At 37.9% G+C, this 134,633-nt stretch overlaps 6 protein-coding genes across 8 annotated transcripts; all 6 read right to left on the bottom strand.

Annotated features, from left to right (window-relative positions):
* Window positions 1-9: 9 nt before the first annotated feature.
* LOC130562013 (zinc finger protein 391-like) lies at window positions 10-2,272 on the bottom strand. Its single transcript, XM_057346796.1, has 3 exons — window positions 1,996-2,272; window positions 1,369-1,849; window positions 10-977 (listed from the first exon to the last, which is right to left on the bottom strand). The coding sequence occupies exons 1-3, from the start codon at window positions 2,155-2,157 to the stop codon at window positions 22-24; spliced, it is 1,599 nt and encodes a 532-aa protein (XP_057202779.1). The 5' UTR covers window positions 2,158-2,272; the 3' UTR covers window positions 10-21.
* Window positions 2,273-5,385: 3,113 nt separating this feature from the next.
* Window positions 5,386-9,229, bottom strand: LOC130562027 (zinc finger protein 391-like). Its single transcript, XM_057346815.1, has 4 exons — window positions 9,101-9,229; window positions 8,732-8,899; window positions 7,857-8,337; window positions 5,386-7,465 (listed from the first exon to the last, which is right to left on the bottom strand). The coding sequence occupies exons 2-4, from the start codon at window positions 8,897-8,899 to the stop codon at window positions 6,510-6,512; spliced, it is 1,605 nt and encodes a 534-aa protein (XP_057202798.1). The 5' UTR covers window positions 9,101-9,229; the 3' UTR covers window positions 5,386-6,509.
* A 7,661-nt stretch (window positions 9,230-16,890) lies between these two features.
* tcap (titin-cap (telethonin)) lies at window positions 16,891-18,093 on the bottom strand. Its single transcript, XM_057346190.1, has 2 exons — window positions 17,816-18,093; window positions 16,891-17,733 (listed from the first exon to the last, which is right to left on the bottom strand). The coding sequence occupies exons 1-2, from the start codon at window positions 17,965-17,967 to the stop codon at window positions 17,343-17,345; spliced, it is 543 nt and encodes a 180-aa protein (XP_057202173.1). The 5' UTR covers window positions 17,968-18,093; the 3' UTR covers window positions 16,891-17,342.
* A 2,212-nt stretch (window positions 18,094-20,305) lies between these two features.
* Window positions 20,306-30,940, bottom strand: syngr1a (synaptogyrin 1a). 2 transcript variants are annotated; one of them, XM_057345702.1, is made up of 4 exons: window positions 30,567-30,938; window positions 24,594-24,831; window positions 23,792-23,937; window positions 20,306-22,011 (listed from the first exon to the last, which is right to left on the bottom strand). In XM_057345702.1, the coding sequence occupies exons 1-4, from the start codon at window positions 30,660-30,662 to the stop codon at window positions 21,817-21,819; spliced, it is 675 nt and encodes a 224-aa protein (XP_057201685.1). In that variant the 5' UTR covers window positions 30,663-30,938; the 3' UTR covers window positions 20,306-21,816. The 2 variants fall into 2 exon arrangements, with proteins under 2 accessions (XP_057201685.1, XP_057201686.1); XM_057345703.1 differs by lacking the exon at window positions 20,306-22,011 and adding an exon at window positions 22,030-23,529 and having other exon boundaries at window positions 30,567-30,940.
* A 1,197-nt stretch (window positions 30,941-32,137) lies between these two features.
* On the bottom strand, window positions 32,138-60,702 carry fam171a2a (family with sequence similarity 171 member A2a). Of its 2 annotated transcripts, XM_057345700.1 has the most exons (8): window positions 60,473-60,701; window positions 49,767-49,994; window positions 46,412-46,504; window positions 38,128-38,286; window positions 37,810-37,989; window positions 35,859-35,972; window positions 35,620-35,746; window positions 32,138-34,815 (listed from the first exon to the last, which is right to left on the bottom strand). In XM_057345700.1, the coding sequence occupies exons 1-8, from the start codon at window positions 60,570-60,572 to the stop codon at window positions 33,333-33,335; spliced, it is 2,484 nt and encodes an 827-aa protein (XP_057201683.1). In that variant the 5' UTR covers window positions 60,573-60,701; the 3' UTR covers window positions 32,138-33,332. The 2 variants fall into 2 exon arrangements, with proteins under 2 accessions (XP_057201683.1, XP_057201684.1); XM_057345701.1 differs by lacking the exon at window positions 49,767-49,994 and having other exon boundaries at window positions 60,473-60,702.
* Window positions 60,703-61,038: 336 nt separating this feature from the next.
* On the bottom strand, window positions 61,039-80,300 carry itga2b (integrin, alpha 2b). Its single transcript, XM_057344925.1, has 30 exons — window positions 80,121-80,300; window positions 79,300-79,430; window positions 79,111-79,208; window positions 78,453-78,612; window positions 78,215-78,264; window positions 77,998-78,043; window positions 77,702-77,824; window positions 77,578-77,622; window positions 77,426-77,469; window positions 76,519-76,581; window positions 76,287-76,339; window positions 75,984-76,195; window positions 74,768-74,953; window positions 73,915-73,960; window positions 73,140-73,247; window positions 72,328-72,383; window positions 71,479-71,627; window positions 71,038-71,142; window positions 70,891-70,958; window positions 70,663-70,810; window positions 70,216-70,308; window positions 70,031-70,110; window positions 69,804-69,884; window positions 66,057-66,162; window positions 65,744-65,896; window positions 65,317-65,430; window positions 62,504-62,620; window positions 62,122-62,223; window positions 61,919-62,041; window positions 61,039-61,795 (listed from the first exon to the last, which is right to left on the bottom strand). The coding sequence occupies exons 1-30, from the start codon at window positions 80,294-80,296 to the stop codon at window positions 61,706-61,708; spliced, it is 3,126 nt and encodes a 1,041-aa protein (XP_057200908.1). The 5' UTR covers window positions 80,297-80,300; the 3' UTR covers window positions 61,039-61,705.
* Between the last annotated feature and the right edge of the window lie 54,333 nt (window positions 80,301-134,633).

Genomic DNA, 134,633 nt, shown 5'->3' with positions numbered 1-134,633 from the left:
GTTTATAAAAAAAGTAAAAGACTATGATGATTCTAGTACAGTTTGTTCTTCAGCATGTTCCTTCTGATTCTCTCCAGTATGAACTCTCTGATGGGTTTTCAGGCCATCTGATCGAGCAAACGTCTTGTCACACTGACAACATTTATAAGGTTTCTCTCCTGTATGAATTCTCTTATGTTTTTCTAGAGTGTCATATCGACCGAAACTCTTTCCACAAGCGGTGCAGTAATAAGGTTTCTCTCCAGTGTGAATTCTCTGGTGATCTCTGAAATTAGATGGATTAGAAAAGCTCTTTCCACAGTGAGAGCAGATATAAGGTTTCTCTCCAGTGTGAATTCTCTCATGGATCATCTGATTTGATTTTTTAAGGAATCGTTTATCACAGCGTGAACATTGATAGAGTTTCTCACCAGTGTGTGTTCTTTGGTGTGACTTTAGATCATATGACTGCTTAAAGGTTTTTCCACATTCACTGCACTGATACGGTCTCTCATCTGTGTGTAATTGCACATGTTTCGTCAGAAGGAACGTGTACCTGAATCTCCACTCACAGTGAGGACACTTGTGTGGTTTTTCCATTTTCTTGTGAATTCTCTTATGAGTAGCAAGATTTCGTTTGGTTCTGAAATATTTGTCACATTCACTGCAGTTGAAACGCTTTTCTTCACTGTGTGTCCTCATGTGGATCTTCAGACTTGAAGAGGAGACAAAATTCTTCCCGCACTGCTCACAGTGAAACTGTGTCTTCTCTCTGTGCTCTTGTGAATGAAGTTTCTTCTCTTGTATGGTAGGAAAGCTGATGTTACATCTGGTGCAGGTGAAGAGTTTCTGTTCTGTGTGTTTTCTCTCATGTGTCTCTAAATGTCTCTGTGAACTGAATGTCTTTCCACGGGTGATGCAGGAAAGAGTTTGTGCTGTCAGTCGCTGATTTGATGTAGAGGCTGTTTCTCCATCACAACACAAACCACTGCTCTCATCTGAAATGAACACAAGCGTAATAAACAGTGGAAATAAAAGGGTGAATTTATGTATCGTTTTCTATATATACAGCTGTCAGTCTTTTTTTAATGTGTTAAATATGATCACCTTCATACAATAACCACAATAAATACTTAAAATAATCAACCAAATGTTGAGAGCAAGTTTGTTCAGCTTGAGATTAGAAGAGTGACCGCACACAGGACATATGAACAAATTCAAAGTCTGAATGAAAATTAATTAATGAATTCACTGACTCAGAAGCACCAGAAACTAGTCAGGACAGAATATAAGAAACTTTTCAGTATGACATATGCGACAAAAAACCCCTTCATGACCAAAACTCACATGACAGTGAAATATTGTGAAAAGACAACAGAAGAAACATACCTGAAAGAATAAAATCATCATCATCATCGTTATACTCATCTTCATCCGTGTAAAGTTCCTCTGCTGTTGATTCTGTTTTTATCTCCATCATGTTCATGCTGTTTAACAGTTTCACTGAAGAAAACAAATCATTATCTTCGTCAGTTTGTTCTTGGTTTACTATGGGTTCTGTTTTTATCTCCATCATGTTCATGCTGTTTAACAGTTTCACTGAAGAAAACAAATCTTTATCTTCGTCAGTTTGTTCTTGCTTTACTATGGGTTCTGTTTTAATCTCCATCAGTTTCCTGCAGTCCATCAGTTTGACAGAACACATCTTCAGTGGTTTGGTGTACAGGATCTGCTGTTCTCCAGAGACACAGACAGAATCCAGAGACTCTGTGGAGGTTTGATCAGTAGATTCATCCTGATTCAAGCTGTGATTGCTGTCAGAAGCAGTCTCCTGAGCGTCTGTCTGGTAGGTCTCAACCTTTACCACAATCTAACAACAAAACATAAACAACACACATCACAAGCACTGGAGCTTTATATAGAATATATGTCTGATATGTGATGTATAACTTCGATTTTGTTTGACTTGAAAACAGTCATAGTGATTGAGGTAACTGATGTGTAATGTGTCCAAACCTCTGTGTTGTGTTCATCTCCTCTTGCCCTCAGCTTTGCCTCCAGTAACGCCACCTCTTTCTTCAGCTGACAGATTTCTGTGATGAAATCATCAATATCCAGCATGGACAGATCTGTTCCTACTGATTTACAACACATCACACCCGTCTGTGACGTCAACATCTAAACACAGCAATGCACACAGACAACACTCTGTTTACACTCAAAACACCAAAGAGAGAAAAGTTATGAAAGCAACGCAGCGCTTGATGGTTGTCTTTATTTCTTTAGTGTTTTTATCGGCGGACTAAAAAGCTGCAGAACGCCTCCTGCTGGACTGGAGACACAACACACCCAACATTAGATTCATCAGGATTATTTCATTAATTCAATCCTGCAATTCGTTAAACTGACAAGGGTTCTAACCTTTTTAACAACACGTGCTTTTTTTATTATGACGCCACTATCTTATCAATGACTTCTCTGAATTTAATATTTACGTCATTTTGTTGACAGACACGCAACTCGAGAAATCACTCCTCTTTCAATTTTTTTGTGGTTGATATTATGTGTTGTAAGCTTATTCTTATGTATGTTTCTGTTCTCTGCAATTAATAATAATAAAAAAAGAGAAATCACTCCTATGACGTCGCCAAACGGTGACTTGAAATATTCACGGGTGGAAAAGCCTTTCCGCTGCAGTGAATGTGGAAAATATTTTAGCCGCAAAACTTATCTTGTTATTCATCAGAGAATTCACACGGGAGAACAACCTCATCACTGCAGTGTTTGTTCGAAGAGTTTTAGTCGAAGTTACAGTTTAAAGACACACGAGAGAACTTTGTGTGTACAGATCGTACAAATACATACGAATTAGCCACATGGTAAAATAGTGAAAGTGTGAGTATTTCTGAATGTATGGTAACCCATTTTTGAATATTTACCATATTTATTGATGACACCAGAACTGGTCTGAAAACAACAATGAGGTTCCCAATACTACTAATAATGTTGATATCATATCCCCATTGACCCCCATAATATTATTGTCCCTAAATATGAATAAATTAAAATATTAAATTAAATATTTATTTTATTATTAAATTAAAATCTCATTAGTCAACACATTTCTGGTTGTTTACAAAAGAAACACAAAATATATACATGCATAGCAACAACATTAAAGAATGATACCTAAAGGGATAAAATCATCATCATCAAGATTCTCGTCTTCATCAATCTGTTCTTCCTTTACTGTTCTGTTTTTATCTCCATGTTCCTGCTGTTTATCACTTTCACTGAAGAAAGCAAATCATTTTCTTTATCTCTCTGTTCTTCATCTGATGTGGGTTCTGTTTTCATGCAGTCCATCAGTTTGACAGAACACATGTTCAGTGGTATGGTGTGCAGGATCTGCTGCTCTCCAGCGTTACAGACAGAATCCAGAGACTCTGTGGAGGTTTGATTAGTAGATTCATCCCGATTCAAGGCGTGATTACTGTCACACGCAGTGTCTTTTGTGTATTTCTAAGGAACTTATGATGGATTTTCACTACCGTATAAAGTAAAAGCACACTATAATCAATTCTTCACTCACCACAATTATGTTATGCACTGTTATTATGTTTAACTAAGAAGTATTCATATGAAATGTAGCTAACAGATAAATCACACTTTTATTAAAGAGTTGTTGAACTTTTATGATATAACAGTTTTATTACTAAAGGTATTGAAATCAGTATATCTAACAAATGATTACTTACACAAATGCACTTTGTATGGTTTTCGAGCATATCTGAGCACCCTGAACAACCAGTAATGTCTGAGGCCTAAGGTTTTGAGGCCTAGAGTTTAAGGCTTTGAGGTCTAAAAGCGAACCAACCTTTCCGTTCAAAAGCTTCCATAAATTCTGGGGACTTGTTTATGAGTATCCATAGTAATGGTCTTGGTCCAGTAATATTGGTACAAATGTTTTTTCTGTAACATTCGGAGACTGGTATCATTGAGAAAAATTAGCACACTTATTGTGTGTAAATCTATTTAAAAAACTAAATTACAATTGGTCTGCCACAGTTAGAACCATTCCTTGTTGCTTAGGAAATAAGGGTGGACGAAAGGGATTGGCTAAAGAAAATAAGAGATAACAGGACCTTACCTGATTTGTAAAGGGCGGAGAACGCCCTCTGAAGTTTGTGTATAACTGTTGATGCAAAATAATGTATCTGCAGATGCTTTGAGGACATCTCACTTTGTTGGCTCGAGCAAATAAAGTTCAATTCTCTTGACACCTGGACCTTCTTCGTTTTCCTAGACTGATTTTCCTCAACATGTCCAGAGCGTCTACAGAGCACTGAGCACCAAAACAACCAGACACAAAAACAGCTTCTTCCCTCATGCCGTCTACCTCTTGAACGGTTAAATTTTTTTTACCCACCGTGCAATTAATAACTCTGTGCAATAATAATTAAGTGCAATATTAATTATATCCTCCAGATAATATCTATTTTTATACAACTTTTTCTGTCAATTATATTTCATTCTGCTGTATATAGCACATACCTTGTACATACAATAGATACATAAATACATATTTACATACACACATAGCTTACTCTCTATATCTTTATCTTATGTTTATTGTATTGTATTTCTTAATTTTTTATACCTATAGGCCCTTATTTAAATCATCTGTGTACTGTATTCTATTGTGTTATGGTGTCTGTGTACTGTTGTTGCTGTTTCTGTGTTCTGGATGCTCCTGTCACCAAAACAAATTCCTTGTATGTGCAAACATACTTGGCAATAAAGCTCTTTCTGATTCTGATAAAAACAGTGAGAGTGATTGATATAAATGGTGTTTAATGTGTCCAAACCTCTGTGTTTTGTTCATGACCTCAGCTTTGCCTCTAGTAACGCCACCTATTTCTTCAGCTGACAAATTTCTGTGATGAAATCATCAATATCCAGCATGGACAGATCAGTTCCTACTGATTTACAGCACATCACATCCTCTTGTGACATCCATTGTCACATCTGATGCACATCACATCCATTGTCAACATCTGAACACAACAATTCACACAGACAACACTGTTTACACTCATGAAAACACCAAAGAGAGAAAATCAAACTGATGTTTCAACATGCATTGCTTGTTGTCTGTCTTAGTTTCTTTGGCTGCAGTAGTTAACAAAGGTTTACACCATACTGCCAGGTGAGATGTGAATATTTGGTGTTTAAATGTCTCAAAGTTTTTGAAGCAGTTTTCTTTGTTTTTAAAGCATAGGTCACATCATGAATTCATGTCTGGGCTCGCTCATGCATCAAGGGTTAATATAAACAGATGATTTAATATATTAGTAATAAACACATTCTCTGAGAATTTATTTTTTCTAGATTGAATATATTACCTCACACAAGTCAAAACTGTATACCTTTGTATTTAACTAAGTATTAAGTTGTTTGTCAACAATCTGTCAATAGTTTGGATTATTTAGACCATTTTTATTGAAATTTCAAAATTGATTCACTCATCTCCAAATAATTCACTCATGGTTTCACTGATCTGCGATTGATTCACTGAGCTTCAATTGACTCGCTGATCTCTAATAACCCCTTCAGTGTGATGTAAGAGTATCCGCTTCGCGTTGGGTCCTGATCACTGTCAGGATTTATTCTTGCGATAACAACCGGCTGACTGTACATTAGTAACAAAAAATGAACCGTTTATTATAATGGTTACAAAGTTAGTTTTAAATGTGAATCCAGAACTCTAAATTGGGTCCAGGTGAAGGTCCAGGTGTCAAAGAGTTAACTTTATTTACTGGAGTCAAACAAAGTGAGATGTTCCAAGTCATCTAAAAACCAAGTGTTTTCAGTCTACAGTTATAGTGAAACTTCTAAAGTGGTCCTTTCTAAAACCAATCGGGTAGATTCCCGTTATCTCTTATTTTTATTAACCAATTGTTGATTTTCTGCCACCAATATATCCCAAGCAACAAGATACGTATTTATTCGTGGTAGGCTGGCTATTACCTAATTTTTTAAAATATATTTTTACACAATGGTCCAGATGGTCTGTGGAAAGTACCTAGGTTTCCAATGTCTCAACTCTTGAAGGCCGCAGGCCTCTGAGGCCTTACTTGATTTTTCAATGGTTCAGTGCTCAAATGTGCTCTTAAACAAGCTTAAAGTCTCATCAAGTGCATTTATATGAATAATCATTGGTTACAGGTACAGATTGTATCATTAAAACATCAGTTTGTCTTCAATAATCAAATCATCATCATAAACCTACTTATATGTAATCATTCTTGATTAAATGTGATTTCAGATCAACCCATCTATGTCTTCTAATGTTTCTATGAATACTTCTTAATACTTTTTAGGTATTTCTCATTTGTATCATGTGTTTGTATGTCTCATCTTGTTTGTGTTCATATGTGCTCAGAAATTACACAATACATAGATTGCAGAAAATCTCACACACAAAAAACAATTATCAGGCAGACACTGTTTATAAAAAAAGTAAAAGACTATGATGATTCTAGTACAGTTTGTTCTTCAGCATGTTCCTTCTGATTCTCTCCAGTATGAACTCTCTGATGGGTTTTCAGGCCATCTGATCGAGCAAACGTCTTGTCACACTGACAACATTTATAAGGTTTCTCTCCTGTATGAATTCTCTTATGTTTTTCTAGAGTGTCATATCGACCGAAACTCTTTCCACAAGCGGTGCAGTAATAAGGTTTCTCTCCAGTGTGAATTCTCTGGTGATCTCTGAAATTAGATGGATTAGAAAAGCTCTTTCCACAGTGAGAGCAGATATAAGGTTTCTCTCCAGTGTGAATTCTCTCATGGATCATCTGATTTGATTTTTTAAGGAATCGTTTATCACAGCGTGAACATTGATAGAGTTTCTCACCAGTGTGTGTTCTTTGGTGTGACTTTAGATCATATGACTGCTTAAAGGTTTTTCCACATTCACTGCACTGATACGGTCTCTCATCTGTGTGTAATTGCACATGTTTCGTCAGAAGGAACGTGTACCTGAATCTCCACTCACAGTGAGGACACTTGTGTGGTTTTTCCATTTTCTTGTGAATTCTCTTATGAGTAGCAAGATTTCGTTTGGTTCTGAAATATTTGTCACATTCACTGCAGTTGAAACGCTTTTCTTCACTGTGTGTCCTCATGTGGATCTTCAGACTTGAAGAGGAGACAAAATTCTTCCCGCACTGCTCACAGTGAAACTGTGTCTTCTCTCTGTGCTCTTGTGAATGAAGTTTCTTCTCTTGTATGGTAGGAAAGCTGATGTTACATCTGGTGCAGGTGAAGAGTTTCTGTTCTGTGTGTTTTCTCTCATGTGTCTCTAAATGTCTCTGTGAACTGAATGTCTTTCCACGGGTGATGCAGGAAAGAGTTTGTGCTGTCAGTCGCTGATTTGATGTAGAGGCTGTTTCTCCATCACAACACAAACCACTGCTCTCATCTGAAATGAACACAAGCGTAATAAACAGTGGAAATAAAAGGGTGAATTTATGTATCGTTTTCTATATATACAGCTGTCAGTCTTTTTTTAATGTGTTAAATATGATCACCTTCATACAATAACCACAATAAATACTTAAAATAATCAACCAAATGTTGAGAGCAAGTTTGTTCAGCTTGAGATTAGAAGAGTGACCGCACACAGGACATATGAACAAATTCAAAGTCTGAATGAAAATTAATTAATGAATTCACTGACTCAGAAGCACCAGAAACTAGTCAGGACAGAATATAAGAAACTTTTCAGTATGACATATGCGACAAAAAACCCCTTCATGACCAAAACTCACATGACAGTGAAATATTGTGAAAAGACAACAGAAGAAACATACCTGAAAGAATAAAATCATCATCATCATCGTTATACTCATCTTCATCCGTGTAAAGTTCCTCTGCTGTTGATTCTGTTTTTATCTCCATCATGTTCATGCTGTTTAACAGTTTCACTGAAGAAAACAAATCATTATCTTCGTCAGTTTGTTCTTGGTTTACTATGGGTTCTGTTTTTATCTCCATCATGTTCATGCTGTTTAACAGTTTCACTGAAGAAAACAAATCTTTATCTTCGTCAGTTTGTTCTTGCTTTACTATGGGTTCTGTTTTAATCTCCATCAGTTTCCTGCAGTCCATCAGTTTGACAGAACACATCTTCAGTGGTTTGGTGTACAGGATCTGCTGTTCTCCAGAGACACAGACAGAATCCAGAGACTCTGTGGAGGTTTGATCAGTAGATTCATCCTGATTCAAGCTGTGATTGCTGTCAGAAGCAGTCTCCTGAGCGTCTGTCTGGTAGGTCTCAACCTTTACCACAATCTAACAACAAAACATAAACAACACACATCACAAGCACTGGAGCTTTATATAGAATATACAGTATGTCTGATTAGGGATGCACCGAAATGAAAATTCTTTGCCGAAGCCGAACATGATGTGAAACACTTGGCCGATTAATACCGAACATGTTTTTTTGCAGTAATAAAGCGCACGCGTGTCTCTGTCTCTCTCTCTGCGCTGGTTGCTGCTTGATCGTATCACAGTCATGTTCGGTAAAATTTATTCGGCCACTTCACATATTTTCGGCCGAACATTTTAGGTGGCCGAACATTCGGTGCATCCCTATGTCTGATATGTGATGTATAACTTCGATTTTGTTTGACTTGAAAACAGTCATAGTGATTGAGGTAACCGATGTGTAATGTGTCCAAACCTCTGTGTTGTGTTCATCTCCTCTTGCCCTCAGCTTTGCCTCCAGTAACGCCACCTCTTTCTTCAGCTGACAGATTTCTGTGATGAAATCATCAATATCCAGCATGGACAGATCTGTTCCTACTGATTTACAACACATCACACCCGTCTGTGACGTCATCGTCAACATCTAAACACAGCAATGCACACAGACAACACTCTGTTTACACTCAAAACACCAAAGAGAGAAAAGTTATGAAAGTAACGCAGCTTGATGGTTGTCTTTATTTCTTTAGTGTTTTTATCGGCGGACTAAAAAGCTGCAGAACGCCTCCTGCTGGTCTGGAGACAGCAGTCGTTCATTGAATCTGGATGAATCTACTGATCAAACCTCCACAGAGTCTCTGGATTCTGTCTGTATCGCAGGAGAGCAGCAGATCGCAAGTACACCTGGCTGCAGGCTGAAGTATGGGGCGGTGCTACATATGGGGGAGGAGCTCCACGCCAACACATCCCATTGGTTAGCAGGCGGGGTTATTGTTAAATACGGCCTTCATGTGTCGCTCTGCCCATAACTCTTCCCATTGGTCACAAGGAAATGACGTTGAAACCAGGAACTGAGGTTAAAAACATTGTTGTTCGACTTAATGCGGAGCCGTTCAAACCTATTGTAATATAAACTCTGTATTTATTTATTAATATAAAAAGTATGATTAAAAACTTAATACAATGAAAGTTACTTAACGGGAAGCGTTTCATTCATTTGTAAGTTTGTAAGCAAGAGTCTTTCTACTACTTGTAGGTTGATTTTGATTCAGATTTTGGCTTGTCCTTTGCGAAAACTAACATAACTTTTAATAAGTGTAGTGACTGTTTAGGGTGTATTGATAATTGTTTTTATAACGATGGTTTTGCTACACATATTATGGTTAGAATATGGTTACCGTAGCAGTTTGTGGTGTTTTACAAAGTCTTTGTTTACAGTTTGTTTCTCATTTTTCATTTAACAAAGTATGTCATTGTCTATGTGTTTATTTACCGTTCTTTACTTGTTTTTATTTAATATTTTTATCATTATTAAAATTAATTTATAATTTATTATCCTACTTTTTTCTATTACTGTTATTTAATCCAGGGATTTTCAAACAGTGATCCGGGGCCCTCCAGAATGTTCTAAGAGAAAATTTTAGAGAAATCTAAAGATAAAAGAAAAATGACCAAAGTCCACTGAACATTATTACCGTTTCATATAAATATGTTAATTTTTATTTCTAAGTGAAGAAAGAAAATGTCTAAGAAAACAGTCCAAAAACATTGTTTCTCTTTAGGTTTATACATCCATAATTTTAATAGCCAATTAGTGTGTTGCCTTTACAATCATGCTTATTATTTATCTAACAAAGCTTCAATGTTCCTTGTCTATAAAAAAAACAAGCAAACACAATTACTGAATTACATCATTCACTATATTTCAATTACAACAAATGATTAAAATGTATACGAATATAGCAGGATTAAAAAAAATACAATAACGTTACAATTATTATATTATACAATTATACAATTATAAATACAAAAACGTTTAAATAATATTTTTTTTAAGTAAACAGTGCATCAAATGGGACGGCATATCTTTGAATAATTTATTTAAAGTTAAAGTCTTGAATTTAACCATTGTGTTGACTTTAGTCAAAAGAGGGCGCTACAGAGCACTCCCTTTTTCATCATTATCTTTGTCTCGTGGCTGAAAGCTCATGTGCCTAATTTCACGAGTTTTTATTGATTAAGTTATATTGTTTACTTTACATATTTTAAATGCATGTAACTCAGAAAACAAATAAGCTAAGGTATGTGAACCCAAGGTGCTACAGTAAATAGTTATTTACAATTACAAACAATTCCACAGTGATATTTAGCACTTATAGGCTACGTTTAGCAGATTTTTTTAGTTCACCCAAAAATGAAATAAAAAAAATCATTAGGATATTAAGTAGGGGTCATGTTCCATAAAGATATTTTGTAAATGTCCTACCCTAAATATATCAAAACTTTATTTTTGAGTGGATGCAGCAAAATCACAAACAAAAATGGGCGGAAAAACGTTTATAAACTTCACTCGCTGCTGTCCGCTCTTTGGGAATTACCCGCTCAAGTTCTTTCTTAGAATTTCAGCTTTCGGGTTCATCTATTACCCACAACGTCATTACAGCGGTGTGCCAATAGAGAGCATTAAAACAAGCCTGTTTCATCTTAGCAATGGCCTGCAACAGCACCTTTGATGGACAACTTTAAAGGCAACTTTTTCTCAATATTTAGATTTCTTTGCACCCTCCGATTCCAGATTTTCAAATAGTTATATCTTGCCACATTTTGTCATATCTTAACAAACCATATGGAAACCTTATTTATTCAGCTTTCAGATGATGTATAAATCTCAATTAAAAAATGTTGATCCTTAAGACTGGTTTTGTGGTCCAGGGTCACAAATGAGTTGAGAAACTGTCTCACCTGTTTGCTTGTTTTCCTTAAGCTCTATGATTTATTTCTCCATTTTTTCAATTCTCTTCTCAAAATGATCTCTGATCTTTCACTGTGCTTACATACATGTCATATGAGTAGCCCGTATAACTTTTGCTTTCAATCATAGCATCAATTTTCTGCAGCAGATTTGAGACCTGCTCACTATCATTCCTCTTTTTGATGATGTGGTGTTTGATCTGACAATTCCCAATCAATTCCTGAATGGTTCTGATTATTGGAATTATATGGACCTTTGTATTCCATTCAGATAAGAACAAGATCATTAGATGAGCCAAAAACTTCCCATCAGCACTGCCAAGTATCTAATTTAATGTTGTGAGCTCTGTTTTATCCTCATCAGTTAAAGGACAGACAGGAAGGACCAGGAGAAATGCATGTATGTCAAATGAACATAAAGACAGAGCACTGTGTGTCTTACACATCAAATCCCTTTGAGAGGTGAGAGATGTATTATATAGTTTGGGCATTTCAACCACAGTGATCCGACGTCCACACACCACTCCCTCTCTCTTCACGCATTCGTGCAGGGTTTCAGGCGCCTCTGTTGATTCAGTCTGATCCAGTATTGTGCTTGCTGCATGAATCTTCTCAGCACCCCTGCTTCCAAACAGATTGAGCAGGTACTGTAAGAAACATGTAAGTCAATCAGTGTTGGGTAAGTTACTCTGAAAAAGTAATTAATTACTAGTTACTAATTACACATTCGATAATGTAATTAGATTACTTTACAAGTTACTCTCTTCAAAAAGTATTTAATTACTTATTACTAATTACTTTCTATATCCTACATCAACCTTGATTAGCTAAGTGATTCAAGGATAGATATGAAACGGCTCTTTTAATTCATTCAAATAAATAATATAAAACTACATAAAGTACTCTTATTAACTGACCAAAGTATTACAAATGTGAGAATTATACATTAAAGCACGGATTTTAAAGTTAGACTTTGAATTTTGATGTAAATTTCTCTTCTGCACACACACATATTACACAAAGTATTTAGTTTAATTACATCAGAAGTAACTGTAATTAAATTACAGAAAAAATAAGAGTAATCCCTTACTTTACTTTTTCAAGGGAAAAGTAATTAAATTACAGTAACTAATTACTTAGTAACTAGTTACACCCAACACTGAAGTCAATATAATTTTGTGTTAATTAAATTCAAAATGACATGAACATTATATAAAGTAGGCATTGTTTAAACCACCAAGTTAATATTCTATTTATTTTGACTACCATAGCAGGAAAAAATACTTCATACATTTCTTTGTTCGGTTTAACACAAAAGAAGATCTTTTTTCAAATGTAAGAGAGCAAACATTTCTGGGGCACTTTAAATGATACCATTGTAATTTTTTCTGCTATGGTACTGCTTGGTTACAAGCATTCTTCCAAATATCTTTCTCTGTGTTCATCAGAACAAAGACATTTATGCAGATTTGGAACAATCTAAGGGTGAGTAAATGATGACTGAATTTAAATTTTTGGGTGAACTGTCCCTTTAATTTTGAAAACATGAGCTGAAAAATATTTTATATCAATCACCTAAAGAATCCGGTGTTCTACTGTAAATCAATAAAATGTTTGGAAAACCATTATTTATTTTTTATTTTATTTGAATGATTTTCCTCATCTTTGGTAGAGGCTGCTCAAATTATGTTGAAGGCGTTTCTGGTGGTAAATCACACAACTCAGGTAAAATCATAAGATGACTCCCATCATTGTCTTTCTCCATATTTTTGATTTTCTCAAATATCTCAGTCACTGAACTCTGATCACTTCTCCACAGTACCTCCAGCTTTCTTGGAGTAAACTATGAACATATTTGTTCTCTTCATCACTCTCATCAACAATGTTACTTTTCAGCGGGTCCTCCATTATCAGTCCCAGGGTGTGTTTCAGTGCCTGATCCGACCATGAGTTCAGGATCTCAGCAATCACATCTTTGCTTTCCTCAGTGAAAGTATCTGGTTGCAGAACTAGAAGAAGGACATGTGTACCTGGAGCAGTCAAGTCCACACAATGTTTCAATGCCCGAAATATTTGGCTTTTAGGAACCTACCTGTCAAACATCGGTGTGATGATCACAGATATGAGTCAGAATGTGTCCTCTGGCTGGCTCAACACACTGCTGAAAGGAGCCTTCTGGTTCAAAGGCATTTCTTCCCATGCAAGAGTAAGTTTCCTACTAAGCTTTGTATCTGCCCAGTTCTCTCCCAAGAGCCAGATCCTTACTTCAGGATCGACTAAAATGCAAGATACTGTACATAAATACAAAACAGCCCTGTTATAATACAATGTCAGTATAACAGTTAATGTAATAATTAAACCATCATCATGCTAAGGCAAACCTGGTGTCTTTCCCCACATTTTTAAAAAGATATTCACCTTTAGTTGAACCACAATAAAAACTTGTGATTTTTACTAACAAAACAAGTAACCAAGAAACAGATTTTCTGGTTTACTTCTAAGTTTTTTTATTTGTTTGGTAACACTGAAATATTATTTTTTTTCTGAAAAAGTTGCATTGAAATGATATGCATTGTAGAAAAAGTGCTATTCAAATGAATGTATTTTGAATTGAATTTGGCAAAACTTACAAATGGGTGGTAAAGTCATACTTTATATTTCTTCTCCGACTTGATCTTCCATCTTCTTTGCTAGGTGGTTCTGTTGCTATTTTATCAAAAGTGATTAGATTAATGCTTTCTCGGTCACCTTTAATGTATTGATTCATTGAATAAATTAGGCAAAATGATTTACGTTTGAAATTAAAAAGCATTTGTGATTTTAAATGATAGTTAATGCACTATGGGTGACCTTTGTGTTTTAGTCAGAAAAGTTTTTTACACCTGCTATAATTACTTACAAGAACTAGTAAAGTTAAAAAAACGAATTTAAAAGGAAACAAGAGGTCTTTGAAATGAATTAATTTTCAATAATAAATGTTTGTACTCACTTTCTTGAGACGCCATTTCAGCTTTGTAGATTTGAACTAAGGTCAAAGTACAATCAACACTCCCTTTTTATATGAGCTACAGTTTGTTATAAACCCTTAAACTAGCTATTTAATTAATATTTAACAATTGACCTTTAAAATACCCTAAATGCATAATGACCTTTACTGCATATAATGACACTTCAAATGACTACTATTTTCTTTAATTTTACATAAAAGAATTACAGGAAAAATCTGTAAATTATTTATTTTTCGAACTGTAAAATACAATTTATTCCTTTAAAAACATAACATGGTTGTAATATCAAATTATGGTTGGTAATAGTGATATTTTAATTACAGCAAAAATCTGTTAAACAACAGGCATTAATTGTCTAATGGAAAAAAGAAACATTCTACAAAACAATACAGACCTTTACCTGTAAAATATATTTTTTTCTAACAGTGTACTTTTAAACAGCTGTTACAGACTTACTGTTGCAATGCATTTTCATACATACACCTTATACAAAATAGATCAGCAAAGCTGCAAGAAAATACAGATACACATGCAAATACACTGTGATGCTGGGTAATATAAATATTATATTACATTATGTAATGTTATTAAGGATTGCATGGTGTTGTGAAATAGAGAACCAGCTGGTGTGGAGAAACTTCTAAACTTGCATCAGGAGTGTGTGTTACTTTGAAGTTAATATCCGAACTGGGGGGTTATAGCCAGTCACATGTATAAGTCTTGTGTGGGTGTTGGAACATTCAGCAGTTGTTTACTTTTCACATACAGAGACACACTTTTACTCTTTAATAGCAGTGGTGTGAATTACAGAGTGAGTGTTTGTGTGTTTGTACAGACTGTTGCTGTATGATGCATCAGACATGCAATATAGTTCTCCACATCAACACGCAGCCCCCCACTTGAAGCTGACTATCTAAATAAGTGTATATGTGTGTGTGTGTGTGTGTGTTGCTATGCAATGATTCCTTCCAAAATAACAACAATCTGGCATGCTGGTTATCTTAGAGCTCAAGCACATTGATGGTACAGGCACACATTGGCAAAGATGCCAAACCAGTAAGATAATTCTAGGAGACAGTCAGTGGTCCAAATAGAATCAGCTGACACTCATAATGCCGACCCCCACAACCATCGACCCCACACATACTTCAAACTGATGATTAAACTGAAATGTTCCAAACTGCAGGATCATGAGATACCGTTTGTGCAAATGAATTTTTTTGAATTATGTTATTTTAGTTTATTTAACTTTTTGAACCCTGATCTGTTTATGTACTTACTCAAGAACTGATTTTGGGTTGATTTTTTTTGGATAATTGAATCTTTTCGAATTGCATCTTTAAGCCCGTTTAATGAAGGCTACCCTGGAAGAATTTAGAAAATGGGAAGACATAACATACAACAGCTGAAAACCAGCAAGAACAAGGATTAAAGGATCAGCCCCCACCTCCCTTCAGATCTATCGTGGCTCTGTTTGTTTAGCTAAAAATATCCAACAGCACTGAGTGACACACCAGCTTAATCTGTTGCAAATTACTCTGATTATGACTGGAATAAAAGGGTCTTTGTGAAATCAGAAAGAGAGACAGAAAAGTGAGAGCCAGGGAGAGAAATATGAAAAAGACAGCATGTTAAGCCCATGGCATTCTTGGCACAAAATCACCAAAGGCATTCTGGAACACCAGACGGCATACCACAGTCACTTCTACACTCAGTTTGATTAAAAACAACCTCAAAATGCTAGCTTTGCTTTGCATCCATAAAACTCCGTTGCACTTCTTTTCTTTCCAAAAGAACAAATCCACTTTCTCAGTTTTGATGATACATATCAGTAATTGACAGACTAAAGAGTGTTAGATGCCAGTACTGTCTGTTCTGACCCCTGCTTGACTGCCGTTTCTATTTCAGGTTCATGTGAGAACATTTAAGAATAATTCAACAAATTTTTGCCCGATGAAATCAAAATGACCATGCCTATCAACTTTGAGGCCATCTACTGCATATGCTAGCGCTAGTGTACTTCCAACGTTAGAATGAGACCATTGTGAAAAAAAGTAATGTTTTGGATTAATGGTAAGTACATAACTTGTGTGTATGCAAAATATGTGAGTGTGAGGGCTGGGCACAGGAAGATTACAATGTTGTTAGCATTCAGTTCAAAGCGTAATTTAATTTCAAATGTGTAATTTTTTGGAGGATCTGTTGACAGAAATGCAATATAATAAACATAACTATGTCTTCAGAGGTGTATAAAGACCATACATAAATTATGTTTTTATGACCTTAGAATAAGCTATTTCTATCTACATACTGTACACCGCGGGTCCCCTTGCATGGAATTCCCCATGTTGTTTCTACAGTAGCCTTAAATGGACAAACTTCTGTTATGTCCTTCGGCAAAGAAGCGAAAACGTGACGACATCTTAATCCTGTGTCAGTCTAGTGCTTTGAAAGAGAGGGGGGAGTGAGCTGTTGGTTTCAATTCGTGACCTCACCGCTAGATGCCACTAAATTTCAACTGGATGATTATTAACTGTTTATATGAGAACAGTTAATAAACACAGTGCTATAAACTGGAGGTACCATGTTGTTGTGTTACATTGTGAAAAAAAATTGTTTTCCCCCTCTCTCCTTGCTTTCTAATGAGACGCAAAAACACAAAACTGAATTTGCATTAAACACCTTTTATTTAAATATTAATCAAATAACAAATATTAATAAATTACAAAACACCATCAGTCAATATAGTGCAATTCCTATTTGTTAAATAATTCCAATGTGCAGAAGATTATCCTGCAAAGGCATCCCAACAAAAAAATCCAAAAATACATTGAACAATTAAAACAAAATACTATTTACAACCTAAATTCACTATACAAAACCATAATCCTTCTTAACAGTATATAATTACCAAAACCATCGTGCTTTTATCGCCTTATCTTTACCTTCATTTGAGTCTTCACTTTGCTGAACCTGCTGACTATTGCTAAATTCTTAGTACCTGCTCAATCTCTTAGTTTAACACGTCTGTTCCTCTCATTCTTTAATAAAGTCCATACAGTCTTTGGTTCATCATCCACTTTCTGCCTTCCTCCTTTTTCGGCCCTTTCACCCTCTCTGGGCTTCCTGGGACATGGATCGGCCCAGGGCTCTTGGTGCTTTGGCAAACTCCATTCGCATGGGTTTGACTGGGGGCAGGTCTTTGGTGATCTGTTCCACTGGTCTTTTGTCCAGGCAGGCACCATTTGGAACACGGGCAGGGGGAAGATCTTCCAGGGTGTGGGGTGCTCCACGACCCAGACGAATGCCCAGTTCCGTAGGCTTGAAAATGGGCAACGGCAGGGAGATCCTGTAGGGTAAGACCTGGTGCTCCCGGACACCTGTCTCAACGTTGCCCACTCGGAGCACACCCGAGGGGCACGTCTGATTGAGAGGACGGCCCTGCCAGTATCGAGAGAGGGTTTCTCTGCGAGAGTCGTCCAACATCAGCATGGACTGACTACAGAAATAAAACAGAAAGTACGGATCTACAGTCTATAGTTTCGTCCAATATGACAAATCTACTTGAGAGAAGCACTCACCGATCTTCAGGTTGCGTCTTCATGTTGATGCTATGCCAGTCAGCTGTGTAACTTTCTTTCTTGGCTTTATTTTCCTCTTTCACGCTGCAGCTCAGCTCAGCTCCAACCACACGTCCTCCCTTCTTCTCCAAAACTGTGCACATCTGCATCATCAGAGTCTGTTCGTGTCTCACTTTAAAGATCAATTACTCACTGTTTTAAAATAGTTTTATTCGTCTTTTCTTGTTTGTTTTGTTAGTTATTGACAGGACCCGTCTCTGGTGTCTTCTGTCTGCTTGAGCGTATGTTGTGCTTTTATAAAGCTCTGCTGCTATTTCTGTCCAATGGAATTACACTGACGCCTGCTGCCCACTCACCCACGTATCACACAAGCAAAGCACTGGAACATGGACATGAGCTCAGAAATCCCCACGGATCAAATAACTCAAATTTCCTGGACACGTTTCAGAGTCATCACTGAACATTCATCTATCGTTTAAATATCAATAAAAATGAATATAAATACAGTTAATATCAAAATAACTAGTTTGCCTCTTTAAAGTTTCCACTTCTATTTTTTTGTCCTGAATTAAACCTTTGATTATCTTTTATCAACATGACAGCTGTTCCTGCATGGGCCATTTGATATCAAAGGTGTCGCTGGAAACACAATGGAAACTAAACAATGGAACCAGACAGGAGATGATGAACAAATGGCAGCAACTGTTATCTTCTGTATAAATCTTCTTTTGCACAGATAATCTCTTTGAAAGACATTGAATAAATAGCAGTCATCAAAGAGAATTTGTTATACTATAAATGCAGGTCAAGTGGGACGATTATAAGTGTGTCATTGGTATTGTTATGATCCAAGGTCATGTCGTTAACATGTAAACAGTGATTTTTTTAGTAAAAAAGCATTTTTTACAAAAATAAGAATGTAGTTTTTCAAAATCTGTGTAAGTTCTTTGTGAACACAGAGAAAGACATTTGGAAGAATGCTCCTGTAACCAAAACAGTTCTTGGCCACCAAAATTTTCAACGGTAGTCAAAAGTGCACCAGAACTGTTTTCCTATACATTCTTCAAAATATCTTCTTTTGTGTTCAACAGAACAAAGACATTTATAATGCAATTTCTCCTACTATGGTAGTCAATGCTGGCCAAGAACTGTTTGGTTTCAAGCATTCTTCCAAATATCTTTCTCTGTGTTCATCAGAACAAAGAAATAAATAAAAAAACTTGAGGGTGATTAAAAAAATACAGAAGTTTCATTTTTGGGTGAACTGTTCCTTTAAAGTAAAAAAGCACTTCATGTTATATAGAAAATGATGCCTTATAACCAGTGTTGGGTAAGTTACTCTGAAAAAGTAATTAATTACTAGTTACTAATTACACATTCGATAATGTAATTAGATTAGCCTACTGTACAAGTTACTCTCTTCAAAAAGTATTTAGTTACTTATTACTAATTACTTTCTATATCCTACATCAACCTTGATGAGTTATGTGATTCAAGGATAGACTTGAAACGGCACTTTTAATTCATTCAAATAAATAATATAAAACTACATAAAGTAGTATTATTAATTACAAATGTGAGAATTATACATTAAAGCACGGATTTTAAAGTTAGACTTTGAATTTTGATGTAAATTCCTCTTCTGCACACACACATATTACACAAAGTATTTAGTTTAATTACATCAGAAGTAACTGTAATTAAATTACAGTAAAAATAAGAGTAATCCCTTACTTTACTTTTTCAAGGGAAAAGTAATTAAATTACAGTAACTAATTACTTAGTAACTAGTTACACCCAACACTGCTTATAACTTCAAGAATATGAAGATCGTACTAGTCAACACAACAGTAGCACATCTTAATAGGAAAACAAAAACACTGTTTTAATTCAATTAAAATCTATGTTTTAAGCATTCAACTACTATAAGAAAATCATAGTGACAACACATGTTCAGTCATAGCATATGTTCAGCGACAGGACTTTAGCATTGGCGCTGTATTCACTCATCAGTTTAATATAGTAGTTTGCAGACAGAGGTTATGGACAGTCATATTCTCATGTTACACACACATTCTGTCCCCGCTTCACTCTCAATGACGCAGCGGGCATTTACAGGAACTGATCTCACTCTTGTGCTTCTCTCTCCTGCTATGTGGCCACTCAGCACACTAAGGAATTGAAATATAATGCCAGTCATGAGTTACACAAGCATGACAACTAAACATCAGAGCAGGAGTCCAGTAATGAATGTCTGCTTGTAGATTATGACATTAAGACTCTTTTTTTAAATTTGTTTCCTGTAAGCATATGTATTTATGAATGTGTGGCTAGAATTCACAGGACCCAGGACAAAATGGTAAGTGTGGGGCTCAGACCTGAAATGTTTTGATTAGAAGGGTGTGCTTAAAATGGTAAACGTAATACTATGTAATTGATTAAAATATTCTTTTATAAACCCAGTTATGAAAATAGGACAAGACTTGCTAGTAAGACCATCAATGTTTTTATTATAAGTTATATCAGACATCTTACCAGACAAGCAACATGTAAGACAGAACAAAACACACACACAGCTATTTTAACCTGATTCAGTTAATTCACATCAACTTTGCACTGTTTTGTAACTCCAGCTCCACAAATGCACATGTACAGTATATAACACATCATCTATGGGCTAATATGCCGATTGTATTATAGCTTTTCTTTCAACAAGAGATAAAAAGGTTTCCTGATTCAGAAAACAATATAACTTTCTAAAGAGAAAAATGAACTTCTACACTTTATAATAATATATAATTCAATATAAAGAATTATTTTTTTGTTAACGTAGATCATCTCTGACAATTACTTTGGTAATAAATGTTTATGTACTTGATTATATTACATCTTTGTAAATAAAAATATGCTGGTTTCATATATTCAGATACATTTACTGTAACTTAAAAACACCCTGTGGACTTATTTGTAAAGTAAAACCCTGCTGATTTAAGAGTTGTTATGTTAAAAACAGCATTAAATGTATTCTCTCAAGACAATTATGAAAAACTTACCACAAGGGAACCTTTTAACATCCATAATGACAAAGTTTTGTAAATTATAGATTATTATAATAATTTGACAATTCATAGATGTAAATGATAAGTATGTCTGTTCTTCCAAGCAAAAACATCTATTTGAGGCTTCACTGTGGAGTAAGAATAGTAGCTGGATTCATGTTGTTATTAGCACTAAATTAAATGTTATAAACTCACTCCACATTCACCTTCGCTAGGCTAAGAGTCACTTTTTTACTTTCACTTTATGTATTACATAATATTTTGGATTACAGACCATATATCATGGTATATTGTACACAGATTTTTTCAATCTGATCAGTTTTTAAAATATCTTCTAGGATTCTTGGTGTATGACAATATGGCAGCAAAGAGCTATTCATGAGTAGAGCGATCTGTTCCATTAGAGGTCAATAGTTAAATAAAGAAACTTCACCAACAAAAAGACACTGTGGTCTTACAAAGCATTTAGTTTTGTTACAGGTATTATTAGTACCAAGTTAGTGTCTTTGACCACACTGGAAATGGTAGTCGTTGATGGTAGTCTGCTAAAGATCTCAAATTTGGAAAGTTTGTGAAACTAACGAATCAATAAGTTAAATTTTCTATATACTTTCTATATCTATTAACCAATAAATAATTGTTCCTAATGTCTTAACCCTAATGCTATGGGCAAACATTTGAGTGTTTTTGGAAATTAAGCCTAATTGAAGACTTTAAATCAAGCCCTGTGACAAAAATAGCAATACCTACACCAAACTCAGTATAAAGGGGTTATTAGCACCAACCAAACCCCTGATTTTCTCATTCCCTCAACCACCCAATTCCCAAAAATGAGTCCCAATGTTCATGTTCATCCTCGTCACCCCAAATGTTCCTGTTTCCCAGTGTAACCCTACCAGCCTATGCTTGTTAAGGCTGTTGCGTACATCCTTACATCCCACATCAGTAGTCTTGGGTCTGGTACCCACCACCAGTGCCGTCATAACTGGCCTCTATATCAGCGTTGTATCCGGTGTTTTCCGAGTCTGTAGAGGGCGCTGCTGCTGGATCCTGGCTTGGATCAGTATAGTCCTGAGAGAAGAGGGAGGAGCTTGAACCTAGCTTGTACCTCTGATATCCTAAGAAAGCTTGACCGGCCTTTAGACGATGGGGATAATGGAGGAGGTGGAAGGGAGGGTTTTAAGGGTGGGTGGAAATGTATGGGAGGAGTTGCAAAGGGAATTATAGGATTATGGCAACAAGGGAAGCACGAGAGGAGAATTGATGTGAACAAATGTAAAGGCATCAATAAGGGAAGTCAAGTTTTGGTGTCATTAGGGTGAAACAGTGCAATGTGTTCATGAGAATAATGAGGAAAGAAGAAAAGGGGAGAAACAAAAGACAAGAAACGTTAGTTCAATTAAGCAGCAAATTTAAGAATGTTAGTCAGGATTAAGCTCAACACAGACAAGGACGATTTATGTAATGTCCTAGACTAACCTTTTAACCAAACTGTGCACAAAAAAAGCCACCAATTAAACTCAAATTTAAGACTGTTTAATCAACACATTCAAAATGGCAACATTTTGTAGACAAAAACAAATGTATGATTTCGATAGGATAAATATGCATTTTAAATCTAACAACCATTGCAGCTCAGCTGTGAACAAGTCATAAAATGTAATCATTAAATGCCATAACAACAGTGTGGTGGGAAAAAGGGCCACAAAAACCACCTGACAACAAATATTCTTAAGGATATAACACCATGCTGGCAATATTATATGTGCTGCTGATGCCCTCTAGTTAATAAAAACTGTAACTGCAGCTTGACAAAATCATTTGTACAGCCAGACTTCCATACATAAAGAGATAGTGCAATTATTCACCCTCATGTCATTCATAACCCATGCAGAACACAAAAGACATTTTGCAGGATGTCCGTAACCAAACAGCATGGGTCCCCATTGACTTCCATTGTATGGACATTTCTCATTTTCCTTGTATGGACATTTTTCTCAAAATATCTTCTTTTGTGTCCGACAGAAGAAATAAAGTCATATAGGTTTTGAATGACATGAGGATGAATAATTGACAGAATATTTTTGGGGGGTTAACTTTTCCTTTTGTATTGCTTAGTTTAGCAATACATGGGGTGGTTTCCCAGACAGGGATTAGACTAGCCCTGGACTAAAACAAATGTAAGAGCTGTCCAAACTGAAAAAAACTTGCACTGACGTATCTTAAAATACATCAGTGCCTTTGCGTTGTTTCAAAAAGCACACAAGTAATGTTTTAGGAAATAATGTTTGCTAAAACGACATATATTTGCTAATTAAACTAAGGCCGGGTTTAAGATAATCCCTGTCTAGGAAACAAACCCCTAGACACTTTAATAATCATTTAAAGCTTTTCCAAGTTAAAACTGGTGGAATCAGGGCTTGACTGGCACAGCCACAACCAACAAAACAGATAACTCGGCAAATCTTTGTTACTATTAGCGACCTCAGGTTTCTGATTCCTGTGTTTTGTAGCTGATGCCTATAGCATAATAAACAAGTCATAATTACAATGTTAGACAAATGGAGGAGGCGTATGAGGTGTGAACAGTTTATTGTATTCCTCTTCAAATGAGACTTTCTTTAGCCGCTCCGAGGCCAGCAGCGCAAGAACCCCCTAAAGAAAAATAGATCGGTCAGAGCCGGTGATTAAAAAAACCCATCAATCTGGTCAATGCAGCAGGGCGATTTCTGCAAGAGAAGCACTTTGAGGATTTAGTAATCAAATCGAAAACAAAGGGGTTAGAAATCTGCAAACAGATTACTATGGAAAATACAGTGAATGATCTGGGGGAGACTGAAACAGAGAAGATTAGTGAAGCAGAGTGAATCAAATCTGCTTTAAATGCATTATAGTATTGTGAGAAATCACTACACACCCAAGTGAATATGGAGAAGAAGGAGAAGGTTATGGCGGCTCGGGCTGCGTCTCCGCCCTCATTCAGGGGGTTATCTTCTGGTTTGGCCACCTGCCACTGATTGGCCAGGAAACAGAATCCCACAAACCACATAAAAGACCAGAATGCTGGAAGAAATAGAGAACAGGTGCAAGAATTTAGATTTTCTAGAAGCAGGACAATAATTACGTGCAAACAAACAAATCTAAAATTGAGTTACAAAATATTGTCTATGAAAAAACTTGCTTATTGCATATTGCACAGAATACACTATACTGCATACTTAAAAATGACATGGCAAAGATTCATATTTAATATTAAAGTAAACAAATTTAGACATTAAGCAGTTTTACATTTTAAATTATTTTAAATAGTGAGGCTACATCTTGTGTGTGTAGTATAGGATTTAAAACACAGCTATTGAAAAAAATCTGGTATTATTTTAGGACAAAGCACCGGCTTTACACACTGCAGAAGGTTCAGCAGTATGGGGTGGGCAGTATGTCAGAGGAAGTTTAAAACAGATATTGCTATTCATTTTTAGAAGTGTTTTTACAGTATTCATATTTAAAATCACCGAGTCACTGATTCTGTGAGATACTAAAAAACAATGGAATGCAATGGACAAAGATGCCTGTGTTGCACGTCTACACATCTTTTGCACAAATTAAATTCTATCAGGTGAAGCAGGTTTAATATGCTTTACAACATGCCAGACTCTGGACACAAGCAAGCAACACGAAACACAAATTTTCATCACCTACACAACAAAAGCGTTCCTTACCTGAAGCACCAATATCAGCCAGCACAGCTTTCTTACGATCTTTGACGCTGCTTATCTGTGGAAAGTACACATCCAGAGCCAGAAAAGCAGCGCAACAGAGAAAAGCCAGTGCACCCATCCCCACGCCATAGTTACAGGCGTTCTGGTTCCTGTTGAAGATACAGAACTCCTGCTCATCATCTGGACGGTTCGTGTAGCCCTCATTGGCAATACATCCAAAAATGACAATGGAAAAGATCTGTGGAAAGAAAAACGGCTGAGATGAATAAAATAAATTTAATTTGTGTAATATTGACACAGATTTTTACAAAATTGTAATGTGAACTGAAAAGTTCAGGGTTTTTGTGTCTACATTAGTCACATTTTAACCTGATCATTTTTCTGCCACATCATTGCTGTAAATCTTTTGTTGCAGAAAACACAAAACGTCTGTTTGAAAGTATTTATGAAGTTTGCTTTTAGGACTGGTTTAGCACAGGACTGAATAAGATGCATCAATCATCACACAGAGAATGATTGTAGATCCATTTTAAACCGTACATTATTGCATTATACAGTGTTTGTTTCCTACTAGAGGAAACCGTTTTACAGCACTTCTATGTGCCTGTCATGCTAATGAGCCCTGGTTCTCTTTTTGGCTTTAGACAAAAATAATGAAGGCACATTCTGGCAAAGAGCAGGGTTTTAACAGCTGGTCTCTGCATCTGTATAATGCGTCTAAAAGCATAAAGACAGAGACAGAGTTTGTAAAAAAGCTAATTCTACTCATGCAACTAAGTTCTCTGGCCACCAGCCGGATAAACATTGCCATATTTGCTTCCTAATTGTCTGTTCCAACCCTGTAATCTAAGCCTAATAATCAGCTTTAGCATTCACCTAATGCTTATACGGGGGTTTGGCAACATTGAAACACTCAATCTGTGGCATTTCAATGCATCATTCAAACCTTTATCTTTATCTTTATCTTGTCAAACAAATGTGCTGTAAGAGAGAAAGAGCACAAAATTTCATACAGATGTCATCAACTGAACTGCTGTTGAAGCTTTTCGGTCAAGTGTTTTGGCTGTGTTTAATTAGCTGTCTGGATCACAAGGCCAGTGAGCGCATGAAAGCAGGCATTGTAAAGGGCAGCACGAGGGACCCTGATCTTGTGATCATCATCAGCAGCAGAGCTTTTACTTGTTTTCTGTTTAAACCTGGCTGACATTGTTTTATGTACATATGGGTACATTAGGTACATGTAAGATTTTCTGCAAAACAAACCTCGGGAATGACAAAGTCACCCAAAAGCAACGTGAAAGACCGAGAGACTGGAAAAAGGTCGTCTTATTCCATCATATATTCATTTTTATCCTAATACATACGCAGGTGTATTGTGTTGTTTAAACATGATGAACTTATTTTCTTTGGAGTAATAAAAAGAAAAGACCGTTTCAGCAATAACAACACAAACAAACATTATTTGGGCCAAACTTAACTTCCGGTAGACTTCAGCCAAGAATCAATAACTGCTGAGTAGTTTTAATTTAATCAATACAAAAACATATGCATATAAACTAAATATAAAATAAATTGTTATATTATAACCAAAAACAGACTAGAAGTTAACTACGGGCCAGCATGTGCGTCCGATAGAACTGTCTACAAATGCAAATAAAAACCTTATTATCATTTGGAATTTGGGAGAAATGTTTGCAGATAAATTGATCCTTTTACTTGCACACGTACTTATAAATAATAATTCACAAAAGCTGAAAATAATTTTGAAGTGGCCTCTTCATTTTTTTTTTCGCAGCTGCATATAAATCTTTCATGTCACATTTTGTAGTTCAGCATCTCGTGCAAGGTCAGCATGTCATTTCTGATTGGCTTTCATTGGTTGTCACTTTAATTTATAGTTTGTCGCTTTCATTTATAATTTCGTCATTCAGCGAGGCATATCAGCTGGTGCTTGTTTGTGTGGGAACCATTTTAGATCAGTCAACCGTAGCTCGCCCACCAATAAATCAATCAACACATATAAAGAAAGAATATAGCAGAATAGACCTGTTCTGCTATTCAACAGGACCCTTTATACAATTTACAATGGTGTCTGTGTAGCTGGTTGTGTAATGCGAGATAGGAAATACAATACTTACAGTATAAGCCTGATCTAAAACTTAAATTTAAACAAACTCCAAATTCTCATTTGTGGTACTGTTTTTATGTCCACTAATTAATATATAGCACACTGTATATGTGGATCACTCGGTGATCTTGTACGCAAGTCTCCTGTTCTCTTTTCTTATGCAGTTGTCTTGACCCATAATTTTTTCATCTCTTGTGTTTGTTACATGCATGCCGAGCTTTTCCTCTCTACCACCCTTCCCCCTCAATCCCTCGCTTTAATCTGCCCGACCTTGTGTTCACAGTGCAGGGAAAGAGAGATCACGAGAGAGAGAGAGAGAGAGAGAGAGAGAGAGAGAGAGAGAGAGAGAGAGAGAGAGAGAGAGACTGAGTCATGGGACTACAAATGAAGACCACCTATCCATTTAAAACCCTTCACAGAACATTCATGCATCAATGCAGCAACATTTAATGGACTTGAAAAAAGAATATAAGGATACTTCTAAACAGCAGTCGCATGTAGCGAAATAGGTCTGCTGTGCTATAAACAGCAAATGGAATTAAACTGCAATAGTTGGTGCTTTGGTGGGGCAAGAAATTCAATTCTAAAATGGAGATAACTCATATGGGAGATTTATTACCCTTGGTAGAAAACTCTCATGCACCGAGGAGTGTAAAGTTAAGTGGACCTCAATATTCACAGGGCCTCTAGAGATGACGACTTAAAATGTTGCAGGTGTGTGACAAAATAAAGACAATGATGTCTGTTTTCAGTAGGTTTTGCCCTTTTTAACCGCTAGCATTATACACTTTTACTGCTGCTACATTTTTATCAAAAATCTCTTGTGCTGTTTTATATTATAAATATTAATCATAAATAACATATTATTAAGAGTTTGTTTTCTACATTTTTGTTGTCACACCATAGGACACAAGGCACAGTTTATTTGTCAACTACCCAAATACATTTTTACCTTTACTAGCCCTAACGTTAGTAGGACAGTTAGTAGGGATAGTTCACCCAAAAATGAAAATTCTGTCATCATTTACTCACCCTCAGATTGTTCCAAACCTGTATACATTTCTTTGCTCTGCTATACACAAGGAAAGATATTTGTAACCAAACAGATCTCATCCCCCATTGACTCATAACTTATTTTCCCTATATGGCAGTATAGTATTTATTTTCCCTACTATGGCCAGATACTTTATAAAATAATTACGATCGGAAATATAAAATAAATCACATGTCAGGATTAGGGATGTAACGATTCACTCAGCTCACTATGCGATGCGAGTCACGATTCTGATCTCACGATGCGATTTATTCACGATTTACTCACGATTTATTTTAAAAAAATGAGTTGAAACAAATTAGAAATGAACAACTTCCCTTGCATTATTTCTTAAATGCTTCACGTTTCTTTGTATAATAAAATAATGTTTTATTTCAAATAACAAAACTAAACTGCAATTTTATAACAAATTAATAATAGAAAAAGTCTCTTATATAAACAAACTAATACTGTCTGAGCTTTTCTTGGATTTTTTTGCATTTAAGAAATATCAGCATGTCCACGTTTAGATTTGCAGCGAAAATAGCGGCCCCTGCTGTTCAAAAAATGTATTGTGATTCAGTTCACACCTCAACCGATTTTAATCGTCACTCATTATAACCGATTTTCAACCGGCTCACGGGGAATCGTTACATCCCTAGTCAGGATTAGAATGACACAATGCATCAGTGAACAGAAATCCACTGGCAAAATATTACAACCAGAGGGAAAATCCTGGCAGGAAATAGACGTATCATACTCAGTTTAATGTTGTTAGAGGGATGAAGAGGATCTTTAAACTGTATTTTCTCTCTGGCATAATGCCTGTGCAGGAAAAAGGTGGACATATGGAGCGAGATAGAGAGGATGCCCACCTACAGCAGTATTCAGCTTTACCATTAGTGCTATAACAGACTACAACAAAATGACCATGCGATATTAAAAACATCATATGCAGAATGTACAAAACAAGACAGGCCTCTGTCAATCATACATCTTGCAACAGGTGTTACATGGAGTACTTTGGGGGAAATTATGTAGTCAATGTAATTTTGTAGTTTTTAAAACATACTACAGTTGGATGCTTTAAAGTCAGAGCTTGGAAATAAATGAATAATCTAGTGTTAATGTCATGTATTCAACTCACTTTCTCTACCAAGGACCTTGTTTCCAACAACTTCGGTTTGGCTGGATGAGAAAAAAGCGGCTAAAGTCAAAGATCCATTCTTTTAAAAAAAGATCATGTTTTTGAGCAACAACAAAGTCCTAGGCTATCAGAGACTATCCGACATGGTATCTACGTAATTAACATGATTACAGAATGCATTGCATGCTAATGTTGCTGTTCTTTCTGTTATGAGTTTGAAATGATCAATGAAAAAGATATCTCACATGACACATGAAAGGAATCAATTCTATACAGATGTATTCTGGAGGCGGCTCCAGAAGCAATCTCATTGATGCCTTTACAGTTCATCCATTTTCCTTATAGCAAGCTTGTTACTATCCAGCCTGAGGTCTTCAATAAATGTCATGCCAACGCAGCAACACTTATTCATTCAACCAATCAGATTCAGAGTCAGACGAACACACCTCCGGTCTATCATGACGAAGATGCTGTACAGCAGATTGTCTTCACATTTCTGAACAAAGATCTGAACTAACAAAATAATCGTGTTTATTAATCGTGATTAAAATTTTGAGCAAAATAATCACGATTATCATTTTACCCATGATTGTGCAACCCTACAGCAGAATGTACACCGACGGTTGCCTCAAGACAAAAGAACAGACACTTTCTTATATGATTCACTCCTCGCCAAAACGCAAGACCAGATGGATGTATCGTCAGAGCAAACACCTTTCTTTTTGAAACTTCTCAGGGAAGTTAACTAGAGAAAAAAGTCACTCGGCAACACCGAGTAGTTATAAAAAAGTTAAATTAACTGTAAAACAAGACAAATCAAACATTTTCCTGAGAAATGAAAATATTTAGGCATAATTAAATCTATAATAATAATTACTTTTTTAAAGAAACAGTAAAATCAAAGAATGATTTTGTGTTAGGCCTAATGCATCCTTCTATTTAATAGTTGTGGCTAAATCAACCCACTCCTCCATCCACCTCCTTATAATCTCTCCCACCCCATCACGTGCTCCTCCTCAAAACGGTTCTACTCAGCAAAGAGCTCAAACATACATAAGACAACTGACCAAGCCTCCATATAATGTAAAGCTTTAAACATTTTACAATACATTGTAAAAGACAACAGCATGCATATAGTTATGTTTTACTCGCATGTCTTTTGGATTCACACACAACCTTCCAACTGTTACCTGAGCTTTTCTGCGCACACGAGATCAATCACAAGCGATGACCAGAGACATCCTAAACACCTCAACTTTACTCAAGCAGGTGGATTGTAAGCACATTTTCATCGATTTTATGTCAAGTGAGACTCGCAAACAAACCGTTCATGATTGCAGGTAAATATCTTAATATAATTTCATTATATGGCTCAACGAGAAGAAAAAGCATATGAGTTCAAAGACGGACTCAACGGCCCTGAGTTGTGTAAGAGGCAAACCAATCGTCTTGTATACAACGTATTTAAGTGAATGAAATATGAATCTTTAATTACACTAATTACACCGTTTAAATATCTGAATTCGGCATTTAAGCATACAGAAATTTCTTTTAACAATTAAATACGTAAACAAAACATATACATTACGAGCACGCAGATTAACACGTCATCACGTGACACTCGGGCTGGCGCTTAAATGATTTCATTAGCAGAATGACTCTCACCCATGACACCATGCGAAGAATAGTCTGCGGCTGCTGAAAGAAGGTAAGCGGGTCGAAGGTTCCGCCAGCCTTGCCTGCCCCGTATGCCTGCTCCATCCTCACAGGTTCGTGATTTCTCCGTGTCTTGAGTTGTGTTTCCAGAGATAATTAACCTTGGTGTGGAATCGATTTCTCCTCGCGCATCAAAGGCTCGCCTCCTCGTGCTTCGCACCCGTCTGTTGTAAGTTCTCGATCTTGGCTTTACTTTCGTGAAGGATTTCTTGCGAAACGATGTCCCTTCCACTCCGTACCTCTCTCATTTCAAGGGTGGAGAGAGAGGAGACTGAGTAAACACGCATCCGGGGAACACGAGAGCGCGCATTATGCTGTCAAGCTGCACGCGCACTCTCGAGGATGTTTACGCGCGCTGCCGACCACGTGCCCGAGGCAAGCATGGGCAGTAAGGCGGTATTAAATCAATCACGCCACTAGATAACATTTTAGTGTCCCCAAAATAAGAGCCAGCCCACGGTGCATTGATCAATGTAATTTCTTTTAAATTACTGTTCCTAAACTTGTGCCACCTACTGACTGCCCACACTCTTTGAGGATAAACATAATGCTTAGTCAAATGCAGTTGACATTTTTATTAAAGTAATGGCCATTAAACCAAGACTAAGAAGAGGAATGCACTTTAAACTGGTCCACAGGTCTAAATAATGTACATTTATAGGATTTATGTACTATATTAGAATTCCTAACATATGTTTTTGCTCGGTTTCACAGACTTAAAGCATAAAGTCACCATGCAATCAAACAGGAAAGTGTTTTACACAGTGTTTCGGTGATTATTATAAATGTTTTATCCGTGCACACCTTTTTTTTTTATTCATTTGCACTTGTAATCTTTCATCAAAAACGTTAAGCTCCTCTCCCCCTCTCAACAACAACTCTTCACCACATGACTTCAGCAGCAAAAACGAGGTAGGACTATACTGACTGCCCAATGGCCAGGCAATTTTTGCCCTCCCCTCCAGGCCCAATTTACAGCAAAATAAAGCCCCGCCCTACATTTTTATTCTAATTTCAGAAGCCGTTTCACTCGGATACACGTCACGATACGGAAAAAAAGGCATTCGCAACTTCCGTTTCATGGTGACTTTAAGGCGTAAAACTAGTCCCAGACTAAAATGAATTTAAGCTGTCTTAACTGAAAATAAACATATCTTAAAACATGTCATTGCCATTGTTTTGTTTCAAGATGCACACCAGTACTACTTAAAGCGACTTAAATAGCTCAATTTAACTAAAGCATAGTCCTTGCTTAAGCTAAGCCTTGTCTGTGAAACCGGGCCATAATATATTATTTTATATTATATTAATAAAGACAACAATATACACCTCCCACGAAGTAAGTTGAGGTTGAGAATGAAAATGCAACCATGGAATTGGTGAGATGTACAGTATGTTTGAACTGTCCTTCAAGCTATGAGGGCTGAAATGACAATAAACCGACATCTGCATATGAAAAAAAGGTAGTCATAGTTGATATGATGGTAGTCGAATGTGAAAATAAAAAGCACAAGACCAAATTGAGAGTGTAAATTTACTAGGGTGTTATTTACAAATAAGTGGTTCACAGAGTTTAGTAAGAGCGCTTAAGCAGTACTCGTGTTTTAAAAAAATACGTGGTACAATATTTTTTGTAAATGTATCCATGCACATCCATTTCAAGCACAATCTGTATCTTCAGTCACACCACAAAAAAGTCCATAAAAGAAAAACATACAATTTTACTACCACAGTTGACAGTTGCAGTGGTTCTAATTTATGGCAAAGGTTGATACTCACTGCAGCAAAGAATAGTGCGAAAACATTGTCACATGTGTCCAAAGTAAGAACTTTGATTTTCATACAACACAAGTCCTATTGCTGCAGTGACCCAATAGGAAATGCATATTCAGAATACAAAATGTCTTCTGCCTTGAAGCAGAACCTGTAAGAGCAGCTTTCCTAGCTATCCTTAACCATAAAAGAAACCCCAACACTGCTTTCAGATCAGTACAAAAGGGCATCTTTTACCAACAGTACAAAATACAGTGTAATTGTGTCAAACGCTAAGATTTGATAAGTCACATTTGGAGTAAACAGATTCGTTCAGCAACCATTTCACTCCCATTTGTGAAGTGTAGTTTACCCACGTTTACCCACACACATCTTAGTGGTTCAGCTCTAGTACGTAGCCATGAACAAATAAAAATTAAGTAAAATCCATCACTACAATAAAAGTAAACTATATTGAAAATCTATCAAAACTCAAAACAGCCTTTTGCCATTCATGGGAAACATTTTCATCAATATCTCTTTCACTAAAACAAAAAACCTCTTTAAGGCTTGTGGATTGCTCACCAAAGTCTGTTTTAAAATGGCTCATGGTCATTCTTACAAAAAGTGGACATCACTAAAGGAGATTTACAGAGCATCTTGATTTGCAATAAAAGGTTCCCTGGTCTCAGGAACCGATGCCAGAATAATACCAGATATCATTTTCTACATAGCAAGAATAGCTAATCTATCTGAAGGACATCTGAGGAGTGAGAATTCATCAGTTTCTTCTTAACAAGCGTCATTCAGTGCTTATTCTTAGTGCCTAGTCTGGATGCTTGGAACCTGGTCCCTCAGGTAATTGCCATGTCCTTTCTTGAGCTTGTTCTGCATCTTTTAAACTCATCTTTAGTGAGGACTCATCTCAAGGTCATGATACAGATTTGGATAGTGATGAGCGAGTTACTTGACGTTGAACACCATGAGGGGTCTCTCTTCACGCTTTTGCCAGGGGCTCTTTTTATTTTCTCCGTCGTCATCTATGTCGTCCGCTTCATTGTCATCGTCCGGGCTGGTGACAGAATCTTTCTGGATCTCGCTGGCGCTACTGCGGGTGCTGTTGTCACGACTGCGTCCTTTACGGGGAAAGGTCCCGCCTCTTGTCTGAGAGGTCTCGTCGAGCAGTGGGGCTGTGGAGTTCTCCTCAGGCGAATACATGGCAGAATGGCCCTCGCTGCTCGAGTCTGGCATGTCTATAACCGGAAGTTTGGAATAAATCTTACTGTGAGCCTTTCTTTCACTTGCCCTGCCCTCCTCTTTTACTTTCCGTTTAGTTGATTTCCCTGAACCTTCAGCACGGTGCTCCTGGGGTAGACTGCTGGTGGCCACAGGTGCACGCAAAGATTCATTTCCCAGCTCTATGTAGGAGTGTCTAACTAGAGAGTTTGCACGTCCGTCGAGGGAAACGAACCAGGCGCGGGGGGGTGGCTTTACCCCAAGCTCCAGCAGTTTCTTCTCAGTTATCGCCTGCAGCTCTCCATTCATTTGCGCTATTGTAGAATCATTGAATAAAACAGGGATGCGGACTGGAGAAGCGGATTGTTCGCTTTCCCAGTTCTGGTCTGGCGGCCCCACGGCCTGCTGGTTCGACTCTTCCGTCGCCTTCTCTTGCTTGGCCTGTTGCTTTTGGTGTTGACTCTGTTGCCGTGGTAGCTTCATACTAACCTGGATGCCCTCCATATCGTGCTGCAGCTGTTGCTGCCTTTCCATTGCTTGCTCCACAGCTGACAGGTCTGAGGACATATGCATGTAATGAGCAGGAATGACCAATGTGGGCACCATGCTATGGTACATGCTCTCCTTCATCTGTTCCATGGAGTGACAGAAGATCAGCTGGCCAGGCTGCGTGTTCACAGAACTTGGCCGACTAAGGTGATCGCCTGTCTGGGACATGTAATACTCCGGAGGATTGCTGTCCCGACTGTGATCCTGATAGTGGCCAACGAAAGGCGGAAAAAGAGGAGGTGGTGAAGGTGGGTCTGATGAATAACCTTGGTTGTCTTTAGCATTATGGTATCTGCGTTCATCAGAGTCTTCAGCAGAGCTGTAACTTCTGCTGTAGTCATCTTGTAAGAGCCGGTCTCGGGTTCCTGTGTGAGTAGATTGAGTAGCCTTCATTGGGAAGCTTTCGCCTTTCTTGATGTCTCTTTGTTTCTGTGTGAGGCCGTATCTGAAGAAGTCTTCTCTGGAGCTGTGCACATCACGATCAGAGGAAAGGACGGATTTGATGCCTTCAGGATCGGTGGCGGAAGATGTTGTCTCCATGTGTCCACCACTGATGAGATTGAGGTGGGAGGTGGATGTGCCCTGGTCTCTCTTTGAGCTTTCCTGAGTGGAAGAGAGATGCATTTTTCGACGGTGCTGTCGAGGTTTCAGACATCGCCTTCTGAAAAAATCAAGGCATTTGTTATAAAAAAAGGACAAGTTTTGGTCAAAATTTTACTATTGATGAACTACTTATTCAATAATTAATACATCATATAAAGCTAAGAAAAAAATTAAGAGACCAACATTTTCATTTAATCAGCATTTCTAGTTGCATTGTGGTCATTATCGTCCAGTGTCTGTTGAATTTCAACAAAATCAAATCTCAGGAGTGACAAAGTCAACCAACAGCAATGTGAAAGACTGACAGCATGACAAGACACATGAAAACTGTGATAAAAATTATTATAAAAGATAGAGGTTATCACATAAAAAATTGTTTTGATAGTTTTCCTAAATGTACAACTATTACTGTTGTATTGCTTAAAAGTGAATATGAATGAACTTGTTTTCTTTGCAGTATTTGAGGTCTGAAAAATACAGAGCATCTTTTGTTATTTTGACCGGTTTCTCTAGTTTTCATTTTCTGCAAATAGAAACAATATTTTATTGTAAATTTGGGAGAAATATTGTTCGCTGTTCACAGAATGAAACAAAAATGATAATTTTACCTAAACACATACCTATACAGTAAATAGTAAATTCAGAAAAAAGTATATTTATAGATTAATAAAAAATGAGATAGATACAAGTACTGGCAAAAATGTATTTTGATGAAAATTCAGAGAAATGCTTCATCTTCATCTTGCTGTATCTGTTCATACAAATATCTTGACATGGCTTATTCAGGCCAAGCCTACAAGAGTGAGCTTTTCACTCATCCAAGATTCACTTTGTCACTCAAACACACACATTGAGCACATACCTGCAGTAGTACAGTAGCAAACACAGCAGGATGAGCACTAACAGGGCCATGGCACCCAAAATTGCAAGCAAGAAGATGGTGTGGTAAGTTGTGATGTCTCTTAAACCAGAGGAATTCATACCAGTCCCTTTAACACAACATTCAGGTCTTTTTAAACCAGGCAAATGAAAAACAGCTAAAAAGACCACAAGTCAATTACAATACAATATAAAATACTATTTGACTACAGCAGATCTCACCTGACGTTGATGGAAATGCTGCAAGCCAGTACCCTAAACTTGGAGCCACGAAACTCCATGTCATCTGAGTGCCCTCTTTTTTGATGTAGCCAGCACTGCTTCGAACCCATAAACCTGCAACAAACCGGGTCTTTATTACAAAATTAACAGACATGGATAAATACAATGAGATCTTGCTTCAGCTTACACGAAATGCTCAACTAAATGGGAATGGGCAGCATGCCAGGGACAGGGACCCCAACTGTGTCAAATTACACAGTCAATCGATTTTCTTCATTTAAAAGTCACTTAAGATCTGAGATCGGTCTAGGTAACCATTCAATATTATTCCAAGGGAATAATGGAATATGGAGCACAGGGGTAAGGCAATGAGGGGCACGATTTTTGCAAAAAGCCCCTAAGGACAGACAGAGAGTTAATGTGTCCTGACAGGGTAAACTCTGACAAATACAATAACAAATGTCTCCCCGCCACTGAAGGAGAAATGCTCTCCCTTTGCTGGATTTCACAACTGGAGCGTATGATGTGAAATTGTGTTAATGTGTGACTGTATTAAGACCAAATAATGTATTTACTAAAATATAATCATAATGTAAACAAACATTTACTGGATCTTTTTTATTCTGAAATAAATGTCTAATATCTTCCGGAATGCTTTACCCACAAAAACAAAGCATTGCAGTGTGCAGTGTCTACCTATGCACACTAGGAGGTGCTATGTGCTTAGCTCAGTGAGGAGGCCTGCGTTTCAATATAGGGGGCTTTCCAACAATAATCCCTCCCAAGAACCATGTGCAGCAGCCTCTGCTCTCTCTGTATGACCCTGTTTTGTTTGTGCTCTAATCACCAAAAGAAATATGGCCTTATGGCAAAAATGTTTTCATAGGGATCGTTTTAGATAAAGTGTCAGCGAAGTGGACGAAACTGTAATTTGTGTAGTATAACTTGAACAAAACATAAGTCGGGGTGATTTCTTCTTATTCCCAGCGTCCACTTTTCCACATTATACAGAGCAAATCCATTGACAATAGAGTCTTTTGTAGTTTTAGACCACACAAGTACATCTGACCATCACATCACAACTGCGCACCACGCAAGACTACAGACCTCTGTTCTGCTTTAGCATTATCTCTTATCTGAAACCCAGTTCTGTCTGACCACACACACAAAATTAATATTATGGGATTTTTCCTGTTCAGTTACAGTATCATCTAGCTTGAACTTGAACATTGAATTGAGAGAAAATGCTAAACCTCTTGCTATATCTTTACCATATCAATAACATATTCATGTCCTGTAGGGGGCGATATTATGATAAAAGAACATCTCTTCAACAAACTGGTCTAACCATCTTAAAACAGAGCAAGGGTCAAAGATTTCAGTGGATGTTTTTTTCCGAACGTCTGATTTACAGACCGTTATTATGGATTATGCCTTACATGCAATGTGGGGTGTTTTCATACATTTTCTTTCGAATGCCAGTTTAAAACAAAAAGCAGAAGAAAGCTAAGCATGAAAATACAGACTGCATGATGGAGAACGAGGAGTACACAGAACACAAGTGTAGTATATTTATGCATCTATACTGTATATACATATATCTATTCATTTTCTTTGAATACTTCATTAGAGTCTGTGTCGTCAACAATGCATTAAAAAACAAACACAACAATTTTAATGCCTTTCAATATGCATCTGTTGAAGTGTTGACTGTGTGGGTCTTGATAGCTCCCCTGACCAATCATGCATTTACTTACTGGGTTAATGTTAGCTGGGATTAGGCTGCCATAGACTAAGCCGCTTGGATTCAAATCATTTCCCATTAGAGCTAACAGCGAGTAAATGAACACTTTTCATTTTTGGGTGAACTATTCCTTTAAATACAGAGCTGGCTGAGTCCCATAAGCTTTGCTGTTACGTACAATTAACACAAATATTCTCAGTGATTTACCTGTCCTGTCATCAAACCTCCAGACGGGGACGCTGGTGGCAGTCTTGAGAGGAGAGTCAGAGGGGAGTGGGATAGAGATATGAATGTGTTCAGACACATGAACCTCAGTGTCATTGGGGCCGGTGAGCTGCGCGCACATCGCCGCTAGAGCTGTCAACTCCACCCAGCTACTGTTGGACCCTAAATCAGGACAGACCATAATAACAAAATAGATTTAACCCCACCATGCCACCATTTACATATTCTATGCAATTACTAAAGTGATTTTGAAGAGAGAAAGATGGCATACCAACATCAGAAAACATGTTTGGAACTCACCCGTTGAGTTGGTCTCCAAGGCGAGGGGGTAGGGGAAGTTCCCGAGCTCATACTGACTGCGGGATGATGTGAGCAGGGCAGTGAGGGCGATTTGGGAGGTGTTTAGGGTTGGCCGGATGGCTTTCCTCTGAAGCTGTACCCACGGCTGTCTCCGAGAACCTAAACAACAAGAATTTATAAACCATTTTAAATGAGTAGCAAATTGGGTTTCAGTACTTTCAGCATTCGGTTTCCCTAAGAAAGATCTCAAGTTTTCTTCCCAAATAAAAAACAGCTGTGGGGTTTGTCGTTAAGTGATTCACTTCTGAATGCAGTTTTATGAGAAGAACCGCTTCCTGTAAGCACTCTTGCTGTGATAATGAATAAGTGATTATACTTCTCTCTGCTTTGGCTGCTACCGTACTTCCCCTTCCTCTCCTGTGTGTCAACAACAACAAAAAAGATATACAAAGTATATCTACAGAGCAGGACTTAAAAAAAAAATCTTAAGTTCTTGAAAATGTTTCCCAAAATCAAGGAACTGTGGAGATGTTCTAAGTTTTACTGTAATATCTACGAGATCCCATAATCCACCCCGTGCAACAATCCCCTCCTCCACTTGACTTTCTTCGTGTGCGAGAGGCAAGTAGTAAAAGCTTAAGAATACAACCGTGTATCTCTCACCGCAGGCTGTCTACTCAGATTAAACCTAGAATAGCTGGTCACTGATCCACCAAGACATCCAGGACAGTGTAGCAGTGCTTGGGGCCCAGGCATCTCTCAGTCACAGCTATTTATTCATTTACTTATCATATCCATCTCCATAAACCGTGTTCTCTGCATGCACGTGAGAGGAGATTAAAAAGCAGTACAGACTATCTACAAGTCTCTAAAATTAAACCTGATACCATTTGTCTACCCAGCACTCTTGGGAGCAACAAAAACAAACACGTACGACAGCCAATTCAGACAAGTGCGATCAGATTCAATTAGGCTATCTTTAGGTCTTTGACTCTTTGGTTTAATTGCATTTCGTACCACTGGCAGCAATTTGCATCCTGCACGATGACAAGCATCTGGCCAAAAAAAGCTTACAATTCCTCTGGGATTGCACAAGGATTGGGCTGCAGATGGGTTGATCCCAGTAAACCTGACACTGAAAACTATGATTTTGTTGTAAAAGAACAGAACGGTCTATTTGGATGGTGCACGGCCAATTGGCAAGCCTCCTAAGAAGCTTGGCCGTTCTCAATCGCTACAGAGGATCCAATTCATTTGAAATGATGTGGCTTGTCTTCTCTAATGGGACTGTGTAGTGTCAGAAAGATGCTCAGTGATAAAAATAACAAACATCAGCTGCATCCTGAGAAGAAAAAAAACAGCACGAATGCCATTTAAAGCCACAATATGGAATATTTGGACCGCTGGATGGCCCACTTTCGAAACAACAACAAAAGGCGAAGCTAAATGACGTTTTGTAGGAGAGTGGAATTATGGGACATGTTGTTTTCACCATCCAGAGGTGTATGGAGATCGCCCATCATGTTCACGGACGAGGTAATGAATGAATTTTATTTTATGTCATCGTAATGAATTATTTACAAGTAACGTTACTGGCTACATATTTTTGTGCGACATACACTGTATTTCATAGGGTAACTGCATTCATAACTATTCAAATAATCTGTGCATGAGTATTTCGTGTACAATAACATTTTCATTGCTTACCTGTCTATTGAAATACATGTGAGAGTGGAGTCTGTCGAGTCCAATTTGGTCGCGAAGCTCTCTCCATTTAGAAAACGCCACGCCAATATTAATCCTTGTTTCATTTCTTCGTTTGTCCATAAGCCTGGTTGCCTCATTTGGCCTACGTTTACGCTTTTTGGGGTTTCCTTTACTCGCCAAAGCGTAATCGTGATCCGTAATAACAGAACAACAGATGCTGCATCCCAGATGCTGTATAACCACTTCTGCATTTGCGTGTTGCCTTAGTTTCTACAACCGGAAACTGAGGGTAGTGCGGAGCAGCGGATATTAAGTCACTGATATGCGACAAATACAAGGGAGACAAGGGACGGGCCATTATTTTAAATAGGAATTTCTCTGGATTTGCACATTCTTGGGAACATTTGGGATAATGTAAGTACACAACTGCATGAAATATATCACACTGTGCAAGTGATTTTTGGATATTTCATAACAAAATTATTCCATATTGTGGCTTTAATGTCATTCATGTTTGTTTTTCATTGTTTGTCACAGTTACCTTTGGGCTGCTCATTAGAGGTTAATTCTATTTTATACCCCTTCGCCTACCCCTCGTAAAAGCTTGAAAACATTCCCCTAAGAAATGGGACACCACTACTACACTCATACGTCATTATAATATAGACAGAATGCATCTTTTGTTCTGACACTTTCATTTTTGCAATTTTACGTGTCTAATACATGGGCAAATTATAACACCAAAGACACAGAAAAACACGTATTCGCGCCATATGACCCCTTTAAATTAATAATAACAGCAATTAATATTTATTGAGCAAAAAAATCAGAATTTAGAGTAAACATTCAGACATCATAGTGAATCCATCGTTTTAATGTTGGTCAGAGACTGAGAAAATTACAACTCCTGAGGGAACGAGCCCGTCACCCAAACACACCACTCACAATAAAAGACAAAAGTGCATTTCACTTAAACACACCACACAATTTATCACCGTTTCCATGACAAAGCCGTAGATGTTAGTGGCATCAGCAGGTCTTTTGTACACAGGGCTGTTTGAATGCTATGGAGTTAATGATGAGTGAATCTATAGTGTGGGTGGGGTCGGTATGGGGTAAGAGGTTTGTGTATGTGTACCATCTATGTATCATCTGCTCCCCAACACAAAAATTGTCTTTCATCAACTGAAATGATTTATAACCCGTCAATGGTATGTTCATGTCATGTCTATCATCATTGCTCTATTCTCTAAATATTCAGAGTCTGCTGTATTTGTGACGACACGAGTCAGTTCACAAACAAGCATGTAATATACACTTAAAATCTTTTTTGGTTGGGAGAGTAGCTATTTATCACAAACTATCTTTTATACTAACAGTATTATTTGCAGACTGCCATTTTGTCAATGCTTTGATTAATACCAAAATCATTCAATAGCATTCTCTATCTTAAAGGGCCCTGTGCCTGGAAGCTGTTCATTTCAGCAAGTCTCAAGAGCTTTACGTTCATCTCACATTCCTGCTAGATTGTCACCAGTTTATTCTAAGAACACTTTCCTCCTCTTTCACTCTGCCTCTCATTTCTCATCTCTCTCCTCATTACGCGTGTTCACTATTACAGATATGCTCCAGAGTTCTGCTGGGAGAGGAAGATGTACAGTAATGTCCCTTTAGAACGTCCCTGAGAATTCTGCAAGTAACATGACTCCATGTTGGGATCATTACATTTACATTTAGTCATTTAGCAGACGCTTTTATCCAAAGCGACTTACAAATGAGGTAAACAATGGAAGCAATTGGAACAACATAAGGACAACAAAAAGCATAAGTGCAATACAACTGGTCTCACAAAGCCTACCACAGTATACAAAGCAAAGTTGGTGTTTATTTTATTTTATTTTTTATAGAGAGAGTAGAAAAGACAGAAGTCAGAACTGATCGGTCAGGTGCTGACGGAAGATGTGTTTTCAGCCGATTCTTAAAGATGGCCACAGAATCTGATGATCTTGTAGCAGCGGGCAGATCATTCCACAAATGTGGAACCGATCCCGAGAAGGTACGTGAGAGCGATTTTTGACCTTTTTGGGATGGCACCACAAGACGTGAGGCAATGAGGATCAATGAGGCATCCATTTTCCTTTTGCAGATTGAAGATACCTAATAATTATGGACTTAAAAATAATTGTGAAAAATGTACATTTTTAAAATAACGAAAAACATTTTTTTTTTGTATTTTCAATTTATATTTCCAAATAAGTAAAATATCATGATATCCAGATAAAAAACATTTGCATGTTTCTAACCAAAAGCCAAATTCTTTGAGGTGCTTTTATCAGGCTGGCATATAAAGAACAAAAACATCCACCCACACTACAGCTCTGAGTTTAGGACTGCCACTGTCTGTATGTTTGCCTGACTCACTTTAGTGAAAAAATGTGCATCTCCTGGCAAACACAAGAAAACTCTGTAAACAAAACCACTACATGTGCATGTTTCATCAATACAATAAATGCCCATGTTTATTGTACAAAATTCAGTTAGCTCAATCTATGGAAAATAGTCATCTAGTGGTAAGTACAACAACAGACAACAAAAGCCTTATACACAGAAGAGCAGATCTCAGATCAGGTTTTGCACTGCACGCTCTTCCCACGCAGCAGAGCCAGAAATGCAACACTTGAATTATACCCCTCCTCTTTTATAACTTGCTCTACAGCCACTGCCAAAGTTGCCATGGTAATAGGTTTTGAGGCATGAAAAGTGGCATTCACTAAGGGTTTACGGTTTACTGGAATGGATGTTTTCTTATTGCACCTTGTATTAATTTCAATAGTAAGTGATTCAATGTTTAGCTGTCTAGTATTAATATGCCACAGAGCCTAAAAATGATATTAGATTCATACAAAACACAAAATGTAGGGGTGAAAAAATAGTTGTTTGGTGTCTGTGCATAATATTACAAAGTAATTCTGCACAACAGCTTTGCCGGACAACTAGTTGTCCACACTGTAAAAAGTAGGCGCTCAATAAGTCATGTTAACATGTTTTTCCATTACTTTAACTCATCAAAATAGTTGAACCAATTTCAACATAATTTTATAACTTTGTAAGTTTGGAATGCAACAATTTACAAAACTTGTAAAGCCAATTTGATTTCATTTAAAAATAAAGCAGTTTTTGAACTAAAGTTTCTAAGTTGAATTTTTTACAGCGCAGTAATGTTCTGGTGACCCAGCAGGGCTTCTCTGGAAATGAGGTTGTGAGTCCTGGAAATTTACAGGTGTGAGTTCACTTCCTTTAAATAACCACTGTGTGTGAACACCAGTGTTGCGTGTAACTAGTTACTAAGTAATTAATTAGTTACGATAATCAAATTACTTCTCCCTTGAAAAAGTAAAGTAAGGGATTACTCTTATTTTTTCTGTAATTTAATTGCAGTTACTTCTTATGTAATTAAACTAAATACTGTGTAATATATTCAATAGTGGAAATTACATGAAAATTATAAGTCTAACTTTAAAATGTATGCTTTAATGTATCCTTCTCACATTTGTATACTTTGGTCAGTTAATAAGAATAACCTATGTAGTTATGTAATGAATTAAATAAGCCGTTTCATGTCTATCTCTGAATCAATTCTAATCAAGGTTGAGAAAGGATATAGAAAGTAATTAGTAATAACTAATTAAATACTTTTTGTAGAGAGTCATTTGTAAACAATTGAATATGCAATTAGTAACTAGTAATGAATTACTTTTTCAGAGTAACTTACCCAACACTGGTGAACACAAACATATTTCACACCCCAGTTGAAATGTCTGAATCTGTTGATGAGGTCTTTTCTTGTGCTGTCCATTTATCTGTGGAACAGCTTGAGGACAGTGATGATATTGTAGAGCGAGAGAGTGTAAAGAGAGCAAGCTGTTGGCTTTCAGCTGAAGTGGGGATGGGTGGATACTGCTCTATCAGAGAGCATTTAATTACTGTGAACATCAAAGACCCCAATTAAAAAACACAATTATTGGACCCCTACATGCAAAGAAGCATCAGGCTCATTAAGTTGATAAGGGTCGGATAAAAAGAGCTGCGTCAGGGAACTGCACATGCACACACGAACACACACACTTTCATAAAGCACATTACATTATAGTTAGTTCATTGTGTAAAATCACTTCCTTCCCAGAGAGCAGTTACCGCACCGGCACTATCCCACATACTGCAAAATAGTATTTTTCTTACATTTTCCAATGTAATCAACTAGTTTATTCTTCTTACTTAATTTCCCCCTGTTTTAGGCAGAAAGTTACAATAAATTCATTTAAATGTCTCACCATACGCATTGTTTGCTTGCCAAGTAAATGTATCCTGTTGTTTAATAATTAAAAAACTTTTTCATGCCATAACATAGGGCTGTGCCGATAAACGATATCATATCGAATCGCGATAGAATGTATTTCAAAAACGATGATAAGCTATTGGCATTTTGACTCGATATGGATTAATCTTACAGTCTAACAGAACGCAGAAATAAACGCAACAACAGTCAGTCAGCGTGCAGCTTTTAGCATGGCGTCAATGTACAAAGTTCATCTCATACTGCACTTGGCAAAGAAAACTCGACATGAGGAGGAAAACATTACTGGAAGCGGAAACAAAGGTGAAACTAACCTCGAGTTGTCATCACGCGGTTTATCAAGTGTCTTATTTTTTTTTCGCAATCGCCGGTTAAACAAAACAAACTTGAGGCGCAATTGCAAGCGAGTTAACGTTACTTCGAAACTCAAGCACAAACGTTTTTATATCCATCGTTAACAATATCTGCTAACATGAGCTGGTGCAAATGAACAAACCAGCGCTGCCCTGTACAGATTAGAGATGTAATGGAGTGAGTTTGTGTGCACATTAAAATATTGAACCTTGTATGTAAGATGCTTGCATGATTAAAGAAATGTACTACAGTTTATGTGAGATGTCTTTACGGTTCACTGAATACATTGAATGAATCCCACTACTCGAGCAAGACATTATTGCAGCGTTATGTATGTGCGCAGGTGCTCACTGCTGAGCCAATAGCGTTCGAATGTACGCAGTAACGGAGCCCTTTCATTGGTTGAATGTACTGAATGAACACTCCCTTTACTTAATTAGTCAATTGAGTCAAAATGAGACTGAATGAACTGGTACATGTTGTTTATGGCCTAATATCCTCTGTGTTGCAACAGTGCATTAATTTAATTTAATTTTAACTGGTTAAAGGTTAACTTTTGTTAATAAACTGTATTTAAAATAGATTATTTGAAATACAGTTTTTTAATTAAATATGTATCGAAATAAATATAGTTATCGATCAATATAGAAAAAAACTATCGAGTTTACTTTTTTGCCATATCGCCCAGCCCTACCATAACATTAAACCCATTAAACGGATGACAGGAACTACACACGAGCCACTCCAACAACACAATCATCGGTTTCTATAAATCTTGTACACTGTGTGCAGTGTTGGGTGTGACTAGTTACCAAGTAATTAGTTACTGTAATTTCATTACTTTCCCCTTGAAAATGTAAAGTAAGGGATTACTCTGTTTTTCTGTAATTTAATTACAGTTACTTCTGATGTAATTAAACTAAATACTGTGTGTAATATATGTGTGTGCAATAGTGGAATTGACATCAAAATTCAAAGTCTAACTTTAAAATCCGTGCTTTAATGTATAATTCTCACATTTGTAATACTTTGGTCAGTTAATAAGAGTACTTTATGTAGTTTAATATTATTTATTTGAATGAATTAAAAGAGCCCTTTCATGTCTATCCTTGAATAACTTAACTAATCAAGGTTGATGTAGGATATAGAAAGTAATTAGTAATAAGTAATTAAATACTTTTTGGTGAGAGTAATTTGTACAGTAATCTAATTACACTATTGAATATGTAATTAGTAACTAGTAATTAATTACTTTTCAGAGTAACTTGCCCAACACTGACTGTGTGAAACAGCCACCTGCCAAAGTGAACACGTCATTTGATGATGTGTGTAAATTCCAGAAAACATTCAATGAGTGAAGGATGTGATGGAAAAGCTTGCAGGACTAACACCCAGTCTCTGTTTAATGGCATCCGTTTATTGGCAGCACTTGAGATACGAGTCTGTAGTGTTAGCTTGATTATTAAACCTGAAGACCAACTGCTCCACACGCTACACATGTAAACGCCACAAGATGTGTGTGAATCAACTGAGCTGCTTTCAGATTTGGAAATCTGAACTAACCATGTGGAACACAGACGGGCTGAGCCACCATGGAGGGAGGAGTACCAGTACCAACTATAATCTACTAAAAAACACAAAATCTGCCAGCCATAATTCTTGAGGTGTGGTGTTCATGTGCAAGGGATACTAGTATTCTGGTGTGCAAAATTTTCCTAACTAATTTAGGTTTTTGCTCTTTCAATCACAATTTATTAATCTACACTCTGTATCCATTCTATCGAGAAAATGGCATGGGAAAATTCTCCCGGTTCCTATAACTACCTGGTGGCTAATGTGGCTCAACTGAGCCTAAAAAACATGACTCACCTGGAGAACCCAGCAGTAACTGCACCACATCATCATACAGCAGGAGAGTGGCCGGTCTCTGAGGCAGTAGGTACAGACTTATGGAGGCGTATACTGAAACACAGAGAGAATGAGAGAGAGTGAGAAATTAAGTACACATGTAGAGAATGGGACACTAGAACAGTAAATGTTTTAGAATTCACATGATTAACTATGTAAGATCTGATGCAGATTATGTACAGAGGAGGTATATGCAACACATTTATGACAGTTTATAATAGCATTACATAACAAAACGTTTAAAAGTCTCAAAAGAAGTGGATCAAATCCACACCTCATGTCTGAAATATTTGTATTGGTCTTCATCACTCTCCAACCTCAATTTCAGGGATCACTTACAATGGAGAGCACCTGTATTTTTGTCTGGTAATATATAGCAGTTCACCAAACTCTAGCTCACAGCTGAGAAACATGACGCAGCATCTAAATCTTCAGGGATTCACAGCAGGATGACCACCATCAATCTCAAAACTCGCTACAAAAGAGCCTCTGACAAATCCAAAGAAACCCAAGGAGTAAAAAGCTATTAAAAGCTTCTGGATAAATATTACTAGGTTCATTTCTGTGAACACAAAGACATATGGCCAATTCCGTTTCAGCCGAGTCACATACTTTACACATTTAAAACGTTTCTTTAACATAACATTCCACCTTATTTTTAACATTTTCTTTAACTAAGACACCTAGGCGAACAACATTTATCAGTTGAGGTACATCACTCCTGAGTGTTTCTTTATGGACAGGATGGCATGCGTTGGCAATGCTTTAGAAGACTGTTGCATGCTGGGAGCAGAAATCCTATGCGTTCACTTCCCATCTGCTAAGACACATTGCAACGCCCCTGCCAACCACCAACCATTCCTCAAGCATTACAGCGCCACTCTTGTTTTACTCTTGTTTATTATTCAGGATAATAATCGTCATCGGATTAATTGAATTTCACATAATTCCTTTCAAAATATAAACTTCATGATACACATTTTTTTCATTTACATTCAGGTCTTGATGACATCACGAGAGTTGTGCATTCAGCTTTCATCACCCCTGACCGCTTGTGCCTTGTATGAACGGATTGTAGGAAACGTGACACAGGCATTTCGCAAACATTCACACTCATGCCGTTCTGGATATGAGCACATACAGACAGCACAGATGCGCTCAACAGAAGGACACCCAGCATAGGTAGGTATGCACAGAAAATAAAGATGTAAACAATACTGCCCACAATAGAAGCTCAATGGAAAGAGTGTATGAAGAATGGATTTGTCCTATCCAAAGATTTGTCCATTCTTTATATTTTTTAGCCAATAGCTTTTAAATGCATTGATCTCTGCTGAAAGATAACAGTTATGGTGATTTCATGGCGACTTTTAAAGAAGGAAAACAGAATGATTCAGCTAAACCGTAACAGAGTAAGTGAGATAGGCTAAAGGAGGAAAGAACAACTGTTCCTGACCTTCAATGATTTCATCGCAGCCTCAAGCAACAGCCTCATCACTCCGTGAAAATGACTCACTCCACGGGTTCGCGTGACTCGCTCAGATTATTAAAGCGCTGCGGGGACAGTTAAAACTCCTCACAGTATTTTTTTTTAGAAACTCTCAGTTTCTGGAGACAGCGATACAGGGCAGATGGCTGTGGTACCAAACAGATGAGACTAGAAAATGCTGGTCTTCAAAAAGCTGAGTCACTCATATGGAGACTATCTTAGACCAGAATGCATTTCCATGCCGGTCCAATCTGGTCTATGCTGGCTTTGCATTATGGGCATACGGGGGCATAAAAATTACAGCCACTTTTACAATTCTTGTTGTTAACAATGAATGCAGAAGAATTCATTTGACATTTCACTTTCTTAAGTGTTCAGTATCTTTATTATAACTGTTGCCTTTATAAGATCATTTGGCACAGTGACTATATTACATCACAGCCCAATCCATTCCTTTACTTCCTTTTTCCTCAATTTCCTCGACCACATTCCAAACACATAGCATCTCCCAATTTGGTGTGACTTGGTGGGAATGTGTAATGCCCTCATAAGAGTCCCATGTCATACTAAACATGCCTTCTTGTACCAGCCTGGCTGGTCCTGCACGGCACGATACCCCATTTGCTGGCTGCCTTCATATCCGTAACCCCACTGGTTAAGTGGCTTCCAGCTGCTACTGCAGACAGCTTTATACTCATGATTTTACTGACCCCCTCCCCAGAGGTCTGACCGCATAACCGGGTGTGGTTTGGGTGGAGAGGGGCGTCAGGGAACGCGGTGTTGTACAAACAGAATTACACCAATCAGACGGCCAGAGAGTCAGAAGAGGACACGGCAATCTGGGGTCTGAGCGAACAGCTGCCGGGTATCACCACACAGGCCGGCGTGCTCCACACCCCGGCGAGTGTTGTTTAACATTCCTGTCCGTTTGTGTGCAAAGCTCCATCTGGAGTACAGATCTGACTGGTCGACCTGACAGCTAAATAAAAGAATGTAGCCAACAGATCGCAAATCGACAGTGGGATTCAGAAAGTTCACGGAGGCGGTTTACAGTGCCAACAATTCTCCACACGATGATCAACTAGTTGATTGTTTGTCTAACAAGAGATGATTAGAAGGTAGACTAATGTCTGTTTAATTTGCTAGCGGCTTGCTAGTTAATGTTACTTTTTTATAAAGCTGTCATTTGCCTAGGAGTTAATATTTTGCTATCTTCCTTACCCGCCTTTGGATATTTGCATTTTAACGCGAGTTCAACCATCATTTGACCACGGGATTGTGCCATGGTAGGCTAGCTGGTTGGCTTGTTGGTTCTGTGTGAGTGTCACGGCTACCAAGGCAGACCACAGTATCTGCGGTGTCAAAGCCAGGAAAACAAAACCAGAACGCAGTAACGTCACTTACTGTGGTTTGCCTTGGTATTAGCTTGGATTTTGTAGTTACTGCAATTTTAACTCTCTTGTTTCTCAGAAACGGGATAAGATTGAACCAGGAGACTTTGTCACAAGACAGAGCAGATGTCACATAGCCCGTTATAGACCTTAACTCAATTTTGACCAAATGTGTATTACTGCGCTTTGCCTTTGGACGGCAGTACAGTACACCCCACATTTTCAATGAGAGATTAACATGCTTCCAGTAAAACCCACAAAATAAAGCCCTTAAACACCAAATGGTCTTTCAGCAGCAGTTAAAACAGGAAGTCATGGGGTAAGATTCACAATCATTTCAGAATTTAATAGAATACTCTCTGCTTTTCAGCAGCGTTTTATTGTCGCTGTTTGAAAAACGTTCAGTAGTAAACTGAACAATGGAGGAAATACTTACAGGGAATGCGACTGGCATGCCAGGGTGCTGAATTTGTGACAAATCCATGCTTTGATGCTGTGACGATGACCCACGTTCCTGGTCGATACAGGAAGTTAAGTGTGACGATGCCATCCTCTCCTGCCAGGCTGGATGCTAAGATTGTTTGGTTTCCATACACCTGAACTGTGGCATCTTTTAAAGGTGAAAGGTCACTGTTGTCAAAGACCTGCACTTTAACCAGCACCTCTGTGGACACAAAAACAAAGAAAAAAAAACATTAAAGGCGCAGTTCTTAATTAACAACGGCCACTAGCGTTGTATTATAGATTTGCCACGAATCGCTCAGTCCAAACACGACGGTGGCCACCACAGTACAAAAAGATGTCGTTCTCATGTTGACGCAGGGAAGAGATTTTGCGGGCATTAGAAAGACTGTACAAAGAGCGATGACTTATGTATTACATAAAATAAACGGTTTGTGGATTTTAAGTTTAAAAAGAAGGATAAAAGTCAGACAGGAGCTAGGACCTGTGTTAATATTATAAAGTCTTTCCAGCAGAGACGCGTTAAGACCTGCGGTACTAAGGCTTTTAGCAGAATATCTATGGAGATACTTTCCAGCAGAGAGAGACGTTGGAGAGAAAGATCGTCTAAAAATCACCCTCGAGGAGGTTGCTTTGACTCAGTATGTGAGTAACATACTAACATACCAAGATATGTTGTTGTTGTAATATTAGCTGTGTGACGGAGCAGTTTTGAGCGTCATTGTTTATCTGGAACCGCTTTAATATTGTACTCGTCCAGATACTTGAGAGAGAGAGTGAGAGCGCATTGGAACTGAAACTGGAGAGCGAGCGAGAGCGCGTTTTACTCTTTTACTCAATGATGAATAAACTTACAGTTAATCCGCAGGTCACATGTGTTCCGAACCGGAGAGCACGATCCGTACGGATCACGGATCATCCCGCGATCTGCTTCACCACGATACCGCAGCGGAGAGGAAGAGGAAACGCGCGTTGTAGAGTTGTTTGTCCGTTTAGGGCTGCTGTACAAAACATGGCGGCGAATTCAATGTATGTAGGGCCGCTCTGTATGTAGATATAAATAGCTTATTCTAAGGTATTACAAACATAATGGTTCATCACGTAAGGTCTTTATACATCTCTGAAGAAATAGTTTTGTATATTATATCGCATTTCCGTTAATAGATCCTCCTAAAAACGCCGTATTGTTCCTTTAACAAAAACAAAGAAAAAAATATTTCAATCTTTCTTCTGTGGAACACAAAAAAGATATTTTGAGAAATGTGTCAGTGGTTTTGTGTGCATATAATGGATGTCAATGGGGGCCAATGTTGTTGGGTTACCAACATTCTTCAAAATATCTTCTTTTGTGTTCTGCAGAAGAAAGTCATACAGGTTTGGGATGACATGAGAGTGAGTAAATGATGACAGAATTTTCATTTTTCTGTGAACTATTGCTTTAAGGCCTGTAGAACTGGTGGACCAGACGTTGTGTTCCAAAGCTACATTCATGTAACTAGCAACTATTTAGTTCTAGTCTAAAACCCATCTTTGCTTTGGCAGTTTACGTTAGTCAACTGGCCTAGTGGCCTACATTCAACCGATAGATCGATATGTTTAGTTATCTCGGTCCTGATCCAACTTACTTTGGTTTGTTTACAATGAAGACCAGAAATCATTGAGTGCTATTGAGCCGGTCTGTCTGCCATCACGTTCCATTGACGCTGGGCAGATGCGGTCAAACCGTCTGGTTTAGATCCTGGACATGTGCTCACTGTTTGTAATGGATGACCCGGTTTAACACCACACAACTTTTACAAGGGCACGGTCAGAGACATTTAAATAGCAGGTTTTAGGGGTTTGTATACGTGAGATTTGTTTCAATAAGTTCTTTACATTTCCTTGTAAATACCTTCTAATGCTGTCAGTATGTTTTTAGTTATTCAACTGTTGTTTAGGTACCTTAAAGAGAGAAGAGACCAGTTCATCAAAAAATAAAAATTCCAATCACATATAACTTTCAGGAAAGCTGAGTCAAAGTTATATAATAGTGATCATCACTCATTTTCATTATAGCAGCTTGAACGTTTTGGTATCAATAACCTTTTTTGTGTTCTACTGAAGTAAGTTTTTAAGTAAACTATCCCTTTAAACTCATCTTTTCCTACCAAAACCTCTACCTGCTCCATTCCCTCAATGTTTGATCCTGTTCATGCTCGCACACCACACGTCCTTCAGAACCTCTCTCGTTCCTTTGATTCTAAATGGGTCAATTGATGCATGTTACCATGGTTACAAGATGTCAGCAGGCTAACTGTGGGAAAAAACGGGTCCCTGCATTTCTTGGCGAGGGGACACAAGTTTCGTTCAGACTCAGTCAAGCACTGCGGATCTCACACCGCTGATAAAATTCAAACAATCTGTGTTGAGGAGCATAAAACCACAATCCACTCACTGCATAAACAGAAATGATCATGTGCTTTTGGAGAAATATTTTGATATTTCAGAACACCACGCACCCGAAGAAGACCAAATGAGAAAATACTTACAGAAAAATAAATTGCACCTAAATTACAAGTCTGCAGTTAAAATACAGCAGACAAATGAGGAAAATAACAAACAAACCAACAAAGAATAATAATAAAGAATATCTAAAAATGTAGATTTCTTGTTAGTAAGTGAATAAAAACACGGTACTTGGCATTTGAAGTTTATGGTTCCCTCAAAGAAACCTTTTTTTTAAACAATCACTCGCTTCCACTCAACCGGCTAGGTTTCCTGTATACAATTATACTTCCTGTCAATTGTTTGAGCGCAAGCGAAGCACTCAAATCATCCATCGCATCGTAAAAGTTCTCATCCTCTGTATTTCAATGTTTATTAAAATCTAAACATTGGTCTAATTTAGACTAAAGACTAATATAGTCTCCAAACAAAACTATTGGTCTGCATGTGAGAATGGTGACAATGAATCCCAACCTCTCCGATCATAGGTCTCTTTAAAACAAACGACACCTCAATATTTGCTTGTATTACGAAGCTAAATCTCTTCCACTCACTCTTCTGAAGAACACAGAAACTGTTAGAAGTAGCTTGTCCCCGCAGGCCATGTCTCTTACGGTTTGTTATAAGCAACCGATGAGATTGCATGCAGTGACAGTCCAAAGCACTTCGAGTCAAGTGCTGAGGATATCAACCAGCAAAGTCTCGTTTTATGATAACAAACACTTTAGAGAGAGAAAAACAAACACTTCCAAGCTTGTTGAAATAGTATTGGTCTTCTGTCTCACTTATAGCTCAGCGTCAGAAGTGTCCTACATAGCAGACACCTAAACATCTAGAATATTATCTGGGCCCCTGGTCTCAAGATCAGCACGTTAAAGGGTCCAGATATGATATATCTTTATATCAATGTTAAACTACATATAGATGGTCATCAACTCCGGGCATATATGTTAAAGCGTGGAATTATGTGGTTTCTACTAGGCCCAGAGGTGTTATGAATTCTTTTCTCTCTTTGACAGGTGTCACCGATGGACCACCCTGTTGTTTTTTCAGACGGGCAGTTGAAGTGTTAACAGGCCTGCAGGAATGTCTGCCGGTCTGGAATCCCATTTGCCAAAACCACAGTGTTTCTCTGGGATACCTAATGTCTGTGACATAATGGAAGATTAGCAATAGTGAAACTGTGAGGCCTGAATAAACCCAACACATTTCAGAGCTAAATCACAGAGTTAAATGTATATGTGGTCCATGATAAACACTGATCGAGTGTGCCAAATGCTCTCGGTACTCGCCTGCAAGCCAATCATTTTATTGAGAACGTAAACCTTAGTACAGTGGTTCCCATATATAGATAGTAAATATAAATAAATGAAATGAAATAATTGAATAATAAATTAAATTAAATGGTTAAATATGAGTAATATAAAAGATTTTAATGACATTTTTACTTGAATACTCAAATAAATTTTCAGCTTATTTTTCAGGTTGTTTCAGTCTATTTTCAGGTTATTGTATGAACATACAGAGTATACTGAACATTATGAAAGAACTGTCAAACATTAACATTGCTGTACTTTCATAAAGAGATGTAAGCTACTGTCAATTACTGCTTATTTTTACAAGGTGTCTTTTCATTTTGCTTGGTTTCATGCTGTCGTTTACCAATTTTTCACCACGGAACACACATTCTGGCCGAGACTTGTCTTGTCCTTCAATAAAACCTAAATTTACGTAGGTTGTCATAGCGTCTAAACTTTTTCCTTTATTTCTGACGAAGAATCACCGCATTTACGTTTCTCTGCTATTTTTCCTTTTGATTTTTATGTTAACACGAACGTTGACGCCTGACAGAGGACGTTTCTCATGTGAGTCTCATAGCGAGAACAGCCAATGACAGTGCTTCCAGCTACCACGAAGCACCATGTGAATGTCTGCCGATGGAGCCGGAAAAATTTAAATAATTATTTTATACAAGATATAACTATTTTTGACTGCATTATCTTGGCATTGTAAGCACGTGATTTTTTTAAAACATACAAAAATATTTTTATTTAAAATGATTAGTGGAACATTTTATGCAGCTTTATTTAACCTCAAAGCATGTCAGCTCCCGCGCCCTTCATGTGAACTCTGGCGCCCCCCTAAGGGGGTCACGGACCCCATGGAACCACTGCCTTAGTACCTTAAAGGAACAGGTCATCCAAAAATGAAAATTCTGTCTTAATTTACTCACCCTCAACCAAACAGTTAATAATGCTAGAATTATTCTGTTGGACGAACACTACTGTTCAAAAGTCATTTCTGTTCACCAAGCCTGCATTGATTTGATCCAAAATACAGTAAAAGAAGCCTGTTCTTTTACGTAAGCCTATTTTTAATAAAAAGTATATAGTTATGCATATTATGATCAAATATATCCCAGCTAACACATGACGTACCGGTTACGTAATTTATTGGTCATTTTTGGTAATTTCATGACTTAACCAGCTGGCAACGTAGCTGGCACGTCCCAGGCACGTAGCCTAATTTCATTACCATTAAATGACCAATTCATGACGTCGCCTGCACGAACTCCTGATGTTACACAATAACCAAAAATGGTCCAGTTATGTACTATATTCGTATACATGAACTACTGGTAACATAACGTCACATTTACCGTCTCCTAACGTTGCAGGATAACCAAGAACGGTCCAGTTACGTAATACATTGGTTATATTTTGATATCAACATGACCTGCTGGTAACGTAACTGCCAGGTCGCAAGCACGTAATTTCATTACCATTTATATTAGCCCATGCTTAACATTGACGATTCACATGACAATTATTATGCTTGTTTAAAACGTTTTTAGTCTGAACATTGTAAATCTGCCAGATTTACAAGAGATTTAACACGCTATGCTATGCAGGCTGCTCTGTGTTGTATGGGAATCTTATCACTGTATTTACGCTAATAGAGAAGCTGCGTTATTAGAGCTTTTCATCAAGTTGCACAGCATTTCATGTTTTCAGGTTATTTTAAACTGTTTACAGGTGAGAATACTGCGTTGTTATGTGTATCAGTAGTATCTTTCTTTAAAGACCCCTTCAAGCAGTCTGTAGATGTCAGGCAAATTGATGAATCTTTCTAAAGACCTTTAATTGCAAGTGTCACCTTATGAATTTGTTTTACAGTATAAATATTTCATAAGTTAATTCAATGCATTAATACTTTTTAGGAAGTTAAACTTTTGCATTTAAAGTAAAAAAAAAACTCTAGTTTACTTATGGTATTTGTTGTAAAAAAAACTCTCACTGTAGTTACTGTAGGATAACCATGAAATATGTAATAATTTTGAAGCATACCCAAATAATTTTTTTGTCAGAACCTCTAGTAAATGATGTATTACTTTTAGTCATCATTCAGAATCGTAAAAGAATCGCAATCTCAATTTGAAAGAAAAGACATTCTCAATTTATCCAGAATCGTGCAGCTCTAAAGAGTGTATGAAAAACTGCTTAAAAAACCTTTTTTGTTTGTTTTTTACTAGACGTTATTAGTTTGGTTCTTCAGACAATTTCTGCGTGCACTGCATATTGTTAAGACATAATGCTGCATGGGATAAAACAAGCGTGGGAAGAACGTTGCTAAGGCCAGAGAAAAATCCAACACAGGATCAGATTTTAAGATCCGCACAAACAACCCAGTCAAGCAGAGCGCAAGATGTTGCTGGAGGGGGACAAATATCTTCTAAAGGCTCTGAAGGTGTTAAAACATCCCTAGAGAGGAAGAGCGCAGCAAAAATCTGTGGAGTCAGCGCTAATGAAGCCATTGTTGCTCAGGGAAGAGTTTCTGCAAAGCCTGATGAGAGGAAATGTCTGAAATGCCAAGCCTAATATCCACATTAAGATTATCACTTTTATTTGTTCATCGTGTACTGCATGTGAGTGATGGACTGCCTCTACAAAAAAAGAGGAAGAGATATAGATAATTTAACAAGAACAAAAACAGTATATCAGTATTCAGTATAAAACTCCTGTATGATGAATTACTAGTCAGTTTAAAGGTCTTTCCCTCTATTCATGTATCACTGTTAACAAAAGTCACATTTGATTAATTTCAACCAAAACATCTGCCAAACCGTCTGCTTTTTCCTCATAAAAAGAAAACTGTATAAGGATTGTAAAAGGATTACAAGGAACCTCTCTAAAGTCTAATCCAGATTACAGTTTTTAAAACTAAACTCATATTAGACACACACAGTATTTGTCATACACCACACTAGAAGACATCCTGCTGGATTGTGTTTTACAAGCACTGGGCCTTTTTACAAAACCGAGGATTAGTTTAAATGTCGTTGATGTAATCTCCAAATTTCCATGCGTTTCTCCTAAAGCGTTTTTACACCCACCAATCAGAAAATCTAAAGACAGGCACCCCGTGATGATGTAAAGCAGGATCTCTTCAGAAGTTGGGTTTACAGGGGTTTTGTCGATGATAAATCTGCCTTTTCCTCTGAGTGTTAGGGTGTCTGGTGTCAACAAAGAAATTCCTATCTTTGAACAGCTGCCCGAGGAGTTTGAGGTGGGCCGGTGCCCAGACGCGCACTCCCTAAAGATGTGACGGCCCGTGTGACCAGAAAATCCTGCAAATCTATTCTGTACCCTTCCGACCACAAACTACAGTTATAAAAAGCCATAAATATTAGACATGTCAAAGCAGATGACATCGTTGATGTCTTACAAAGAACATTCAATGACTCACAGAAGCACAAACTGCTGCTCCGATTCAGACTAGAAACACAACTCAATTCATTTCATATTCTTGTTTGTAAAAAGGCCTGGAACAGTAAAACATTTTTCAGATTGTTTTCCGACTATAAGCAGTTCAGTGATGCTGAAATGACTAGAGATGTAACAATGTATAGTGATACAAAAAAGTTATGCATTGTACATAAGGTAATATTTTCTATATCACATCTGTTTAATCCTATTGGTTGAACCTTCAACAAGTCACCTGGGTCAACATAATGCTTTTATGTTTTTTTTAGTTGTGCTGTTATTGCTTTTAGACTTCTTTTAAAGGAACAGTTCACCCAAAAATAAAAATTCTGTCGTCATTTACTGACCCGTGACCCTCATGTTGTTCCAAATCTTGTAACCAAACAGAAAAATTACATCGGCGGACAAAAATGCCCCAGAACTTTTTTGCTTTCCTACATTCTTCAAAATATCTTCTTTTGTCGTCAACAAAACAAATAAAGTTATAAAGCATTTTTTCTCACTATGATAGACAATAGTGGCCAAAAACTTTGGTTTCGTTACAAGCATTGTTCCAAATATCTTTCTCGGTGTTCATCAGAACAAAGACATTTATACAGATTTGGAACAATTTGAGGGTGAGTAAATGATGACAGAATTTTCATTTTTGGGTGAACTGTTAAGATTACACTTTCCTAGCTTTTAACTTTTTTAATTTATCTGAAAATGTAGATTTATTTTTCCTATTCATGTTGGTCTAAATATTGCGATTTTATCTTATTGTCACCCCTTATTGTGTGTATTGTTACACCCCTAGAAACACACTTCATCTTCAATCATCAGCACGATTAAATGTTTTATTTTAAACTACTTATAATTTATATCTACACATGGTTGATTTGATATCACTGTAACTCCACCAAGTCAGACAGGTTCTGAATTTCAATGACATCCGATCAAAGCAACATGCAGTACAATGCAGTGATTGTTTCCGAAATAAAAGCATACAGCCGCAAGCTGGGACAGCACTCAAACAAGCGCTACCATAGAAACACTTGTCTTTGCATGAGGAGGATGTAATACAGGAGAACCTCATGAAATCCACTATAAGTTGACAACACAATGACTCATTAGGTGGCACCTGGAAAGTATTCTGCAGCTCTGTCCACACAACACAAAAGACAAGAGCAAAACAGACACCTGGTTTACAATAAAACCTTCCCCACAAAACCTTTAGCTCTCAAACTGTTCTGAAATCAGCCTTTATGACTTGAATCTCTGCCCAAAACCATCTGACAAGAAACTGTACAGCTGTTTTTAGAACTGTGTGAAATGGTTAGGGTCAACACCTGCCTAGAGGCACAGACGGATTCACTGAAATCTCCAGCAGTCAGTGTGAATTAGTATCTTGGTTGGTTTGTCCTCGTCAGGCCTTTGTCCTGAATCAGAGGTTGAGGCTTTCGGTGTCAGCTTGATTTGGATGGTGATGCGCATGCTGTGCCGAAACACAAACTCATGAGGATTACAAAATGTTATGCTTTAGTTGAAGCTTTGCTAAGAACATCTGATGCATCAATGTGATTCAGACAACCGAGCATCAATCCTTTAGTTCACCACCACTGTAAAGCGAAGCTGCCTAAAAATATGAAGGAGCATTCATAAAACCAGGCTTTTATGGATATTTGTAACAAGAACAGGGAAAGCACACAGGGTACAAATTTACCCGCAAAACACTGCAAAATATGTATAGCAAAATCAGCATCATCACATTTCCTGGAACATAACAACTAAAGCAGACAAGTGTCAGGAAGCTACCCAGCCATCCTGCTATTGTGTTAAGAGACTTGACCACAGTGGACTAACAACACTGGCATGGATTATTTCAATAATTATGTGCACACATATATTTTAAAGACAGTCTTGAAAGTCTGGGAGAAATTTATTAAAGACAAAGTCCATCTGCAAGTTTAACTAAATGCATTTGACTCTTTTTCAGTGATTGTTAAATGTCAGATAAAATCAAGTATTACTTCCAGAACCATGACATTCACCATAACATCTCTGAAACCTGAGAATAATCCCTGAATCCCAAAAGGGATTTTCTTACAGTGAAGGCTGCAAGGCAAACAAAACTATCGTCAAATGTAACTTCACATATGAACTAATGTGGTGAATAACATTATCTCTCACAACCTAGGAAAATCTTACAGCCTGATTTTCCTAAATTAATTTTCAAAAACACATTAATATGTATGACGTGTTTAATATGTGCATAAAGAGATTGTGTATCAAACATGACAGTATGATAATAAGATCTAGTGGATGTGTCTTGATTCCTTGCTAATTTAAGCTATTCATATGTTAATAACATTGGAGGACCTTGAACGTTCTGACAGAAATTTCTATCAGCACAACAGTGAGACATGCTTAGTGCGACATAATGGCTTTTTAAGAAACAAATAACTAACCTCAAAGAAACTTCAGTTTCAGTTATAGTTTGTAACTTTGTATACATTTTTCAGAATTACCTAACTTAAGGGAGAAAATATCAGCCTAAGAATCTGTGGCTGAGTTTCCAGAGTTTGTATGCTGCTCAGAGCAAACAGGAATGGAGCACATGATCACTGACCGAGAAACAAATAAATCCACATTAATATTCATCGGAAGTTGCTGAGGAAGAAAAGGGTGTTCACAAAAGAGTTTGCATAAACAACGCCTAAAGATCCACTTGGTCTTGTGGTGACAAACTATGTCAACTAATAAGACAAAATTTAGGGCAAATAAACACTACATTTGCTGGTCTGATACTATGTTGGCCAAAAATCGTCTGATGATTTGTAATTTACATGTTTTGCTGTCATGTTATTTCTAAACAAAAACAGGTTTTTTATTTTGTTTCAGACATTACTTAAAGACAAATAACATTCAATTATTACTTAAGTACATATTCATAAAAAACGAGTTCATGTGAGTGAGGTAACAATTGCGGACTTCAACTTATCTCTCGTTAAAATGACTCGTAACCATCTTGCCAACGTGTGGGTGGTCTTTATAATACAAAACTTTATATGATTCAGTGGCAGTGCTTAGTTAAACTATATAACGTTACTCCTTGGACTCAATATAGGAACAGGACTAAAATACGACATGCGCCAGTGTATATGACGTCCAGGGCCCGTCACACGAACTTCTTAACAGATACGCGCTGGGGTCAACTAAAGGGCCGCCGAAGAGTTTAAAATCTTTTGTTTTCAAACTGAAACTCCCATAATGCTCTAAAGTTAGTGCGGGCAAATCCAACTCTGCCTGATACACTGTAGCAAAACGCGCAAAAGCAAAAGGCTTTACATAATAAAGCCGTGAATCGATGGCGCGTATAGCGGCGCGCTCCAGAGAAACATCACAGCCAAACGCGGAGGCTACAATCTAAAATCAAGAGAAACGACAAACTCACCGACTGTTGTTTGGGTCGGCAGTGATTTTGCTAGTGTCCTCCATGCGTTACAGAGGAACAGAAACAGAAGAAAAGAGCGGGATGCGCGCGGTGGACGCATTCTTACAGCTACATCGTCTGATCCTCCCTCAGTAGCAGTTCATCCATGTTCGGTCGCGGGATGGACGAGACTCGCTGCTCCCGGGTCCCACTCCCTTCAGAAAGAGCAGTGCTCCGCTTCTCTGTCCTGCTGGCCCGGATGGGAGGGGGTGAGCTTGGGGTGTAGTGCTCCTATGCGCCCTCTGGTGACAGTGGCTACTCTGCACTTAAACGCGTGTTTACATTTAACATTTAAAGGAAAAGTTCACCTAAAAATCATATAGTCATCCTTATGTTGTTCAAAACTTGTATATGACCCTTTCTTCTGTGAAACACAAAAGAAGATATTTTGAGAAATGTCTTAGTGGTTTTGGTCCACAATGGAAGTCAATGGGGGACAAACACAAATGGTTGCTATTCAATTCCATACAATTTATTCAAGATTTACATTGCAGTTTGTATTGCTCATATTTTATAAATAATCCCTATGTGATTACACTTTTAATACATCTACAAGATTTCACAATTGAACATGTAGTAAAACATATTTTTTTATTATAAATAAATATAGTGGACCTCATACATAAAACATGCATGCATATCGTTTATAAATTTGTGCTTTTGTAAATTGTAACACAGAATTAAATGCTATTGGTTATTCAGAATGACACACAGAAGTCTATATTCTGCTCATGTTTCATGTACAAGTGAACTGATATTTCTACAGTTCAATGATTCTTTCCCATCTGTACTAATGTTAATGAGGGCATGCCTTTAGGTTTTATCGACATTGCTGTACATTACATTTAAATGTGAGATCATGAGTAGTGCATCATTTTCCACTGAATTCTATTTCTGTATACCCATAAGACCCGCATCTTCTGATAGGCGGGTCACCCAATGCATATAATTGACAAACCACCATATATGTTTAATTCAACTACAGAATACATGCTGTCATTGTGCAATAATGGCACTAATCAATAATGATATTTAATATTTATGTGGCACAAAGTCAAAATTATGAGTTTTATTAGAGTGTGTGTATGAATTCATAGATAAAAACAATAACTGGCTATTATAAGGCTTATGTGATGGCCCAAGGACAACACTAAAAAGCCAAAAACTACCTAAAGCTTCAAAGCATTATAAAACTCAAGTTGTTTCAGTCTGCTCTCCACTCAGCCGCTGCATGTCATCACCATCTTCATCACAAGGAGGACGGTTGCGCTTGAAAAACCCCACCTTAAAACACACAGTGATGCATGTTAACATAAATGGAGATTTACATGGTGAGCATGATCTACTCTTCGTCCCAAATGACTTTAATGGGACACATCGCCCTCTGCTGCTCAAGACAGGAAATACCTTCCAAAAAATGATGTTCAGTGCAGCCAGCATAAGCAGTCCAGCAATGATTGACACCACAATCCACCACACAGGCACCTCCTCGTGTCCATCTGGGCGTCTCCAGACTATATTTGTACGTGTCTAGAACGGCAGCACGCACCACAGTGTTCTTAAGAGTTGCATATAGTGAATACTACAACCAGAAACTAATGAAACCTCACCTCTGCGTTTCCTCTGGGCAGCAGAGCAGGTTGGATCTTTGAGGGCACATCTGCCACCTCAAAGTGAGCAATAGAGTGAAGAACATAGTTTACGTATGGTCTCTGAGCAGACACAGGAAGCAAGAAACAGGGAGAGAAAATAAGCAAACTTTCAATTAAGTTTTATTTCTGTATGTTTTTCCCAATATGTGTTTACAACATTAAGGCGCAACAAATTATGCAGAGAAAGTTTATGTGTAAGCACCCAGTGATTTAACTTAAGGTGACTATCAGGAAAGAAGATGATTTTGGATCATTTTTTCGCCAAATTCAATTTCTGTCTAAATATATAAACGTCTCTTTTTATTACTATCTTTCAAGTTTGATATGAAGTTTAGCTCACTTGTAGAAAGGTCTGCACCCATAGTCTGCTCATCACTCTTATTATGGCTCTTTCATCTCTCTGCAGTCCGACAGCCTTACACTCGAACAGAAGACACTGGTCATCATTCGAACAGTTCTGCCGAGTGTGAGAAATATCGAAATATTATTTAAATATATATATATATACTTAAAGGAGCAATTTAAGGAGATTTTAAGCGGCATCTAGTGGTGAGGTTGCGAATTGCAACCAACGGCTCATTCCACCGCTCCCCCTCCCTTTCGAGAGCACTACGGTGGCTGACACAGGAAATAGATTTCGTCAGGTTTTCACTTATTTGCCAAAGGAGATTACGTATTTATGAAACACGCTCCGTAGAGCAGTTTGTCCATTTAAGGCTAGAAACAACATGGCGGATTCCATGCAAGGGGACCCGTGGTGTATGTACGGTAGATAGAAATATCTCATTCTAAGGTGATAAAAACATAACACTTCATTATGTAAGGACTTTAAATGCCTCTGAAGACATAGTTATGTATATTATATTGCATTTCTGTCAATAGATCCTCCCAAAAACTACATACTGGACCTTTAATAGCCTATATAATTTAATTCAGATAAAAAACAGAAAATAAGAAATAAGAAAACATAAAAATGTTTAAATAATATGCTTGTTAAACAATATGCTTGAATGTTAAAGTCCATATCTATGCACAAAACTGAGTCAAATAAAATGTTGATTGTACAGAGCCCGTCTAGTCACCCACTCAGAGAAAAAAAACAAGACCCGCAAATCCGTGGCCACAGTTTTGTAATTCGTTCCCTCAGTTTACAAAACCGTGCTCTCGGATTAATAAACTGTACCCACGAGTTTACAATCCGTGCTCTCGGTTTTGTAAACCGTCCCCTCAATTTTTGAAATCTGTACCCACGAATTCGCAATCCGTGCGCACGGTTTTGCAAACTGTAGTTTACTCGCGGAATTGAAGCCTCTGTCTGTCAACAGAACAAGCTCCTTCCTACAGGAACATTAACCAATATTGTATACTGTTTTATATATAAATTGTCCTAATGTGTTTACACATGCGGGTGGCGCATATAAAGCATGCGTTCATTGCCGCGTTTCACTGGCATAAAGTTGGTTTGACATTAAACTTTCGTGAATTTAGGGACCATCTCTAAAGTACACATTAAAATACCCTTTTCCAACTTCAAAAGCATTTAAAGGGAATGATTTATAGCCACAAAACTAACTGTACAGTGTTCATGTGTGTGTCAGCTATTATGCACAACTTTTAGATTATTGAGTATTAAAATACACCATCAAATCATATGTACATATTCCTATACGTATTGCTATTGAGCTTTAAATAATGGTATATTTGTGTATGAGACCATTATACACATAGGAATGTTTGCATGTGATTTGACGGTTTATTTTAATACAGTACATATCAATAATCTAAAAGGTGTGCATTCTATCTCACACACACATGAACACTTTACAGTTAGTCAGGGAAGTCATTCCCTTTAAATGCTATTGAGCTTTAAAATGTGTATATTTATGTATGAGCCCATACAGCAGTGAAACACATAAGAATATTTGCATTTGATTTAACTGTTTATTATAATAAATATAAATAATCTAAAAGGTGTGCATTATATCTGACACACACATGAACACTGTACAGTTAGTCTTGTGGGTATAAGTCATTCCCTTTAAATGCCATTGAAGTTGGAAAAAGGTATTTTAATGTGTACTTTAGAGATGGTCCCTAAATTCACGAAAGTTTAATGTCAAACCAACTTTATGCCAGTGAAACGCGGCAATGAACGCATGCTTTATATGCGCCACGCACTCGTGTGTAAACACATTAGGACAATTTATATATAAAACAGTATACAATATTGGTTAATGTTCCTGTAGGAAGGAGCTTGTTCTGTTGACAGACAGAGGCTTCAATTCCGCGAGTAGGCTACAGTTTGCAAAACCGTGCGCACGGATTGCGAAAGCGTGGGCACAGATTATGAATTCGTGGGTACAGATTTCAAAAATTGAGGGGACGGTTTACAAAACCGAGAGCACGGATTGTAAACTCGTGGGTACAGTTTATTAATCCGAGAGCACGGTTTTGTAAACTGAGGGAACGAATTACAAAACTGTGGCCACGGATTTGCGGGTCTTGTTTTTTTTTCTCCGAGGGGTGACCAGACGGGCTCCGTATGATTGTGATATGTGAGTAAAAATAAAAAAAGGGTATGGTATGTTGGTCCTCTATATCTGCTTTAGAATTTTAAAGTTTTACTTAATTAATATTGCATATAGGAATTTATAGTCTGTTATATTTGACCTGTGCTTCTCTCTCCTTTATCCTAAATGTGTGCTCTCACTGAGCGTGTGTGTGTGTGCGTACTTGTCTGTGTACGTACGTGTGTGTGTGTGTTGTGTGTGTGTGCGTGCGCATCCGTGTGTGTGTGTGTCTCTGTGTCTGTGTGTGTTGGTGCGTGTGCGTGTTGTGTGTGTGGAGTGTTTTGTGTGTGGGTGTGTCTGTCTTCTGTGTTTTCAACCTTTTCTTGTTTTTGCAGGTACAACTTTGATTGTTTTGCTTGTAGTCAATGTGTCTCATGTGCAGCTGCTTTGTAACAATGAAAATTGTAAAAGCGCTATATAAATAAAGTTGAGTTGAGTTGAGTATTAAGCAACGCCCCCCTCTTCTGGTGAAACTTATTACAAAAAACAACTCAAGGTTTGGTCGATACAGTGATAACGTTTTTAAAAAAGGGCCACAACACAACGTATTGGCATCATACACATAGAAGTGAAAATTCTTTACCACATGGACAGTTTGTTGCCACAGCTGTTCATGTTCTGGTTTTTGTGACAGGTCACGTTTGTTGAAATGATGAACTTGGGCTACAGTGAGGTTGTTGGACTCCATCTTCACTAACTGTGGACGGAATTCAATAAAGAACAGGGTAAGGTTATTGCCATAGACTAGAAAAAGCACATACAAACATGTACAATAGAATATAATGAAAATGTCAATCATTTAATATCATAATATACAGCATGCTGTTCCCATCTTGTACCATCATGTTATCACATATCTTTGCACGGAAAGGAGCGTTTGAAAATATTGCTGTGGACAATTCAATAGTACAATAATGGGGCGGGGGGGGGGTAAATTATTATAACTCAAATAAATATAAAATGGTATTTAAGGTGTAGTTTTAGCATTGATCAGCAGGGGATGCTCTTACCCCACGTGGGTCGATGTTGGAGTTGTCTGTTTGACAGGAGAGGAGATCTTCAGAGGCATTGGCAAACACGTACAGCAGATAGGAGCCGTTTTGTACAACCGGAAACTCTAGTTTAAGATTAATGTTGACAGGACTGGGACCTATATTCCTTAACTGAAGCAAGAGAGAGAACATGTGCAAGTTTTCCAAAAACCTGACGTGACACTGAACTCTCTTACAAACCCTAGAGGGATTGGATTCAGTCAGGGGGTCCTGCAATGATTTTTTAATGTATTATGTAGAGAAAAAGTTGAAAATCAGTTCTCTGTATTACCTCATATACGTGCTCTACAAGCGGCCCGACTTCATCCAAGTCCTCTGGATAATCTTTTCCCTCCCATTTAGCAATAGGCAGGACACAGTCAACAGGAGAAGATACTCTGTTTATAAATAATGTTAAATTCAGTATTAAAGGAACAGTTCACCCAAAAATAAAAATTCTGTCATCATTTACTCACCCTGAGGTTGTTCCAAATATGTATACAGACGCGTCCGGTAGCGCGCGAACACTGATGGCTGCGTGAGTGTAAAGGCTAAAATACACTACAAGACTTTTGCTCAGATTTTCAGTCTGGACTTGTTGCAGAAAGTCTGTGCCAGTCTGCAGATTTTATTAGTTAGTGTGTTTCTATCTGAAACTTTCAAAAAGTCTGCAAGTGTATGATGTCTAGTTTAAAAAAAATCTGTTCAGATTTTAAAAGTCTTGTAGTGTATTCCAGCCATAAGGCTCTCCCGACGAATAGTTCTAAAAGCCCCTAAATATTTAAATATTCAACAACCTTTCATATAGAACACTGCAATGGAGTGTGGGGCAGGTATGGAAACGAGGGCGAAACAAAAGAAAGCCCCAGGGCGCCAAGAAAAGCCTGGGGAATAAACTGATGAAGCGGAGCCGACCGCGAGCCTAAATACTAACGCAGACGGCGAAACTAGCCTGGAAAAGATACTCGTCGAACTGAGAGAATTCAGGAAGAAAAATAGTATATGGGTGACTTAAATCCAGTGGCGTAACTTTGTTTTGAAAAGTGGTGGGGACAAAGACGACACAAACAATACTTTAATAAATTGTTTCTGTAAGAACTCGTTGGGGATATTTATGGACGTCACAAGCGCGAAACATGTAGGTGACTCCTCTAGAAAACAGTATAAAAACTGAGCCGCTTTGTCGACGGCTTCAGTGGTGTAACGTTAGTGCGAAAGACGCGTGACAAGTAATATTAGCTGGGTTTCCATCCAAAGTTGCGAATTTAGCTTATGCGCAAAATTGGAATATCGCATAAAACATTTTCGAATAAGCACCGTTTCCATCCAAATAGTCAACCGTCACTTCCTAATAAACTGCCACTAAATATCAGTAAGAAAAGTAAGAGAAGCCACTGAATATGATTTTCATATAGAATATATACTTGCGCAAGCAGACGATTACGAAACACAATAAATGCGGTGCTTTTGTGGATGCCTGCTGTTTGGGAAACACATTCGTGACAGTTCTAAGAGGCAATTACAGGCCTACTTTGACGACTTTGCTCAGGCATTTAAGAATGACCGTAACAACATTTCTCATGCTGTGTAACAAGATCAGTTCTCTGGTTAGTCAGGTTACGCCGTCTCATAGTGCAGTTACGTGGCTTTTTGGAGGAATTTATCCGGCAAATGCGTTTCCATCTCCCATTATTCGCATTAACCCTTTTTCGCAAAACTGAAAAACCACCTCAAGCGAGCGTAAAAACATTTTGCGAATTAAGGGTTTTTAATTCGAAATTTGGCGTTTCCATCACTCGTTTCTGATGCGAAACTTCAAAATGCGAATAAAACCATAGTGATGGAAACCCGCTTATTGACACTGCCGTGAAGCAGGTTTGAATCCGCTGATCTCACTATTCTAAATTTTCACATCACATATCAGATCTACTTCCATTTGTTTTTAAACTATATCATGTTTTCATCAATATATAATTTAAAGCATGTTGTGCTTTATTATATGTAAGGATGGCTGTTGCCGTACGTAATTAAACGTATTAATTCGTGATGAAACAAAAACTACTGAAACAAATGTGTTTTCCCCATTTTAAAAATCTGGTGTTTGACAACCCCCTGCTAATAAGGACAAACATTCAAGTATACAGGCGAAATTGCCAGATAGGCTACAAATATACAACAAACTTTCTAAATTTTGTTTTGAACTCATGAAACTACAAAGTTGTGACTTTTTCCATGTATTGGAGTTTTCTATCAAGTATCAAAATGTAATTAATCTTGCAATAGGGGATAGCAACTGCATGTCGAGAACAATAAGGACGAATATATAGCACCAAAGTGCAATTAAGCGCAAAATGTTTGGTACATGTATGACTTGAACAGCCATTTTCAAATATTTTCATAATTTTATTAAAAATAAATACCTTTACAATCTGATATGTGATGGGGAAAAAGTTCAGCAAAGAGCAGTCGCGAACCCACGACGACATGAAGGAGGTAACACTTGCTTGACGCTCTACGCTACCGGAGCAGTTAAGCTTCGTGCGCCTTTCGTACATTTTGTCTATTCCAATCTGAAACTGATGGGCGGAGTTAGTATAAATAACCTCTGCTTACAAAGCGGGCTACTTGCACGGTAAATAGACGCTCCGTATTTTTTATTTCTTACAATAAGTGGTGGGGACAAAACTGACTTTGGCAAAAAGTGGTGGGGACATGACCAACCCATCCACCCGCAAATTACGCCTATGCTTAAATCATATATTTAAATTAGTAACATATAATATAAATGGAGTCCACAATCCTATTAAAAGAATTAAAATGTTATCAAAATTAAAAAGAGAAAAGGTACAATTAGCGTTCTTGCAAGAGACCCACTTAAATCAGACTGAACATGCTAAATTGGCTCGAAACGGATTTAAACAAGTGTTTTCATCTTCACATCCTTCTGGTAAAAGGAGGGTAGTGGCTATTTTAATATCAAACAATCTTAGATATGACCATCAGGCTGAAATCAGAGATAAAGAAGGGCGTTATATTTCAATTAAAGGACAAATTGATGGGGATCCAATTACATTCCTGAATGTTTATGTCCCCCCAGATTTAAGTTCTATCAAATAATGCTAAATATGATCTCACCGAAGACAAACGGAACCTTAATTTGTGGCGGAGACTTCAACATAATTCTTAATACAAAAATGGATACCTCCAAACCAGCAAGGAAAACAATAACTTCTATAGTAAAGACATTTAAAGCACTATTAGGAGATAAAGGAAAGATCGATCTTTGGAGGGATTCTTTTCCTAAAGAACGTGATTATACGAATATGTATACATTTCTTTTTTCTGATGAAATGATATTTGGAAGAATGCTTGTAACCAAACAGTTCTTGACCACCATTGACTACTATAGTAGGGAAAATCGCTTAATACATTTCTACTGTTGAACACAAATTAAGATATTTTGAGGAATGTAGGAAAGCAAACAGTTCTGGGGCACTTTTTGACTACCATTGAAATTTTTCCTATGGTAGTCAATGGTGGCCAAAACACATTCTACAAAATATTTCTCCGTGTTTTCATCAGAACAAAGACATTTATACAGATTTGGAACAACTCGAGGGTGAGTAAATAATGACAGAATTTTCATTTTTGGGTGAACTGTTCCTTTAACACCACACTAAATGAAACATCAAAAACGAAATAAAAGATTTGTGGGTATCTATGCTTGGGTAAATCCTAATAAATTTTGTTTATTCTCACTTTAAAAGATATACACATTTAAAATATAAGAAATCTCAAATTTAAAAACAGTCTTAAAATTATGCGATTATAGCGATATGACCGTAGCAGACTAAAACTCATTAAGTAGAAGTATAACTATGTTTGAGCAAAACCCAAGGCTAAAGTCTTTCATCTATGATTCATTCTCATTGGTGCATTTGTATTCTACACTGTATTTGACAAAACAAATCCGTTTCAGCTTTCAGCTTCATTCATGTGGGAAGTAAAAGTGATGAGAGAAGATGACAGCGGCACCAACCCACGCATCTCCAGGGAAGCTGCAGCATTTACATTAACATGCAATTGGACCAGGTTACTGTCTGGGTTCTGGCTGTTCTTACTGCAAATAATAAGGAAGATCAAGAGACAGAGAAAATAATGATCATTGTCACATTGCAAACCACCAGAACAGTTACAGATTATTATGATGCCCACATGCTGGCAAAATAGACATTTCTAAAGTCTTTCTGACAATATATGGTTTACCTTTTTATTTGCATTTGGAACGTAATGTGGTTTTCCACCTGTTCCAGTCCACCCATGCTGAAGTAAAGACCCGCTTTCAGCTGAGCGAGAGAACACAAGATCATTTTATACAATGGGCTGAACACCAAAGTCACAACCGAGACAGATTGTTTATGATGGGTCATTATGTCGATTGTTATTCTGACCTGATGTCCAGCCTCCATGGGGTTGCCCAAATCGCACACCACGACGACTGACCCGTTCTGTTTCCTCTGACTGCACACCAAGTGACCGAAGTCCTATGACACATTTTACATTATGTGACACAACCTGGCAATGATGCTTCTATTCCGAAAACCATCAACAAACATAGCGACATAAAGAGAACAGTCAGATAACATTTGTTTGACTTGAACAAGTTGTCTGGCCAATGCATGACAGTCTATCCAAACCGTGATCCTTTAGGTGAGCTTGTTTGTCTGTACCTTTTAGACAACAGACAATAAACACTGTGGCCTTTAGTGTTTTTAAGCAAATTGACTGCTTGATTTATTTCTGCAGGGTGAGGACTTTCACACAACAGAACGGATGAGCTTGATGTTCTTTAGCTTGCGTGTCTGTCTGAAACAAACAGGAAATGACTAAACCCTCACCTCCCGGTCGCTCACAACACCCTGATAGTGTGTATGTGGCGGCGGGGTGATACACAGCTCGGTCTCGTAAGCTCCCTCCCCTCGATTCTCTGCCTCCACAATCAGCAGCGCAGGATTCTCATCTCCAATCAGGACTGGATCTGTTGACCTGTTAAGAACACACTTGCTAAGATACACGTACTGTATGAAGCAGCGTTTAGCTCAGTCATGGATAATAAAGAAACTTACGCCATCACCTTCAACCTCAGATCTGGGATACAGATGTTATCAGGACCACAGTCTAGTATTATACGTGTCTAGATGCATAAAAAGGTAACATGAATATATGCCGTCATAGAGACAACACCATATGTGAACTGTACTGTATGTCTTCACCTGTCCGACAGCGACACTTTGTCCGTGCAGCACTGCATCTTGGGAGTCGGCCAGGCTGTAGTTGACTAAGATGTATATTGGACTAAGCTTGTCCCTGAACTCAGGCTGAAAGAAAAGGACAGATACAAGAGTAATTTTTCTCCAACATCGAATATCTTTTGGTATGACTTGACAAAAAAGCATATAATGACAAAAATACATTACACAAATGGTGTGCAGCTGAAGTCTTCTATAGCTTTTAAAACATACAGAACAGAAGGTCAAGCAAAGACCTCTTGTGCTGATTGTCAATATAAAAAAAATAACTAGTCTAATAATTTATGCAATGTGCAAGGTTTCTCAGAAGCATTCAGTGGTGTTCAAAACATGAAGGTCACAAGACCTTAAATTTCCCTATTTTGCTGCATATCAACAAAACCTGAAAGTTACGAGAAAGCACACCAGTAGATAGGCAGTAAAATTCCTGCAGACTTCTGAGTTTCTCGCAGCAGAGAGTTGGAAAAGAGCGTATGGCTGGTGGGACTGCAGTAGGAGGGTTCGTCTGGCCATACTCTGTTTCATCTTGTCCAACTGCAGCTCTGTGTTCAGCACTAGAGGGAATTATATACATTTATAAACAGCTGTTGAAAATCCTGCAACTTATTGAGATAACCTATAACCTGTAGCTTATTGTTAATGTTTGGCCAATGCGAATGTTGAAATTAAACATATCTTATTTACTGTATGTAACAATGTTCAAAGTAAGGAAGGAAAGAGGCGGGAATCGGCGAACATCAAAATCAAACTTTTAATAAAATAAACCACAAAAAAAACGAAAGTAAAGGGCCGACAGCTACCTCACGGTCAACTGCCGGCCACACAAACATAACTAAAACTTAACACAATGTCCAGGCCTGGTCCTCTCTCGTCCTTCACTCCTGTCGCTGGTCCTTTTATGCTTCCGCTCCTCCGTGAGAGATGCGAGACCGGTGCAACGCGCAGCTGACACTCATTATCACCGGCCTCGCACCGTTCCCTCACGGCTCTCGTCCCGCCTTCCTTGTTACACTGTATATCTATACTGACTCCATTAGCCCTATTGGATGCTTTTAAATCCAGTCTAAAGAGGTATATTATGTTTGTACATGTACAACACAATCTCACGAATTCAGACTGACATTTTTTATTCAAAGTTATTTTAAATATCGACTTGTATTTTCTTAATATAAGTGTACATTTTGAGTATTTCTTTTGAAATATGAAATCTTTTTCATTTTTTTACTTTTATTTAATAATATATGGATCACTTACCAATCTCCTCAGGAATTCTGTGGCCAGATACTCTAATGCATGCCATAATTATAAAGCTGTAAAACAAAAAGAAAACATAGGTATGACGAATTAACATGCTTTTGCTTTTATAACACAAGATCATTCATGAACGACTTAAAGGTCCAGTGTGTAATTTTTTGGATGATCTATTGACATAAATGCAATATAATATACATTATGTGTTCAGATGTGGATAAAGACCTTACATAATGAAGCGTTATGTTTTTATTACCTTAGAATGACCTATTTCTATCGACATACACCCCTTACATGGAATTCGCCATGTTGTTTCTACAGTAGCCCTTAACGGACAAACTGCTCTACAGAGTTCCGTAAATATGTTATCTCCTTCCGCGAAGAAGCGAAAACATGACAACATCTTACTCCTGTGTCAGCTATGAATGCTACGAAACGGTGGAGCGATGTACAGTATGTTCATATATTCATGGAAGAAAAAATTCTGGGGGCCATGAAAATTATATGTAAAAAGGAAAATGCTTGCGCTGGCTGGCAACTTTATGAAAAAACACTAGTGGGAAAAATGAAAGTAAAACAATAAAATTCATTGTGTGCACATAAGTGATGATTTTGTCAACGAAGCCTTGAATCTGCATTGTAAACGTGCTTTATTCGTATAATGGATGTGGGTGTATCAGCAGCCCACTGTACCATTTCTGACACGACTCCTTGAGAGGTTTTTCACAGCTGACTAACAGAGCATTTTAAATGCCAGCTACTTGAATCTCGATGATATACAGAAGTCGTTTCTTTAACAAGTTCAGAAGCATTACCAAGTAATGAAGGTGCTGCTCTGGGGGAGCTGACAAAATTTGTCTTCAGGGTTCAGGAGGTCAGGGAAGAAAGAAAGTCGTGCTTGCGTCCTCACTACAGCTTGTGCCCTGAGGAAGCCAAACAAAGACAAGCTTACAGAAATACACACACAATTATGCAGAACACCTAAGTTTGGTTTTTTATCAAGCATGATGAATCTTAGTGTGCAACAAGGGTTCTTTATTGATGTGCTGTGACCCAACAACAGGGCGAAACAATGCTAAATGCATTTCAACAAAATCAAACCTCAGGAGTGACATAAAGACATCCAACAGCAATGCGAAAGACTGACAGCATGACAAGACACACGACAACTGTGATAAAAGTCGAGGTTTTCACATACATTTTTTTTTACTTTTCCTAAATACATGTAGAAATAGTGATGTAATGCTTAAAAGTGAATATGAACTTGTTTTCTGCTATTTTGACCTGTTTATTTCATTTTCTGCAAAAAAATGCAAATAGAAAGAATATTTTTATGTACAATTTTGGACAAATCTTGTAAGTAGTTCACAGAATGAATCAAAAATGATGATTTTACCTAAAAACATTCAGTACATGTAGTCCATTCAGAAAAATGGTCTCTTCATTTTTTACGCCAAGTTAAAAGTGATAAAAAATACTTAATAACCCCTGGTTTTCGACCTTAAACTTGTACAGAAAGGGCAAAGGTTTATAGGAAAAAAGATGAGCATTTAAGGCTGTTTGCAGTAATAGATTATTTTAAACTTCTACCTGTAGGTTGCCACTTTGCTCACACCCCAAGCACCAACAATGAGATCTAAAAAGAAAAAAAATCATCATGATAAGAAAAAAAGTTTATTCTTGATAATATGAAGACCGGCTTCAAAACCAATTCAAACTAAGAAGATTATATCATTAAAATCTCAAATCACAAAATGTGAGTAAAGCAGCACTAAAGGAACAGAGAATTAAGGGACAAACAGTGTCGCTTTCATAACTCCAGGCAGGTTGGAAAAACTGACTTTGCCCTGAAAAAACAGTACACTGTGCGTCTATGTCTCTGTGAGAAAAGCCCTGGGAGATCTTTCCACTATAGACAGAGGCATTGAGATAAAGAGCAACAAGAGTCTCTCTCAGGAGCTGGAGGTGTTGTGTCTCAGAAAGCTTTGCCATGTCCACACTGGACCCCAGAGTCTGAACCCTACATTTATAACTTCAGTAAGAGAGACGGGGGACTGACTAAAGCGTTGTCTTCAGCTGGTGACACTCCTGTAAAGCCCAGACAACTCTTCAATCTTCTCAACGGATTGAGGGGAAAGCCTGTTAAGAGGAGATTGTTCTGAGCTTTAAGAGAGATCTCTCAGACTTGGTTCTTATTTGTGGGCTTTGTAATAGATGGGTGGGACTGATGGCTCTTTGAGGCTGTTGGGAAGTGACTAAGGATAATTTAAATCATTGATATGATCAGAGGTCCAGTATTAATAGATGATAACAGGAGGTACATGGAGTCATCAACGGAGAGCTCTCTAACCATTTTGCTTTGATTATATTGAGAAAAGCACAAATCTAGAAATTCTATCATTATTTACTGCATTGCTTGATTTGTGCAATATATATCACAAACCTGGGTATCCATTATCATCAATATCTGTTTCTCCTCTTATACTGAAGCCAAACATTGGTGGATCTTTGAGGGTCTGAAAGGGGCTTTCAAGGACCTGAGCATAGTGGGTGGCCAAACCGTCACTGTGACCGAGGAAAATGAACACTTTACCCCCTTCAGCAGCGCCAGGTGCCCCCACAGCCACATCTGAGAATAAAGAAGGAGACCGGGTCAGACCTTATTTTAAACGCAGTTATTCTGAATTATGTCCTCAAAGATAAAGTTCAAATAATAATTTTTTTGTTGTAGTTGTACAAAAACATAGCATACAATCAGATAAGGGTCAAATGAAGGTTTTAATGGAATGGTTGGGAACTGTGTTCTCAGGTCAAAGGCATTTTTAAACGTTTGGTGGTTGGGGCAAGTTGTCACAGGATTTACAATTCAATGGGGTATATGCACACGGAGCGTTGACGTATTTCCGTTAAAATCTCGGTTACATCCGGCGCACGTAGCGTCCATTGGGAACAATGGCATTTTTCACTAGTTCGCTTCAAGATGCATGTAGGATTACCGTCAACAAGGTGAATTAAATTATCCAAACACTACATCACACATCGACAACCAAAAAGGAGAAGCACTTCAGGCCATCCATTTCAAGCTACATCCACAAATATGAAAAAAATCGAAGTAAACTTTTGCACTTACTCGAGGCATGATCACAGAGGTACACACCAATGCTCAGCTGTAGTGCTGTCGGTTCGCTGAAATTCTTTGTGGAAAATTACCTCACGTGGTTTAGCTGGCTGAGATTTTAGCGGAAGTACGCCATCGCCCCGTGTGCATATACCCCATTATATTATTTCTTGGACAAACAATATATTGATATTTATTTTTCAAGTTGTTTATGCTGTTTCAAGATGATTTTGTGGTGTTTTGTAATTGTTTAATGACAACTTTATAGTGTAAAAACACACTGCAGTAAATACGAAACAACTAACGGCAGTATCCCCTGACAAATTACATTTCAGAAAAATGAGAGCACCTGCATGAGATTCATTTGTTTGTGGAAAAATGAATTTCTGTACAACAGCCACAGTTCCTCGTTTAAAACCCATTACCATCTGTAATAATCCATACACAGGGCATTAATATTTCTCTTGTATCTGTGTGTGATGCATAAATGGTTTAGTTAAATGCATAAATGCAATGTTATTTTCTGGCCATAAGTTCTCACCATTAAAGCCATCATAATCGATGTCACCTAAAGGTGCTATGGCACTGCCAAAACGCCCATAAGTGAATGTTCCCGTCAAAACCTGGTTGGGTTTGGAGGAGAATAAGAAGCCCTCTCCTTGCAGATAAACATACACCTGTCCTACTTCTCGAAACTTCTGGGTGGACAGTTGCTCCATGAAGAGCGGAGCTCCAATCAGGATGTCATCCCACCTGATGATCAGGAATGGGACATACATTTTGATCTCAATGCAATACTCATCAACTATTAGAAGGGAAACTGATCTTTGCAGTGGTCACTTGCCCATCTCTGTTGATGTCTGTCACTGTTACTGAATGGCCAAAGTAAGATGCTATCTACCAATGAAAAAAAATACAAAGTTAGATTTATTGCATTTAAGATCAACAATATAAGAGCTCACAAATTTTACAGTATAGATCTTTTCGCTTTCCCCACTGCACATGCTTAAATACAAAAGTTAATAGATGTAAGAAAGCAAGAATTTCCTTCACATTATCCACAATAACAGTTTTACCTGGGTTCCACCAAGACTCTTCATGATTTGCAAGGGCATCGTTGCACCGTTTATTATTTTGACCTGTAAATACATACAAACACTCCATATTCATTTGTAAATCACACAAGGGCAAAACTGAAGTGTGAAATCATCGGTGTTATATGTGACCATGTGGCCACAAAACCAGTCCAATTTTATAAATTTCCTACCGTTAATATATCAAAACTTTATTTTTGTGAGTGGATGCAGCAAAATTGTTGCTGTTGCCCGCTCTTTGGGAACTCAAGTTTGGTATCTATGTAAAGCTTAGAATTTCAGCTTTCGGGTTCATCTACTCTCCACAACGTCATTACAGCGGTAGGACAATGGAGAGTGTTGAATCAAACTCTTAGCAATGTTTCGTTTAAGTTTCTTCCTGCTATAGAGGCCCGCACCTCTGATGAACAACTTTAAAAGCGTTTTTTTCAATATTTCAATTTTTTTGCACCCTCAGATTCCAGATTTTCAAATAGTTGTATATCGGCCAATATTGTGCTATCCTAACAAACCATACATAAATGGAAAGCTTATTTAATTATGATGTATAAATCTAAATAAAGTCACATTTAGAGAAATAACATTTGAATTTTCATTTTGCTACAGCTTTGCTTGACTTTCTTAAACATATATAATCAATCCGGGGAATGCATTTTCATTTTCATTTTGCAACTTAAAGAGCGTTAAAAATATCTATATTAAAACTAGTGAGGGAACTGACACTTTTATTTTCATTTTGCACTTAATGTTGCACATATGTTATTTAAAATGTATATTTAAATACACAATTGCATTGTCATTTTACATACTGTATTGCCATTTTGCGTATTGCATTTCAAATTGAAAACAGGTACCAATATGCTTCCATAACATATTGCACGTGTCTTACAGAGCCGGCGGTGTGCAGATCATTTGGGACACCGACAACATAATCTGCAATCACACAGAAATGTATATACAAAAAGATATTCGTATGAGCTCAAAATCAGCCGTTGAATTCAATAAAACACAAAAGGAACTGTTGACCATTTATCTTATCACCTGTAATGCCATCTTCATTGAACTGTCCAGCAGCAACAGAGTAGCCTATTACAATACATTATGAATATGATGAGACACTGTACACATAGACACACATACACCAATGTCAGACAACACATCATACCCAAGTAAAGGTTGTAATAGTCATGTCTTTGTGGCGTCCTGGTCTCTCCACTTACAAAGTGGATTGAAGAGAAGGTGGAACTGCTGCTCATGATGTTTGGAAGAGGTGCAGTGATGATCTGACCTGAGGTTCATAGCCATGACCAAGTGTTACAATAGCAATACAATCATAGCAAACCTCATGTCACTTATAAGCTATTGATAGTACAATGTCAAATATATTATATTAAACGAAACACAGTTGAGTGAAAACAGCCTTTCGGTATTCTAGAAGTGGTGAAAGAGAGGATACTTCACCTTGAAAGTAATAACCTCCAGGTGCACCAAGTACCACTCTGCCATCCTGTCTCGCAACATTATTAGTACAAACATAAAAGCAGGAGAAAATAAAGGTGAAACATAAAATAGAGAGATATTTGCATGATACTTGGCTCTATTAAAGTGCTCAGATTATTAAGTAGATAAATATGCAAACACAAGTTTTTCTGCTGCCATTAGAGAACATAGAAGAAACCTTAGTGATGTCCGCAGTGAATCCAGCTTCACAATAACGTCTGTCAGGATCTGCACATACAGATTCACTGAATCATCTACAGTCAGACACCTATTCAATGGCTTCATTTATGATCTCTGTAGTCTACAAAATACGTAATATACTAAGCAACAGCATTCATCACAAGCCGTGCTTGAAATAATAGGAAATTGTATAATAGTTTACATCACTAAATACGGCAGTAGATTTAGGTCCTTACAGCCTCTGGTATAAACTGCATCCACATGAAGCTCCCTGCAGGGGGCGTAATTCACCACCTGTCCTGTTTGCATGTTCAGAAGCTGGCAGTTCCCAACAGGCGTGTTCATGGCTTCCTCTTTATCCATTAACACATTCCAGTGGAACATGGGGGCACAGGCCTGCCTCACAGGAACAATGTAGCATTTATTTTTATCAGCAATTTACAGTGCTTCTCCAGTGGTTATGTATCGCCACAATGTGTCCATCAGCCTTTATTTGACCATGCATGGAATCTTTTCCGATACGTAAATATAGAACGAGTAATAAGACTGTTCATAGGGCAAGAAAAATACATTTATAGTTGTAAGAGATTTTGCCATCATTATGTTATCATGTCTTTAGCTTGACAGCCCCAGTCCCCATTCACGTCATTAGGATATTCTTATAAAACCATATTTTGTGTTTTTATGGGTGTAAGATACTGTATATGGGAAGAAAATAATAAATAATAACAGCAACATAGGTGAAAGGTAAAAATAATATAAAAATAGTCGAAAGCTGAGAATTGTGCAAACTGCTTTAATGACCCTGAGGTCTCTAACTTAGTATATGATCAAACTGTATTGACTTTTTGTGTGTGAGGTTTTTTTTTGTAAACTGCAGTATGAGTAACTCACCAAGATGTAGTCTTTGTAGGTTCGAACTGAAGCACCCAGCCACTGGTTCGACTTATGAGCCATCAGAATATTGTTATCACGTGTGATCTTTTCATCACCTTTGTTTCAGAATTCAGCATTAAAACCACAGGTTACATTGTTTGCATATTATGCATGACATTATTTTATTACATACAGTATGCTACTGACCTTTCTGGTCAAAGTTTAAAGTCTGACATGATTCTCCAATTGACATCCAAGGACACAGAAACACAGAGCCACCACGAGAGACCCCAGGCTGACTCGTGTTTGCTCTGGGTGCTCCGATCACCACACTTTTACTACAAGGCGAAAAAAACTTTCTGTAGTTGGTAATACAAAGGTTAAAAATGTAACTAGACTCATACAACAACGGTAAAAACTTGCATTTAGTAGGAAATAAGATCTGAGATGTTATCTTTGTCTGGAATATCATAGAAGACTAAAATCCAATTCATAGCCAAAGATTGGACTCCATCCAAAAAATGCAATGGCATATGGCATAGAAATATCTATCTGGATATGCACAAAATGGAGACATTCCATAGACTTCTCTTGTTTTTATACTACCCAGCTACACAAAATTAAGTCTCACAGAAAAAATCTTGCATTTAAAAACAAAATTTGGTAAGAAGTGTTTTTACAAATCAGGACTCAAAGAAGGTTTGTTCAGATTTATCAGGTATTTCTCACTTTTGGGTAGAAATTTGTCCCAAAAATATGGTTAAGTAGACCTCTCCCTGCAGTGTTTTATGGTTTATAGGAACTTTCCATTGACATAATGGCCTTAATATCTGTGTATTCTATTCTCTAACCCTTATTTTAAAAATTTTTTTTATGTTTTCCTATATTACGCTTGGCCTATTAAGGCCAAAATGTCTGCTATTACTATCTTCGTGGGTCTCGACTATGTAGGGTTTACCACACACAGACACAGTCAACTATAGCAAAATCAATGCAGAATTTGCATTATGGACGTCAGTTGCACTCACCTTTTGCTGCTTGACTGATAAAAATCCACAGAGAAACCAAAGTAACTGTCTTCCGGGCCAGAGAACATGGTGTAGTTCTTCGGGTCCAGGTTAAATCCACTGATGTGATGTGGATAAATGAGAACCGACAACAGCACAGAGAAAATCCGCAGGCTTACTTTCAACCTCCCCTCCATCTTCTCTAGTAGACTGCTGGTTTGAGTCTGTTCAATACAGTTCTCTCTGTACATTATAGCATTTACTACACTTGTCTGTGGTTTCTTGAGTTCATATGACATATGTGGGTGTCTGTTTGTTTCCTTCAGATAAGATGAAACATGTCACCGGCTTCCTTAATGCTCAGTAAGTTTTGTGGCATCAACTAATTTCAGACTTGTTGTGGATTTTTATGTGTACTAGAGAGCTTATGCTATCAGCCAAACAATGAATGTATAATTCTTTTTAAGCAAAGCACACCATACTAAAAATGCAAATCGAAGGTTCAGTTATGTGCTTTTTTATATTAATACAATTTATGTTGATACATTCCAGCAAACAATCAGAGGCGCCTTTGAAACAACACTTTACACCAGGAACAGCAAATGCAGATATTAGTTTTACCATAAAATCAAGATAACAACGTACGTTGCATAAAAGGTGGACAATTTGTTGAGAAGATAACAGAGAAAGTGTCAGAATTGTGTAAGCAGAGGTCCGGCTCAGGAAGTCTCACCCGAAGTGATTACATTCTCAATGCTGTTTTTTGGTCCTGAGCGCACCCTGGACCATCTTCCCACTCGACACTGACTTGCTACTTTACATGTCTTCCAATATCTATTATTTTTATCTGCTAGAACGAAATCATAAAGATTTGGCTGTACTGTAGGTCCATAGAGACAGTAGAGACAGAGAACAGATGTTGGATCAGGTGCTGTTCTGACCTGTCCTAAGTAAATGATTTCATACATATCTGTGCTTTCTGCTCCACAAACATAGTTCATGAAATACCATTACCTGTATTCTCTGTCAGTAACAGGTTATCAGTTATTAATGCGATATGAGCTAGCACCGCTGAACCCTTGAATGAGACAGACAGACTTCTGCAGAACTGAGGCACATATCATCCGATCTCAGCCCAGTTTAACATTATTACGTTAAAATCTATTCAGTACAATCTAACAATATCCTAAAAAATGTTAGAGAAAATTTATGAAATTGTATTATGTGTGATTTCAAATCCTGAAAAAAATCTTAATTATATTAGAAAAAAATATAGTGAATTACATAAAAAAATTATATTTCTATATAATTATATTTTATATTTAATTACTTTTGATACCTTATAAGTATATTACAATTTCCATATGCATCCAGTTACAACACCAAGTTTACAGTTTTCTTACCGCTTTTCTGCACACTATTTAGTCTATTAAAGTGAAAAAATGAAAATTCTGTCATCATTTACTCATCCGCTTGTCATTTCATACCTGTAGGACTTACTTTCTTCACCAGAACACAAAAGAAGACATTTTGAAAAAAATTGCATTTTAAAAGTCATATAACCCTACAAACTATATTTGTTTAAACAGAAGGGTCTAATTTGGGGGTCTAGGTTTCTATGTTCCAATGTTTTCATACTGAACACTCATCCAGTGATCTGCTGAAAATTATTATTTGGGCCAATTTCTCAAAGAGGTCAGACGTTTTTTTTATTGAAGTAAAAAATGATTATTAATTTAAACAGAATACATTTGGAAAATCATTGCTGACATTCATATCATAGCGTACTTGTTGTACCATGAGATGACTGAGGCAGATGGAAAGGCCGATGACGGCAGGGGCCATGTTGATTTGGGATGAGTGGCAGTCTGGACACATAGCACTAGTTAGCAGTCATCTCCACTAACAGAGCCTGATACAGGGCCCACCTGAAGGAGGGGAAGAGCAGTTTTATCTGATATTGCTGGACACTATCTGTCTTTTCAGACTGCCACTATTTCCTTTTCTCATTCACTCCAATTACCTGGCAAACCACTTTCTCTTTCTCTCTCTCTCTCTCTCTCTCTCGCTTTCTATCTCCTCCAATCCATCTATTCCCTTCTTACTTTTTCTTCACTTTCTCTGACAAACACCTGTTTACTTATCTATCGTAAGACTTCTTTGGTTTGAATACAGCTGAGTTTAATTCATCTATAAAGTATTCCTAATGAGAAACCTTTTTTGCTTTGAGTTAAAAGATGAAACATGTTTAAAGTTTTTTTTTATAAATAAAATGTCCTAGTAACTTGCACTGCGCTCTTGTATTTCCTTGGTAATAGTGGTGTGTTAATCTTCAAAACATATTCCTTATACACAGTGATTCGCACTCAGAAAGAAGTATTATATTAATTACTTTTATTCCATGATGGGAGGCAAGATAACACAAACGTTTCGGCTAATGCAACACACTGAAGAAGGCATAAATGTTTGTGTCACTGTGTATAATAAATAAAATGTCCTTCAAGGAAGATTTAAGACTTAACCTGATTGGCTCTGTTTAATGTTTGTATGACATTTACAATATAATTTGTTCGGATTTATGAGCATTTTCTAAAGTTAAAACATACACGATGCCAACAGGGTAAGAAAAACAAACTTGAATTTAGTTTTACATTTTTCTTAAGTACCAAATTCAAGTTTATTTTTCTTACCTCATTGGCAGATTTTTGTTTTGTTTTAAACCTCTTATATTTTCTTTCAAAAAACAATACTAAACATCTTAGGTCACTTTTCTTGTCAGGTAAATGTATTTAAAATTTAAGAATGTGCACTGTAATGTCATACCGTGCAGACGAGGAAAACAATATCATGCTGTTTTTACAGTTTGTTAATTATCACCTATTAATCAGAATTAACATCAAAATTAGCTAGAATTAAAGTATAACCTTGCATTTCACGATGAAATTAAGAACAATTTGCGAGAGATCATTAGATTACATAGTGGAATGAAAAAGCTTTAACTGTCTGGCAATTATCCTGTGTTAACTTAATGAAGAATTAAAACCTTGGTTGTATTGAGCGAGTACATTCGTTGTGGTGTAGAATGAATTTAGATAAATGGAAATAGTCTTTTGGAGGAGATTTTCATCAGAAGTAATATAATTAAACTCATTATCTGATCTTAAACAGCTCTCGGGGGATGTATTCAGTTTACTGTGTTGCTTGTAATGGCTATTCATTAAACTATATTTGTCAAGGATCCTGAAAAGTTGAACTTAGTGATTGGATCATGATACAGAAATGTTAAGAAAGAGATACATTATTAAGAAAAACATTTTACATTTAGGGAAACCTGTATTTCCCGGGACTCTGTCACAGGTAAGCACTAAAACATATTGGCTATTTGCATTTATTTCTCAGACCTCCACATAAGAAACAATCTTGTAAAATTGCTCCAAACAACGGCCTCCTCTTCCTTATTTATAGCTAGCCATCATCTTGGGATGTCATCATGATGTCATTTCAACTCTTGCTCCATCCTCTTTTTTCCACTTGTCAGATCTTTCCAAGGTCTCAAAGTTTGGGTGCTTGTGTTGGCTTGCAGACACAGATTGCTACATGTGCTACATGCCCCCCCTTTTCAGAACCCAGCAATCCCCTGCATGGGATTTCACCTGCCTGAGCTACGCTTGAGGGTCGGTCTGGATTTCGTCTCTTTATCAAAAAGACTCTCATGTATTACCCTGATATAGCAGAGACTGAGGGAGATTAAGATGTGTCAAATTTAAAACGTTTCACTAAGTACCCAGCAAGTGTTAAGATCTCTGCAGGTGATAAAGATCAGAGAGGAGCCAAGATTTTTAGTCTGACGGCATATTTAGAAGAGACATGCTCTAGTGTACTGTTCAACTTCAATATCAAAGCTCAAAGATAATTTAGGGAATTCGCAGGTAGATGTGAGAGGATTTGTATTTGAAGGGCATTTGGAAGCCTGAAGGAAAGGTTTCCTGGATGGTGTGATGGAAAGTTTTGTGTAGTGTATGTTACAGATATGTGAAAAACTACACTGTAAAAGAAACCGGAAATTTTCTGGCAGCTGGGGCACCAGATATATTCCATAAAATAATGCAAGTTTTTGACCGCATTTCAAAAATACGTAAAATACAAAAAATACGTAAAAATAAAAACAGGAAAATTTCCTAAAATTACTAACCTAAAATTAGTCAACCTGCTTTATGCGTTTCCTTGCACCCCCCCCCCCCAAAGATCCTCACATATCTGTAAAAACAAAAAATATATATATTTTTAACATGCATGGCAAAGCATAATGCATTTTATCTTTGTTTTTAAAATAGACAAATAATTAAACAAATAACAAATGTTAGAATAAAGAAGATAAAAAACAATTTCTGTTGAGCATTCCCATTTCAGTGAGTTGATGGTGTCTTATCATATGAACAGAGTCTCTGATTTAGGTCGGCTCTCAGATTTATGTTCATGTTGCTCAGCTCAACCTGTGGTCATGCTGAAATCTCTAAATCATTTTCTGAGCCTCTACAGGGCTTCAGAACTCTGTATTGAATCCAATCTGTCACCCCTCCTGCATTTGAAGATTACATGTGGTCACCGCACCAGCAAGATGGATTTCAAATAAGAAACGGAAAAGGGTTATTTGAATTCAGTTCAAAAATCGTCACTTGTGGATTTTTTTAAAATGCATTACTTTCCACCAGTTTTTTTACTAAAGTGAAATTTCTCTGGGAGCTGAAATCAAACTATTCACATTTCTTGCCTTTCGCGTCAAGTGTTGCTGTGCAATTTATACAAAAGTCAAGTCAGACTTTTAGAGAGTTTATGGTTTCAGGCAATTGTGCCAATTGTGATAACACTACCTCCAACCAGGGTTGACTGCAAATGACATTCAATATAACTGCCTGAAACTTCTGTATGTATTATTAATGACACGTCTGATAAGAATAAAAGAGTGAAGTTTTTGATAATGTCAGTCCTCAGGTTTCAGAAGTTGTGAGTACACCCTTTCAGCAAGGACTTAGATAAATGAACTGAAATTCACTGAACCGTTACACATAATACTCAAGTGACAGCAGAAAAAGGCAGTTTAGGATAATTTCTCACATTGTACTGAATACATTTCTTGAATACATTTATAAACATGGTACACACAAACGTCCACAGCTTCTTGAAGTCGATTGCAGAAATATTTCATGTTTACTGAATGTTTTAGCAATGAATAACATCACATTTCATGTTATAGCTCCAACTCAAAGTGTTGGCATCGTTTGACAAAAAACACCCACCAAAGATCTACTTCGATCGAAAACTGTTACATGATATTTATTGATATTAACTATCTGATGCCTGTTTACATTGTACTAAACCAAAGCACGCACGCAAACATATACTCTTCTTTAAAGTATTGTGAGTGAGTGAGGGGTTATTAAAGCAATAAGCCCCAAGAAGCAGTGGGTTACTGTGCATTTTATAACAGCTAAGGGCGTTGTGGCACGATGCGAAGCGGATTGCCTAAAACCCCGTAGCTGTTATAAAATGCACTGTAACCCACTGCTTCGCTGGGCTTATTGCTTTTATAAAACGGTTATTCCATATGCTTAGAAAGGTTTCATAAAATAAAGTAAATAAAATGATATTTAGGCTATGTGGTGCGGTCAGCCGTTATATATTGAGGTATTTTATAACGGCTTAGAACTCCTCTCAGCCAATCAGAATCAAGGACCAGAACTGACCGTTTTATAAACTGATGTACATCTTTCCACTGTAGGATTCAATGGATTGATGCTGAATTTAACTGTTGATACATTTATAAACACTGATTGATCATAGAGGTGCTTTTATTATGTAATGTAATCGGATGTTTAAGTACATGTAGAGAAATCTTATTTTAAAGTAGAGCTGTACAACGATTAGTTGTGACTATATATATTTATATATTAAATTTATAATGTAAATTCAGCATAGGCGTGATTGGGCTACCGGTCGAGTACTGCATGTGCTGATATATGGCCATATCTTTTCTTTACACAACAGTTCAACACACAAAGGAATTAATAAACATAATAAGAGAAAAAACAGGATTAATGATCTGCCAATGTTTGTTCAAGACATGTCACTATCAACAATGCAAGGTAGCAATGGATGCAGCACGGTCAGTAACCCAGTCCTACATTTTCATTGTAACACAACAAATGCCAAGCATGCACACAACTAATGACTACACAGTTTAGACTCCATTTAAAAGGCGTGCACACCCCCAAATCCTTAATTTGGTCACTGCTGTATGACAAAGCATGCTGGGTAACCAATTGCACAATATACAATTGTTAAAATGACCACTTGAATAATCAGAGCACTCAAAGACTGGACCACCTGCAGACGCCCTGTCCTTCACACGAGAGTCTCGTTCATCATCAGCACCTTCAGAGGTCGAGTAACACTGAAGAAAGGTCTTCCCCCACACAGGCTTAGCTCCTCACAATCACATGCGATGACACATCCATTTTCACGCCTTGTCCTCCAGCCTGCTTCTCAGCAGAGCGAGACTTTGACTGCTAGTTGACCTTGAGTCATTTTAACACCCTGCCAGTGACATTTCAACTTCAAACAAGTCTTTGTTGCTGCATCGCTGCAGCTGTGATGGCTTTTTAAAAATAGATTAATTCAAACCTAAAATGGCAGACAGTAAAGGTAAAGGCAAGGGAGCACACACACACATACACGCACATGCACGTATGCACGCACGCACGCACGCACGCACGCACACACACACACACACACACACACACACACACACACACACACACAAAGAGTGAATGAACACCAATGAATTTTACATTATCATCTTCCACACAAATAAAAAAATGTTATTGCTTTTATATTGAGAGTTTCAACATCAGTAAATTCCAAGTGGTTCATGAAACAAATTTTAATGCAGTTTCTAACTTTGGCATCACTTAGATTGTACTTAAAATGTCTAGCAAGGGAGCAATTCAGCTTTGCGCAATTAAAGTTTCGTGCATTGTACTTTTTTACACTGTACACTATTCAGTAGACAAGCAGAAAAGAGAGACGAAGAAATCATTACAAACTGATTAAATTGATTAAAAATAGATTAAAACATCAACAAAGACACTTTCCACAGTCCTACTGTGGTCATACAAATGACATTGAATATGCGTCACAGTGCTTTTTCACCAACCACTAGATGGCAACATTAGCATGTAACACACAGTAATCAGTCAGATTTACTAGTTACAAACCATCATTTAATACAGTGGTTCTCAACCTTTTTCTTTGTAAGGCCCCCTTTGTGTAGAGTGCATCGCTTTGTGGCCCCCCAAATAAAGACTTATAATCTTAAACTTAGAATTTGAATTAAACCTAAAACATATTCAGTTATGCAATGCTGGAACATCAGTTCTTTTGGTTGGTGGTCTTATGTTTCTGATGTTTGATTGCATAAAATCTAAGATAAATTTCTATATTTCATAAAATGCCACAAATTATGTTCCCCCCTGGATCCATATTGGAGTCCCCAGTTTAAGAACCACAGATTTAAAACACAGCATATCGTTACCAAAACAACCAAGACGCTTGTAAAATCTTAACCATTAAAATATAATTTGTGAATGGCACAAACAGAATGATGTTAATTTAAAGGGACATAACTAAAGCGGGTACCTCACAATGCAACACTTCTCACTCCACTACCAATCCACACTCTTATTTAGTCCACACTTTGCCGGGGAGCTTTTTGCCAACATTACATCACGTTTCCATCCCCCGCTTATTTTCATTAAATTTTGTAACTTTTATAAAGTAGGACTTGTAAACAAACAACAACAAAGTTGTAATTCTGGCAAAGTAGTTAGACAGAGAAGAGGATATTTATAACATTCCTCGGTTTTCACTTACTTTGGTTTTACTTTTGATTGTCATTTGACCTCTAAATAAAATTGTATCACATTGTGTCACATATAAAATGATGGCTATGACTGACTAACATTTGTTCTGATCATAAGAGTCTTGCCCATGATGTCACCCCTGCTGAAAAAAAGGGAATTATATTGGGAATTGAATTGGTTTTAATGTAAACAATAATGGTACTGGTATGTGATCGATTCTATTGGTGGGATGTTCTCTGGCAGATGGGAACCAATAAAACACCATTAAATCATAAAAAAGGATTTTTAAATGGTTTTAATGGAGAAAGCTAATATTTAATAAAGGTATTTTACTGGAAACCATTAGAATTTTTGGTTTCTGTTGGATTTCTGTTGTTTTCTTCAGCAGGGACATCACAGTCTGCAATGATGTCATTAGTAAACACCCTGTGTGACTTTGGCATGCATGAGGATTCAAAGTGTAAATATCTTCTTGCTAGCTAGTTGCTATGATACAGTGTGAGCTTCAGTTGTGTTATTGTAACCCAAGATATTGGGGCAATTAGGTAGGCTCACATTTCTAGTAATGCCTTTAAATAAGTGATGCATAACAAATTACTACTACAGAGTTTTGAATGTTGAGATTTTTTACCACCGTAAAATAACATCACCTTTAGGGTTAAATGCATGCCACCGTTCAAACCTCCCAATCACCCATCCATTTTCTATTCACCAAAAACAGCCTTGAGGTTAAAACACGCGCTAGTCATGGGAAGGCTAACCGGCGATGGCTAGCATACAGACTTCTTTCAAGCTTTCTTTGTTTTTGCTCTAGCAGATTGCCAAGCACCTGCCCTTGTTTGGGTATGATGATACGAGCTGAAAATGATTTATTTCGTTGAGAGTTTTTGCTGAGAGCAGAAAATAGCCAGTTTATGCTAACATGACAGGACCGTCACTGAATCGCACCCGTATCTGTCTCGCCTTCTGTTACGTTCCATATGCTGCGTGATACTTCTGCACGACTTTATTTAAAATAAATAAACAAAAATGAATGCATGAACTCTAACTTTCTTATAATATACATTGAAAAAAGACAGAAGGGCAACCGAATTATAGTTTTACAGCTAATATTATTATGTATCATAACAAATGACTTGTAATTATTTATAGTAATGATAATAAATGTAAAAATGTTATCCCTTGGATGGCTTCTGAAAGGATTGTAGCATGTGAGATATATCTGTCCTCACAAGCATAAATTTATGACTAATTCAGAACTGAAACTATTTTACAGGCTTTTCTAAATGAATTCCATGAAAATGTCACCAGAACCATAGTGATTTATGTTAAATTAGTTACATAATATGCATTCTGTGCTTTAAAGAGAGCAGAAGAAGTTATGCAAGAAACATGCAGCTGAAGAATACTTTGTTCAAACATCAATACGGTTTTGATTTTTTTAAGTTATGTGAGCTATGTGTAAAGAAGCCCTGATATGCCCTGCCCTACAAATTTATGTGCATTTATGGTTGCTATCACACCAGCACAAAATTCAGCAGAATCTTCAATCTGTCAGCGAGGAGCTGGAGAGTGGATTGTGATTTCTGTGTGCGGTGAAGAGAGAGTGGGTTTATCTTAGACACTTATTTCAGCAGACTTGTCACACGGGAGGTCCCGAAGTATTTTTCATACGATCCCACAAGGAGCTGTGGGAAAAACGTCTCCCATGAGATGCTAAAAAATAGTGAGATGTGAGTCAATAATAATGAAATGGATTAAATCGTTTGATTTGAAAGAATGTCATTTACCACCTGTGTTTCTAAAGTGTTTTGCTTCCGTTACGCACAGCGCAAATGAAGAAAAATGATGATTTTTTTAGCATAACCCTGTTGTTACTGGTACTTACTGTCTTTAATACATAAACATTATATGTTCTCCATCTTATGTGAAACATTCAGTTTTTCTTTGCTTCATAAAAGTATATCTCGTGTGTTCAAAACTTGGAACATTGCTTCCAAAAGCCCATAATGTTATTTATTGGAATTTTGAGCACAGAAGAGTGCAGAATACATTTTGAATTAGTTAGTCATAATGTAATGCACATGCAGACCCTCTGATACATCAAATCAAAGCTCAAAGCTTTGCTTCGGGGAAAATTTGATTTACCATAAATCAGATGGCACAGGCACAGGAGTTTGTACCTTTTTATTGAAGTGAATGTACGGCAAAATGGGAGACCACTATAGAGTCCAAAATGTTGGAATACAATGAAAGATAAAAAGAAGAGATTGCAGTTCCTGACTGACTATATCTTTTTTGCCAAAGAATCACACACACACACACACGCACGCACGCACGCACGCACGCACGCACGCACGCACGCACGCACGCATTGGGTTTCCATGTTTTATGGGGACATTCCATAGACGCAATGATTTTTATACTTTACAAACTGTGTATCATATTCCCTACCCCTAACCCACCCCCTAACCCTAACAATCACACACAACTGTCTGCTCTTTTACATTTTCAAAAAAGTTAATTCTGTGTGATTAATAAGCTTGTTTCCTCATGGGGACAAAAAAATGTCCCCACAAGGACAAGGATTTTGGATATTGCCATCTTTGTAGGGTCATTTTGTCCCCATACCGTAGGGTTTACCCTTCCCACTCACACACATACACACCACAACAAAATGCATTGCCTGCTGACCTAATGGAATGACTCTATCCAAGTTAAGCTATAAAATAAACAGCACTCTACGAGGCATGCCTCTTAACTGTTTTGTGTCACATGCATTTTGACAGGCTCATGTGAGTCATGAAGAGCATTTGATATTTAATGGAAATACCTGAAAAGTCTTTGGCCAATACGTATAATAAGGCTATTCAGCTCTGCTCCTGGAGGGCCAGTGTCCCGCAGATTCTAGCTCCAACCCTAATCCAACACAATGATGTTCAGTTGTGCTTTATGGTCACACAACTAAACTCTCCATGATCGGAGTTGACATGCAGCAACTTTGTGAGTTAAGGATTCTGTCCATGTCATGGATGTCCAATCCTGTCCCCTCAAAACTCACTACAGAACTTAGCTCTAAGCCTAATGAAACATACTTGATTGTAACTGTAAGCATTTCGCATATTGATTTTCATACTGCATGTATACTATATAGTATGGAAATAGGTGATTTTGGATGAGGCAGGTTTAGGTGTGTTGAGTATAGGCAAGAGCTACTGTAAGTGTTGCAGGACCGTGTTATCTTTTGAGGTGAATATCTGATGGAACTGGGGGATTTTGCACCTAAAGAGTGCATATTAGTACCTCAAAGGAACATATTTGCACCAAATGTATACATATCTGTACCTAAATGGTATAAGGACTTTTTTAAATGGTACCGTCCCAATGACAGCATTTGTACCTTTTTTTTGAGAGTGTTTATTTGCTGAAGCACATGCCACTGAAATGATGATTGTACAGTTTCAGTATTACCTGCTTTTCCACAATTCCTGCAATCGTTTAAAGGTTTGCCTCTCTGATTCATGCAGTCAGAAATACTGTCAATGGCACAGATAATTCACATCTTTGATGTGAATGTTGAGATGTCATCTCAGTTTTATATGCGGCACCCGACACGGCTGAACCAAAGAACTCGGAAGTCGGACAATCTGACAGTCCATTTATAACTAGGAAATGTAGACCTTAAACAAACCATGTCATTCCACTGTGAAATGCTTTTGCATAAAAGTAGAAAAAGTTCCCTTCCTTTAAACCAGATCCCTTCTCCTGTAATCTCCTAAAACCACACAAAAAACTAAGTGGGATAATTCAGAGATATCTGATAATCTGCTAATTTTCTGATATGACCTGATTCTTCACGTGGTTCACCAAGGAAACTCTAATTTCCTGTAATCTCTTCTGCAGTCAGACTACCTATCATGCTTTGCTTTGTCTTTTAGCTAATCCAGCGTTACAGTAAACCCTCCCTATAAATTATTTTATTTAATCTGTCAGGAAACTCTTGTGTCTGCAGACAAAATCTGCACAATACTTTTTCATACTTAATGAAACAACTGAGACATCAAATCGGTTCCCTTTCAGTCGGTCTCTCGACGTTGTGTTGAGAGACAGACTGGGGTTTGATCTTGAGAACCTATCATCTCCAAGAGGAATTTAAAAACGGCAATGAATTTGACAAATGGCACGCGACCGCCAGTCTCCACCCTGTGCATACGGGTATAAAAGGAGATGGCGGCACCCATTCATTCATCTTTTTGTTCTTGAAACCTGCGTGACTGGATGTCAGGCAACTAACTTCGAGAAAACTACTACACTGCTGGACTTAAGACGTGTGCAGCAGAACTCCCCCTGTGTTCGAGCGGACTTCACCTGGGCGTTTCGGCAGCGAACCACAGAGCATCTAAAAGAGCAAATTTCTCACAGTTGCAGGCATGTCTCACAGCTGTGTTCTTGGGTGTGACAGACTTATACCGGATGCGGAAGGCCCCTTGGAGCTCCCGCCCCCGGGCGGTTGAGCCCAAGATGAGGTCGACACTGACATGTCGGCCATGCTTGCCTGGGCAGCTTGCCTGAGTGCGGTGCACTGCCCTACCCGAAACGCTCGCGGCTGGATTTTGGTTCTTGGGGTCAGAGCGTGGTGAAAAGCCATTTTCCTTTTTTTCCGGAAGTGCATGCGGAGCTCACAAGGATGTGGAATGCGCCTTTCTCAGCGCGTTCCTGTCTGATGGGCTCAGGAGCTGTTACTTCCCTGGACAGTGGGGAACTGAGGGATATGTTGACGTCCCCCAGGTGGAATGGCTCTTCTGGCATCGGCGCCCTCCCAGTCGATGGACCGTCAGAGACGTAGACCCCCGCGGAGGAAGGCTTCTGCCCTGGCAACAGCCCACTAAAAAGATAACTAAGCGGCCCTGACAGGATGAGTCCAGAGAGACTTTTCAGGGCCTGGCGCCCACTTTCTCACAGAAGAGTTTCCTTTCTCTCTCAGGGTTTTCTTCTCTCCCTGTAGCACTCTCGACATGACGGTGTCTTTGGCGAGTCCATACTGCGCTGCCTTCCACAAGTTCCACTGGACGTTGCGTCGGCCGGCGACAATAAGCAGGTAAGTCGCAGAGCCGTCAAACCTCCCCGGGGTTCCACCCTGTGCAAGGTGACCGCTCTGCCAGCCACCGAACCACCCCCCACGGGATGGTGAAGCAGATCGTCCCTCTAGTTCCTCTGTCATGGTACTTGGGCGCTTAGGAGTGTACGCTGCGATGGCTAGAGAGAATGATCCGTCTCGGCTATGGGATCCAGTTCGCCAGATGCCCACCCAGGTTCGGGGCATTCTCCACACCTAAGTCCGAGGGGAGAACGCTTCCGTACTAAGGGCCGAGGTCGCCGCTCCTCTGGCGAAGGGTGCCATAGAGCCCGTCCCTCTAGCCGAGATATCCTCTCTCCCCATTTTTGACCTGCGCTCCCTCCACAGGTTGCATTTCAGGATGCTGACACAGAAGGCCGTTCCTATGGCTCGCGTTTGAGGGGCGGGCGGGCGTACCAGTACAAAGTCTTGCCCTTCGGTCTGGCCCTCCCCTGGTCTTTACCAAACCTCAGAGGACAGGGCGCGTGGATACTCAACTATCTCGACGACTGTCTTATCTCGGCTCACTCGCGAGATCTGTTTTGCACGCACAGGGACCTCATGCTTCGGCACTAAGACCGTCTGGGCTCTCGGGTCAGCTGGGAAAAGAGCAGGCTCTCCCTAGCGCAGAGCATCTCTTATCTCGGTAGGGAACTCGACTCTGTCCCTCTGGCAGTGCGTCTCAGCAACGAGTGCGCACAGTCAGTACTGGGCTCTCTGAAACGTTCAGACAGACACCAGTGGTCCCCCTGAAACTTTTTTAGAGGCTCCTGGGGCATATGGCATCCTCGGCAGCGGTATCCTGCTCGGGTTGATGCACATGCGACTGTTTCAGCACTGGCTTCAGAGTTGCGTTCCTTGGAGGGCGTGGCACCTTTATTATCACGCCTCAGTGCCTTCACACTCTCACCCCTTGGTCAGACTTGACCTTCCTCCGAGTGGGGGTTCCGCTCGGGCAGGTCTTGAGGCACGTCGGCATCACGACATGGCATCTAGCGGTGAGGTCATGAATTGCAACCAGCAGCTCACTCCACTCCATCACAAGAAGATACTTCACTCTTTGCCGAAGAAGATAATGTATTTCTGAAGCGCACTCCGTATAGCAATTTGTCCATTTAGGGCTACTGTAGAAACAACATGGCGAATTGCATGCAAGGTGTGTACACTCGCAGTGTATACAGATAGAAATAGCTCATTCTAAGGTAATAAAAACATGTCGCTTCATTATGTAAGGTCTTTATATACATCTGAAGACAAAGTTATGAATATTATTATATTGAGTTTCTGTCAATATTTCCTCCAAAAAATTACACACAGCACCTTTAAGTAAAAAAACAACTTTCTGATTTTTTTAAATAACAAACAGTTAGTGTTAGTTTTTTTCAACTGCTAACAAGCATTGTTCAATACTGAAGCCACATTTTCAAAACTCTTCACACATTCAGCAAAACAGAAGTCTGTGCAGACCAAACTGAAACATTTTTCATTGCTTTCAGACAAAATGCATTCAGTGACCACATTTTTCAAAATTCACAAACACTTTTGTCATTCATATTCCACAACATGCAAAACACTATGAATTTACAGCACATTTTTCAAATGCTAACACACTGCTTTCAAAATTGTTAAAAACACTTTTACTGTAAACAGGCAGAGTTATCATTTTTTGTAGCTTTAATTTTTCACTTTTCCTTCAGCCATTTATATTCCTTCTATTTTCATTTAAATTAATTTAACTGTAGATTTTTAGTGTGTAGCATCTCCTATATTGCTTGCCAGAACTCTCCACAGGAACAGGGAAGATTATGCTAGTTGGAAAGGAGACGCTAATGTTGAAAGCACATGTTGTTTAAGTAAGTTCAGAAATCTGCATACCTCCAGGTTAAGCCAAAGCCTTTGAAATACTTTTACAACTTCAAGGAGAAGAGTAGGCATGATGAGAAACACCGTTGCCTCCTACCTAGGGAGGAATCCTGTTTCAAATCCATTTATTGCATTTGGAACCCGGTTTAAAACAGCAGGTATGTTTGCTTCTGGTGTTTACATTTCACATTTAAGAAAAATCCAGACTGGTATTACTACAAAACACGATTAAAACATTGACTTTCACACATGGTAAAAAAGGGTAATGGCTCAGGTAAAACAACTGCAGCACATGGCATTCAAAAGATTTACGTGTCAGTTTCACATTTTTTAAGATTTGTAAGTGAAAAATAAGATTATAACATGTAAATCAATGATGATTATTTAATGACAGTACTGTATGTACTACCACATTTTTGGACACATTCAAAACCCCTTCTGATTTACTGAGGGTAACCCAAGGAGTAATATATCACAGGCATGTGCTTTTATTTGTGTACAGACCTTGAACTCGGTTTATTGCAGAAGATAAACAACATGGAAGGCAGCTGCCTTTTACAATGTTGGAATTCCTGGTGGAACGATGAAATATACAAAACTGACATGAATAACCAAAAACATACAAAACATTAAAATTCTGGATGTACTTTTCCTTCATTCAATAAAGTTTTAATAAGAAAAAGTTGGAATACCGTGTTTCTGAGATTACAGACTGCATAAGTCAAATGTGTGATTTGTGCACCGTTAGTGTCACCAAATGGAGATGCAAAACAACTAGACAACAGGCGCGATGCGACGTGACAAAAGACAATAAAATGCATTAGAACCCATTATAATTTTTTTAATTTTGTCTACACTGCGGCCCGACAATCCCATTCGAACAAGCCGTGTGTCCTGTCTAGTCGCCCATGGTGACACGGTTTAAGAAACCAAATGTACCTAAAAAGTGTTAAAGGGATTCACCTTAAAAAGGAAAATTCTGTCATCATTTACTCTCCCTCATCTAATTTCATTCCTGTATAAATTACTTTGTTCTGATAAACACAAAGATATTTGGAAGAATGTTAGTAATTTTCACAATTTGTTATGTGGTGACACAGAAATGACACACGTCACCTTTGAAGTTTTGTACTCTATCTAGATCTATACTCACTTTTCCTTTAGTTGTTTTTGTTGCAGGTACATATACACTATATACTTTTTTCCACTGAAATAAATTCAATGGCAGTTTGGAGAGGCGTACTGCGATACAACGGCACACAACCTCCTCTGGCTCATTCACTCTCACACACCTACACGATCCAAATTCACACGCTGCATCACCCAACAGTGAAATCATCTTTGAGAGCCTCATCTGTTCGCTCGCTTACGCACGTTCTCTTCCACCCCCGCTGTCTTTTCCATGACAGATTATGGCATCTTTTAAAAGCTCTGACTACGAGCATCTCCCTCACTAATCTGCCAGAACTTCAATACAAAGCTGCTGTAACTGAATTCAGATTTAGCAGGTGAATTCAGGTCAGCAGCTGGTACGTTCAATCCATTACATGAGAATCAACATTTCCATGAGTTCTAGGAATTCATTGTAATTTGTCATTGTTTAAATGTTCATTTATTTTATGGGGTAATATACTAAAAGGCTGAAATCTGTTCCTAAATGGTAATTTAATTTTTAAGGATTTTAACCTTATGATACCTTCCGCCACTGTCTTATGCTGTTTGCACATGTTTGCACTTGCACTTTATGAAGTCTATTTTAGGTTTTATTCTTAGTTCTTAAAGGAACAGTTCAGCCAAAAATTAAAATTCTGTCTTCATTTACTCACCCTTGAGTTGTTCCAAATTTGTCTAAATCTCTTTGTTCTGATGAACACAGAGAAAGATATTTGGAAGAATGCTTGTAACCAAACAGTTCTTGGCCACCATTGACAGCCACAGTAGGAAAAATGTATTTGTTCTGTTGACACAAAAGAAGATATTTTGTAAGTCAGTAGGAAAACAGTTCTGGTGATGAGTGAACTGTCCCTTTAATGTTATATAATTGAATTAAGTAGGTCCTGTATCTTGTGTTGTTTTAGCAAATAAAAAAATAATATTTTAGGTTAAAATCAAAACATACTTTTAGTATGGACAGTCTCTTTGTTTGTCTTCTTGCTTGTGGTGGTGTGCGAACCTTTTCAATGTTACAAACATGTACATGAGATATATTTACGGATTGAGTTAATTTAATACACTGAATCATCATGTTTGCATGAAGCATGCAGTTTCCTCCGAATCTCAACAGAATACAACCGACTGCATTGTTATTGTCACTGAAGAAATTTTTGAGTCCGATTCCCTCCAGCGATCGGTCATTCAGAGGCCATTGATAGCGCAGTCCTATACTGTTGACAGGTCAGTATACTGCAGCCAGCAAGTGCCAGGCCTACAACCTTCACCCATCAGTCATTTAAGGTAAAGTTAACATACTCTGAAAATTCAGTGTTTTTTAGTTGGATATGAATGAATATAAGCGAATGCTTACAGGAGCCACAACTGAGGTGGTTTAGCACCATTCTTTGGCTGATACTATTTACACCACATAAGTCCTTCTGTGAAGCTGCTGTTATTATTTCATGCCCTACTTTCTTTTCAGCTCATCTTGTTTTGATTTGCATGCGGTTCTCATGGGGTTTTCCGCCCTCGTTTCTTACCTGCACTGATGCTTTAGAGAGAAATGAATGATGGTGTATCTGGCTGTTAGCGCTGTCAAAAATACAGCATATACTGTATATCTATATTGAATATAATAAGAACATACCGAGAACTCTTCTATGAAATAAATGATGACTTCGGCTTTAAGCTTCAAAACGATCATAAAAAGCATCATGAAAATAGCACAAAAATTATGCGTATGAAATCACACAGTAACACTGTGTGAAAAACAGACTGAAATATAAACTCTGAATTTGAATACTTTCATGTCTTTATTGCATGTATTAGACCTTGACAGCCCCTGCTCACTTTCACTTTATTTGAAAAGAGAAGCTTGAATGTTCAGCTAAACTTCAACTTTTGTGTTTCACAGAAGAAAGATGTGAAGAGTGTCGTTGAGGCACAATGAGGGTGAGTGAAAGATGGCTCTTATTTTTTGAGTTTTTACATTTAAGCAAAGTATCGAAATACAGTAGGCACACTTTGTTACATTTACATTTATTCATTTGGCAGACGCTTTTATCCAAAGCGACTTACAATCAGTAGAGCATATAAAAATTTTGTCAACATAATGTAAGATCTTGATATATATTATAAAACAAATCATAACAAGTTAACAAAAGTTGTACTTTTGATTAGTTTCTGAGTGAAGTACAAGTTAAATCAATTTCAGATGGCAGGGAAATGTAGCTTAATGTCTATGAGAAAGCCGTGAGTTTAATTCATCATTTATAAAAAAGGCCACATACATTTGTCCTCTAAAGATGCATGGCACTTGCCGGGATTGTCGGATGACCTTTCAGCTAAAATGTCCAGGCTGTAAATGATAGGCTGATAATGTACAGACATTAATAGGGAGGAGAATTACAGGCAATTAGAAAGTGCTGCGTACGAGGGGTCACTTTGCCCTCTAGGATCATTATAGTTAATGCGGAGCATTTCATACCTCATATTGATAAAATATGCACCGTGTGCCCTGAAAAAAAAGAATCCAGCAGTAAGTGACTCAAACAGGCTGACATTTTGTTCACTTCCCTGTCAGGTTCAGTTTGTTATGTGTCAAGTTTATAATGTCTCGTAACACACTTTAAATTACTAAATGTTAGTAATAAAAGTAGCTTGTTATTGTTACTTAAACATTTTCCCTGTTTTCATGTAAACACTTTTTTACAATTTAAATAAAAATAGTTTCACTGTTGTTTAAAATGTGTGGCCATTGTGAGTAATCTTTTACAATACTCTGGAAGATGACGTGTGGTACATTTCAGGCGCAATTTGTCTGCTGTACAACAACATGGCACAATTACACCCAATCCACAGGAATATGCAAAACATTCCACAAAGACCTTCACTACTGGTCTTTTAATAGACATGGTGCTTTGATGTCATTAAATAGAACAGAGGTCATTTGTTGTATCTCCATTAACAGCTTTCCGCTATTATAATCTTTATAGATTTTTATAGTCAATTATAGACTTTGTCGTTGTACAACCTGCTGCAATTACAGCATAGACCAGAAAAAAACATGTTACACCCTGAGCTACTGATGCAGAATAGCCATTAACCTATTTCACAAAAGCTTTTACTGTGTCTCAGATATAGTTCTGCAGTATCTTGAAAATGACAAACATTAGCCTACATGACTAGTCTACTTTCAGATTAAGTATGACAGATTAAATGAACTGCAGTCGTGTGGGAATGAGCATCAATATTGAGATTTTTATTTGGAAAATAACTGGAATAGATGCTTTATGCTGTAAACTATGATCATGCATCAAAGCGTTTCGGGCCAATACTTCAATAAATTAGTTTTTTTTATTATTGTATTGGTTTTCTTCTATCAACACAAAAAATACAGTTTTGCAACAATGTTTTCACACTTGAAGTGATTGCATGTCTGTCTATGAAAATGTTACTGCGGAAATATTTTTAACAGTTTCCCTCAGACTAAAACTAAAGGCAGCGCAAACGTCTCGGCAACTGTACAGAATGAGGTAAACACAGAGTTAGGCACTATATGATTGGTATCAGTTTGGAGTAACTAGTTACATGTAACGGCGTTACGTAATTTATTTACAAAATAAAAGTAACTGTAATTTGTTACAGTTACTGTGAAAAACATATAATTAAATTACAGTTACTTACGAAAATGTTAATCATTACATCTGAATATTGTCTGTATGCCTCCTGCCAATGCCCTTTAGTAAGGAGATGCTATTCTGATGCTTTTGATTACATCTCGTTTCAATTTGCAGCGCGCCATGTCTGCCAATCACATCAGTCCATTCCACACTGCTGCTGAAAGTTGCCAGCTGCATGGTGAGCGATAAAAATGCGTTCCACTGCAATTTAAACATAATTTCATACAGAAATCCAATAAGAACAGATCTATAACAGTCCAGTGCAAAATATGCTTGCTATTAAAATTCTTTCGACATCGAAGGCTTCAATGCCGAACCTGAGTAAGCATCTGCAGGTCTGTAACTTAACCTTTCTTTATTTAATAAAAGTTTTGTCGTTATTACGAGTGTACACAAATAAAATTAGACCTTTTAGTTTAAAATGATGTTGAGGTCTTAGCCTACTCGTTTCTATATGATAAAAAAGACAGAGTATTTTAAGTCCAATTAGATGCTATGTGGAGAAATCTACCAAAATGCGCCATTTTCATTAAATAATGTAGGATTAGAAAAGCCAGTGACTAGTCCCGCCTGCTACACAATGCTAATGTAAATGTATTTTAGCTCTATCTGTATTGCTGGTTCATGTCCAGTTATTTAACGATGTTCATGTCCATTCATAACCAATTTCACAGATTTTCAATGACAATTATACACACTCAACTTGAGCGCATTACTGCGATTCGCTGTGTTTGCTATGACGGATTTTTTTATCCTGAAGACGAACAATTTGATATGAGAAAATTAGCTTCAGAAAACTTAATATCTGTCTATTACTTGAAACAGCTGGATCATTTCAAATCCGTTCACAGCAAGAACGAACGATTCATCACAAGAACTTATTAACACAAGCCCTATTATTTTCCTTTAACGTACAACACTAAAAAAATAAAATATATACTTTTTTTATACAAAATAACATGCACATTTTATGTTGTTTACTTTACTTTTATGAAGTAATTAAATAGTTACACTACTTATTACATTTGAAATAGAATAACTTGTAATCTGTAGCCTATTACATTTCCAAAGTAACCTTCCCAACAGTGATTGGTATAAACCTCTTCGGATAACGTAAACAACGCTGGTTCAACCCTGGTCCAGAACTTCCTGTTTCAGTTCTTTAAAACTACACAAACGTACAACAAAAATCTACTAACAGAATATTTAAAATGTTAAACAAATATCTTTAAGAATTAATGATATACTGTATGTGAGATTGAAAAAAAACCTAATAATAAATACATAAAAACTGCACCAGTGTTTACATCTTGCAAAGTGGTCTATAATTTAAGCACTGCAATATAGATAAATGTGGCTTGACCCAGAAATACATTGCCCTTTAATCAGGGTTCAAAAAAGGCGTTAACAAGGTTAAGTTTACTGAAAAGCCCTTTGTTTATTTAAAAAGACCCTTAACAGTTAAAAACTGATTTTGTGACAAGTGCATAACCCAACTGTACTGTATATACAGCTTTAAAGGCGAGGTGTGTTATTCCAAGAAAACACACTATTAGATATCAATTTGGCTTTAGGTAACCACCTAGCAAGCAACACGCTACTTCACTAAAATGTTTAGTGAATTCACTGTTGCTCATCATGTATCACAGTGATATCTGGTTAGGACAAAAACTCTAAGTAAAATAAAAAATATACGTTTTATATCATGTTACAGAACAATGTCTAGTTAGGACCCTCCTTTAATCTTACTTGATTTAACAGCTGCTTTTGATACAATCCATCATAGCATTCTATTAGATCACTTACAGCAGGAAGTGGGGATTAATGGTACTGTTCTGCATTGGTTCTCTTCCTATCTGTCCAATAGATCCGTTTCAGTTACAATTGGCAACCATTCCTCTCCTTCAGCCCCTGTATTTTGTGGGCTCCATCAAGGGTCAATTTTAAGTCCAATTGATTTTTCTTTATACATGCTACCCTTGGGGTTTATTTTTTGGAAATTTAGGATCGCTTATCACTGCTATGCCGATGACACGCAATTGTATGCTCCATTACACCCAGTTGACAAGTCCTTTTCCACAAGGGTTGAGTGCCTGACGGAAGTAAAATCTTGGATGGCTCAGAACTTTCTCCACTTAAATGAGACTAAAACCGAAGTGGTTGTTTTTGGTCCGCTGAGTTCCTCTCCACTTATTTCTAGCCATTTGGGGTCTCTATCTCGAATCTTCCATCCTTATGCAAAAAACTTGGGTGTATTTTTTGACTCAGAGTTGAACCTTGTAAAACAAGTCAATACAGTGGTGAAAACCAGCTTTTACTTTATTCGGTTAATAGCCAAGATAAAACCAATGGTGTCCACTAGTAATCTGGAGACGATCATCCATGCATTTGTATCGACCCGGGCTGGACTATTGCAACGCCTTGTATTTAGGATTGTCTCAGTCATAGATTACAGTTTGTTCAAAATTCAGCTGCCAGATTATTGACTGGAAGGAGAAGGAGGGATAGAATAACCCCAATATTAGCAAACCTACAATGGCTACCGGTGACTTATAGGATCGTAAAGGTGATCAGGCCTTCTCAATAGCTGGGCCTCGATTATGGAATAAACTTCCGCCAGCCATTCGATCCGCCCCCTCTTAACCTGCATTTAAATCTGCTGTGACAAAGCATTTCCTTAGATTGGCATTTGACCCTGATTAAGAGGGCTCTGGCGAGGTATTCTGGCGGTTGAGTATGATTAAGAGGGATGTAATATTCGTAATGTTTTTTATTTTATTCTGTTTCAGGTTATGTGGTGAACTTTGTATTTTTTATGTTTTATGGTTATTGGATGTGTTGTACAGCACTTTGGGCTGTCCTAGTGGCAGTAGAAATGTGCTATATAAGAAATAAACCTAAACCTAAAAAAGGAGAAGAAAGACCTGCATGTAGTTTTTCTTGATCTTGCCAATGTCTTTGGATAAGCGCCACATGAGCTGCTGTGGACAGCCTTTGACTTCTTCCACATTCCAGAGCAGGTAACAAAGCTGATTAAGGCATATTTTCAGGATCTCCAATTCTGTATTACCACACAGGATAGTACCACCGTGTGGCAACAGCTGGAGGTTGGCATAATGGCAGGTTGCACAATTTCACCACTGGCTTTCACAATGGCAATGGAAATAAATAATCCGGGCATCGCGTTGGGTGGTTGGAGGAGAGCGTTTGAAAAATGGGTTGCGCCTACCTCCAGTCAGGGCATACAACCATCACAACAACCAAAGCATGTACAAAGAGGCTGCTGTATAAGCTCCAGGAGAACATTAGTTGGGCACAAATGGAGGTCAAACCCAGCAAATCCTAACAAACAGGCTTTTTATCATAATTATCAAAAAGTTTTATCATAAGAGCTTCATATGATGTGCTGCCTTCACCAACAAATCTGCATGTTTGGTATGGACAGGATCCAGCCTGCCACCTATGTGCAGCTCCAGCAAACCTTAACCATATTCTTGTGGGTTGTAAGAAGAGCTTGATACAGGGGAGATACACATGGCGCCACAATCAAGTACTAAAGTGCTTGGCTGCAGCAGTAGAGACCAAGAAAGTGGCAGCAAAAGCCATCCCCCAAAACACCAAGGCTAACTCGCTATAAAGGCAACCCTTCATTCGGGAGGGGCAGAAACCGCAGGCCAAGACATTAACCCCAGATTCAGGTCTGCTGAGTATAGCCAGGGATTGGGAAATGCGAGTTGACTTAAACCACAGACTTACTTTCCCCTTGGAAATCACAACGACCAACCTGCGGCCGGATATGACTCTGTGGTCCAGCTCCAGTAGGACAGTCCTCATAGATGAGTTGACTGTAGCTTGGTAAGAGGTCATTTACAAAGCATTTGAAAGAAAGAATCTCCGGTATGCCAACTTGGCAGTGGAGGCTAAAGATGACGCTTTGCGGAAGCGACTGGGAGGCCCTACCCAAAGCTCAAGGCTTTTCCCTCCGAGGCATGATGTCATTTCCTGCGCTGGCCTTTCCTCCTCGGCTAACCCAAACAACCTGGAATGAGATGGGAGGTTGTCACGGTAACACTGAGCTCTTTGGCTGTCGGCATAGGCCCCCGAAGGGGCCGAGAAACATACGGCCCTGCTGGGGTCTTTTGGCTCCAGCGTTCACGGGACATTTATAAAGGCCTGATTGTGGCTCGGCGGAAATGTTTCAGGAACAGCCGTGATGCAACAAGTTTCCAGACTCAAAAAATTGCCCTGTTCTTGCTAAAAGCACAAAATGACAAAAAGCATAAGAACTAAGACCTCACAGACCAAACGCTGTAAATACACACGTCACATTTATATGAGATGAAAACAAAGGTAATTAAAAAGCTATTAGAAAGAGACAGTAATGCTTTGCTAGGCCTCAGATTACGACGAGGAACAAAAAATATAGAAATGTAAGCCAAAGCTAACAAACCCCCCATCTCTCTCTCAGGGAATTTAGTCTGTTGGTGTGGCTCTTAAAGTCAACTCTTAATAACTTCAGACTAACCAAGACAAACAAAAGTCAGACACTCTTATCCAATAATCCCAAATACACACACGGGAAGATTATTATTATAATTTCAAATAATCAATTTGAACACTACTTACAGTATGTAAAAACTATATGTAGAGAATTATGGCTGAGATTAATAAAGCAATCTTAGTGAAAATGTTTGTTTACTTCATACGCAGAGTAAACACTCAACGTTTATTTTCTGAACAGACTGAGTTCAGGATTTTCACTCAACACAACACAACACAACACAACACAACACAACACAACACAACGGCTACACAACGTTTAGTGTGTGATAACCTAAGGCCATAAGTATTAGTGCAATTTTGTTAAACACTCGTGTCTCCAAATCTATCTACCTGTCTCTCTCTCAATATTCATTTTCAATTTAAAGAACTTTATTTCTCTCTCTCTCTCTCGCTCCCTCACTCTCTCACTTCATACAGAGGTCAAGAGAGTGAATTAGAAGGTCAAAAAGACATTTTCAGTGGAAACATTTTTACTTTGTGTGTGTGTGTGCGCGTGTCTGACTTTGCTTCCTCCTCTGCCAGAAAAAAATGACACCCCCCACCTCCACACACACACACACACACACACACACGCACAGGCTTTGGTTGACTATCCCCGTGGGGACAGTCCATAGGCGTAATGTTTTTATACTGTACAAACTGTATATTCTATCCCCTATCCCTAACCCTATCCCTAAACCTAAAGATCATAGAACACTTTTTGCATTTTTAGATTTGTAAAAAATATTGTTCTGTATAATTCATTAGCTTTTTTGCCCCTGGGGACCTCAATTTTGGTCCCCACGGTGACACGAGTCCCCATGTGTTGGTGTGTATTCAGGTTTAGGTCCCCACCGGGATATACAAACATGAACACACACACACACAGACATGCACGCACGCACGCACAGTGAAAGCACACATTTAAGATAAAGGAAAGAGAAAAACAGGTCAAATATTAAACAGACTATAAATTCCTATATGCAGTATTAATTAAGTAAAACTTTAAAATTCTAAAGTAGCCCCCCGGCCAGGCAAATAGTGCAAAACAATGGCGAGGAACCCAAAACTCCAATCGAGAAAAAAACCTCAGGAGAACAAAAAGCTGCTGCCTCTTCACAAGCTCGACAGTGCTTGCACAACAAGGCTAAATAAAAATAAATAAATTTACTAATAAGGTATATTATAGTTTTAAGATTATCATTAATAATGTAAGAGCATTTAAAATTTTGTAGTGAAGACTTGTCAAGTCACCACGTCCTTCTTTATCCAGCTCTATCATCTCAGCTCTTGTCAGGTCGCTGCTTCCCATTCTCTGCTCTACCATCAGGTCTGGCCATGAACTGCATCCTGCTCTCTGTGGTAACCTTGGAACAATGAGACAAGACTGGCTGAGAGTAGAGTACTGTTCTGCACTCTTTGATGCATCAAGTACATCAGTTGTGTTTCTGGTTCCGGTTGATCTAACTAATGCAGCCTAAATCCTCAGAGGATTTATATTATGGAAGTGTAGAGTATTCAAGATTAAAAAGATGCGTCTTTAGTCTAGATTTAAACTGACAGAGTGTGTCTGCCTCCCGGACAGTGCAGGGAAGACTATTCCAAAGTTTAGGCACTAGATAGGAAAAGGATCTACCACCTGCAATTGAATTTGAAATTCTAGGAATTACCAACTGACAGGGCGCCTGAGAGCGTAATGCACGTGAAGGACTGTAATACAATAGGAGTTCATTCAAGTACTGGGGAGCTAAACCATGTAGGGCTTTATAGGTAATAAGCAAGATTTTAAAGTTAATGCGATGCTTTATAGGTAACCAGTGCAAGGTTGACAGAACCGGGCTAACATGTTCATACTTTTTATACGTGTAAGAACTTGAGCTGCCGCGTTTTGGACCAGTTGGAGTTTTTGTAATAAGCCTGCAGGGCAACCACCTAACAGTGTATTACAGTAATCTAGTCTTGATGTCGTAAATGCATGAATTAACTTCTCTGCATCTGACATGGACAGCATATGACGTAGTTTAGCTATATTCTTAAGATGTAAAAACTCAATTTTACAGGTGTTGGCGACTTGGCTCTCAAATGACAGATTACTATCGAATAAAATGCCAAGATTCTTAGCTGAAGACGATGGTTTTGTGGAACATCCGTCAATAGTTGAGCAGTATTCTTGGTTGTTACGTATGGCGGTTTTCGGTTCAATAAGTAACACTTCTGTTTTGTCCAAGTTCAGTAATAAAAAGTTGTTACTCATCCAGTTTCTTATATCGCTTATGCATTCCATTATTCTATAGAACTGCTGTGTTTCATGAGGCTTCGAGGACATATAAAGTTGAGTATCATCAGCATAACAGTGAAAGCTAACTCCGTGTCGCTTTATTCTATCTTAATTATATAGGTAGCATGTATAATGTGAAGATCAGACGCCCTAAGACTGAGCCCTGTGGTACACCGTACTGGACTTGCGATTTGCGTGACACCTCATTGTTTATTGCTACAAATTGAAAACGGTCTGATAAATAAGATTTAAACCATTTCAAAGCTATTCCCTTAATGCCGACATAATTTTCGAGTCTATGTAGGAGTGTGCTGTGGTCAATGGTGTCGAATGCAGCACTAAGGTGTAGCAGCACCAATAACGAGATACAACCTCGGTCAGACGCCAATAGCAGATCATTTGTAACTCTGATCAAAGCAGTCTCTGTACTGTGACATAGGGCTGTAGTCAAGTCCACCGTTGTCGAGTCCAAGACAAGTCCAAGTCCAAAGAGGTTTGAGTCCAAGTCAAGACCGAGTCCAATTGAGACAGTCAAGACAGAGACAGAAAAAAAATCATGACTACAAGACCACATACTTAACTATTGAGAATTTTTGTGATGCAAGAGACAGCATATCTTCTATTTTCATTATTGGTAACTATCAAAAAAACAAATATTATTTTACCTTAAAATAAGGTAATTTTATTTACTTTTATTTAGTTATAGCACTTAAGTCACAAAGCCGAAGTGTAACTTCCAATTTTTTTTATTGAAGTGTAACAATCCTATTCTGCCAATAGAAAATGTAACAAATAACCAGCAAACACTTGAATATGTTCCCATTCTTGAACTTATGACTTAGTGTCCCCCAAAGTAACCAACCCCCCCCCACACTTTTTTAAGGAACTTTTTAACACCTTTGTGTGCGTGCGTGTGTGCGCCTGCCCGTGCTCGTGCTGTCGATAGAGGAGCTGCCAGAAAGAGCAGAGGCCCCACGGCTCGTTTAAAAGCACGTTTCGGTGCCCATACTTAAATAACATGTTCATATCGAAATGACAATAAAAATACGATCAATCTTATCTTGAAGCCCTACTTTCTAAACTCCTAACTACTTTCTAAAAATATTCAAATGCAATGCTAACTCTGAAACATGGCATTAACTTACCTCTCTTTGTGATGCCTTTGCAGGTTTCTTACAAAATTGGATGTTGTCCCACAGGTTTCGGAGAAAGTTTTGTTGCAAAAAGTTTCCTTTTAAGCGCACTGTCGATAAATTCTTTATGGTTTGTAAAACCAAATGTTATTATGCCGCTGCTCGCTGACATCGTGCCTGATGAATGATTGATGCTGTTCAGTTCGCGCCGCGGACGAATCGTTCATTTGAACCGGTTCTTCTTTTAAGTGAACCGGTCGAACCAGTTCACCTGAATTGTTCGCGTTTAGCGTCTCCCGTAAACACTTAATATTACCACAAATTAATTCAGTTCTTCACTTTCTGGCGTGCATGACAGTCCCGAGGACTTGAACCAATATACCGGAGTTATTTAGTTACATCAACAGCACACACTGAACTGAACTGCTGTGTGAAGAGAGAACTTATGAACACGCGCGCTCTCGTTCTTGAGTCGAGAGTCGGCAACAGTTTTCGGATCACAAGAAGCATGCTCTATCAATGTTTGTTTTGAAGGAGAAAATATATACTGTATATATATATCTGGACTCGGTCGAGACCAATGACCAAGTCCGAGACAAGTCCGAGTGCAAATACCAACGAGTCCAAGAAAGTCCGAGATCATAAAAAAACGTCTCGAGTCCGGACTCGAGTATACAGCACTACTGTGACATGCTCTAAATCCAGACTGGAATTCTTCATTGATGTCATTCCTTTGGAGGAAGGAGCATAATTGAGTTGAAACTACTTTTTCCAGAACTTTAGATATGAAAGGTAGATTCGATATAGGCCTGTAGTTCCTTAGTTCTCTAGGGTCGAGTTGGGGTTTTTTGACAAGGGGCCTTATAACAGCCACCTTATATGCTTTAGGCACATGTCCTAATGTCAGAGATGAGTTAATAATACCAAGAAGAGGATCTATAATTTCTGGGAGCATCTCTTTCAGTAGATTTGTAGGTATAGGGTCTAGTATGCATGTTGTTGATTTAGATGATCTAATGATTTTACACAGTTCATCGTGATCTATGGTAGAAAATAATTGCAATTTCTCCTTAGGGGCACTGTAGTAAGTTTGTTCAGCTGGTTTCACTTCTGATTGCATTGTTATAATTTTTTCTGTAATATCTTGGATTTTATTTGTGAAGTAGTTCATAAATTCATGACTGTTATGCTGATATCCAGAATCTGAAGTCGCTGATGATTTATTTTTGTTAATTTAGCCATTGTGTTAAATAAAAACCTAGGGTTGTGCTGGTTTTCTTCTATTAGTGATGAAAAGTAGGCGGATCTAGACGTTTTTAGGGCTTTCCTGTATTTTCGAAATACCTCTAAGTTTTCATAAATATGCGGCCATTTTTCGGGCCACTTTCTTTAGAGCCTGAGTGTGTTCATTATACCACGATGTTGGGCTGCCATTTTTAATCTTCTTTAAACGTAGAGGAGCAACTGTGTCTAGCGCTTCCGAGAAGGTTGAGTTAAAATTTTCAATGGTAATGTCAAGATCTTCAACGTTATTTCTCATGCTAGAGATTTGAGACAATTCAGGCAGATTATCGAGAAACGCATCTTTGGTAGTTGAAGTTATTGTTCTACCATATTTGTAACGAGGAGTTTTATTTGCAGCCATGGCCAGTGAAGCAAACATAATATCAGATAATGATCCGAAATGTCTTCACTCTGCTGAAGGATTTTAACGTCGTCCACATTTATATTAAATCTAAAGTATGATTACGAAGGTGATTGGGTCCTGACATATGTTGACTAACTCCCATGGAGTTAAGAGTGTTTTTGAATGCCATTCCTAAGGCATCTCTATTGTTATCTACATGGATGTTAAAGTCACCAACGACAAGGACTCTATCTGTGGCCAGTAGTACTTCTGATAAGAACCCACCAAATTCTTTAATAAAATGTGTGTGGTGCCCTTGAGGCCTATACAATAGCCAGAATAAATTTAAAAAATGTTTTATCCTTAGTATTAGGTGTTGAAACATGAAGTACCATGACTTCAAAATAATTGTATTTAGAGTTAGACTTCTGGGAAATGCTAATAGAGTTATTGTAAAGTGCTGCGACACCTCCCCCTCTGCATTTTAGACGAGGCTCATGTTAATTTTGGGGGAAAGATTCATTTAAAGTAATATAATCATATGGTTTTAGCCATGTTTCTGTCAAACAGAGCATGTCTATTTTATAGACATAGAGAGAGAGATCTAATATTTAGCAATCCGAGTCGAAACAGTTGATTATCTGTATTTTGTTCATGTTTAATTTGTTTAACGTTTATTAAATTACTTTCAAGAGGTTTACACATTATTTTATGTTTGCTAATCCGTGGGACAGACACAGTCTCTATTTTATGATGTTTGGGAGAAGGGATTATTACATGTTGTACATTTTGTGTATTCTGCGACGTGAGACAGGAAGCAGAAAGTTGGTTAAGCCATTCTGTCTGCTCCCTGACCTGGGCCCCAGTGAGTCAAGCTTTAGCATTAGCATTATTAAGACTTTTTGCCATATTTCTAGACAGGAGGGAAGCCCCAGCCCAGGAGGGATGGAGACCATCTCGTTACAGGTCAGGTCAGCCCTCAAAACTCTTCCAGTTGCTTATAAAAACTATATCATTCAGCAGGCACCACTCAGACAACCAGCCATTTAGTGATGATAATCTGCTATAAATCTCATCACCACGATAAGCAGTGAGGGGGCCATAGTATATTACAGTGTCTGACATCTTGCTTGCGAGCTCACACACCTCTTTAATATTATCTTTTGTGATCTCCGATTGAAGGAGTCGAACATCATTTGTGCCGACGTGAATAACAATCTTACTGAATTTACGATTAGTCTTAGCCAGCACATTTAAATTTGACTTGATGTCAGGCGCTCTGGCTCCCGGTAAACATTTGACTATGGTGGCTGGTGCCTCTATGTTAACGTTCCGAACAATAGAATCACTGATAACTAGGGCACTTTCAGCAGGTTTCTCAGTCGGTGCGTCACTGAGTGGGGCAAACCTGTTCGAGACTGTAATCGGAACGGTTGAGTGATGTTTTGTCCTGCGACTACGCCGTCTCACAGTCACGAAGTTTCCCAGCTGTGGGGGATTTTCAACCATAACCGAGCTGTGTGCGCTAATGTTGCTCGCATCCAAAGTGTTTTCTATGGTCCTTACTCTCTTACTATCCTCAGATAAAGATTGGATGCGAGAGTCTAATTCTAAGATCTTCTCTGTCAGCCTAACTATTTCCCTGCATTTATCGCATATAAAACCCTCGCAGCTGACAGAGAAGGCTAAGCTAAACATATGACATGAGGTGCAAGTAACAATAATAGGAATAGAAGCCATAACTCACCGGGTTTGAAGTGCAATTCCGACTTACCAAAGTTGCTCGATGAATCGTAGTATATACGCTTAAAAAGAGAAACAGCACACAAGACAAACTAGAGGCAAGATGATATTCCACAGTGTAAACAGAAAGCAAGCTAACACGCTAATGCTATGCTAACTGCGTTAAGTTAACTATTAATTTTGGTTTAGAATCTTCAAGTAAATAACAAGAACAGGGTTATTGAGATATCAGGATAAGTTAGCAACGACAGTGATAAGTAACGATAATAAAATACACTAATATTAAAACGAAGTGCAAGTGCAGGGATACAAACAACCGCCGGCAGCGATGCAGACAGGAACCGGAAGGTAGAATGGAGGCGTGGGAAATGTCCTATTGGGCTATTCAACTGTGCTGAAATAGTGGGATTATAACACCTTGTCCTATTAAGCGAATCTGAAAAATTATATAGTAAAATAATAATACAAATTAATATTAACATAAATTAAATAAAAATAAAAATAGTTATATTATTAGACACTAGACCCAAACCGGAAGCTAACTGGGGGTCAGGCACACGTGTGTCAGATGAAACAGTCTATAATACATATGAAAGATACCACGTATTAAAGTGTGTAAAGTGTCTATGAACATAAATCAATAGATTACATTTGGTGACAATGTCACGAATTCCCGTAAAACTGTGCTGTAGCACATTGCCTTACTGGAAAATACAAGAGCTCTCTCATGAGAATTATTTCAATAATCTCAGAAGGTTAGCAGCAAATAATATTTAATCACAAATGGGGAAGTTATTGCTTTCCTGCCACATGGTTAAATGTTCAGTGAAGCATTAGGGAAGTGAAGGTATATCTTTTTTTTAGCTGTTAATTCATCTAAAATAGGACTTGGGTCATCTAAAGGAAGAAACAAAAGACACTAATAAGACATATACAAAGAAAAACAGCTAAACAATCCCACTGACAATACATTTTTGATAAAAAAATAATTTATACCCAGTGCCGATGGGCCGGTACTCATCGGTAGGCAGTAACGGCACTTCTCTATTTTAATCTTTAGCGTACCTTCACAATTCTCACATTGCCATTCTGAGTCAAGCATCATTGTATCGGTGATTCGCTAGAGCCACTGCATTAGCATTAGCCATTACGCTTCTTTAAAGATTGCAGGCTTTCCATCTAGTGTCTTTGGCGTGGAGCTACCCATTGCCAATAAAACTAAAGAAGACAGAAAGTTTAGCCAATCAAATTGAAGAAGAAAGGCTGCAGGCTGGCGCAAATGACTGTGACTGTGTAGTGAGATGTGAGAAGACAAACATGACGAAGCCGATTTTTATTTACAATAAAAATGATAAATGGTAAGATTTCAGAGATACAAACTACTTATCTTTTGCGAATTCTGCTGTTTTAAAGGGGTCATATTACATTTACGCATTTGGCAGACGCTTTTATCCAAAGCGACATACACTGCATGATACTATACATTTGTATTCGAGTATGTGCAATCCCCTGGGATCGAACCCATGACCTTGGCGTTGATAGCGCCATGCTCTAATCACTGAGCCACACGAAAGTTGTCATATGTTGAATGGCGCAAACACGTGTTTTTCTGTGTCTTTAGTGTGTTATAAGTTTCCCATGCATGTATTGTTGCACGTAAAATTGCAAAAATTAAAGTGTCAGAACAAAAGATGCATCTTATCTAAAAGTGAATGCTCACCCAGACCTGCCTGAAACTCCTCATGTAACCACACTCCCACAAATCCACGTCGGTTCGTGGTATGAGTTGACTAAGACTGCCCAAATGTATACGTGGTGGGCATACCTGTGAGTACAAACGCTTTGGAACCTGATGTCTTCAAGCACTGTCTATACCCAACCATCACTGCGATCTGATAAGCACTTTGGGTTTAACAATAATGTGCATAGCTGTTCCTCATCTCTGTTCAAAGCATCTCAGAAGAAAATTCCGGCAGAGTTGCTTTGAAATTATTAGTTTATGCAATGCAGGCTAAACTAAAAAAATCCACCATGTCATGAGCATCAATGTGCTGTGTGTTTAACACTCTCCTTTTCATAGCCTAATGGGCGTGTTAGCATAACTGCACACATAATCATCACTTATTTACATGTATTAGCATTGATTATGACTTTCACAAACCATTTAATGTTTAGCAATGACCCTATGCCGAGATGCTAAACTTAGCACAGTTTCTGTCATGTACCTTCTAATATAGTGGTATAGTATAGCACACCAGAGGGCAGCTATAGGGCATTTAGTTCTTTGCATTTCACTATCTATTTATTTACAGCTGAGTGCCATAGTATGCCCTCGTCTCTTCGGAGGTGATTCACAGAGCATAGGGGCTCAGAGGTGCTTTCTGAAATAAATAAAGACTGTTACTTATTAAATTATAAACCCGCTGTAAGTAGTTATTTTTCTATAGGTCAAACGGTATGTCAAAGGTAGTGATGGTTATGAAGTGGAGCTATAATTGTTTACTCCAGAGTTTGTGTGTGTATGTGTGTGTTAAGCAAGGATGACATGGCTCTCGAGGATCGATGCATTCAAACACCTGCTTCACACTTGTTATGCTTAGCTGTGCCAAATTAAGCCTCCTGTCAGAGGAGTATGATTCATGAACGTCACTCCATTCAGCATATCATTTTAAGCAGTGCTATCCTTTGGATTGCATTTTGAAGGGCTAGAGTCTGTCAGAGATTAAATGAGAAAAAGGCAAACTCAGTTAAATGTATTTCTTGTTTCTAAGGCCCAATTTTCCATTTCTGTACCTTACATTAAAGAAATGTTAAAGTTAGGGTCACCATATGTGTCATCTTTCCTGGACACGTCCTGGACAGGATTTCGTGTGTGTCCTCTGGAGGTTGCATTTGTCGAGCACATACCTCATCAAGGTTTAAGCTGTTACATTTTTATAACAAACTAACAACATGCTGAAACATGTCATAATGATGCTAAAAGATATTAAAACACCATAGAATTGTGCTAGAACATGTTAGCAACATGCTAAAATGTTCAAACAACATGTTAAATTCATGCTAAAATGATAATGCTGCACGTTAAAATTTGCCATCATTATGTTGGATATAAAATATGCTAGCAAAATAAAAAACACCAGTAATACCAAGTAAACAGCTGATACCAGCTGTTTAATCTAAACTTCTATGCTAAATTAGCCTAACGTCATTTCAAAACTATTTTAAAGCTATAATTTCAAGCCATTTAAAACAAAATTGGTCTTGAAAATTCTCTATCTACTTCCTAGATAAATTATGAAAATTTTTATGTACATGAAATTATTTTTCTTATTCCTTCTTGATTTGTACCAAACAGGAAAACTGTAAGAAAAAAGAGGAGGTGGATTCCCAAGTTAGATTGAATGAAGAACGTGTAGATGTTAGTATTGTTATGATAAATTATTGAATTCTCCATGACATTTTACAATGCTTACAAGAAGCTGTATAACGGTGGAAACTGCGATGATGAAAATTGTAGCATTAAAAAAATGTCTGCAATGAATTAATCATTTAATATAATGCACAGCTCCGTTAAGATTTTGATATTTTAGGCAAAATGTCAGCAAACTCTCATGAGAGAACGGCTACTGGCGTACCCAAGAAATGCTTTGCTGTAATTATCCTATATAGCTCCATCACAAAAAGAAACCAAAAATATTCCTAAAGATTAGCATTCCATTAGCTTTGTGTGAAACACAGTTGTGCTTGGGCGTGTCAAATGTAATCTGTATCCATTTGCATTACAAAGTCGAGAGGTTTAATAGTCTACATAACAAATTGCTTGTGCATGTCATTAGTCAGAAAAGCATGACTTTGATTTGCAGAGAGTGAAAGGAGTAACAAACTCAGCATAGGTTCAAAAGGTTCAATGGGTTAGAGTATAGGTAAACGCAACATGTGGTGAAAGACATTTTAGAAAGACTTTCACTGTTAAGACAATGAAAACTAAATCTATCACAGGAAAATGTACTACTTGCATTTTAAATGTCAAATGGATGTCGGTGGAGAAACATGTTTTGTCAAGTGTATTTCCAGCATCCTCCTTCAGGGGACCTGATAACCTTCCAACAGGGACCAGATAATATGAATACCTGGTGTAAAGCTGACACAGAAAATGCAACTAAAACGTAACATAATGAGATCCTGCTCCTGTTACTATATCTGCTAGCATAGATTTGCAATTTTAGTTGATTTATGAAAAAATATGAAGTTAATTTATTCCAGTGTGGGAACTGCACCTGTCTTGTTCTGCATTAATTATAATTCCACCTCTCACTCTGTTGTACTGGTGCAGAACATACAAAGACATTATAAAAAAAATATATCAGTATTGTCCCTGATAGCACACATACACCTCGGAGACGGTTATTTGATGTCTGCGTTTACATCTGCAAGACATATATACTGTATACTTTGATTGTTTGCTCATCTGGGGGCTTATTATAGAAGGTTTCTTATTTTAGGTCTTAACTTAATTTATGATACGTTAAATTAGGATTTTTCACAAATCTGTATTACAGAAGCAAATCTTAGCTTGATTTGGGATTCCTATCCTATCTTACAAAATCGTATCTATCTCTAGTTAGGAAATCTTAAATTGCACCATCAAGCTCGGCAATCCACTTTCAGGTCTGTTACCAAGCAACCAACACTGCTCGAGCTGCTGATGAGGTAAACAAAATGGAAAAACAAAACAAAAACAGCTGAGGCGGTGAAGTAAAAGTTTACCACCCTTGCTGTGTTCCTGTGCTAACTTTAATATCATGTTGTGCGGCATTCTGTAATTACTTAAGTGTTTTGTCAATTGTTACACATCTTCAGGGTCCTCCAAGAGTCTTTCTTCCATTAAACATTTCCGTTCTTCATTTTCAATTACTAATCAATGTAATGCCATTGTTGGACAGCGCAATTGTGAGCGTTTTTTCTGTTAGTTTTGAAATAATTTTGAAGTTAGGACAGCTGTGGGGTCGTCCTAAAGTTAAGACCGTTTACTTGTCAAGTTAAGACGCTTCTGTAATACCATTTTCCTATATGTCGTTAAGATAAGATTATGCGCTTAGGAAGTGCTCTTCTGTAATAGCTTTTTTCCTAAATGAGGTCCTATCTGAAATTACCATGGTTACCAAACAGATAGGATAAGATTTTCAAGTTATGATCTTTCTGTAATACGCCCCCTGCAATACATCTCTAGAAGATGTCTGTGAGATATTTATAATATTTTTTAACAATGCATGTAAAACTGCTATAAGACGTTTACTGTAGCAGATGTTTTTACACAGGAGGTGTTTTCCAGATATCTTGATATTTAGTGTCAGGGATGTGGCAAGCAAAAACCCAAGCGCAGGCAGCGGGAGTGCGGGGATAACAAACAGACTTTTATTAAGTAACAAAACACAAAACAAAGACCCGCGCTGGGGAAAAACTCATGAACAATAAAAAAAACAATAAACAAGTACGGACCGAAGACTAACTAAACACTCGACTAATCAACAATAGACATGAACTAACTCAACACTTACTCTGACGATGAAACAGCACGACAGGCACAGGCACAGGCACAGGCACAGGCACAGGCACAGGCACAGGCACAGGCACAGGCACAGGCACAGGCACAGGCACAGGCACAGGCACAGGCACAGGCACAGGCACAGGCACAGGCACAGGCACAGGCACAGGCACAGGCACAGGCACAGGCACAGGCACAGGCACAGGCACAGGCACAGGCACAGGCACAGGCACAGGCACAGGCACAGGCACAGGCACAGGCACAGGCACAGGCAACACAGGCAACACACTGGACGAGCATCAAGACGAACTGAATATAGCACACACATACACAACGTAATCCACGAGCAACAAGACAATGAAACAAGAGGGCATTTTAAAGAAGAGACAAACGAGGGATAATTACACAGGGCAGGTGGGAAACATTAGACACGGCAGGAAGGCAATACATGAAATGAGAGGGGCGGGGCCAATGACAAGAAAAAACACATGAGATGTCAAAAACATAAACATCTCATGGTCTTCTCACATATAACCTAAGGGCTCTGTCCCGATCCTGCCACACGACTAGAAATTCATAAGCAAGAAGGCAGGACCTTGACACTTTAGCAGACATCTTACAGATGTACCCACCTGTGCTATATGGGGTAGCTTTAAATTAAGAAGCATAGACTAGCAGTATGCAACCAATGTATCAGAATAACTAAAATAGAGAAAATTCAAAGCCTCTGTGATTTTTTCATCATCGAGTCGAAACTGTATATACATAACATGACAGGGTCACAGGTGATATCAAACTAACATGCAGTTAGCCTACATAACCTTGAATACCTTTATATGTGTGTCTGTTCCTTTACTATTCATCTACATTTACGCATTTGGCAGATTGTTCAAAACGAACAGCATTTATACTTTTTTATCAGTATGTCTTTGGGAAAACACAGTCTTTGCACTGCTAATGCAACACTCCAAAATGAGCTACGATAACACAAAAACTGCATTCATATAAACTGATTCACAGATTCGTACCTTTGACCGATAAAGCTGTATAAATAATCAAATACAGGCAGGTCAATGTTTAGAAATACACATCACAGGAATGGGCTTATTAAAGGGATAGTTCACTTAAAAATGAAAATGATGTTATCGTTTACACACTCGTTTTACTTCAAACCTGTATAACTTTCTTTCTTCGACAGAACACAAAATAAGATATTTTAAATGTTGGTAACCGTATGACAAGAGGGTGAGTAAATTATGACAAAATCTCTTTAATATTGTGTGTGCGTGTCTTTCATTTTGTACAATATGACAGAGGCTACTGCCCTACCAATCACTATGCATGGGTTTTACACACATGGAACGGCCTGCTCACCCGTGCCTACTGGAGGCCCCCCACCCCTGCAGCGGTGACAGTGTGGAGGTGAGGAGCGATGACAGGTTGGCCCCTGATTGCCACTCACTGTAAACAGAATAATTACAAAGACTCTTGGCCTTTCACTATGGCTCAAAGGGGCACTCATTAAACGTAAGCTCGCTGAGGGCACCAGACACAGAATATGGTCACGCTGGTGTTTCTTGGCATCATCACAAACATCTACACATATCACGCTAGTACACACTTAAGTCTGACATCAGCAGAGTTATAGTGAACATTTTTATGTTGACAACAAACATTTGCAAATATCCTAGAAGTCTACACACTAGCCAGATGTACATTTCCTACTTTTTTGTAGGTAATATTTGAAGTGCTACAACAGGGTTGAAACCACATGAGAAATGACAGAATTTTCATTTCGGGGTGAACTATCCCTTTAAAGCTCAATATATCTTGACTCAGTCAAGAGCAATTCTTCTATTAAACGCCGACAAGATTGAGAACGAGGGCTAAATCTGTCTGAGAGGCTCTCGGCTCATCTACAGAAATGTCACCAAAATCAATGAATCTCTGCTTTTCTTACCGCTGAAAGACTAATGTTTCATCCTCGAAGGAAATGTGAACCGGTGTCCCCACCCATATATTTTTCATTTCTTTTTCTCTGTTAAACCCTTACAGGTGAGTGAGAATGTAGGTGTGCGTTGATCCGTCTTTTAGGGTGTTTGAAATATCAGAAAGGCTTATGACAGGACCTGATTTCAGGTAGTTTTCTAAAGGCTGGATGATAACACATGATCTTGACCCAGACGTTTGCTCAGTTTGGCAGTCGGAGTAGGATGGTAGATGTAACGCGTGGCAGGTACGGATGACAAGCGTGTGTGAACTGTGGGTTATTTTCTTACTGTCTACTACTAATATGAGAGCTGTCAATCATTTTCAGGTATTGTATTGGTTTGTAAAAGCTGGACAAATGTCTAAATGTTTGAGCATGTAATGAAAAAAGACCTTTTTCGAACACATCATTATAAAAAAAAGTCGGTGCCACAGTGAGTGGCATGCCTTTCCAGCAGCTCTGTGTGTGGATTGTCCTTTTACGTCCTTTTGTGCTCTTGTGTGCTCTTTTGTACTTTTTTGTGGCACCTTAGTGTGTTTAAGACTGTTATATATCCCATGGACATGGATTATCGTGTTTTTCACACGTCGAAACTCATTTTTTCGAGAAACCAACTACTCGCGTTGAAAACAAAGCCCGCTGCCGGTGAGGTTCCCTGTGTACCAGATGAGAGTTGGCGCTAAGCTAAAGGCCAAGCGGCTGGCGAAGAAGTGCCGATAAAAGCCTTCTGTACCTTCTGTGATCATGGGAAATGTGAACTCATTATCGAACAAGATCGACGAACTGGCTGCGCTGGTGAAAAATAATGCAATGGTGTATGTAGATAGAAATAGCTCATTCTAAGGTAATTTAACGCTTCATTATGTAAGGTCTTTATTCACCTCTGAAGAGTTATGTATATCGTCGCTGTCGGGCGGAAACCTCCTATGTCCAAATTTGGTCAATTTCATATTTTTTCACAAATCGATGCTATTGGTCAGTCCCCATGTGGGTCTGTTATTTTTACAAATTATTAACCAATCTAAAGTGTTGAAAATAGCTTGAGAGCAAATCTCTTAACTCCATTGGACACTTCAACTGTCTGAGAAGTCTCGTAACTCCACCTCTTCTTCACTCCACGGGAGCCTCTCGGCATTACGTCTCCTGACTGAATGTTTTTTAGACAATAACGAGTGAAAATAGTTAGGTTAGATACATTTGAGTAGGCCTGTTTTGTTAAAAATCGATAGCTGTAATGCTTCGGTGCAGAAGGAAGCCCGTGAGCCACGAAGGTAAGTTTGCGAGCAGATTCGGCTAATTTCCGCCTATTAGACAGCCTAGTCAGCTCATCGTTTTTTGTATTACATCACTTATAGTTCTTAAACCTTTAAAATAGAGTTTAGGAAGATGTATGTAACCACAGTCGTTAGCTTTGGTTAACTATTGAAGCCTTTTCTCTTGTCAAGAGGCTCAACGCGACCGCCGACTTTATTTGCGTGCAGATTAATTTCCGCCTATATTAGACAGCCTGTTTAACGTTTTATTTTGGCATTGCATCACTCATAGCTCTAACGTTTAAAATAGAGTTTAGGAAGATGTATCTAACCACAATCATTAGCTTTCATTAGCTCTTAAAGCCTCGTCTCTTGTCAAAAGGCTCAACGCGACTGCAGACTTTGATGAACACTGCTGGCAGCAGCGACGTCTGTGTCCGTACCATTCTTATCAACGACAGCGTAATCTCGTATCTCCCTGCTCCCAAGTCATAAACCTTGTATCTCCGATTAAACATGGTTTTGGGGAAATGTTGTGTTAATGTTGGTACACAACAGTATATGATAGCAATATAAGGTGCAGTATATAAGTATAATACCAACTTTAACGATACAATGTTTAATAACTCAAAAAATATGCAGTTTTTTTAATTTCCTGAAAAATAATGGTTTTGGAGATGCGAGGATTCCGCCCGACAGTGACGATATTATGAAAGTGAAAGTGATTTATTAGTCAGATATGGTGACCCATACCCGAAATGTGACCTCTGCATTTAACCCAGAGAGTAGTGAACACACGCACAGCAAGTCGTGAACACACGTACACCCGGAGCAGTGGGCAGCTATCACTGCAGCGCCCGGGGAGCAAGAAGGGGTAAGGTGCCTTGCACAAGTCCGACTCTCTAACCATTAAGCATATTATATTGCATTTCTGTCAATAGATCCTCCAAAAAAATACACATTGGACACATTATTAGTGTAATAGTGGAAGTGTCCCAGCAAAGGCAAACATATAGAAAAAAATACTACATCCTTACACAATAAAATTAGAGACGTGGATTGACTTTTGTTTCTTGATCACATAATAGTATAATCTGCTCCTGCCTGATAGATGTAGATGCCAATCGACAATCACACATTCAATCCCAACCTGTTACAATCCATAACTGAAACAGTTTGAATTTGAAATAAAAAAGGAATTAATATTTTATAGCTCTGCCAGTGTCATGACAAGTAACAGGGTTTGGAAGAGACAGCAAGTGCCCAACATCCTGACAAGGCCATGACAGCATTTGATCTGAGAGGTGCCACCGTATCCTAGTCCAAGTGTTGCTTTTCCCTAAGGCTGGGTGTAAGACACCCACACATATGATCTGCTAACCTATAGATCTAAGAAAATGTAAATCAGACCTTCAACACCTCACCCTTGTCATTGTTTTTTAATGCTGTTGGAACAAAATGCATAGCATTTGTGACAAGACACCAAAACAATATAGGTCAAACGGACATATATTGAAAGGCTCAAGCAAGCCTCAGTCTATTAAACCCTATATCACTGCTAAACTGTGAAAACAGTGGGCATGCTAAAAATAGCTTGATGTAAAATATGTATTAAAGGAACCCAACAAGAGTATGTACTGTATGTAACATTGTTCGGGCTATAAATTACGCTCAATCTATATGCAGTTGTCTCTCCTGTTTCAGCAGACCAGTAAGCTTCACCTTTCTACTGTCATTTCACATCCTGCTTTCCAGGTGAGGCCAAAAAATAAGTAATTGGTTTCCCCTGCAGGCAACTGCTACAAGACGCAAAACGCTCTAATGAAATCACTTAAAACCAGAGAGGCCCTCGAGGTTTTTTCTATAAATACAAAGCAAAGGTGTACAACGTTGACATATTCATTTTCTATCGGCATATCCAGGGCTGGCTGGGGTAGTTAAAAAAAACACCGAGATGGGTGGATGTGGAGTGGAGGTCTTTTTCAATTAATGACTTCACACACACTGGGTCACCTGTGTCATGTAGGCATCTACATGTCTTTATAGTGGCTTGAAAAACGTTTCTCTCCACTGTTTATATTAGCTTCGTAGAGTAACATTCAATTAAATATTAGTTATTAATTAATATTATTTAAAGGTCCAGTGTGTAATAGGGCTGGGCAATGTGTAATTTTTTTTATTGGTAATCGATTTTAAAATCATCGCGATACCCGATAATATCGGGTGTGTTTGACCTCATGCAACATTGATATCAGCGGATTGCAGTTGATATCATGCAACGTTGACTATCACTCTGTGGATACGGACCGGGAGGGAATTCGTTCCGGACCCGCCACGTGCCAAACAAACACGCACGCAGGCACGCAGGCACGCACGCACGCACGCACGCACGCACGCACGCACGCACGCACGCACGCACGCACGCACACACACACACACACACACACATACGCACACGCATGTTGGGTTTCCATGCTTTATGGGGACATTCCATAGACGCAATGGTTTTTATACTGTACAAACTGTATATCATATTCCCTACACCTAACCCACCTCTAACAATCACACACAACTAGGGTTGGGAATCGAAAATCAATTCCAATTTGGAATCGGAATCGAAAGGCTAGGAATCGGATCGGAATCGAAAGGAATAGGAATCGGATACTTGAGATTAAAATTTGAATTCCTCTTATCAATTCCTGTGTGCATATTTTCAGAAAAGTACATGCGTTGCATGATCTGCTGATATCTCAATAAAAGCCCTTATGAAAATTATCGATATTTTTTACTATAGTAAGCATAGTTTAGCTATAGAATTTGCATTAAAGCACAGGAATCACAAATTAACCATAGTTGCATTATAGTAACTGCAGTTCAACCATGATGTAGTTCAACTATGATAATACAAATTGTAATAAATCAGAAAAGGTGTTTCTATGTGTAAATATACACAAAACGGTGCTCATAAATATATAAATATATTTTGCAAACAAGTCAATAAGCAGGCTAAATGACCATACAGGTTGATATCTGAATGTTTTACTTCAACTGTGGACTCGAAACTGGGAATCGATAAGAATCGAAATCGATAAGCAGAATCGGAATTGGAATCGATCAAATTTAAACGATTCCCAACCCTACACACAACTGTCTGCTCTTTTAGATTTTCAAAAAAGTTAATTCTGTATGATTTATAAGCTTGTTTCCTCATGGGGACCAAAAAATGTCCCCACAAGGACAAGGATTTTGGATATTGCCATCTTTGTGGGGACATTTTGTCCCCATACCGTAGGGTTTACCCTTCCCACACACACACAAGCACACACACACACGCACGCACGCACGCACGCACGCACGCACGCACACACACACACACACACACACACACACACACACACACACACAAACCATTGTTGCAGTGACTTCTTTCATCAGGTAAAGCACGTAGATAAACCATAAAGCTTTTATGCAGTAGAAAAATGTTGCAGGGGTCCTGAAATGTCATCCTACCCATCAGATTATTTTACCATACATGCGAACATTAATGCTACGTCATGTTTTTGCGCTATAAAATCATTCTACCTGTTTATTTTATACTGCTACGGGAATATGATAGTGTATTTTCGTTGTTAAATTATTCTACATATTATTTAATACCTATAGTACAATTTGATTGTTTGTTGCGCTATAAATTAATCCTACATGTTTATTTTATGCTGGTAGGATAATCTGGTATTTATGCTGTACCAATCTGCCCCACAAAATATGCTTTTCCCCCCTTGTGCCCCCCCAACAGCACAGATTGATTTATGCTAGTATAACATCTGCAAGAGCAATTCAGGTGCATTTAAAATCTCACGCGCTGCACTGATGTCATAATCTGCAGCGCCGCTTGAAGTAGAACACACCTACTCACTGTTTGGTTCACTACCAATTATTTCCTGTATATTTACGACACCATTGGATTAGAGTGCTGTCAATTTTACAATGCTCAACACCATTGGATTAAAGTGCTGTCAATTTCACAATCAATTCTCAACGCCATTGGATACACTATACACACTGGTGACGCAGAACACAGCTCAAACATAAGAAGCGCGATTTCGCAGGCTGCAGACCGCGTCTATGTTCCTGTAAGTATTAAATTAAGTATGAAATACGTTAATGTATGTTGAAAGCTTGGTTGTGTTATTCAGCCGCGATGCAGCAGCACCGCTTAAAATAGAAATCGTTATGTTACGTTTCTTCCTGTTGTTTTAAAGATTAAAGGCACAATCACTGCAGTAATGTGGTAAAGGCTAAAATGTCCGTTAGGGTTTTAAGAATGTTAGCGTTCTCACACTTGGAATTTTAAGATGTAGAATAGTACATTCTAGGTAGAGTCTCTACGTGGTAGAGTCTTATATATTTTTTTTTCGTTTGCTATGTCCAAGAACAGCTTCACGTTTAAATTATTTTGTCTTTAATCAGATGAAAATATGCTATTAAATATACTATTTGAGTAGTATTGATGATGATTAAGTTAGAAGTGTGTTTATTTTTAGACAGAATTTTGTAGAAAAAATGAAACGGGCACAAAGTCAGGCACAGCAGAAGGACATTCAGGTTTCTTCAAGAATAAACTGTGTCAAAGACAGGCAGATGCAGTACAGTGTAGGTCAGAGCCAATCCACCAGCAAGGGCCAAGTTGGCCAGCAAATTAGCAGCCTTGAACCTGGCAGCACGGGTCAGAGCGAGCCAGAGAGGGCCAGTGAGGACTACACCAGCAGCCATCTCTGCATCTGCAGCAACAGGTGAAAGTCAGAACATGAGCAATTTTTTCAAAAATTTCTCACGATACCACTTCATAATCATAAATTAACCATTGAGTTGAGTAATTTTGAGGGGACAGCAAATTGACACTGTTATACAAGCTGTACACTCACTACTTTACATTGTAGCAAAGTGTCATATCTTCAGTGTTGTCACATGAAAAGATATAATAAAATATTTACAAAAATGTGAGGGGTGTACTCACTTCTGTGAGATACTGTATATAACTATGCGTTCAGAGGTATATAAAGACCTTACATAATGAAGCGTTATGTTTTTATACCTTAAAATTTGCTGTTTCTATCTACATACACTGCGAGTAGCCATACACGGACAAAATGCTCTACATAGTGTGTTTTGTAAATGTGTTATCTCCTTGGGCAAAGAAGTGAAAATGTCCTGTGTCAGCCCCCGTAATAGTTAATAATTGATTTTTACCATCCCAGTTTGTCGTCTGCATCTATTTTGAAATTTGTTATTCATAATATGTTAGAATGCAACATAGAAAATTATAACATAGAAAAATGACATCTCTGTGTTCCTCTGCATTTGAGGAAGAGATAAAAAGTCCTACACTCGTTTGCTGTGTGTGACATCATGAGGGTCTGACCTCAGCTGAAAGACCAAACCCCATCAACGTTCTCCACCCTTAAACAAGCACAGACATGCACAAACCCATTCACACTTGTCAAACACAACCACGCAAACCACTTTAATTATCACCAACGTCACGTCCTGTCATAATCTCCCATTGTTTGCTTGTGTTTCTGCACTGACCTATAAAGGTCATTGTTGCCACTGGTCAGAGTAATTAGAAGAAACAAATGTTTCACAGTGAAGGAGAGATACATCGTCCTGTGAGTGAGGAACGTGCATTTTCTGGATTATCCATACATATGACTTAAAGTCAATAATGTACGTATATTGAAATAACACTGGCATTATAATAACCATCTTTTAGTGGACTGATAATTGACATTGCGTAGACTATTATTGACATTCTTTCAGAGAGAGAATAAAAATGTTTAGATTAGAAGGGACTGTTGGAAATATTGAGCCAATTAAACCAAAGCAAACTTTGGAAACCACGACTTAATTGGAAATATATTGACTGAAATTATATAAACAGGGCACCTGTCACAAATCTTTAACCTGGTTTTGTAAATACTATCAACATTTTTCTGCTATTGACATTGCCCAGTGTCCTTTCCTTTTGGTGATGAGGCAATAGTAATATAAAATACTTATTTCAGAGAGCATTATAAATAGGTTTATATTTATATTTTTATACTTTCATTTTTTTCAATGCTAGGTTGTTCCACTAAACCAAAGAAATAAAATCCACTGCTAATTGTTTGTTGAGCATTGCATTTGCATCACACAAATATGTGGATGGTCAATATATAGCTATCAATATAGTCTCATAGTCTCCATCATGACCACAATGAACTACATTACATTAGGCAGTACAAATTATCATCTGGTATCTACTGCAAATTGTTTTATAATTATAATTGCAATTTATTAGTTGTATTTTTAGATGTGTCTTTTTATCTTTTAATCACATTCAGGAGTCTCAGCCAAGCATATTAAACTAAAGTTTTTAAATAATAATTACATTAGCTTACATTCTTTCTGACCTGCTTACCTGATTTAACATCCATGCAAACAGCATTAGCAAAGAAGCAAGTGTTGTTTGATTGATAAATGACAGTGGGACTCTTATTTGTTAAGATTCCATTTACGTTTTCGGATGGGGAAAATCACAAATGCATTAAAATACCAGTTCTGGACATTTGTGGCTTGTAGCGTAAATGTCTGCTGCTGTCTGCAAAGCCATGTAATAGTAATAAATCAACAAAAGAAGACAAAAAACACTCAACGCTTTTGACTGAATAACTTTAGCAGCTTTAATAAAGCTACACACACACAAGACACACTGGAACTGGATGATGAACTCCCTCAATGTGTTTTCTTTATTGTTTCTCTAGTAGACTAAAACAGAACAAGTTACATTTAAGACAAAGCTCAGACATGAGAGAAAATTGCCAAGGGTCAGAAGAAAACTCAGTCTGAAATTCTATCCCTCTTATTTTAGAAATGATTGTTACGCCTCCGGGCAGCGCACAGTAAAAACTGTAAATCTATTTCACGCTTATTAGAGCCCTGCAAAACCCACTGTTACAACATATACTGTAATATTAGTAGATTTGTAGATTTGCCTGCAAAAATATAGTTCAAAAGAACACTCATCACATTTTGAATGGACATCAAGATGTTGGTACTGGTAGGGTAAACTGTTTATCTCAATCTTTCCAGTGTTCAGACCTTAGCTCAGAGAAATGCAATAATGTATCATGGTATAGTAAGCGCACCATTTTTCATTTAGCCCTCAACTGAGAATAGAATAGGGTGATATTTTATTCTCTCATTATGATGTTGAGCAGCAAGCAGTGTCACTGATGCCCCACAATACACAGCTATACATATAGGCAGAGGTGGGTAGAGTAGCCAAAATCTTTACTCAAGTAAAAGTACAAGTAACTAGAGAAATTGTTACTCAAGTAAAAGTAAAAGTCACTATTTTAAAATTTACTTGAGTAAAAGTAAAAAAGTATGCAATGAAAAAACTACTCAAGTAGCTAGTTACTTAGTTACTTTGTATCTGATTATATAGGCCTACTACATAAAATTAATATTAACGCCAATATTTTAATATTACATTTTAATCAATATTTTTAATTATCATAAGCAGATATCTTTGCAATATACTAGAGAGACTAAAGAATAGACAAACACAGAAGAGACAAGCATTTCTGTAAATTTCATCTAGTCCTGATGTCAATGTAGTTTACACAACTTATTTAGAATAATAGACCATGTCAAACTAAAGCATGAACTAAACTCAGAGCATTTCCTAAGATGATCTAGAACATCTGCAGTGCTCTCTTAAATGAAATACACATTTTTGAACAAAGCTCATGTTTTCTCGTGTTGTGTCACGTGTGTGTTGTGAAACGCTCTTACTTGTAAACAAACAGTAAACAGTGAACCACACGCCCATCAACAAGTTTTCTTCCTTCTGTTCGTCAAATGTATATTTCTGCAGGCTCACGTCTCTGTGTCTGACAGGTAACGCGCATGTTGCTGTGTCTGACGAACAGGTCGCGCGGGTGCGCGCATATGGCGGGCATTTATCATTGCTGGCAAACAATATGACACATTTGCAGTTTTGATTGTATAGATATAGATTAATATCCACTTCATCCAACGCTCTTTGTGTTCTGCGTGTTCTTAAGTTTCGCGCTACGAGGAGTGAGTAATCCTGCTTCAGATGATTCAGATCGTGCTGCGAACTGAACAAATCATTTGAACTGATTCATTAGCCTATTCAAATGGTTTTGCCCATTGTTCAATTAATGCTTTCAAAAGAATCGACTCAAAAGAATCGATCACTCGGGAATGCCCGTAAAAAGAGACGACAACCTTGAAATAAACAACGCGTTTTAAAAAGCATATTTTAAAATGAAGGAACGAAGGAACGTCACGCAATGTAAGTTATGTAACGAAGTAAAAGTACAGATTTTCTATTAGAAATTTACTCAAGTAAGAGTAAAAATACACACTTTTAATTTTACTTAAAAAGTACATATTTTCCAAAATGTTACTCAAGTAAATGTAACGAAGTAAATGTAGCGCGTTACTACCCACCTCTGCATATAGGCAGGCAATGCAATTTCTGAAAGCATTCCCAATTCATTTCAATGTACGTATTTACTGAAACCATGATTGGCAGGTACACAGGACACGCCCTGGGACACGTTCCCCTGGGTGGCAAAACACCCAGCAAAATGGCTAAGGAGAATAGGAGAAACAAAGAAACCGGGACTAAAACACGCAATTATTTGCTGAAATTAAAAGCAGCTGGACTCGACGGTGATCCTTACGACTTCCCTATGACTTCTAAAGGAATCAGGTGTTCCTGGACATTGAAATGTTGAAGGCATGTGAGACGCTATTACATTTATAGTCTAAGTCCCACTGCAGACAAAATTAGCTTTTATGCTATATTTTCCTTGCACACAGACATCTGCCAAGCCATATCTGGTCGCACATCAGTCTATTGTTTAGATGCAAACCAAAAATGCTAAATTGCATTCTCAATTCACTCTGCTCTACAAAATGCAATACCTTAATAAATATTACACTTATTATTATTATTATTATATAATTGTTATGACCTTCTATGTTTATTTGCCTGTGGGAGAAGTTTGTTTGTGTCTCTGTCCAGGAAGAAACCTGATTGGCTCCTGACGACTGATCATTCCTTTGCCCTCTCCACAGCGCTTTTGTGCTCACTTGCTGTGTGTGTTGTGCTGGCTTGTTGAACTTAACTGTGATATTGGACCTTTTGCCTGTTTTTGACATTGAGCTTGGCTTTCGTTTCTGATCTGTGGATTATTCCTTGTAAATATTCTAACTTGTATATATTTGTAAATACCACTTAACTTGGGAAAGTAGGGAGTCTGACGCCACTCTTTTGTTTTGCTATAAGTTTGGTCTTTGTTTCTGTTAAGGGAGTTAGGTTATACATTGTATTTTTGTTTTCTTCTGTTGCTATTAGGGTTTAGCAAGAAGGTTTAAAATAAAGGAAGTTTTGTTTATTATTTTGGCTATGTCAACGCTTGAATCCTTAGGTCCCAAGTTAAAACAATACATTTTCATTATTGTCATTCATTCATTTCTTCGACTCTTTCATGTTTCACCCTTACCCCTAGACGGGGCATAACAATATTATATAAAACAATTACATATAAACACTACTAAATAGTGTATAAAAACAATTTTCATAAAAAATAAGTTGAAAGTCAACTCCGATAGCCTCCAAATAAAATGTCTTTTCATGATCTAAATGCTCAAACCCAAAATAGCTGAAATTAAGTGTCAATAATGCCAAAGTGACATTGTAATTCTGCATTTCTACTCGTTTTTTTTCAAACAACATTACATACAAACATTGACAACAGCATGGCATAGAGGATCACCACAGATGAGAGTCTAATTTCTCCCACATTAATATTGATCAACCATCTGTTTGCATTAAAACCGACATGTTAATGGGGAAAAGGCCTTGTAACATTAATAATCAATAATCGACTTCAATGCAGTATGATGAATGAATTATGTACTCATATTGGACATTTCTATTAGCAAATACACCACTGGGTCCCAACAACTACAATAAAATGCATTCTCTCCTTTTATTTTCTGTTCCCTGGCTTAAAAAGACAGCCTAGTTCACAAAAAATTAAAATTCTATCATCAATTGACTTACTTTCTTTCGCAGACCACAGAAGAAGATATTTTGAAGAATGTTGTTAACTGGCACCCATTCATTTGTACCTATTGTTTTTTTTGTCCATAGAAGTCAATGGGTGTTCATTTACTGTATCAACTTTCTTCAAAATATCTCCTGTTTTCTGCAGAAGAAAGAAAGTCATACAGGTATGAAATGCCAAGAGGGTGAGTAAATGATGACAGAATTTTCATTTTTGCGTGAACTATCACTTTAAAGACACAGTCAGAACTAAAGGAACAACTGAAAATGTTCAACACAGAATCTAACAGCTTCAACAGAAAACAAAACTTAACAACAAAAATCAACGTAAATCTGAAATATGCGTTTGTTCGGTCCAGCCTGGACCAACTCGTAATTTCAGTATCTGAAATTAAACCTCATAATTGACAGATCTGAAAATGCTCTGCACTCTGCTCATCAAATAAATAGCCCTCATCACACCGAAAGACTCGGCTGATTTGATGCAAGAGAATGATTTGAGAGACAAATCGACATAATACAACAATAACAATTTAATTAAATATAATTGCATAATCAACATCTCTCATTTCCATTATTATTTTACTCAATATCAGATTTGCCTTCTCTGAAAAAACATGCAATGCTGCCTTAGAAATGTGCCACAACAATGAATATTGGAAGCATAACAATTCATTTTCAACAGTTTTTTTCTTCATTGTGCTATATATATGAAACTTATTATTTCCGAATATTGTAGAGCTGGTGACTATTGGCTTTCCACTAATTTCAAGAAAAACAAAGACTTTAAAAGATTTAAAGAAAGTGCTGGCGCCAGACCTTACCCCCCTCTGGTCACATGATAATCAGAAGCCATTATGGCTTACCTATAAAGCCCTACATGGTTTAGCTCCTCAGTACTTGAGTGAACTCCTCTTGTATTACAGTCCTTCGCGTGCATTACGCTCTCAGGCATCCTGTCAATTGGTAATACCTAGAATTTCAAAATCAAGTGCAGGTGGTAGATCCTTTTCCTATCTAGCGCCTAAACTTCGGAATAGTCTTCCCTGCACTGTCCGGGAGGCAGACACACTCTGTCTGTTTAAATCTAGACTAAAGACGCATCTTTTTAATCTTGCATACCCTACACTTCCATAATATAAATCCTCTGAGGGTTTAGGCTGCATTAGTTAGATCAACCGGAACCAGAAACACAACTGATGTACTTGTTGCATCAAAGAGTGCAGAACAGTACTCTACTCTCAGCCAGTCTTGTCTCATTGTTCCAAGGTTACCACAGTGAGCAGGATGCAGTTCATGGCCAGACCTGATGGTAGAGCGGAGAATGGGAAGCAGCGACCTGTGACAAGAGCTGAGATGATAGAGCTGGATAAAGAAGGACGTGGTGACTTGACACGTCTTCACTACAAAATTTCAAATGCTATTAGATTATTAGTGATAATCTTAAATCTATAATTTACCTTATTAGTAAATTTATTTATTTTTATTTAGCCTTGTTGTGCAAGCACTGTCTGCTTGTGCAGAGGCAGCAGCTTTTGCCAGAGGGGAACTGGAATCTCCTGGTTGGACCTGGGTTCTCCTGAGGGTTTTTTTCTCGATTGGAGTTTTGGGTTCCTCGCCACCGTTTGCATACTGTTTTGCACTATTTACCTGGCCGGGGGGGCTGCTTTAGAATTTTGAAGTTTTACTTAATTAATATTGCATATAGGAATTTATAGTCTGTTTAATATTTGACCTGTGTTTCTCTTTCCTTTATCTTAAATGTGTGCTTTCACTATTGCGTGCATGCGTGTCTGTGTGTGTGCGTGCTTGTTTGTGTGTGTGTGTGTGTGTGTGTGTGCGTGTGCTTGTCTGTGTGTGAGCGTGCGCGTCCGTGTGTGTGTCTATGTCTATGTGTGTTAGTAAGTGTGCATATTGTGTGTGTGGAGTGTTTTGTATGTGGGTGTGTCTGTCTTCTGTGTTTTCACCTTTTTCTTGTTTTTACAGGTATAACTTTAATTGTTTTGCTTATAGTCATTATGTCTCATGTACAGCTGCTTTGTAACAATGAAAATTGTAAAAAGTGCTATATAAATAAAGTTGAGTTGAGCTTGTAAGAGCACACTGCCTGGCTGACGATACAGTATATTCGGCTAAAAGTATACAATTGCAGGAACAACCATTTTCTGAGAAGAATAACCTGGTTCCTGGTAATCTCTGATGATCTTTTCTGATTGCTGACTTTATGACGGTTCACAAAAGGATTGGGACTGCCGGACTATCTGAGAACTAAACCCTTACTGATTTCTGACATGGGTTATACAAAAGATATAGCTAGAAAAGAGACATCCGAGATGAAAATAAATGTTATTAAAGGGATAGTTTACAAAATGAAAATTCTGTCATCATTTATTCACCCTCATGTCATTCCGATCCTGCATGACTCTGCACAACACAAAAGAAGATATTATGAAGAACGTTTGCCAACCAAACAATATTGGCCCTCATTGACTTCCACTGTATACAGGTCCATATGTGGACACAAACCCACTGAGACATTTCTCCAAATATCTTCTTTTGCGTTCCACAGAAGAGTCAAACAGGTTTTGAACAACACCAGAGTGAAAAAATTATAACCTGATGATGATAAAAAGTGAAAAAAATTATAAATGGTTATCATCAACCAATCTGCACATTCTGCTTTTAAGTAAGTATTAGGTGAACAACAGATTTAAAAATGTTGTTTTAATAAAAACATGGGATGCTGACCCAGAAACACGTCCTACAGGTTTAAAATCACATTGTGTCTTAAAGGAAAAGTTCACCTTCAAAATTAAAGTTCTGTCATCTGTCATCACCCTGTGGTCATTTTGATTTTCTTTTTCTGTAAGACACAAAATATGATATTTTGAAAAATGTTGGTAACCAAAAATGTACACAAAATTGTTGTGTCTGTATGGACACAAAACCAATGTCAACAGGGACCAACCGTTTTCTGTTACCATCATTTTTCAAAATATCTTATTTTGTGCTCTGCAGAAGAAAGAAAGTCATACAGGTTTGAAATGACAATAGGCGTGCAAAAATTGTAGAATTTTCATTTTGAAGGTGAACTATCCCTTTAGGGTTTACATTACCTGCACTTCATAGCTAAACACAGGTTTACAATAAAGTACAAGCAGGTCATTTTGTTCTTTACACTCAACAATAGATCTCTGACGCTATAAACAGTGCTAGGGAGGCATACATGAGGAGTCACTCTCTGGATGGTACGTGGGGTGATTACTGAGTAATGCTGCCAGCGATAGCCAGATAATCTCATTGTCTGACTGCTGTTGCAGCCAAAGTCGTGTTTAACATCTCAGTAAATCTGATACGATTAATCACCGTCTGGTGTGTCACAGAATGCTGAGGTGTTCTGCAGGGCCTTCGATCTTCATCAACCAAGGATATTAGGGTCTTTAAAATTGTGGGCCACATTGAAGGATTATGGCTGCCGTGTAATGTTGGCTTCGACAAAGGACACCTTTAAAGAATTGTAAAAAATTTGGTACCAGGTACAGAACTAATTACTTTTAAGGCTTTCGGTTTTACATTACACCAAAAATCTGGCAACCCTCTACATCAGCAACAACCCTGTGCTTTACACAAAATAGTGCTCGGCACTCAAAGTGCACAGAGAACCTCTGTAACAATTTAATTAAATATTGTACAATTACATATATAGCTTAAAGCTTGACATTATACATTTGGAAATACATACCTTTAAAGGCAGGGTGGGTGATCCTGTCCAGAAACATTTTTTGTCATGTTGGTTGGAAATTTACATCCTGATTGCAATCAAGAAGTTTAGTGGTCAAATAATATTTTTATAATTATATATCGTCTGTGAAAGGCGTAGGACCAAAAAACATTCACCCAATCAAAACGTTCTGGCCAAACGCTGTGACTGGTCATGTGTACAAACATCATACGTCATTAGCGCGCTCACGTCCGCTGTGTCAATGTAGGGAGAATATCGGACAATCAGCAAAAACCAAACTTTCCTGAGGAACTGACAACAAGTAAATCTACAAAACGAAAATCAGTTTTTGGAAAAGCAGTGACGAAAAAAACGTCTGGATCATGAAAGAGGAAAAACTTGAATTAACGATACCATGGTTGCTCTCTTTCTTTTGGAGAGGTATGTACATGCTTCGAGAAGAATGTAATGGATTTAGTTTGTAATTCGTTACGTGGATTTACGAAATACATTCATGTGTTTGGAGGAGACGTGGCTTTGGACGGCGAATCGCATAGAGGGTGGGATTGTAATTTCAGTGCTAGCAGGCTAAAGTTAGCAGCACCTTTCCAAATCAACCACCCCACCTTTAAGAACAGGGAAAGAGAAGAATTCTTGTTTGCTGATTATTTTTCTCAAGCTCCCGCTCATTAAATTCAAAGCACTGTTGCATGCAGGTGTCCCCTGGTGACTGTCTTTTACTTACATTTAAATTTATTCATTTGGCTTACAAGTTTCACTTACAAGTAGGAGAGCATATAAACATTTTATCAACACGCT

This window comes from Triplophysa rosa, linkage group LG11, assembly GCF_024868665.1.
Source record: "Triplophysa rosa linkage group LG11, Trosa_1v2, whole genome shotgun sequence".
Classification (NCBI taxonomy): domain Eukaryota; kingdom Metazoa; phylum Chordata; class Actinopteri; order Cypriniformes; family Nemacheilidae; genus Triplophysa; species Triplophysa rosa.
The sequence above is the reverse complement of the archived record's forward strand: the minus strand, read 5'-3'. Positions and strand labels throughout refer to the sequence as shown.

What these genes read in the sequence shown, in the direction of transcription:
- LOC130562013 (XM_057346796.1), bottom strand. Translation starts at nt 2,157, where the DNA reads ATGTTGACGTCACAGACGGGTGTGATGTGTTGTAAATCAGTAGGAACA. An exon ending in GAGATGAACACAACACAGAG is followed by an intron (nt 1,850 to 1,995) that starts GTTTGGACACAT and finishes TTTTGTTGTTAG; the next exon opens with ATTGTGGTAAAGGTTGAGAC. An exon ending in TGATGATTTTATTCTTTCAG is followed by an intron (nt 978 to 1,368) that starts GTATGTTTCTTC and finishes TGTTCATTTCAG; the next exon opens with ATGAGAGCAGTGGTTTGTGT.
- fam171a2a (XM_057345700.1), bottom strand. Translation starts at nt 60,572, where the DNA reads ATGCGTCCACCGCGCGCATCCCGCTCTTTTCTTCTGTTTCTGTTCCTC. An exon ending in GAGGTTTGATGACAGGACAG is followed by an intron (nt 35,973 to 37,809) that starts GTAAATCACTGA and finishes GGTTTGTTGCAG; the next exon opens with GTTTATGGGTTCGAAGCAGT. An exon ending in TTGCTACTGTACTACTGCAG is followed by an intron (nt 34,816 to 35,619) that starts GTATGTGCTCAA and finishes TGATTTTTTCAG; the next exon opens with AAGGCGATGTCTGAAACCTC.
- syngr1a (XM_057345702.1), bottom strand. Translation starts at nt 30,662, where the DNA reads ATGGAGCAGGCATACGGGGCAGGCAAGGCTGGCGGAACCTTCGACCCG. An exon ending in GGCTGATATTGGTGCTTCAG is followed by an intron (nt 23,938 to 24,593) that starts GTAAGGAACGCT and finishes TATTTCTTCCAG; the next exon opens with CATTCTGGTCTTTTATGTGG. An exon ending in TCTTCTCCATATTCACTTGG is followed by an intron (nt 22,012 to 23,791) that starts GTGTGTAGTGAT and finishes CATCGTCTAAAG; the next exon opens with GCCGGTCAAGCTTTCTTAGG.
- LOC130562027 (XM_057346815.1), bottom strand. Translation starts at nt 8,899, where the DNA reads ATGTTGACGATGACGTCACAGACGGGTGTGATGTGTTGTAAATCAGTA. An exon ending in GAGATGAACACAACACAGAG is followed by an intron (nt 8,338 to 8,731) that starts GTTTGGACACAT and finishes TTTTGTTGTTAG; the next exon opens with ATTGTGGTAAAGGTTGAGAC. An exon ending in TGATGATTTTATTCTTTCAG is followed by an intron (nt 7,466 to 7,856) that starts GTATGTTTCTTC and finishes TGTTCATTTCAG; the next exon opens with ATGAGAGCAGTGGTTTGTGT.
- itga2b (XM_057344925.1), bottom strand. Translation starts at nt 80,296, where the DNA reads ATGGAGGGGAGGTTGAAAGTAAGCCTGCGGATTTTCTCTGTGCTGTTG. An exon ending in CTGAGGTTGAAGGTGATGGC is followed by an intron (nt 70,811 to 70,890) that starts GTAAGTTTCTTT and finishes TGTTCTTAACAG; the next exon opens with GTCAACAGATCCAGTCCTGA. An exon ending in CCAACATCGACCCACGTGGG is followed by an intron (nt 65,431 to 65,743) that starts GTAAGAGCATCC and finishes TTCCGTCCACAG; the next exon opens with TTAGTGAAGATGGAGTCCAA.
- tcap (XM_057346190.1), bottom strand. Translation starts at nt 17,967, where the DNA reads ATGATGCAGATGTGCACAGTTTTGGAGAAGAAGGGAGGACGTGTGGTT. An exon ending in AAGACGCAACCTGAAGATCG is followed by an intron (nt 17,734 to 17,815) that starts GTGAGTGCTTCT and finishes TTATTTCTGTAG; the next exon opens with TCAGTCCATGCTGATGTTGG.